This window comes from Carettochelys insculpta, chromosome 2 (genome assembly GCF_033958435.1).
Source record: "Carettochelys insculpta isolate YL-2023 chromosome 2, ASM3395843v1, whole genome shotgun sequence".
In the NCBI taxonomy this organism is placed as follows: domain Eukaryota; kingdom Metazoa; phylum Chordata; order Testudines; family Carettochelyidae; genus Carettochelys; species Carettochelys insculpta.
The window spans coordinates 41650610-41794788 of record NC_134138.1 but is presented as its reverse complement, the minus strand read 5'-3'; positions in this window follow the sequence as shown (position 1 = coordinate 41794788).

Below are 144179 nucleotides of genomic sequence, written 5' to 3'. Positions count from 1 at the left end.
TTGCCTTACACAGGTACTTACCAGTATCATTATTCTGCTGAGGTTACATCAGAGGTAGGGTAGGCCTACCCAGCAAAGTTATTTCAAAATAACCACTGGTATTTTGAAATAACAATCCGAGCGGCTACACAATGCAACTGTTCCAAAATCATTTCAAAATAGGGGTTGACTTATTCCAAAATTGGTAAACCTCCTTCTAGCTGTGGCTACACTAGCCGGTCCTTTCAAAAGAGCAGCCCCAGTTCGAAGCAGCGCATGGCACATACACGCAGCGTGCACTTTTTCTGAGATGAAATCGATGTTCGGCGCCGCAAGAATCGAAATTGCTCTTCCAAACAGAAAATAGAAAGCGGCTTCTCCTTTGACGTCTTTGTTCGAAAGAGGACGTGTGTAGATGCTCTGCGTCCCCCTTTTGCAAAAGGGTGGGGTCCTATGATTCTATGATGCGCTGCCCAGCCCCTGCGGGGCTCTATGGGTGTGTGCAGCAGCTCTTAAACCACACAGACCAGGAAACCGCACTGCAGGGAGCCAAGAGCGTGCAGGCAACAGCCATTGCACGTGCTGCCCCTGCACGCCTCAGCCAGACCTCCAGTGGCCACCAGAGTGGCATGGCCACCAGGCAGCCATGCGAGGAGCCCCATGGACCCACCCCACCGAGCACCACCAGGGCTCCCAAGGGTCCAGCTGGGGGGTGAAGAAGCACGAGCTCTGGGACCTGCTGGGGCTCTGGCAGGAGGAGGAGGTGCTCCAGGTCATGGGCATGAAATGGAGGAATGCAGCTGCTTTTGCCTTGCTGGCCAAGGGCCTGAGTACCTGGGGTCACCCTGCCCGCACTCCAGACCAAGTCAGGGGTAAAGTCAAGGAGCTGTGGCAGGGTTACACTTGGGCTTGGGACTTGGCCAGCTGGTTGGGGTCCGCCCCTGCTTTGTGTCCCTACTACCAGGAGCTCAGGACCATCCTGGGCCCCCAGGACACCTCATTCCCGCCGGCCCTCCTGGACACGTCGGCTGAGGAGCACCAGCCGGGAGAGTAGCAGAAGTTGGGACCAGTGGCCAGCCCCACACCACCAGGACCAGACATGGAGCCAGCCTCAGCCGGGGACTGGTCCAGTGAGGAGAGGGACCTGGTCATAGACTTCCCGCCGGGCGTCGGCCAGATGGCCATTCCCTGACCTCAGGGGTGGACCCTCAGGTACCTACCCAAAAGGGCACACACCCTGGACCATGGTGTGGGGGCACCATACATGACCGGGAGGCCCCCCAGGCTCCCAGCAGACCCCAGTCCGCCAGGGCCCAGACAGACCATGGCCCTGGGACGGTGGCACAGCTGCCAGTGCCCATCAGCACCTGGCCCTGCAGACATTGCTGCGCCCTGCCCCCCACCCATGTGGGGGGCAGACTGCACAAAGGGGATGCCTACAGGGCCACCGACCCCACAGATGGGAGACCCGCTGCTCACGGTGGGATGGGGGGCATGGGCCATGGGGCAGGGCTCAGTACTTACAGCCTGTTCCTCTCTTCCTCCATTTCTGCAGCTGTGCCAAACATATTGGCCAAACATTAGCTTTGTTTCAGTTTTCTGAAACTTCCCCAGGGCTCCAAGTCCTCTTAAAAAAAATTTAGTTGTCCAGTGAGCTCCTCATCCAGCTCTTTCGAACTCTTGGATCACAGTTATCTGGACCTTCTGATTTTAAAACGTCTAAATTCAGTAGCTTCTATTTAATATCCCCCAGAGATACTAGTGGAATGGAAAGAGCTATCACCATATGATGAAAATGTAACATCTGTATTTTCCCAAAGTAGAGAACAGAAATATTTATTGAATATTTCTGCTTCTTCTGCATTATTATTGATAATTCTACTATCTCCATTCAGTAATAGACCAACAATATTGTCAGAATACATTTTGTTCCTAATATATTTTAAAAACTATTAAATTCACCATAATTCTGCTCACTATAGAGTTCCCCTTTGTGGTCTTTTACTTCGTGTATCAATTTCTGCCACTCCTAATTTCTGAGTTACAGCCATTACTATCAACTTCTCCTTTTGACCATTTGTTACATTTTTTTTTACAACTACCTTCACTTCTCCACTGGACCAGGCTGGCTTGCCTTTTTTTTTTTTTTTTTTTTTTTTTTTTTTTTTAAATAAAACCAGCACACCCCTATTCCTAATCTGTGGTTTTCAGAGACCTTAGTAAGGTATTTTTAAGTTATTCACAACTATCGTTCTCATTTTTCTGATTAAATTCTTTCTTCCTTCCTTCTTCCTTCATTTGGCTCAATTTTTTTCAGGATTTGTTAACTGGCCCTATTACAGCACCCAGATACTTGTGTGGGTGTGAGAGTGAAAGGCCGTGTCTACACTAGCCCCAAACTTCGAAATGGCCATGCAAATGGCCATTTCGAAGTTTACTAATGAAGCGCTGAAATACATATTCAGCACTTCATTAGCATGCGGGAGGCCATGACACTTCGAAATTGACACGCCTCTCCGCCGCGCGGCTCGTCCTGACGGGGCTCCTTTTCGAAAGGACCCCACCTACTTCTAAGTCCCCTTATTCCTATGAGCAGATGAGCAGATTTGCATGGCCATTTCGAAGTTTGGGGCTAGTGTAGACACGGCCAAAGAGAGAAAGAATTACACCAGTCTGGCTTTTATTCTGCTTTGACTTTATAACTGTGTTCAAGTCAAGATCACTTGTACCTGTTCATGTAGAGAAGCCCCGTGTCTCCTTTATCATTCCCAGTTTCTCTTCCTTTCATGGTTTTATATCACCTGGACATTTTCCCCTTTCATATTTGCATTTCCTTCTGGTCACTTCCCTTTTTTTTTTTTTTTTTTTTTTTGTTACTTTGCCTCCTTCTGCCTGTCTTCCCATAGTCCAACGCAGTAGCTCACCCCTCACCAAAAGGCTACATGCAGCTGGGGCTTTCAGCGCATGTAGCCTTTGGCACAGCTTAGGTTTTTTCCTAAACTAAGTTAGTCATAGGAGCAGAGATGATAATCTTGGACTGGTAGACAACTGCCTGCATTTGTAGCCTGCTGCAAGGTGTCAGCAACCACAGAAATCACCATGGAGGAAGTCAGGGGATGGGCAGGTGACTTTCACTTTATCAGGAAATGTGGTGGTGGTGGTGTGTTTGCGCTGGTTCAGGGTGCTGATGTTTCCATGCCCACAATAATTTCTCCAGCACCAGAGCCTACTCATTGATTGCAGCACACTGGACTATGGCGCTCTCTCCCACAGACACACATTCTGTATCTTTACAACCAGCCCCAATACTGCAAGAAGGGTCCCTTCTACACACCTCCCCTTTCTTTGTTGCATGGTGTTTATTCTGTTCCCCTACTAATCTATTACCCTGTCCCTCACTCTTTTAATTACGTGTCTGTTAACAAGGCAACAGCCACCCAAGCAGTTGTCTTGCTGTTTTCCTTCCCATTACTTTTGTTCTGCCACTTCTCCTCATTGGATGCTCTCTTTGTTTAAGTTTCCAAAATATTCAATTAACAGACATGCACAAGAAAAAGAACTTACTCACTTGTGTAGTAACGATGGTTCTTTGAGATGTGGCCCCGTGGGTGCTCCACATTAGGTGTCAGGCTCGCCCCAGCACCGCAGATCAGAGATTTTCAAGCCGTATCTTGTTGGGTTGCGTATGCGCCAATGCGTGCTGGTCCTTCGACCAAGTGCCCCGGGTGCTCCTGAAAAACATAAAGCAGAACTCCGAAGCAGGGAAGAACAGGTGGGTAGTGGAGCACCCACGGGGACACATCTCAAAGAACCATCATTACCACACAAGTGAGTAACTTCTCCTTCTTCTTCGAGTGGTCCCTGTGGGTGCCCCACATTGGGTGACTACCCAACAGTGACCCCAGAAAAATGGAGGTGGGTACCAGATTTATGCGCGGCTTGCCCTTGAAAGGACTGCTGTCGGTAGCCGCGTGTCCTCATCCAACACCCAGTGAATCACAGAGTGTCTGGCGAAGGTGTCGTAGGATGACCATGTCACCGCTCTGCAGATGTCCTTTAGTGCGACTCCTTTAAAGAAGGCTGTTGAGGCCGCCATCGCTCTAGTGGAGTGAGCCCTGGTCGGAATTAGCAGAGGGGTCTTACGGAGCTCATAGCCCATTTTCATGCAGGATACAATGTTATTTGAAATTCTTTGTGATGATAGCCCCTCCTCTTTTGATCTGGGTGCAAGGGACACCAGGAGCCTGTCAGTCTTTCGGATGGGTTTAGTTCTGTCTATGTAAAAGGCTAGTGCCCTCCTCACATCACATGAATGCAGCCGTACTTCCCTACTCGAGGTATGCGGTCTCGGGCAGAAGGATGGTAGAACTACTGGCTCATTAATGTGGACCTCTGAGGAGATCTTTGGAAGGAACGCTGGGTGTAGGTGCAGAAACACCGCTTCCTTTGAGAAGGTTGTATAGGGTGGCATTGCCATTATTGCTGCCAGCTCACTCACCCTGAGAGCCATGTAATGGTGAGAAGAAAGGTTGTTTTTATGGTAAGTAGTCAGAGGGAGACAGTGGCCAATGGTTCAAAGGGTGGTCTAGACAGTGTGTCAAGGACCAGATCTAAGTTCCATGAAGGCGATAATGGTTTCTGAGAGGGGTATAGGTTTGCAAGGCCCTTTAGAAACCTTGTGGTAATGTGGTGGGCAAATACAGTGGACCTATCCGCCATATGTCGGAATGCCAATATAGCTGCAAGGTGGACGTTTAGTGATGATAAAGTGAGTCCGCCGTGTTTCAGGTACAGCAAGTACTCCAAAATTGTAGGAATGGAGACCTCTAGAGGAGTTAATTGTTTGGACAGACACCTGGATGTAAACCATTTCCACTAGTATGCATAAGCTTTCCTGGTAGAGGCCTGCCGACTGCATTCCAGGACCTCTTTTACTCCTTCTGAGCATGTTCTCTTTAAGGCACTGAGCCATGGATTAGCCATGCTTTGAGGTGGAGCATTCAAGGATGCGGGTGTGTTATGGTCCCTGGGCCTTGCATGAGGAGGTCCAGTACAATCGGGAGGGGGGAGTGGTGGGCATCAGGAAATGCATAGCACGAAAGGGAACTAATGCTGTCGGTCCCACACTGGGGCTATAAGCATGAGGCACGCCTTCTCCCTCCTTGTTTTTTCCAGGACCTTGTGAATAAGTCTTGTGGGAGGGAATGCACACAGCAAGGAGCCCCTCCATGAGAGCAGGAAGGCATCCCCCAATGAGTCTTGTCCAATGCCCACTCATGAGCACTATTGAAGGAAGTTCTTGTCGGTGTAGGTGGCAAACAAGTCGACCTGCGGGAACCCCCATATGTCAAATATACTGTGGAGCAGATCAGAGCAGATCTCCCATTTGTGCGTGAGAGCAAAATGCCTGCTCAGCTGATCTGCCCTCGCATTGTGGACACCAGGTAAGTAAGAGGCTTTTAAGATTATGTTGTTTGCAATGCACCAATTCCACAGTCGGACAGCTTCTGAGCATGACGCACAGAATCTGGCTCCACCTTGGCAATTGATATAGTACATTGTGGAAGTGTTGTCAGTATTGACCCCGACTACCCTGTTCCACAGGTATTTGCGGAAGTGCCTACATGCACTGAACACCACCCTGAGCTCCAATACGTTTATATGCATTGCCATCTCTGTAGGGGACCATCGTCCTTGTGTTGATGTGCTGCCCATGTGTGCCCCCCATCCTATGTGGGAGGCATCTGTCGTGAGAAAAAAACACGATTTGCAGTTGGTGAAAGGGCACCCTGATAGCAAATTCTTGGGGTCTGTCCACCATGCCAGAGACTTTCACACCTCTGCTGGGGGCGATACCTCTTTGTGAGTGGCATGTATCGTTGGCCTGTACACACTGTTGCCAACCAGTGCTGACGGCATCTAATATGTAGTCTGGCGTTCTGCACCATGAACGTGGTGGCGGCCATGTGTTCCCATAGCTGCAAGCAAGTTAGGACTGGCACTATGGGGCTGCACATCAGCACTTGCACCAAGAACTGGACAGCATGAAAACGTGCGTTGGGCAGGTATACCCTCGACGTAATGGAGTCTAGGTGTACTCCTATGCATTCTCTGTTTTGCGTGGGCTCCGTCGTTGATTTTTGAAAGTTGATGACTAGGCCCAGTGAAAGGAACATCTTTGTGGTAATGTCTATCATGCGCAGAACATCTGCCCGTGAGACACCCTTTAGTAGGCAATCGTCCAGATACGGGAAAATGAATACACCCTGTCGATGCAGGTAAGCTGACACTACAGAAGTGTCTTGGTAAAAACCCTGGGCACTGAAGAAAGGCCAAAGGGGAGGACTCTGTGCTGGAAGTGCCCTGTGCCCACTTTGAAGCAGAGAAAGCGCCTGGGTGCTGGGTGGATCGTTATATGTAAATACACATCTTTTAAGTCGAGGGCTGCAAACCAGTCCCCATCGTCCAGTGCTGTGACTATGGAAGCGACTGTGGTCATCTTGAAATGTTGTTTGCGGAGATAACAATCGAGATCCTGTAGGTCCAGGATTGGTCTCCAGCCTCCTGTTTTCTTCTCTGTGAGAAAATATTGGGAGTACAAACCTCTCCCTTGAAACTCGTCTGGGACTCTTTCCACTGCCCCTATGGATATGAGGTGGTCCACATCCTGCTTTAGTGTCTTCTCATGAGAGGGGTCCCAGAAGAGGAACTGGGTAGGGGGTTTTGGTGGGGCATGGATCGAAATGGGATGGCATACCCCATGGCAACAATTTCCAATACCCGTTTGTAGCCAGACAGAATCCCCCTGCTTTACTCTATCTTGCCCCTTTTAGGTGCCTCACAGCACAAAGGACAAAGAAGAAAACAGCACAGTCTTAGAATGCTTGAAAGCACAGGTGCGCTTATCTCAAGCACAGTCTTTGATGCTTCAAGAACACAGGGGCTACGTCTACACGTGAAGCCTACATCGAAGTAGCTTATTTCGATGTAGTGACATTGAAATAGGCTATTTCGATGAATAACGTCTACACCTCCTCCAGGGCTGGCAACGTCGACATTCAACATCGACGTTGCGCAGCACCACATCGAAATAGGCGCTGCGAGGGAACGTCTACACGCCAAAGTAGCACACATCGAAATAAGGGTGCCAGGCACAGCTGCAGACAGGGTCACAGGGCGGACTCAACAGCAAGCCGCTCCCTTAAAGGGCCCCTCCCAGACACAGTTGCACTAAACAACACAAGATCCACAGAGCCGACAACTGGTTGCAGACCCTGTGCATGCAGCATGGATCCCCAGCTGCAGCAGCAGCAGCCAGAAGCCCTGGGCTAAGGGCTGCTGCACACGGTGACCATAGAGCCCCGCAGGGGCTGGAGAGAGAGCGTCTCTCAACCCCTCAGCTGATGGCCGCCATGGCGGACCCCGCTATTTCGGTGTTGCGAGATGCAGATTGGCTACACGTGCCCTACTTCGACGTTCAACTTCGAAGTAGGGCGCTATTCCCATCCCCTCATGGGGTTAGCGGCTTCGACGTCTCACCGCCTAACGTCGATGTTAACATCGAAATAGCGCCCAACACGTGTAGCCGTGACGGGCGCTATTTCGAAGTTAGTGCTGCTACTTCGAAGTAGCGTGCACGTGTAGACATGGCTAGGATGTGCTGCCCCAGTCATGACCCTGGATAATGGAAGAACACAGATAAGAGGGTTAGCAAGCCAGCCGATGACCACAGGCCCTTAAATTGCCCTTGGCTGGTACTGCTAATTGATACACCTACAGAATCGTCCCAGGAGAGGAGTCTCACACCCCTATGAAAAGAATGTCCTGCCGTAATGATTTAGTTACCTTTATCTTACAAAAGTAAATTGAGTTGCAACTCCCTTGTAAGAACTGGTGTCACAAAGGTGAACCAGCAAAATTGGCATCTAACAGATAAGGAAGAGCGTGCGTGACCCAAAGGGTATAAAGATGGGCTCGGCAGCCTACTCTAACTGAGCTCCAATTACCTATACCTGCCAGTCAGGTAAGGTCTTTGCCTCCCGAGGTCCCAGGGGACACCCTCCTCGCACATTATCTTCCCGAGGGATTGGGTGGCAGACACTGGCTACGCTGGAGTCAAAGGACGCAGGGGTGAGAATTATACCTGTAATGTACTTTGGGCACATTTAATAGTAAGAGCTCTGTAAACTGAGGCACTTTGTCCTCAAATGTGTAATTTTCATTTGTAATCTAATTGGTATACCATATGTATCATCCTACTAGTAGTTAAGAAGATAGTGGTTACAAGGTTATTGCTCTAAGATTCTTATTTCTGCCTTTTAATAAATAGTAACCATTTAAGCTTTCAACCTGACTCCTTCCAGTTACTGTAACTCGGTCGAACACAAAGAACCTTAGCTGTCTGGCTATATCAGCCTGGTCAGTGGTAAGGTGCAGTAAAAGCTGAGCGCTGAGTCATGTCGCCTCCACAGGACAGACTCCTGGGGCACCCGTCAGCCTCCCTGGCTGCCCTCTGCAAAGGGACAGTCTGTCCTAGCAGTTAAAGACTCAGGTGAAATAAGCTCTCTGCACCAACATTTGGGGCACCTGTCAGCCACGCTGGCTGCCCGCTGCGAAGGGACTACCTGTCCTAGCAGTTAAAGACTCGGGTGAATCTCTGGGGCATCCGTCAGCCATTCTGGCTGCCCACTGCAAAGGGACTGTCAGTCCTAGCAGCCAAAGACTCAGATGTAACTAGGCTCACAGACCACTCATTTACCCGGCCATTGGCTAACACCATTTGTCTGCAGTGACACTTTCCCATTGACGGCAGAATGATCTGAGTCAGTGGTGAAACATACGCTGTGAATGGCACTGAAGGATGTTCGTGGTGTCGCGGTCCTCGACATAGCAGTCAAACTTGCCCCCTAGGGGTCTGTGCCACCGATGTGTGGCTTTGCTACCTAGGTGGCCTTTGTTGCTGCTGCTGTTGGTGGTGTAACTTGATTGTAGCCTCGCCGGTATTGTGGGTGCTGGGAGTGGTAGGTGTAGTGTTTTTGTTATGGGGAAAATCTTTTCCTCCTGTAAGGAGGGGTGTACATTCCCAGCATTCTAAGCGTAGTTCTCAAGTCCTTGCTGGAGTGAAGGACTGAGTCTATAGAGTGAGCAAACAGCTTTTCCCTATCGAATGGGAGGTCTATGATTTTTGATTGCAGATCCTTGGGGATATGAGATGTTTGGAGCCATGATTCTCTGCACATCACCACTGCGGTGGCTGTAGAGCGAGTTGCTGTGTCTGCCACGTCTAAGGCAATTTGGACACCTGTACATGAGGCCACGTAGCCTTCCTAGACTATCGCCCTCAGGACTGGTTTCTTATCGTCCACAGGAAGTTCATGAGTGAGGTAAGTCTCATATAGTTGTCAAAATTGTGGTTTAAAAGATGGGCGGCATAATTGGCCATGTGCAGCAACAGGGTGGATGAGGAATATACCTTCCTTCCAAATAAGTTCAGCTTTTTTGTCTCTTTATCTGACCCCATGGATTTGTATTGTGGTGTCTTTGATATGGGCTGAGAGGACTCCACCACGAGGGAGTTCAGTTGGGGGTGGTTGAACAAGAACTCCATCCCCCTGGATGGGACAAAGTACTTTTTGTCTGCCTGCTTGTTCGTACTTGGAATGGAGGCTGGGGCCTGGCATATGTTCGTGGCAGCCTCCATAATGGCTTCATCTAGCGGGACGGAAATTTTAGATGATGCAGGGGGTCTCAGGTTCTTGAGGAGCCTATGCTGTTTTTCCTACACCTCTGCGATCTGTATGTCTTGGGTCTGTGCCACCCTTTCAAAGAGCTCTTGAAATTGCTTGAGATCATGTGGGGGAGATACATTCCCTGGAACAACCACTTCATCTGGGGAGGACGAGGAGGGGTCGGTGTGATATGCTTCCACTTGTTCCTCAGACACCTCCTGTGTCTGCTCCCTTAGGGATTCCAGGGGAAGGTCTAAGGACTCTGGACCCATCCCCGGTGGAGAGACGTGTGCTCTTTTTAAAGGAAGGGGAGAGAAATGCCTGTGTGACGGATGTTGGAGTGGGGATCTATCACTTGACCTTGAGCCCCGGTGCCGGTGATGTTCACTATGATACCAGTGACTGTAGCAGCAAGGACAGGGACCCGGTGATGGAGATCTGGACCATGACTGATGCCTGTATGTATAGCGTTGAGAGGAGTGTGATCTCCTAGATGATGTGGACAGCAGCAGAGATGCTCTATAGAGATGTTCATGCAGTTCCTTTGAGGCAACCGGTGAGGGATGCCTAAGCCAGGGAGAAGGTGGTCGTAAAAATGAAGATGGAAGCCTCAGAAAGGCTCATGGTGTTGCTGGCCATTCTGGGATGCACACCTCAGGCGGAGAACTGGGCGAGAGTGGCATCATAAGATGGTCTGGTGATGGACTCCAGTGCCAGGTCTTAGAGCTTGCCTTGCCCAGCCCATGTGGCTGTTTGGTTGGTGCCAATGCATTCGATGTCTGAGATCCCTGTGTGGGTGTTGGTGACGTCAGTGCCACGCCTGGTGCCTCTGCCTGCAGTTCCGCAAAGGCAGCGACCTCGGGCACCGTTGGACCCCGTGCCGGAGCCTCCGGTTCCGGTGTTCTCAGTGCTGGGAGTCTCAGTGCTGTGGCCTCTGGTGCCTACCGCTTCGGTGCCTGCAGGGTCCTTGGTGCCAACTCTTTGCCAGTCTGAGCCCCAGGCACTGACTTATGTTCTGCGGCTTTTGCGCTGCCCTGGACAGCAAGTGCTTCTTGGCCCTGTGCCTCACTCCTCCTGCTCACAGATAGTACTGGCAAGGATCAAGTAGGGGTATCTTCTTTTTCTTATGTGTCGAAGAGGTCAAAGAAGTTGCCTTCCTCTTATGTGGCCCTGAGGGCCCTTCCCTCTGGGGCATCTCCGACAGCTCAGGCTGAAGAGCCTTGTCAAATAAAATCATTTTTAGCCTCATCTCCCTGTCCTTTCTCGCTCTGGCCATCAGTTTGGAGCAGTGAGGACATTTTTGCGAGACATGGGCCTCTCCCACACAGCAAATGCACTTGCTATGGCTGTCAGAGGCAGGCATAGCTTCATGGCACCAGTCGCATTTCTTAAACCCCAGTGGAGACATCTTCTTCTCAGATACTTAATGACTTGTAACTTTAACAAGGTACTTAAAAGCTACTAATAGCTAGTAAACAGATAAGGTTCAACAGTCTGTAGAGATAGGAGGCCATGAGGGCGGCTGCCTCTTCTCTCTCCCCCCCCGCCCCTTTTCTTTTTAACTATATACAGAAGAACTTTAAAACAGTTTATAAGAGAACAAACAACGAAAAACTGATAAGGGTATAAACTGATAACGTATTTATGTATCTTAGGCATTGGAGCCAAAGCAAATTACGTCTGCAGCCGTTGGCAGTTGAGAGGAACCGGCATGGACTGGATCGTGCACATGACCGAAAGAGCATGAAGGACCAGCATGCATCGGCGCATGTGCGACCTGACGAGATACGGCTTGACAATCTCCGATCCGTGGCGCCAGGGCGAGCCTGACACCTAATGTGGAGCACCCACGGAGACCACTCAAAGAAGAAATAAGAGTTGAGATTTAGCCAAACACGATGGCTGGTTCTTAGTATATCAGAATCATTTCTTGCACGCACACCAAAATAAGCATTCACCTGCAGCACCCGGCCATATCAAGCTACTAATAAGTCAGGAAAGGCTGGATTAGTCTCCTTAGGCACCTACAGATGTAAACGCGCCTAGTGGGGTTTGCAGAAGTGTCTGACTTCATTAGATGTCGATTTTTAAATCCCTGGGAGTTAGGCGCTTCAACCCACTGCAGGTTTCTCTCACTTAGCCACATCTCTCCATGCTTAAATATCTTTGGAAATCTGGCCCTGTGGCCCTGACTAGACTAGAGAAAAGAATGACGCTTTTAAAAAAGCACATCACACATTTGCTGCCATGTTTTAACTGACGCTAAAGCTCGCTAAAAAGGTACGTCAACCCACCTGCACTGTTTAGGAATGTTATACCAGTGTTTCTCAGCCGGGGTAAATACACCTTGGTGCACACACTGAGGTCTTTGGGGGTACATTAACTCATCTAAATATTTGCCTAGTTTTACAACAGGAGACATAAAGAACAATAGTAAAGTCAGTACAGACTAAAAGTTCATTCAGCCAATGACTTGTTTCTACTGCTTCATTTGCCTTATGCTGAAATGTAAGTACAATATGTCTATTCCAATTCATTTATTTGACAATAAGATGGTAGAAAGTCAGCAGTTTTCAGTAGTAGTCTTCTGTGATATTTTTGCATGTTTTTGTAAGTAGTTTTTAAGTGAGGTGCAACTTGGCGGCATGCAAAACAAATTGGACTCCTGAGAGGGGTACAGTAACCTGGAAAAGCTGAATGGCATTTGTTTCAAGACCTCCGATTACTTTAGGACCATGTAACCTACATCTTTGTTATTTTAGTAAAGAATTGGTATATGCTAAATCCAAAAAAGCCGACTTCCAAACTCAGAGTGCCCTCATACCAAGTATCAGAGAGGTAGTCGTGTTAGTCTGTATCTTCAAAAACAACAAGAAGTCCTGTGGCACCTTATAGACTAACATGTTTTGGAGCATAGGCTTTCATGGGCAAGCAGGCTGCAGACACATTCCAAGCGCCTTCTGTGAGTAATCAGGGATGGAGCTGTGCCTGGCTGTGGCCAGGGGAAGCCTGGCTGGTGGGGGGGCTATAGCAATCCCTTTTGGATTCCACTGCCCTAGAACTTCTGCTGTCTAACTGTAAACAAAAGGGGGAGAGCATGGTCCCACGCAACTTCACATCCTGAGAAGTTGTCCTTCATTGTCTTCAATGCTGCCACTGCCCTCCTAATAAACATTTGGGTGAAATAGGACAGAGCAACTCTCTGGCTTGCTGAAGCAAAGATGTGTGCGTGTTTCTTACTTTGACTTCAGCGTTCTCCATTTGCACAACATGAGGGTGGAGGAAGCCAACCACACATTCAGCTTTCATCACGTGGGTGGTACGTTTCCCAGAAAGGACTGAGAACAAAGAGAAATGTGCACTGTCTAAAAACTCCCCACTGCCATCAGGACTTGCCCTTTTTATCAGAAGCACTAACGTTTCAAACAAATGAGATGGTGTCAGGGTTGACACTATTCTGTCAAGCTGTCATTAATTATAGATCTGGAAGCACAGAGTATGTTCTTGAACAATGACAAATGTTCTATGGAAATCAGGCACTATACTAAAGGTGAACAATGTCAGGGAAAAAAATCTTGGTTTTCATTTGTTTGAGCTCCTTATCACAGTGAGGTTTTTTCATAAGCTATGGAGTTAATGCAAATCTGAAGCCAGTTATGAGCTAAAAGATTTAATCAAAATGAAAAATAGCAGAATTTTGTCCTAAGTTTAGAAAAAGTATCAAATAGGGTTGAAGCGTCATTCTCAAGCCATTACTTACCTCCACTGAGTGATCCCTTCAGAATAAGCATTACAATGAAATGTCACTCATCTAACCAACATCACACATCCTATGTATCTCATAGGAAAAGTGGTACGAGAAGATATTTTGGGTAGCTTTGCGTAATTTTTAAATAATTACACAAATACATTTTGCAAACATGTCTGCTTGCCCACCTGAGAGTTTTTCCTTGAGAGTTCCTTGGAAAAGAGAAACAGATGTGCAAACTGAGAGAAATGTAAATGTTAACATTGTTACCTGTTTTGACTTGAGCAATCATCCAAAATTCAGGATTCTAACAGCTATTTCTATGAGGAGTAAAAATTCCTGATGGAATCAGGTATTCATTTGTAAAAATACACTAAAAGGCCTTTTCTCCTGAACACAGCTGGAATCAAAGAGCAGGAGCAAATTCTTCACTCATAAATACTAAGAGTCTTCTCAGCCACTGCTTTACCCAAAAACCCTGTTTCTGACACACAGATGGAAACTCCACCCTTCATCTAAATGGCTCAGCTCCTATTCCAGCTTCACACACTGGTCTGTGAGTTGGCTGGAGCCCCCGCCCCCATTGGTCCCACTTTCTCTTCTGTAGAAGAGCTGAATTCTGAATAAAAGGTGGTTGCTACACCTGCCAGCTTCAATGAGTTTCACCCAACCTATAAATAAATTCCCCATACTAAGCTTCTGAGGCATGTACCTCCTTTCTTGGTTATGAGAGAACACTGTTGCATAAATATGAAAACAAATACATTTCCCATGCCATTCTCTTTGAATGCACACTTGGTACTCAGCTAGTAACACAAGCGAAGAGGGGAAATTATTGTAAGGACCCTTGATTAAGATAATGGCAGCATACCTGGTTTGTGTTTGGGTTCCTAAAGGCAAATGGTGATCTTCATAGAGATACCAGAAAATGCAGCCAAAGTGTTTAGGCCAGCAGGTGTATATGGACATAGAGAAGCACCTACAGGGACTCCTGGGAGTCATATACCACTCACTTTTAGCCCCAGGGCAGTGGATATCCTGAATGTGCCAGGGCAGAAAGGGGCATGACTAGAGCACGCTGAATAATAATGGCAATACTGTGCGAGGGAACAGCTCACTAGAAGCCATTACTGTGGGCACGAGCCACAGGGGCACAGAGGCAGATCTATTTTGGAATGGAGATCAAAACCATGCCAGCTAAGCCCCGCCGCAGAAGGAAAGAAAGGTTGCAAAATGGCAGCTTTAACACCCTGTCCTCTGGTCAGGTGCTGGTCATGTGTGTTAAAACTATGCGTAGGTGGGAGATGAAATTATTGATTGGGTTCTGAGCAGGAAAAAAGTTTCCTTTCGTCTCAGCGCCTGAAGTATATGCACTGAGGCTGACCAGGAATGGAGTAGGACTCCACTGGACACAGGTCCACATATACCTACTCGAAAATAAATTAGCACCGAGAAGGCAGTTGAGTTAATATTACCCTTCCATCGTGCTCATCTAACTGATTTGCTACACTTCATAACTGAATCTCCTCTTGGGCTCAAAAGAGGATTTTTAATAACTCTCAAACAGCTGTGATATATTAGTTCTAAATTGACTTAACCTCGGGAGCAGTGCCTTTGCCACATACGTTTCAATCACTACAGTATACTAACAAAGGATTTTTTGAAGATCAAGCCACTTCTTCCTGGAAAAGTTATTTTAAAATAGGTCTTTGAGGATTGCATAGGCTTAGGAGATGCATTTTTCCTTTTTTCAGAAAACTTTGATTTCACTAGTACATTAAAGGAAAGATAAAAATGCAGTTGTTTGCAATGAAATTGCAAGCATCATCCCCAAAGACCACAATAGTTTTACATTTCTCTCTTTATTCCATTAGGCCAGAACTGATGTCATTACGTATATCCCATTTAAGTATTTATGGGTCCTCCAAATTGTATTACATTTCCTAGTCAACTAAATTAGAGCCTTCTGTTCCATAAAAGGGATCTGACTCCTGTCTGGTGCAAAAAAACATTTATTAAACTGATAGATTTTTTTTCTTTAGCTGAGCAAATAAAAGAATTAAACTATTCAAAATATACAGCTACCCATCTCTGTAGGTGGACCTGTCCTCCCAACAAACATAAAGCAAAAAAAAAATGGGATATCCCCTCAGTGGACGTAAATCAGTGTAGATCAGAGGAGAATGTAACAAATTACCTACAGGTACTGTGGTACTATAAGCCCTGGGGGGATGGGGTGGTGTCCAGGTGTGTATATATCTATATCTATAGCTATAGGTATATTTATAGACATAGATATATACACACCTGGACACCAAGATATGGAGTAGATTTCTTTCCCAAAATGGTGGATGACCAGTAGGTAGAAATTGGTGAATTTATGTATTGATGATCATGGGGCCACCCTGGAGATCTCAGTGGAGAAGACATGATTACTCTTCCCTGAGATTTTCAGTATTCGTAAGCACTGGACTTTGATATTTACGTGAAGGAAGAATGTTTGAATTTTCGTTAGAAATGACTGTTATGACTGTTGTGAAAACTATTTTTTTGAATTTAAAAGTACATTATTAGATCTCATCAGAGAAAGCTTCCATCTCCATATCTTCATCTGATTGGAGAGAGACGTTATCAGGAGCTACACATTGACGAATACACAATATTACCTCCACAGGTTGTACTCTAATATGTTGTGGGACTCCCTTAACGAAAGCTTTAAATGCTGGATTTGTGCAAAAATTTCCTTTTCTGGAACATGTTAATAGCATTTTTTTTGTAGGTAGTCCATCGTGTCCAACGATGACGTCTTGAGCTTGCACAGGCTAATCAGTTGTGGACTAACATGTTGCTGAGGAGTCTAAGCTTTGAACGGCATGGGCCTTCACAGTGGGGGCAAGGGAATTGTCCTGGCTCTGTTGGTGCGGCTGCTGCTGTTGCCTTCTTCCTCTCACGAGCATCAATGAGGCGTACGCGTTGCTGCTCTTCAAAGTTGTCATACACGTGTCGTACGAGAGCATGCCAGCCTGTTCGGTCTTTTGCATGCTGCTCTACCTGATCTGGTTTTAAACCAGCATGAGCAACGTTGGCTTTCATGCAGTCTTTATAGCTCTTGTGAGGCCTAACTCGATTCCTTTTGCCCTGGGAGAGCTCACTGTAAAGGAGTTCCTTAGGGATTCTTGACTCTTCCATTCGTATGACGTGCCCTGTCCAGAGAAGCTGGGCTTTCAGAGTCATGGCTTCGATGCTCATGGTTCCTGCTCTGTGCAGGACTTCCAGGTCCATAACTCTGTCCTGCCATTGAATGTGCAGCATTGACCTCAGGCTGTGTGTGTGGAAGCACTCCAGCAGTTTTATATGTTTTCTGTACAAGGTCCAGGTTTCACAGCCTTACAGGATATGCGTCAGGATGACAGCCTTGTACACCTTCAGTTCAGTGGACTGTTGGATATTGTGCTGAATCAACACTCATTCTCTCAGATGTCCTAGTGTCCGGCTGGCATGGCAAATTCTGGCACTGATTTCTTTGTCAAGGGAGCCATCATTGGCTATCATGCTGCCAAGGTACTTGAACTCCTCTAATATTTTTAACTCTGTTCCTTCAATAAAGATTGAAGTGGGTAGAACAGCAGATCCTGGAGCAAGTTGAAACAGTACCTCGGTCTTTCTTAGGCTGATGGTCAAACCAAAGCGGCAAGTGGCATCAGCAAACTTGTTGACAATGAGCTGGAAATCAGATTCCTTGTGTGCCATAAGTGCACAGTTGTCAGAGAAAAGGGCTTCAAGGTTGAGCCTCTCAAGCATCTTGGTTTTAGCATTCAGACGACAAAGGTTGAAAAGTGACCCATCAAGTCTGTATTTTACATAGACTCCATGGTCCAGGTCCCTAACTGTGTGGCTGAGGACGCATGTGAAAGACAGGTTAAATAACACTGGGGCCAGCAGGCACCCTTGCTTCACACCATTGAATATCTCAAATGAATCTGAGGACTCGCCATTTGAAAGAACAAAGCCAGCCATGTTATTGTGGAACAGGTGTATGAGGTTAACGAATCTTCTTGGGCAGCCAAGTTTTGACAGAATAATCCACAGGGCTTCTCTGTAGATGGTGTCAAATGCCTTGGTGAGGTCTATAAAGACAGTGTACAGATCCAAGTTCTGCTCTACACACTTTTCCTGGACCTGACGAACAGCAAAGATCATGTCAATGGTGCTGCAGCCTGGGCAAAAACCACTGTGCCTCTGGTACGTTCTCCTCTGAGATGCTGGTGATCAGACAGTTGAGGATGACTCGAGCCAAGATCTTCCCAGCAGTACAGGGAAGGGAGATGCCCTGGTACTTTCCACAGTCAGCTTTGTTGCCCTTGTTCTTGACAAGCGAGATGACTGTGGCATCCTTGAAGTCTTTGGGCATATCTTCTTCTTCCCAGATGCTGATCAAGATGTAGTGAAAGGCTTCAAGTGACACTGGTCCTGACACTTTGGAAATTTCAGCAGGGATATCTTCCATCCCAGGGGCTTTGCCAGAGCTGGTTTGGCTGATTGCCTTTTTGACCTCATCCATTGCCGGGGGCAGGTCAAGACCGTCTATTGTGGGTTTCTGAGGGATCTGGTCTAGGGCCACAGGGTCGACAATGGAGGGTCTGTTGAGAAGGTTGCTGAAGTGCTCTCTCCACCTATTGTTAATGCTGTTCTTCTCCCTCAGAAGGATCATACCATCTGCAGACAGGAGAGGTGTAGTACTTGGCTTTGAAGATCCATATATAGCTTTGATAGCACTGAATAACATCTTGGAGTTCTTGGTGTCAGCATAGTATTGGACTTCATCAGCTTTACCCTGCTACCACTCATCTTGCATTTTGCAAAGTGCCATTTGCACCTGGCTCTGAAGGCATTTGAAACAATCGTGTTTGGAGATTGAGGACTGATTGTTTTGCCACAGCAGAAACATGTTCTGTTTTTCCTCTAAGATCTTCACGATGGCTTCATCATTTTCATCAAACCAGTCTTGGTAAACTCTCTTTTTCAGTCCTAGAGTTGACTTGGCTGACTCCATCACCAGGGTTTTGAACTGGTCCCACTTTTGTGTTGGGTCTCCAGTCAGAGGTCCATGGGACATCAGCACTTCATCAAGGCAGGCCGCAAATTTCTCACAATGACCAGTATGTTGGCAGCTTCCCGATGTTGAAGGAGGGTGTGACAACCTTGAGCTTCTTGCGGTGCAGTGGTGTGATGTGCAGCATAAGGACTGATCTGACAAGCCTATAATCAGTCCAGCACTCAGCTCCCCGCATGGCCCTGGTGATCTTAACATCTCGAATATCCTGCCTGCGACTGATGACATAGTCAGTCAGGTGCCACTGTTTTGATCTCGGATGCATCCATGTGGTCTTGTATTTATCGGCTTTCCTGAACAGAGTGTTGGTAATCGTCAGGTCGTTTTCTGCACACAAGCTCAGCAGAAGGCAGCCATTGGCATTCATGTTACCAAAACCATGATGCCCCAGCACCCCTTTCCAGGTCCTACTGTCCTTGCTGACCCTTGTGTTCAAGTCACCCAACAGGAGAAGCTTGTCACTAGGAGGAGTTGCTTTCACAAGATGATCAAGGCCCTCATAGAAGCTTTGTTTTGCTTTGTCGCTGCTAGCCAGTGCGGGGGGCATAAGCGCTGATGACTGTAACATGGCAAGAGGTGTTGAGGGGGAAGCAGAGCTTGATCAGACGCTCACTGATGCAAGTTGGTAGGTCAGGAAGCTAGTGCAGAAGTGATGTCTTGATGGCAAGTCCCACTCCGTGGATTCTGTCTTCATTTTCTGGCATGCCTTTCCAGAAGAAGGTGTAACCTCCTTTTGGTTCACAGATGGATCCTTCCTCTGCCAGTCTGGTCTTGCTCAGGGCAGCTATGTCAATGTTCTAATGGGCCAGTTCTCTTGCTATGAGGGCCGTTCTTCTCTCAGACCTCACAGCATTCTCCCTGTCCAAGAGGGTGCGAACATTCCATGCTGCAAATATCTTTCTTTTCACTGTTTTTCGACTGCTGTGAGGGTAGAACTGCCAACTGCGGCATGCTGGCCATTTTGGTTGGGACAAGCAATTTTTGGGACACCTTTTCTAGTCCCCTCCCTCATTTTGAGGGTGAGCAGTGCTGTTCCTAAAAAGGCCTGCTCAGTCACCTGCGATGCTGCCAAACTCCTCTGTCGTCCCGGGATCAGAGTTGAGCGACCAAAGTCCACAGGCTGCCTACGTGCAGGTTTGGAGCTATGACTCCCAGTGGTCACCTCCACCTGTCACTTTGCCACTCCACCATTGCTGCAGGACTTTGAGGTAGACAGAAGTGATGAGAATGTGCAAAGAACCTGTGCGGGAGAATGTTTAAAGTGGAAAAGCCATTGCACGGGTCAGTTCCACTCTCTCAACCTCAAAAGCCTGGTTCCAGAGGTACAAAAAGTCGTTACAGCTGGGACTTCCTAGGCAGCAGTGGATGGCCATGCCATCTTTGGTGCCTTCCCATGCCCTTCGCTCTCCACAGAGTGTTGCAGAACTGCCTGCCCGGTCATTGGATCTTGCTGTCGATCTCATCTGCCCAGTCCACTGGGGCCAACTTTGCATGTTGGGATAGGCAATTCCCTATCTCACCACAGGTTTCAGACCTGCTGGCTACCCTCACATGGTGTAGCCCGCCTGTCGAAGCGGTTTATCGGGGTGTGGCTGCTGCATGCTACAGCTTCTTGGAGCCACAGGTGAGAACTGGGTGCCAGGTGTAGACCAAAGGTGCACAAACTGCCCCGAAGAGACATGACAAGGCCCCACACCAGAGGTGCTGCTCCTCCCCGGACACCCCATACACCCCAATAGCATTATAGTCTAGAGAACTAACATTACACAACTTAGGCAACATTACACAACTGGAGAAATGGTCTGAGGTAAACAGGATGAAGTTTAATCAGGACAAATGCAAACTGCTCCACTTGGGAAGGAACAATCAGTTTCACACATACAGAATGGGGAGAGACTGTCTAGGAACAACTACAGCAGAAAGGGATCTAGGGGTTATAGTGGACCACAAGCTAAATATAAGTCAACAGTGTGATGCTGTTGCAAAAAAAGCAAACATGATTCTGGGATGCATTAGCAGGTGTGTTGTGAACAAGACATGATAAGTCATTCTCCCGCTCTACTCTGCGCTGGTTAGGCCTCAGTTGGAGTATCGTGTCCAGTTCTGGGCACCACAGTTCAAAAAAGATGTGGAAAAACTAGACAGGGTCCAGAAAAGAGTGACAAGAATGATTAAAGGTCTAGAGAACGTGACCTATGAAAAAAGGTTGAAAGAATTGGGCTTGTTTAGTTTGGAAAAGAGAAGATTGAGGGGAGACATGATAGCAGTTTTCAGGTATCTAAAAGAGAGTCACAAGGAGGAAGGAGAGAACTTGTTCTTCTTGGCCTCTGAGGATAGAACAAGAGGCAATGGGCTTAAACTGCAGCAAGGGAGGTTTAGGTTGGACATTAGGAAAAAGTTCCTAACTGTCCGGGCGGTCAAACAGTGGAATAAATTGCCAAGGGAGGTTGTGGAATCTCCATCGCTGGTGATATTTAAGGACAAGTTAGATAGATGTCTATCAGGGATGGTTTAGATAGTCCTTGGTCCTGCCATTGGGGCAGGGGGCTGGACTTGATGGCCTCTCGAGGTCCCTTCCAGTGCTAGTGTTGTATGATTCTATCATGTAATTGGCATCATACAGACTTGATGGAATAACATGCATGAGTGAAATATTTCTATAGAAGGGTACAGCTTGCTCAGAAAAGGCATGCAGAAAAAAAGGGAGAAGGTGTTGCCTTATATATTAAAATGTATTTGCTTGGACTGAGGTTGAGCTGGACACAGGAGACAAACTTGCTGAAAGTCTCTAGGTAAGGATAAAAGGGATAAAACAATGGTGAGGTCATGTTAGGGGCCTAGTACTGATTACATAACCAGAAAAAAAAAAAAGAGGTGGATGAAGCTTATTTTGGACAATTAGCAAAACCATCCAAAGCACAGGACTTGGTGGTGATGGCAAAAGAGAAGTTACTCACCGTAGTAACGGTGGTACTTCGAGATGTGTCCCCGTGGGTGCTCCACAATAGGTGTCGGGCTTGCCCGGCGCCGCAGATCGGATCTTCCAAGCAGTTTCTGCCAGACCGCGCATGCACCGGCGCGCGCCGCTCCCTTGCGCGCTCCTGGCCATGTGCGCGATCTGGTCCCCGCCAGTTCCCCGACCAACCGCCTCGGGTGCCCCTGCAAAACACTAACAGAGATCCGAAGCGGGGAGGATGGGCGGGTAGTGGAGCACCCACGGGGACACATCTCGAAGAACCACCGTTACTACGGTGAGTAACTTCTCTTTCTTCTTCGAGTGTCCCCGTGGGTGCTCCACAATAGGTGACTACCCAGCAGTAACCCAAGATAGGAGGTGGGTAATCGGATTATGTGCAGCTTGTCCCCGAGAGGACCGCTGTAGAGAGATGGGTATCCTCTTGGAATACCCTGTGAAGGGCGTAATGTTTGGCGAAGGTGTCGTAGGATGACCAGGTCGCCGCTCTGCAAATGTCTTTTAACGCAACGCCCTTGAAAAAGGCTGTTGATGCCGCCACCGCCCCAGTGGAATGAGCCCTGGGAGTGGCCGATAAAGGAGTCTTTTTGAGCTCGTAGCACATTTTTATGCAGGATACAATGTGCTTTGAGATTCTCTGCGAGGAGAGACCTTCTCCTTTCGACTTGGGAGCAAGGGAGACTAGGAGTCTATCCGTTTTCCGGAAGGACTTGGTCCTGTCTACGTAGAAGGCTAGCGCCCTCCTCACGTCCAGGAGGTGTAGGCGCGCCTCTTCGTTGGAGTTATGAGGCTTTGGATAAAACGAGGGTAGAACAATAGGTTCGTTAATGTGAAACTCGGAAGAAACTTTGGGAACAAAGGCTGGATGCAGCCGTATGGTTACCGCCTCCTTGGAAAAAACAGTGCAGGGTGGCGTTGCCATGACTGCCGCGAGCTCGCTCACCCTACGAGCTGACGTAATTGCAAGAAGAAAGGTCGTCTTTATTGTAAGGAGGCGGAGGGGGACCGTGGCCAAGGGCTCGAACGGTGGTCCCATTAGCGTGGTAAGCACCAGGTCCAAGTTCCACAAAGGTGGAATCGGTTTCCGAGGGGGGTATAGGTTTACCAACCCTTTGAGGAACCTGGTAACCATAGGGTGGGCGAACACCGTGTGCCCTTCCTCCTCGTGTCTGAACGCCGAGATGGCGGCAAGGTGGACCTTCAACGAGGATAGCGAGAGTCCTCCTCTCTTGAGGTCCAATAAATACTCTAGTATTGTAGGTATAGGCACCAAAAGGGGGGCCAGCTGTTTGGTAGAACACCAAGCTGTGAAGCGAGTCCATTTCTGCTTGTAGGTCTTCCTGGTGGAAGTCCTCCTGCTACTTTCTAGGACTTGCTGTACTTCCACTGTGCATGTGCTCTCTAGGGAGCTGAGCCATGGATTAACCACGCTTGCAGTCGCAGGCTTTGGGGGTGCGGGTGCACTATGGACCCCTGGGCTTGCGTGAGCAGATCCAGCGCCACCGGAAGAGGCATCGGTGGACGGTCCGACATGCGCAGGAGTAGGGGGAACCATTGTTGTCGATCCCACGTTGGGACTATCAGGATCATCCAGGCCCTTTCCCTCCTGGCTTTCTGCAAGACTTTGTGGATCAGCACTGTGGGAGGAAACGGATAAAGCAGGGGGCCCCTCCACGGGATCGCGAACGCATCCCCCAGGGACCCCCATCCCAGTCCTGCCCTGGAGCAGAATCGTGGGCACTTCTTGTTGTGCTGAGTGGCAAACAGGTCTATCTGGGGAAAACCCCATGCGTGGAAGATCGGCCGTAGCAGATCGGGACGGATCTGCCACTCGTGTGTGAGTGCAAAATGCCTGCTCAGCTGGTCTGCCTTCACATTGTGCGCACCTGGCAAGTATGAGGCTTTCAAGAGTATATTGTTGGCGATGCACCAGTTCCATAAGCGGATTGCTTCCGCGCATAAGGCACGGGATCGAGCTCCTCCTTGCCTGTTTATATAAAACATGGTGGAGGTACTGTCTGTACTGATCCTGACGACTTTGCCTTGTATATTGTCTCGAAAGTGTCTGCAGGCGTTGAACACTGCTCTGAGCTCCAGTATATTTATGTGTAGTGACTGTTCCGTGGGTGACCACAGTCCTTGAGTCACCTCTTCGCCCATCTGCGCTCCCCACCCTATGAGGGAGGCATCTGTAGTGAGAAAAACCGATATTTGCGGCTGGTGGAAGGGTACCCCTGTTAGCAGGTTCCTGGGGTTTACCCACCATTGCAGGGATTTGCGCACCCCCGCTGTGGGCGACACCACCCTGTGAACGGTGTGTACTGCCGGTTTGTATACACTCGCCAGCCAGTGCTGCATGCTGCGCATGTGTAACCTGGCGTTCTGTACTATGAACATCGCCGCTGCCATGTGGCCCAGCAGCTGTAAGCACGTCAAGACCGGCACCGTAGGGCTGAAGGTGATGACCTGCACGAGGGAGCCGATGGCCCGAAAGCGAGCCTCTGGTAGATATACTCTCGCTGTAACCGAGTTTATGCGAGCCCCTATGAACTCTATGTCCTGTGTGGGGTCTATTTTAGATTTTGCCAGATTGATAACCAGGCCGAGTGAAGAGAACGTGTTTGCTGTGACGCGTATCATGCGCAGAACCTCCCCCTTCGAGGCCCCTTTGAGCAGGCAGTCGTCCAGATACGGGAAAATAAATACCCCCTGTCTGTGCAGGTAGGCTGACACCACTGCCAAGGTCTTGGTGAAGACTCTGGGGGCCGAGGAGAGGCCAAACGGTAGGACCTTGTACTGGAAGTGTTCGTTGCCTACCATGAACCGGAGGAATCGCCGGTGAGCCGGATGGATAGTTATGTGGAAGTACGCGTCTTGTAAATCGAGGGCTGCGAACCAGTCTCCATCGTCCAGTGCTGTAAGGATGGAGGCGATTGTGATCATCCGAAAACGTTGCTTGAGCAGGTACCGGTTGAGGCCGCGAAGGTCTAAGATGGGCCTCCAGCCTCCTGTCTTTTTCTCCGTGAGGAAGTACCTGGAGTAGAACCCTTTCCCTTGCAGTTGCTCCGGCACTCTTTCCACTGCCCCTATGAGCATGAAATGGTCCACCTCCTGCCTGAGCCTCGCTACATGGGAGGCCTCCTGGAGGTGGGGCTTGGGTGGAGGTCGTGACGGTGGGAGCGACTGGAAGGGGATGGCGTACCCCGTGGCTATGATCTCCAGCACCCATTTGTCTGTGGTGATCCTTTGCCACTGGTCGTAGAATGGTCGGAGGCGATGGTGGAATAGTCGCTTCGGATGACCTTGTGCGATGGTAGTGATGGCGCAGCCCTGGATCTGTATGTCAAACTTGTGGCCTTTGGCCCCGCCCCGAGGACGCACGGCTCTGTTGTGAACGTCGCCTGGGAGTTCTGTACTGCTGGTGCTGTTGATGTCGCCCTTGCTCGTAACCCCTGTGGTACTGGGGGCGCTGTTGCTGGTACCGGTACCGTCTTTGTTGAGGGTAGTACCTTTTCTTTGTGTATGGAGGGGTGTAAATACCCAGGGTCCTGAGTGTGGCTCTTGAATCTTTACTGGAATGAAGGACCGAGTCAGTTGATTCAGCAAACAGCTTCTGCAAGTCGAAGGGAAGGTCAACTATCTTTGCCTGCAGATCCCCCGGTATACCCGAAGTCTGGAGCCAGGACTCCCTTCGCATCACCACTGCCGTTGCTGTGGAACGTGCTGCTGTGTCCGCAACGTCCAGGGCGATCTGAACTCCCGTCCTCGAGGCCGCATAGCCTTCTTGCACTATGGCCTTGAGCACCGGCTTTTTGTCCTCTGGAAGCGAGTCCATGAGGGAGATTAACCTGGAATAGTTGTCGAAATTATGGTTCGCTAAGTGCGCTGCGCAATTTGCCATTCGCAACGTTAAGGTAGAGGAGGAGTAGACCTTTCTGCCGAACAGCTCTAGCTTCTTGGCATCTTTGTCTGTTCCCCCTGTCCTGAATTGAGATGTCTTTGATCTTTGTTGCGACGACTCCACCACCAAGGAATTTGGCTGTGGGTGGCTGAACAGGAACTCCATGCCCTTCGCCGGCACGAAGTATTTCTTATCCGCTCTCTTTTGGACAGGCGGAATAGTCGCAGGGGTCTGCCATATCGTAGTGGCGGACTCTAAGATCGCTTCATCAAGCGGTATTGCTACTCTGGAGGAGGCCGGAGGTCTCAAATTTTTGAGGAGCTTATGGTGTTTCTCTTGCACCTCTGCTGTCTGGATGCCTTGCGTGAAGGCCACCCTCTTAAACAGCTCTTGAAACTGTTTGAGATCGTCCAGAGGATGGACGTCCCCCGGGGCCGTAGCCTCGTCCGGGGAGGAGAGCGAGGAACCGCTGGGGTACGTCTCTCTGGACCCTTCCGGTTCCTGCTGGTGATGGTACACCCTCTTGCTAGAGGTTTGCGAGGGAAAATCTCGGGGTTCCATAACCAGTCCCCCCTGAGATGCTAGAGTCTCTGTCCCTGGTCGCGATTGCCCTTGGGGGTACGAGATCGTCTGTGGGGATCTTTCCCTAGTAGATTGCCGATGGTGTCTATGCCCCGCGTGGTAGGGGCGACCATGGCAGTATAGGCACTATTCTTGGGAAGGTGACCTAGACCACTCCCTTGGTGCATACCCTCTGTGTCTGGGGGAGGGAGATCGTCGAGACACTGGAGAGAGCGATTTTGCATAACAGTCCAGCGGTTCAAACCCCAGGAAGGGTGAAGGTGGTTCCAGCCAGGGTGAGGCTGGTTGCAAAAATGGAGAAGGGGGCTCCGGGTAGGCTAGGGGGGACCCCTGTCTTCTGGTTGGAGTCTGCAACATAAGCGGAGGGCTGTGAGAAAGCAACTCCACAGCCCTGTGCGGAGAGGGGCTGCAATGCCTCCTCTTGTGTGCAGCCTTCCCCCTCCCTTGAGGAGGTAACTCCGCCCCCTGACATACAGGGGATCCCGGCCCCGTCCGCACCGTGCTCGGCATGCTCGAGGGCGGTGCCGCACGTGCGGTGTCCTCCGGTGCCTGCAGGCTGCGTGCCTGCGCTCTCTGCACCGCCAGTTCCCCGGGGGTTGGTGCCGCTGCCTGCGGTGCCGCCGGTACCGGCGCTTGTTTAGCTGCCGCCCTGCCTGCGGTGCGGGGCGGCTGGCTGATTATCGGAGGCTGAGCCGCTTCCATGTGGCTCTCCGTGCCGCCGCCGATCAGCTGTTGCTGCGGCTGGGGGCTGCTCGCTCCTCCCGTCCCGCTCGCTGTTGCTGCCGGCAGGGATCGGGCTGGGGAGACTTTCCTCCGTTTTTGCGCTGATGGGGTGAGGGAGGCAGCTTTCCTTTTATGGGCCCCGGAGGGTCCCTCCTGCTGCGGCCGCTCCGGCACATCTGGCTGGAGGGCCTTGTCGAAAAGCAGCATTTTAAGCCGCATCTCCCTGTCTCTCCTTGCTCTGGCTGTTAATTTAGCACAGAAGGAGCATTTCTGTGCAACATGGGACTCCCCAAGGCACCTTATGCATAGACTGTGCCCATCAGACGCTGGCATCGCCTCTCAGCAGGACTCACATTTTTTAAATCCTGAAGAGGACATTGTTGGTGAGTCTTTCAGTTGTTAAACGGGTACTTAGCACCTTCTCTGTGCTGTTTTCCCCTTCTGATGGCCTGCCGCGGCAGGAGGGCTGATGGCCCTATGATCCTGGCCTCCGGCGCTTGTTACTGGGACTGGATTGAAGCTGTCCCGCTTGTAGTTTGTTTGTTGTTGGTTTTTGTTTTTTTTTTGAAAAATAACAACCGGCTAACTTGCAGTAGCCTAAGTACTTGAAAAAAACTTTAAAGAAAAACAGTTAAAGTCATTGAATACGCTACTTGGCCTTAGCCTAGTTCAGATTCCGTCTGCAGCCGACGGCGGTTAAGAGGAACTGGCGGGGACCGGATCGCGCACATGGCCGGGAGCGCGCGGGGGAGTGGCGCGCGCCGGCGCATGCGCAGTCCGGCAGAAACTGCTTGGAAGATCCAATCTGCGGCGCCGGGCAAGCCCGACACCTATTGTGGAGCACCCACGGGGACACTCGAAGAAGAACTTCAATTACCCAGACATCAGCTGGGAAAAATAATACAGCAGGGTACAGATTATGCAAGCTCTTAGAAGGTAGTGGAGAATATGTTTTTAATTTCAGAAGGTAGAAAACCTCTTAGTGAGAGATTTGATTTTGATAAACTCGGAGAAACTAGTTGAGAATTTGAAAGTGGAAGGCAGCTTGAGCACTTGCTGCAGTCCTGCCTCTGCACTGCCCTGCGTGGGACTGTGCTTAGATGCCTCCATTTATTCCAGTTAACGGGGTGGGGGGGCATGGATCAGTGTTCATATCACAGGAGCAGAGTGGACACCCTCCCATCCCACAGTGGGCCAGATGCTGGGGGTTAAAGGCCTGAGGATCTGGAACCAGATCCAGAGCAGGGGCCATGGCCTCCACACCCTTGCACGAATGAATGGCCTCTTTTGCTTTGAAATGAAATCTAACTTTTCGTGCACACATGTTAAAATATGTTTAGTACTACGTCTTAGTCTTAAATTTAGTCTGGAAATTGCATCGGCCCAATGATGATAAAGTGGGAGAAAGGTTATATCAGAGGGGATATGCAAATGAAAGAAAATACGTATTGAATACTATTGCAACAGGCCACCAATTTCCAAGATCCTACATACAGTAAACCCTTGAAATCGCTCTTAATTGCTCTTCGCATTAATGTAAGCACCCTGGTCCTGGGTCAACCCTCCAGCCCTGTGTGGCCCTGGTTTAACCCCCACCTCCCTCCAGCCCTGCTCGCCACCGCTCACATGCAGCCCCAGTTCAACACCACTGGCTCAACCACCCCCGGCTCAACCACCCCCAGCCCTGGTTCACACCCCGCTCCAGCTCAACCCCACCCCCGCTGGCTCACCACTCCCCATGCATGACTGTAGCTCAAACTCTCCCCCACCCCCCTGCCCCACACACACACTGCTCTGGCTCAACTCCACCCCCCCACCACTGCAGCCCTAACCCACCCCAGACTTAACCCCCCTACCTTCCTCCCATGGCCCCAAGCCACTGCCAGGCTTAACCCTTCCCAACTGCCCCCCTCAACCCCAGGACTCACCTTTCAGAAGGAGCTCCAGGTGCTCCTGCTGCTTCCCCAGCTGCAGAACGTGCGTTCCACCAGGGAAAAAAGCCGCTTCTCAACTTACGCAATATTTGAGTTACACAAGGGTGAGCGGGACTGGAACCCTCCCGTAAATCAAGGCACTGACTGTATTTGTTACTGAAAAGCAGAAGTCGTCTCTAATGACTCTCTCATGTCAGAGCAGGTAGGTACTATTAGTTCCCACCCAGGTGCATGGCAGGGCTTGTGTCTCTCTTTGGCAGAAAGAAAAAGAGAATTCTGAAGGTAAAAACCCTACAAAATACAAAGCTGAGGGGAAGACTTCAGTTGAAGTTTATAGGGTTGCTGTTATTTAAAACAGCAATAAAAGCAAACTCCAGCATAAGGAATAATTTGGACGAGATCAAATGTGTGTGTGCTTGGCTTGGTTAAGTCCTATCAGTACAGCCATATCAGCCAGGGGCATGAAAAAACAGACATCCCGACCAACAATAGCTACATCAACCAAACCCTCAGTGTGGACACAGCTAAGCTGACAGCTCTTGTGAAAGAAGCACTCTAACACTGTTCAGGGAGAAGAGGTTCCTACAATGCCAGAAAAACTCTATCAGTTGGTATAGGATGCTTCTACATAGGTGTTATGCCAAGCCCAGGCTCCATAATGTAGGCACAACTCATACGAAGCACAGGGCAAGAACTCCCCTTGCTTACAATCCCTGCACTCACTAGTCACGTCAGCTGCCAATGGACAGCATCAATTTACAGAATAAGCTGAAACAGGTGACAATCTTCACGCCTATAACATACCACACTAGCACAGCTTGTGTTTATACCATTAGTTTATATATACCAACCTTGTTCATTCGACAACTTCCTGTTCTGAATGCTTCCTGTATCTTCCAGGGGTGGCCATGCAGTTAAAATGAAACAATTTAGCTGTGCAAATGGGGTTCCTTTGGACAGACTTAAGACATGCCTACTCTTACAGCTCTTCAGTGGCATAGTTGTAGCACTGTGGTAGCACTTAGTGAAGATGCTGGTCCCATCAGCCTGGGTGCTACCACTCTCCAGTGGAAGTAGCTATTTCAAAAGTAGATGCCCTCTCACCACCAGAGCACTGTCCACACCAGGAGGTAGGCTGGTTTAACTGCACTGCTTAGGGGTGTGTATTATCCTAGACCCAGAGAGATACAGTTATACTGACGTACTCTTGTAGCGTAGTCCAGTGCATAGACACAACCCTAACAGCAAAACCTAACCAGCTGCTTCCTGTCCACTGGCAGGTCACTGGTGCCTGGAGAATTTGCACAGGTAATCCCCATTAATGAATTATGTATATAAATAGCTCTCTCGTTGCATATGGTAAACTTCAAGAGCTGCAAAAAAAAAAAAATATCACAACAGCTGCTAAGAGATTAACCCAAATATATTTTTTGTTAAAATTGTGTTTATACTATACAAACAAAAACATTTTCGCTCTGGGACCAATAAGGTTTGATACCAACAAAATCAACAAATACCAGCAAAGTTTGTTTGGTACCAACAAGCTACCAAAACTATACGTATGCCATATGGCCAAGCAAAAAGACAAAATGTATCACTTCTTGCATTCTATGGCCCTTTGTATATTCAATTCTCATTAGTAAGTCACACTAAAATTAGCACTTTGCAAAAAATAAAAAAGTAAAAACCCAAAAAGCAGGTCTTTCTTCCAGACATTAAACAATATGAGTCAAAAGGAGTCTGCCTGAGTGAGTCCAGGGTAAAAATTGACAGAGGACCTCAGAACTTGGCCCATAGTGTGTGTTTAACTCACGGGAGAACAGTTCAAAGAAATGAACGTTCTTTATTCTCTATACTGCAACAATCTTTATTTTAACAAGCTGCTTTTGATTTCACTCATTTATTTATAATGATAATGTTCTTGTCGTAACTTGGAATCTAGTTTTGATTATGCTAATGTACTAATTATATAGTAATGGCATTTTAAAAGGTTAAATCTTAAGAAAAACTAGAGGGGTAGGGCCAGGATCAAAACAAACAGTTTTTTTTTAAAAAATCTACAGCTAGGTTGTGTGTGTCGAGTGAGTAGAAGGTTGATTGTGATTAAGAAAATTTATTGCCAGCTTTCAGGAAGCAACGAGCTACTTTTCAAGCAGCATTTCAAAACCTCTCATGGCTTTTTGTAAGGCACAGGAAGCCGAATAAGATTCTCCCTGAGTGGCATGTCTGCAGGAAGATGGCCTTGAAATGGGAACTAAAAGGAAGAAGGCGACCACAGTTGTTGGGGAAGAGGTTGGTGCTCTTCCCTCCCAATCAGCAGTTTAATCATGGACTGATAGTCAATTGGTCTCCTTCCCAGTGCTCTCAAAATGAAGACAATTCCTCACTACTAAAAATAGAAAAGAAAATCACAGAAACAGCACTAAGCAGTTATCTATTTATACAGTGAACAGATAGATTCTTTCCCCAGTTTACTTATTAAAAAGCAAAGTCCTACAGACTATAAAAGTCACTCACAGATCCAGCTGGAGATCCTGAATCCTTCCAAGAGCTCAGATGGTGTCTTGCCACTAGAATCAGCACAGCAAGAGGCCCCCTGCAAATAAAATCAGTCAAAAGTGAATATTTAAACTTCACGGTGGGTAGATGAATGAGATTTTCCTAAACCTGTTTTAAATACCACGCAGTTCTTTTGCCAACATGAAATGACAAGTACATTGAAAGATGAACAGCTTATGCCTAATTATTAGCATACAAACAGCACACAGAAGTGGTTTTTACACTGTCCAAGGATTGTTTAAAAATGGCTACTAGGTCATCAATTTAAAAGCGACTTACAGAATGATATTCATATTTTGGTCCAAATTTTGATGACGCATTCATTTTCCTAAGTGGAAAATTTCATCCAAGAGACACGTACAAGCCGACCACAATACCAATAGGACTTTTGAACAGAGAATCCAAGTGAAATAGACAGGGTAAATAAGACGACTGCAGTTTTCACAAATAGCATTCTCTCTCCTTCGCTTGAAGCTTACATGGAACCTTGAATTTTAGGTCACAGAGAAAAAGTAGTACTTGTCTCAGGGCAGCAGTGCTGTATATTCCATGTAAACTAGGGATGCAAAACCCCATTTAATCAGTTAATTGGGGAAACACTAGGCACTGGGGCTGAATGGCTTGATGACCACTTGTTTCCCTGTTTGTCTTCAGCTGTCAGCCAGAAAACTATGGGGTCAGCCCAGCAGACACTACAGAACAGCTCTGGAGGGAAGGCCTGAACCTGTGACACAAGACGGCGCCCAGGGCCAGGTTTTTAAAAGGTATTCAGGTACCTGAAAAGCATCTTAAGGTGCCTAAATACTTTTAATAGCTCCATAGGCCTCCATGGCTGTGTCAACACTAGCTCCCAGCTTCGAAGGGAGGATGGTAAGTAGGGTGTCAGGAGATAAATGAAGTGCTGCGCTGCATATGCAGCACTTCATTAAGCTAATCCTCCCCCGCGGCAACTTCGAAGCGGTAAACTTCCAAGTGCCTAACCTGCCAGCACTTCGAAGAGCCCGGGCTACTTCCAACTCCCTTTGCTCCTCAAAATTTTTGCATTCCAAGGCCTTTTGTATATTCTTGCATCATCAAAATTTTGAGGAGCAAAGGGACTTGGAAGTAGCTCGGGCACTTTGAATTACCAGCAGGTGAGCCGCGGCTACACGTGAGCCGGCACTTTGAAGTTTGCTGCTTTGAAGTTGCCGTGGGGGAGAAATAGTTTAATCAAGTGCTGCATATGCAGCGCAGCACTTCATTAGTAATCTCCTGACTCTCTACTTACCATCCTCCCTTCGAATTAGGGAGCTAGTGCTGACACAGCCTGTGCATTTAATTTTATCTATTTGTGTTTGTCCCAAGTCTCCTGAACCACCCATAGCTGGGCCATATAGGGCACAGGGCACCAAACTTCCTACTTCCTCTGACACTTAGTTTTGCTGGGGAAGCACAAAGAATGAGGCCCGAAGTCATGAGAGAAGAAAACTAAATTCTGGAGAAAGCCAACAGAGTGCAGGGTGATTCATACTGGACACAAATACTGGGCCTATTATACAGTTATTAGCCCATGAATAAAACCTCAATTTATCCCCACCCCGCACTGATATATCCACCCTTCAATTTATCACCTCTTTATAATTCTAATTAGAGAAACCACTCATGATTTAATGTTTACATTATACCCATGGGCAATGGGTTGCTCCAGCGACACAGGGCCATGGCAGGTGGGGCCGCCCTAGCCAGGGTGAAGTAGCTTCAGTCTCTGGCAGCCCAGGGAGGGACAGCTGGGGTGGGGGGGGCCCTGGGCAGGGACACTCCAGCCAGGCCAGAGCAGCCCCGGTCCCCAATGTCCCACGAGCAGGACCACTCCAGCTTGGACAGAGCAGCCCCTGTCCATGGGAGGGGCCTGAGTGGCCTCTCTACCCCTACCCCCGTTTAACTGGTTAACTCACTGAATGAGATTTTACATCCCTGGTTTACAAGGAATATATGGCACTGCTACTCTAAGGAAAGGGACAGGCAAACCAGTTTGAACCATCTTGACACTCAGCCCCAACTGAATATTTTTGAAGGGTCCAGTTGTCTTAGACAGAAACCCGAGTGTAAGGATAGGATAAAAGAAAAGCAAACTGACGCAGGAAAGGAGAACAAATCAGGAGCGTCAGTGAGCCCATGGGTGGTGGGTGAATTCCCAGCTCCACCCCTTCCTCATCCTCCCCCTGGTGAAGTTGAGACCAGCCAGCAAGCCCAGGTTGTTGCCCCTAAACCTCTTATTCTCACCCATCCCAACAAGTGCCACAGCTCCCCACTTCCTGGCCAGCTGGAGCTCTTGGCAGCCAGAGAGGTAGGCAGCCAGGCCATGCCACAGACCCATGCCTCTGGAGCAGCTGCAGAGCCTGGCAGCTGGGCCAGGCCATGGCCCCTATCCATCCCCAGCATCCAGAGACCCAGGAGCTTGGATACACCCCCAGCACTCCCCAGCAGCCAGAGCACAGGCAGTTTTGGAAGGCAATGCCTTCCCTTGCCTACATTACCTGCCACCCATGCACAATTCTGATTCTTATTTACAGGGGTACTTCATCCCTGGAGGTCCATTAATTTCTAAAGAGCTACTCCCTGTTTATGGAATCAGGCCCGGTAAATCTAGCTCAGGGGAGTTAACCAGAATGGTGATTTGTTGTCACGTGGTTTGAAGGCACTGAGCAAGGTCAGGGATGAGTTGTTAGGGAAAGGCACAAACGATATACCTGGAAGCAGAAAAGGAGCAGAATGAACTTCGGGCGCTCCAACAGGATTTGTAAGAATAACCAAACTTTAGGAGAGCTTTTCCAAAGTTCACCTCTGAACACTTTAAGAATTAATTAGTTAGCATTATTAAACAAGTCTCTTCTCAGTATAATTGACAGGTGCTTGAATCTAAATTCAGCCATGCATAGATACTGCTAAATATTGCAATGGGAATAACATGTTTTAGCAACCACGCAACACCTACTGATAACTATGTTAGTAAGTCCAGGCTATTTACTTACCCAACTCTTCAACAAGCCTTGTGGATAAGGGAGAAGTGGTGGATGTGGTATACCTAGATTTTAGTAAGGCATTTGATACGGTCTCGCATGATATTCTTATCAATAAACCAGGTAAATACAACTTAGATGGGGCTCCTATAAGGTGGGTGCAAAACTGGCTGTATAACCGTAATCAGAGAGTAGTTATTAATGGCTCTCAATTCTGCTGGAAAGGTATAACAAGTGGGGTTCCGCAGGGGTCTGTATTGGGACCAGTTCTGTTCAATATCTTCATCAACGATTTAGACATCGGCATAGACAATACGCTTATTAAGTTTGCAGATGATACCAAGCTGGGAGAGGTTGCAACTGCTTTGGAGGATAGGGTCAAAATTCAAAATGATCTGGATAAATTGGAGAAATGGTCTGAAGTAAACAGGATGAAGTTTAATAAAGACAAATGCAAAGTACTCCACTAAGAAAGGAACAATCAGTTTCACACATACAGAATGAGAAGCAACTGTCTAGGAAGCAATATAGCAGAAAGGGATCTAGGGGTTATAGTGGACCACAAGTTAAATATGAGTCATGTTGCAAAAAAAGCAAATGTGATTCTGGGATGCATTAACAAGGTGTGTTGTGAACAAGACACGAGAAGTCATTCTTCTGCTCTACTCTGCGCTGGTTAGGCCTCAGCTGGAGTATTGTGTCCAGTTCTGGGCACCGCATTTCAAGAAAGAGGTGGAGAAATTGGAAAGGGTCCAGAAAAGAGCAACAAGAATGATCAAAGTTATAGAGTACATGACCTATGAAGAAAGGCTGAAAGAATTGGGCTTGTTTAGCTTGGAAAAAAGAAGATTAAGGGGGGACATCATAGGAATTTTCAGGTATCTAAAAGGGTGTCATAAGAAGGAGGGAGAAAACTTGCTCTTCTTGGCCTCTGAGGATAGAACAAAAGGCAAAGGGCTTAAACTGCAGCAAGGGAAGTTTAGGTTGGACATTAGGAAAAAATTCCTCCCTGTCAAAGTGGTCAAACACTGGAATAAATTGCCTAGGGAGGTTGTAGAATCTCCATCTCCGGAGACATTTAAAGGACAGGTTAGATAAATGTCTCTCAGGGATGGTTTAGACAGTACTTGGTCCTGCCATGAGGGCAGGGGGCTGGACTCGATGACCTCTCACGGTCCCTTCCAGTCCTAGTATTATATGATTCTATGATTCAGTGAGGGTTGAAAATGTGTATTGTATTATCATCTAGAGGCCCCCATGAGGGATCAGCCCCCCAACATAAATATACTGTACAAGCATGTAGTAAAAGTGCCCTACCTGAAAATCTTAACAGTCTTAGTTTATTACAATATACCCCAAACAGATGGAGAGAAAAAGTATGAGGCCACAGTAACAGAAGCACATTTGCTGTGGATACCCGTCTAACCATTATGCACAAGCAGAAATATAATTGCCAAAGGTGCCTTATTGTTGGCAGGATTTGATTCTGATCAAGGACAACCCAGTGGATTCCTGCTCTAGGCTGTCACCATTTGGCCACCAATTCCTGTTGGCTACAGCTACACTACAGCAATCTGTTGACAGAAATCACTGTCAGGAGAGATTTTCTGGCAAAACAAATCACCTCAACGCACAAAAGCGAACTGTAAGATTGACAGAGTGGCCAGACTGTCCTGCTGTTCTCTCAACAGAATGGCTGACTGGAAGCTCGACAAACAGGGCTGCCCAGCGAACTGAAAATGCTGTCTTTTGACAGAGGCCCCTCTCCTCCCCGAGAGTCTACACAGCTTTTTTGTCCACAGAAACTATTGACAGAGGTGCTATTCCTCATCACCGCAAGGCAGAACATGGTCAACAGATGTGCCAAGTTTGTTGACAGACTGTCAACAAAACGCATTTTGTGTGTAGGTGCTCCGCGAGTTTTGTCAACGAAACCCTGGTTTTCTCGGCAAAACTACCGTAGACAAAGCCGTTAAGCGTAAATAATTCCGTCTTTGTAACACAAGCCTCTTCATGGGTGGTGGTTCAGTAAATTGGAGTGGTGTTCTACTGGGAGAAAGGAAAAATCACCCCCCTCCCCCAAAAAAAAAATTCTACATAAGATCTTACAAAAACCCAAGACACAACACTTATTTGGAAGCATTTTGAATAGTTTTGTTCAGAAAAGGCAACAAAGTCAGTGGTCTCTAACTAATCAAGATCAAGATGCATAGTTTTGGATGCTCTCCCTCCATATCTACACATGCTCTAACATTAGTTTATCTTCTTCCTTCCCCTCTGAAAACTAGAGATTCACCTGGTGCTTCCCCACTGCTTGAGCAGTTGCTTTGGTTTAATTTTGCACTGCAAAATCCAAGCAAGACTGAACAACTTCTCAAATAGAAACTGAACAGCTGATCCAGAGGAAAGAATTGGGAAACAGAAAAGGGGGGTTTCTGGTAGCAGAGATGAGCAGTTGAGGAGTTAAAAAATCCTAATAATTGCTAATAAAAAACTTATTTTTATTTTTCAGTGTGGCCCAGAGGTTTTTGGTTTTCATGGCTTTTCTTTCTGAGTCTAACTGGATACTTGTGTGATGATTTATAGCTAGCTCGAGGCAAACAAATGCAACAAAACTGTTGATATTCTCTGTAAGCCCAGAGCAGGGATTTTTATCTTGCACTGTACATCTTTTCTGGCAGATTGGCTCATTGATCCCACAGTGCAGCTCTCAAGCAGACTAAAGAGAGAAGACAAAGATAACTTCTTGGGGTAGTTTTTAAGTTAAGTAAATAGAGCCTGAAATTAAGTTTTCATTGCTGCTGTTGTGGTGCTCTCCTTTGGGTGCTGTCCACCGACAGGACATGGATTGGGAGAACAGAAATGATGTGTGAGAAAATCAGCTATATACATTATTCAGTGGCACCCAGGATAGCACTAGCATCCTATCCCTGCCTCCTCTTCCTCCCCCACTAAACTATTAAAAGACTGAGACAAGCTGTTGTAGAGATAGCAAGTGCTAAAGAGCTTGCAGTCTTAAAAGGTTGGGAGAAAGTGAGAGCAGTCACTCTGGCTCAGGAACTGAGGCTGTTATGAAAGAGGATTACTATTATTAGTGTGAATTTACCACTCCCTCACTGCTTGAGAAACCATTGCAGGCAGTAGCCAGCACCTCACAAACCAGGAGATTAAATGCAAGACTTGGCCAAAGGAAGCTTGGTTGGTGGGTATTTAGAGGATGGTCAGAAACTGTTCTCAGCGATGTCAGACAGCAGAACCAGGAGCAATAGTCTGAAGTTACAGAAGGAGAGGTGTAGATTGGATATTAGGAAAAACTATTTCACCAGGAGGGTGGTGAAGCATTGGAATGTGTTGCCTAGAGAGGTGGTGGATTCTCCATCCTTAGAGGTTTTTAAGTCCCAGCTTGACAAGGTCTTGGCTGGAATGACTTAGTGGGGGGTTGATCCTGCTTGAAGCAGGGGGCTGGACTAGATGACCTCCTGAGGTCCCTTCCAGCCCTATAATTCTGTGATTCTATTTAGCTGTGTGGAGTATTTCAGGTTAGTCTGATCTCTGATTAATTGATTTTTGTGTTAAAACATCAGGTGCCTCCTACATTCCTTGCTAACATTCTGTTTACATCTGTGCACATTTCCAACCTTACGTACTTGGGTGGCAGCATCCTGTGGAAATATCCCAGTCCAATTTAGGAGTGAGAGAAACGGTACATATCCAATGTCTGCTCTTGCTTGTGCTAGTATGAGTGGAGAACCAGGCCCCTCAGATTACTCAGCTGTTACCCCAGGAGTATACCAAACAAACACATCATTCTTGCCCATGGCCTTACCCAGAAAAAAAAGTAACTATTCAAAACTGTTACTGTGCTCCCCACCCCAGCCCCCATTTTGTTTTCACTCTATAGCCTCTATGTGGCAATATCTGATGCTATGTTAAAATTGCTCACTTTAAAAAATGGCTTTATGTTATTTAAAGGCAATTTATGTTGCCTCATTTTGAATTCTCTTGCCCTGATACGGATGTCAGCCTTGAACATGAATGGGGACAAACCTAAAATCACAATGGGAGTATATGTAATATAGACATCAGTACAGTCACACTGGCCTAAGTGCCTGCTTACTGCACAAAATGGCAAAACAAGAAATCTAAGTTTAAGCTGCATTGCCAACAAACTAGGAAAGCTGCAAACCAACAGATCTATTTTTAAAGCATACCAAGGAAGTTCAATGTCCTCGGTTCCAGAACAAAATATTTGAAGATTTGTTTTGTGCCTAAGTTCACACTGAAACAGAATGGGCATTGGCCAGAGCACTGAGAGACTATTCTATATCAAGAAATCAGAGCACCAAGCAAAACCCCTATAAACCTCTGTCGATATGCATTAATTTTCTAGACCAAACCATACATCCTATCTAGTCCTAATACATTCTATTGTGTCAAGAACAGCTTCTTTTAAATGGTTTATATATCCTTGTTATACTTTAAAACATGCAGAATGAAATGCCTCTAAATGCTGTCCGTACTTCAATGGTTACTGAATTTGAATTTAAAGAATGGCTTTAGCTGGTTTGCTATAACACCAATAGCTAAACTATAAATAGTTTCATACATTCAATTATTTTAGTATTCTCCAAAAGTTATTTCTCTATGCTCATGCTAGAAAATGGTACTTAGGCTGCATCTACACTACGAGATAAATACAGATTTAAGGTAGTTTGATATTAAAAAGTCACTGTCTTCACTGTAAATAAAATTAGCCCAATTTAGGGAGCACAAATATTGATATAATATCAATAATATAATATGTCAGAAGCAGGTGGATGTAATATCTAATTCGAATTTAAAAATTCAAATAAAGGTCATTCATGAAGCTATGTTTTAAAGTGTTCCTTATTGCTGCTGCTTCTGCATGATTATCGGTGAAGAGTCGTGTAGATGGCTGAGAGTGAGCCCTGCTCATGGCCTCAGCCTCGGAATTCCAGCAGAACAGGAGATTCTCCAGCCTTGATTCACAAATGCTATGCAAAATAATGCATGCTGTAATCATAGAATCCTAGGGCCGGAAGGACCTCAGGAGGTCATCTAGTCCAGCCCCCTGCTTCAACCCCAACTAAGTCATCCCAGCCAGGACGTTGTCAAGCTCAGACTTAAAAACCTCTAGGTATGGAGAATTCACCATCTTTCTAGGCAACGCATTCCACTGCTTCACCACCCTCCTGGTGAAGTAGTTTTTCCTAATACCCAATCTACACCTCTCCCTCTTTAATTTCAGACCATTGCTCCCTGTTCTATCTGACACCACTGAGAACAGTTTCTCACACTCCTCTTTAGAACTCCCCTTCACAAAGTTGAAGGCTGCTCTTAAATCATCCCTCAGTCTTCTCTTCTGTAAACTAAATAAGCCCAAATCCCTCAGCCTATCCTCATAGCTCTTGTGCTCCAGCCCCTTCATCATTTTTGTTGCCCTCTGCTGAACCTGCTCCAACACATCCACATACTTTTTATACTGGGGGACCCAAAACTGGACACAATATTCCAGATGTGGCTTCACCAGTGCTGAATAGAGGAGAACAGCCACCTCTCTAGATCTGTTCAAAACGCTCCTCCTAATGCAACCTAATACGCTGCTAGCCTTCTTGGCTACAAGGGCACACTGTTTACTCATATCCAGCCTTTCATCCACCATAACCCCTAAGTCCATTTCCACTGTACTACTGCTTAGCCAGTTGGTCCCCAGCCTACAACAATGCTTGGGATTCTTCCATCCCAAGTGCAGGACTCTAAAGTTCTTGTTGAACCGCATCAGATTTATTTTGGCCCAATCCTCCAATTTATCCAGGTCACTCTGGATCCTGTCTCTACCCTCCAACATATCTCTTTCTCCCACTAGCTTTGTGTCATCCACAGATTTGCTGAGGGTGCAATCCAGTCCCTCATCCAGGTAATTAAGAAAGATGTTGAACAACACCAGTCTAAGAACTGAGCCTTGCGGCACTCCGCTTGAAACCAACCGCCATCCAGATATTGAGCCATTGACCACTTCGCGTTGGGCCCAACCATCAAGCCAGCTTTCTATCTATTTTATAGTCCATGGATCCAATCTATACTTCCTTAGCTTACGGGCAAGAATGTTGGGGGAGACTGTATCAAAAGCTTTGCTGAATTCAAGGTATGTCACATCCACTGACTTCCCTATGTCCACAGAGCCTGTTACCTCATCATAGAAGTTAATCAGATTGGTCAGGCACAACTTGCCCTTGGTGAATCCATGCTGACTTCTCTTGATCACTTTCCTCTCTTCCAAGTGCTCCAAAATAGATTCCTTGAGGATCCCCTACATTATTTTCCCAAGGATTGAGGTAAGACTCGCTAGTCTTCAGTTCCCTGGATTGTCCTCTTTGCTTTTATTTTTTTAAAGATGGCCACTACGTTTGCCTTTTTCCAGTCATCCGGGATCTCTCCTGACCTCCAAGAGTCTTCAAAGATAATGGTCAAAGGCTCAGCAATGACATCTGCCAATTCCCTCAGTACCCTTGGGTGCATTAAATCCAGACCCATGGATTTGTGCACATCTAGTTTTTCTAGGTAGCTCATAACTCGTTCCCACCCCACAGATGGCTGCCCTCCACCTTCCCATATTGCATTGTCTAGCACTGTAGTGTGGGAGCTGTCTTTGTGCTTGAAGACTGAGGCAAAAAAAGCATTGAGTACTTCAGCTTTTCTTACATCATCTGTCACTAGGTCTCTCTCTCTTCCAGTAACGACCCCACACCTTCTCTGATAACCCGCTTACTGTTAGCATGACTGTAGAAACCCTTCTTGTTGTCCTTCACATCCCTTTCCAGCTGCAGTTCCAATTGTGCTTTCGTTTTCTTGATTATTGCCTGGCATTCTCCAGCCATATGTTTATACTCCTCCTCAGTCAACTGTCCACGTTTTCACTTCTTGTACACATCCTTTTTGAGTTTAAGATGACCAAGGATTTCCCTGTTAAGCCAAGCTGGTTGCTTACCATATCTGCATTTCTTACTATGCAGCGGAATGGTTTGTTCCTGTGCCTACAGTAAGACTTCTTTAAAATACGGCCAGTTCTCTTGAACTCTTTTCCCCTTCATCTTCCTTTCCCAAGGGATCCTGCTCATCAGTTCTCTCAGGGAGTTGAAATCTGCTCTTTTGAAATCGAGGGTCTGTATGTTACTGCTCACCCTTCTTCCTTTTGTCAGCATCCTGAAATCTACTATCTCATGGTCACTGCAGCCCAGGTTTCCACTCACTTGTATTTCTCGTACTAGTTCTTCCCTGTTTGTGAGCAGCAGGTGGGGACATTAGCTTCAGAAAGATCCAATGGGTCAATAGGCATCTGAACCTCGCTGTTAAACAGCCAAAGGCGTGTTCCACCAGCATTCTGCCCTTGCTGAGTCTGTGACTAACATTTTCCTTGCTGAGTTCCAGGGCTCCTCTGTAGGGCTTCATAAGACAAGGGAGCAGTGGGTAAGCAGGGTCACCCAACCTTATAATAGGCATCTCCACATTGCCAGTCTTGATTTTCCAGTCTGGGAAAAAAATCCCATCTAGGAGCTTTCTGTACAGACCAGAATTTCTGAAGATGCATATGTTGTGAACCCTCACCGACCATTCCATGTTGATGTTGGTGGAACAACATTTGTGATCTACCAAAACCTGCAAAAACATGGAGAAATACCCCTTTTGGATTATATACTCAGAGGCTAGGTGGTCCGGTGCCATGATGGGGATGTGCATGCCATCTATTGCCCCCCTGCAGTTAGGAACCCCAATGGCAGCAAAGCCATCCACTATGGCCTGTACCTCTCCCAGAGTCACGGTCTTCCTGAGGAGATGCCAACAGATTGCATGGGCCACCTCCATCACCACAGACCCCATTGTAGATCTGCCCACCCCGAATTGATTTGCCACTGACCAGTAACTGTCAGGGGTTGCAAACTTCCACAGGGCGATTGCCACTCACTTCTGTACCATTAAACCCACCCTCATTTTTGTTTTGCTGTGCTTTAGGGAGGGAGCCGGCACATCACAAAGTTCCATAAAAGTGGACTTGTACGTGCAAAAGTTCTGCACCCACTGCTGGTCATCCCAGAACTCCAAAACTATGTGGTCCAACCAGCATGTGCTGGTCTCACGAGCCCAAAACCGCTGCTCCATTGTCAATGGATTCAGGGCAGCCAGCAGTTGTGAGTTCTTGGACCACGGCTGAAAGATTTCTTCTTCAAAACCATCATCATACTGAACCATTACTGCATTTTCTAAATAGAAAGCAAAATTGTGCGGCAGTCCGGGAAGTTGCTGTAACAGCATGTGCAATGACTTGAAGCATTTGGGGACCCATGCTTGCAGTAGCGATGTGCCAGAGAAAATGGCACAATCTCCAGCTTGTTTTTGCATGGTTACTGGGTGTTCTCAATTCTGAAACGGTGCTTTGCATTCTGGGATTCTGACACGAAACACCCACAAGCAACCAGGGCTAAGGCACTGTGGGATAGGTACCCACAATACATTGCTCATGCGGGCGAACTTGGATAAGACAATGGGGATGCAGAAAGTCACCATGGAGAAATGGTGGGTAGAATTTCCAAAAGGTTTGTGGACACAAATTCAAATTCATAAGAATGGAGTTAAAAAAAATTCAAATTTGTTAATTGTCAAATTTAGAGGCAGCCTAAAGTGCATGAAAACATAGAAATTAATGACAGCAGTACATCTAATAGCAAAATTACAAAAATGAAGCGCCTTTGTGGTCTTTTTATTTAAGCTTTCCTTTCATCCTTTTTTTCTTTGATCTGCTTTAAGGGCTATCACTCTTAAGATTATTTCTAAAGCCATGTCTGTGCTTCTTGCTGTACAATCACATAAGCAATTGTCTTGGCTTACAGAAGCTAAAAGTACTGGGTCCAGTCTACAAACAGAGTTGTACAGATTTAACTAAAATCAGTTTAATAGATTTAGTTAAACTGATGCAAATTTCCGTGTAGACTCTCCTCCGTAGATTTAAACCTGGTTTATACTGATCTACCTCATGAATCCATGAATATTTTGTGCAAAGATCATCTTTAAAGGCCCGGTCCTGGTCACTTGACTCAAGTCAATGAGAAGACTAGTGAGAACAGCATGAACAAGAGTTGGCTCTAAGTTAAGAATAAGTCAAGATGAGAAACGTGTGATTGTATTCACCATATATCTTGTAAACCGGGATGTGTTTCTTTTTAAATGCCAGGTAGCGTAGGAGTCATGCACAAAAGCATAGGTATATAAACAACTGGAAAACGAACCGGAAGTCATGCCATTTCTTGCGGCATTTTCTCTGGCACAGTGCCAGTGGAAGCATGGATCTCCAAATGCTTCAAGTCATGTATCTGGTAGGTGGGATTGTGGTCAAGGCAGGCTTCTTCTTGGCGAATCACATGTACCTATCTGCACCACAGTTCCCCTCCTGTAAAATGGCATATTGTGATAATAGGTTTGTTAACAAGCATGAGGCTCTCAAATGCTATGGAGATAAGTTGTGTTGAATAGTTTGTAAATAAAATGGCTGACTAGCCAATTTGGCAGCTTTCTCAAACTATCTTGATGGATGGCTCAGCTTTGGCCTTCACGTTCGTAGCACAGCAAGATGATCAGTAAGACAGGCCCATATACAGGTGTGTGTGAAGGGTGTGAATGCACACCACCATGTCCAGTTTCTCTCCCTTTCTGTCTGCTACGCTATGCACGGGGAGCCTGCAGGGCATGATGGGGGAACGCAAGGCACCCTGAGAGATGCAGTTCCTTGGCCAGCTCCCTGCCTAGAAAACTGGCCCTGGAGAGGGAGGTGACTACATTTCCCAGCCCTTGGCTGCTACCAACAGAAAAGAGAGAGGGACAAGAATATTGTTTTTCACTTACAATATTACAGCAAGATTCCAGAAGGTAATTTCTATATAACCTTTACTACTGTATACATTTTTAGTATGTTAAAATGAAATCATTTTACCAATCACTGTTTCCACTCACATTTTTCCATGAACCTCTCTTACGCACACTCATTGCATGACTATTTTGAACTCCTTTATATTTAAAAAAAGATTGTACTCCATATTTACCAAGAAAGCACACCTCCCTGCACAGAAATTCCTGCATATAGGCATGTAAGTTATCTTTGCTGCTATGGAAACTTTGAGAACTTGTGAGGTTTGTGGATGTTTCAAAGGCGCTCCTTCCACATGTGAAGAACAACCAAGGAAGACTGGCCAATTGAGACTGGCATCACAGGCTGATCTAAGACAAGACTTGATTTCTCTGTAGCGAATAAGAGAACGCAGGGTGGGAGTAGGTTGTGAGGAGTCTTGAAAATGAAGCCAAATAGTTTATGTTTTATGTAATATATATGAGGGAGCCAGTGAAAGGATGCATAGATGGGAATCAGAAGATCAAAGCAAAAGGCTGGGAAAATTCTTTGCAGCAGTATTCTGAATGGATCCCAACAAGGAAAAAACAGCAATAAAAGACATTGTAATCAAGATGCAAGATGATGAGAACCTGAACAAGAGTTTTGCTCTGTGCATGGATAAGAAAGGCCATAGCTCAAAGATTTCATGCAGAAAGAATTTGCCAGAGTTAGAGTCAGACCTCATATCTAGCCTAAGATGCCACCCAGGTTACAAGCCTGAGTGACAGGCACAATACTGGTGGTGTCCACAGTGAGGTAGCAGAAAAAATAGTGGGGGATGGATTATAAACTCTCTTTTAGCTTCTTGAGCTGACAGCTAGAGAGACGAGAGGAAGCGTCAGAGAAACAGATTTCAGTTTGGACAAAAGAAGACAGATCTGGAAGAAAGATCTGCGAGTCATCTGCACAGTAATGGAAGTTGAATTTGTGTTTGAGGATTAGCAACCAAACAACAGGGACACGAGAAGGGGACCAAAGCCAGATCCACGTGGAATCCCCCACAAAAAAGCAGAGGGAGGATGAGGCAGAGATCCCAATGCATGTGTTGCAGCAGAATGTATAGAGTTAGGAGAACCAGAAAGACAGGTACAGAAGCCATACGAGGACAGCCATTTATTAAGCAGGCTGAATTCTGGACTTGGCTAGAAAGTGGTCATTAGAGACTTGTCAAGGGCAGTTTCAGTAGAGTGAAAAAGAGTAGAAGCTAGACTGGAGAAAGTCTAGGATGAAGATGGAAGAGTCCAATCATCGTAGCCAGTGCATGCAGTAAGCTTAGAGATGAAAAGGAGAAGAGAGGTGGGGTAGTTAGAGAGGCAAGTGGGGTTCAAGAGCAGGTTTAAGATGAAATACACTAGCACTGAAAACTAGTGATGGGGCGTCTGGGGGTGGGGCACCGACCACGTGCTCCTGCCCTGCACCCTTCCTGCCCCTGGTCTCCCCCTCCAATTCCTGCTCCATCCATGCCCAACCCCCTCTCTAGCCCCTTCTCCAGCTCCACCTGCACCCACCACTTCTGGTGAGTGCTGTGGCAGTCCCACCCCTACCCAGGAGCAGTGCAGCCTAAAAACAGCACTAGATAGGAAGCTCATGCCACTCTAGAGCCATACCGCTCCAGGGGAAGGGTGGATTTCCACTGCACTCACCTGGTGTGACACTGACAGTGAGTGGGAGGGTGGACACAGGGGGTGGAGAGGGTATGTGATCCCCTGCACATCACCCCTGGACTCTAGCATGCTTCAGTCAGAGACACAGAGCTAGAGGAGAGTGAAGAGTTAAAGAGAAGAGTTAGGGTGGATCAGAGTTGGCACACGCAAGATTGGGTGATGGGACAAAGTGCAGGAGGGGTCTCTGGGAGCAAATGGACAAAAAGAAGGGCAAGTGAACATCTTCTGCATCTGTGACATAGGAAGAAGGACAGAGCATTGTAGGCCAGGGAAAAAGGTGAGCCAAGGGTAAGCAGAAAAATATCATATTTGATCAATTTTCTCTTGAAAGAAATCTGCGAGACCCTTGACAAGATAGAAGCAGTGTCAGTACCAAAAGGAGGGCTTGAGGGGTGAGTCATGATGGCAAAATGGTGGCTGGGACTGGGAAAATGGGGTTTCGTTAAATGGTGAAAGTGGAGTTGTTTAACTAATAAAATTGCAGAAAAAGAGAAAAAGGGTTCTAGTGGATGAAGTCAGCCTGGTCATGGGATTTCCACCAGAGATGCCTCTTAACCAGAGTGCAAAAAGTAGATGTTGGTCATGAGCCAGTGATGGAGGTTGGCAGAACCAATCTTACAAAGTGGGACTTCTTTTAATGTGTGGATGGGGCAAGATTTTTCCTTAGCTGATTCAGTCTGACTGAGGAATAAATTCCATAGTGCAATGTAGTCCACATAGAAAGATTCTGGAGGGTTCTGTTGGATTGGGCCTCCACCCTGAACAACAAACAGGTTCCTTGGCTGAAGATTTCCTAGCACCACCAAATGGTTCTGAAGAGTGATGGGAGGGAGAGCATCCCACAGAAGTAATGCACAGATGAGCCCTCAACCGTATCAGCTGTTGGAAATGGGAGCGCCAAAGCTGCCTTCTTTGTGGAGTGAGACAGAAAGCTCCCTACTCCAAATAATTTTCAATTAAATGGTTAACTTGGCTGCGTGCCTATTAAATTCAAGGGTCTTGAAGGCTTTACTCCAGCACAAGAGCTAGGAGAAATGTAGACAATACTCAGTGGAGGAAATTGAAGTACATAGTCCTGACTCTTGGAGGCCTGGATCCCTTCATCTCACAGTGGTTTTGCCCTCTTTCAAACACCTCCCCTTCCCTCACATTCCCTGCCCTGAATCTGACCTTTGGTGACAGGGATTGGCTTCTTTCCTCTTCACCACTCTCTTTTGAACAGTTCTTCACACAACTCCAAGTCTTCCTCCTTACTCTGCCCCCGATGTTGTCAGCTGTCTGTCAAAGTCCTTCCCATTAGCTTCTCTCTCTTCCGTCCCTTCCAGTCTCCTGCTCTCATTCTAGTGACCTCAGTGGCCATGTCAATGATGCACCATTGGCTGCAAGTTTCTTCACTCCTCTTCATTCAACCTGCAGCCCTGATTCAACTCTCACTCACCAGAAGTGATGATCCCTGGACTTGGTCTTCACCAAGCGCTGCTGTGTTTCATTTCTCTGATCCTGAGTTCTCCCTCCCCAGCCATCACCTAGTTCTTCTCAGCATCCTCTTTTGTCACCACTCCACAAATTCCAGGTCAATTGGCTTTTCTGTAGCCTCCAGTGCAGACTTCCCGTCTGTTCTCAGCCTCTCTTCCCCACTCTCTCGCTCCCCTTTCTTGCACTGATATGGTTGGTGATTGTCTCCACACTTCTCTACTCTGCCCTTGAGTCTTTTCCCCTCTCTCATCATAAGATTGATTCTCATGCCTAGAGCCAATTTCTTTTTTTTTTTTTTTTGATTCGGCTCTGGGGAAAGGAATAAATTTGAGCCACATCATCCCTAGTGCAGGGATTACATGAGCACCAACAGCAGGAGGTACTTTTTCCAAACATGACAAAGACTCCACAGATGTGTACACATGAAAACCTGCAGAATTTTTGGCCAAATCCTAAGCCCTTCCTTCCCCGAAGCAGCAGCAGAATGTGTCTAGCTGTGCTACATAAGCAGGCGCAGGATACAGACAATGCACACAAGACAGAAATGTAGTCCCTGTAGGCGATGGGGCTGTGAGCCACAGGGCTCCCTCAGTAACAAGCGCTTTGAGTGCAGAACAGGGACAAACCCACACAAGGGGTCCACTGCGTGTAGATCCTCACATCTCAGCATGGCTGGAGGGAAAGGACTCCCTCACATACAGCTAGCTCACTTATTCAGACTGTGAGCAGGGATCAGAATCTGGCCCCAACTTCAGTGCATGAAGACTAGGACGCACACTATGCATTACCGGTCAAGTCAGTACAGTTAGCATACATTACAGCTTGCTTTGGCCATACAGAAAAGCAACTGTCGTTGTTCACAGCAAGTATTATACACTTCCAGATCTTCTTTCAGTCCTGGATCCCACGGCACTTCAGAAATAGTAACTCATCAAACCCAACAGCCCTGAGGCGCTACCATCAAGTTTCCCTACGACCTAACGTTAGCGTAGATCACATGAGAAAACCACAAGTTTAGAGAGTTTTCACAAAAAAACAGTAGGGTTCTCTGTGCCAACCGGAGAGTGTCTGTCATTATTACTTGCATTCCAGTGGAGCCCATAACATGCCTTCTTCACGCACTGGAAGACACTAACCTCTGTCAATCTGCAGTGTAAGATTTTTCCCACTGGGCTGAATAACACTTTGATGTACAAATAACCCTTCGATCAGTTAACGGCGAAGGACAAACCTCACTGAATTTCATTCAGGCTGTGGCTACGCTGTAACTGTAACTCAAAATAACTTGTGCAAATTGCACAAGGCAAATTGTGTAATGTATTTCAAGTTAGTGGTTTCAGCTTGGTGCCATCCACATGGTGCAGAAGTTCAAAATAAGCAGCTATTTCGAAGCTTCCATTACTCCTCATGCAACAAGGGGTACTGGGACAGGAACATGGCACTCAAAATAGCGCTGCTCTTTTGAATGCGGCGTTGAGCTGTAGAGTTGCTATTTTGGGGATACACCCCCTGTCAGGGGAAGAGTGTGGGTACAACCAGGAGGAACGACCTCTCAACCGTGTTTATTTGAGATCTGCATCTAAGGGAAATTCCAGTCCTGCAGAGGGAGGGATTTTCCCCAAACACTGCTCCTCTGGCCTCCCTTTCCTCCCAAAGCCATGTCACTGACCGAGCAGTTCCCTACCCCACTCCGTCAGGGGAGTAGGAGCACAGAGGCTTAGGAAGTCACTATCACAAGCAGCAGAGAGGTAGCTGTGTTAGTCTGGATCTGCAAAAGCAACAATGGGTCCTGTGGCACCTTACAGACTAACAGAAATGTATGAGCAGAAGCTTTTGTGGGCAAAGACCCACTTCGTCAGATCTGACGAAGTGGGTCTTTGCCCACAAAAGCTTCTGCTCATACATTTCTGTTAGTCTGCAAGGTGCCACAGGATCCCTCGTTGCTATCACAAGCAGAGCTAACTTCCCCTCCACTCTCCCAAATACACATGTGCGCAGGTAGACCCAACAAATCTAAGTCCATTCATGAAAACCAAGGAAATGATAAGGCCCTTGACTTGATAAATAGCCGAAGCCAGTCTTTGGTATGTACAAAGCATGGCAGATCTGCTATAGGTAACCAGAAGACCTCTTAATGGCACCTGCTTTAAAAATGCATATAAAAGCATTACATTCCTCCATACGCTTTCTAGCTAGACACACATTTTACTTGTTTCCTAGAATAAAGTTTCTTCCCTCCCTCTTGTACAGCTATGTGATTTACATTTTGAAGGAAAAAAAATAACGTGCGCTAAATGGGTGCAGAGTACTGAACAGTTAAAACACGTGCAAAAAAATACTGTAATTGTTTCAACAATCGGTGCCTAAATCGCCATTTGGGTGTTGAAGCATGAAAAATTGGCCCCTATTTGCTGCTGTTTCCAGTCTAGCCCTGAGCTAGACAAGCAGGACATGGTGGCACATGTAATCTCCAGGGATTAGCAACATTCTTCGCTTACAAGATTAAGTAAGCAGGAAGCCTTAAATCATCGACATGGTAGGGGCAACCCAGGCAATGCAATGAATATGAGGTTACTTTTATATGCCTTAGATTAACCATAACTGTGAAAAGCCAAATCCAGCTTGCCTTCTTTGCACAGACAGTGCCCCTCGAGTCAAGGGGAGTTAGAGTCATATCTTTATTTTGGCTAGAAAAACATTACAGAATCTTTTTAAAAGAGAAGCTCTTTTGAAATGCATTCTGAAAAAAGTAGATGCCAAAAATTGAGAATGTATACTGCACCTACATAAAGGCTCCTGACAAAAGTGTCCAAAATTTAAATTACATTTGGCTGCGATTCATTGCTCTTTTCTAAAACACCACAACATGAAGATATACAAGAAATTTAATTTCAAGAATAAAATGCACTAAAACTCCAACTGAGAGTTATCTGATCTTATACCGAGGCAAAATTTACAGCAGCCCCTTTCACAAACCAGTAATGAAATGCATGTCTCAGCATCTCAGTGGCTGTGTCTACACTATAAAAATAACTTTGAAGTTGCTTACTTCAAAGTACAGCATCTGCACGCACCCTACTTCAAAGTTCAACTTTGAAGTAGGACACTACTCCATTTCTGGGAATGGAGTAAGGACTTCGAAGTCGGCTCCCTACTTCAAAGTAAGGGAAAATGCGTGTAGACTCACTGTGGGCTACTTGGATGTAGTGCCTAACTTTGAAGTTATTTCCTAGTGTAGACACACCCAGTGTTCATCATCTCCCTTTGCCTGGGCAGCTTGGTATATAGACAGAAGTTTTGGAACAGTGGCAGTTGTCTTCACCCGAATGCTCTACTAGAGAAATTGTTGGAAAAATCTTTGGGAAAATACTGACAGTATCATACTGCTGTGATCGTTTCCTGAATGAATACTGTATTTCAAATAATTCAGTAGTCTCAAGCTTATTTCTACTAAGCAGGCCTGACAATTTACTGTGGAGGGGAGAAAAAAAAATCAAAATGATAATGGAGAACCCTCTGTGGAAATGCAGAAGATGTGGATTGTCACCAGGCAATTTCAAAATAAGCACTATTCCCTGTCTTACCAGCACCGACTTCAAAATAAGCTCTGTGTGTCAGACAATAACGTATTTCAAAATAGCTAAGTGCTACTGCGAAATGCATTAGCTTATTCCAAAACAGGGCTGCTGTACAGCTGCAATCTGACAGGCAGAGGACTGTGGGGGGAAAGTTGGAAAAATAAGGGAGGGCAGCTCACAGGCATGAGAAGATACCCATAGGGGGTCACAGGCATGACTGAATACTGGCACAGGTTTCAGAGGCAATGGTGATGTTAGCTGCTCTCTCACTCCTATGGATAACAGAGGCTGGAAGAGAACAGGCCCTGCCGGTGTCCAGCAGCACAGCAGTGCCATGTGCTGCTGGCCTAGGTGTTGCGACCGTGGCTGCTGAAGTCCTCACTTGGGCCATGTCTAAGCTACTCTGCTCCTCTCGGAGGGGACATGTTAATGAAGGATTTCAGCAGATGCTAATGAGGCCCTGCCATGAATATACAGTGCCTCATTAGCATAATGGCAGCCAGGTGCAATTCAAAAGCACTGCCTTCGAAACACGCCTCCCATGTAGCCGGGGGCCTGTCGACGCCCTGATTTCCAAAGCCCCTTCTTCCCGTGTGCTTTTGAGAAGGGGCTTTCACAGTGCAGGAGTCCATTCACAAGGCTCCCATCTACACGGGTGGCACTTTCGAAGTGCACGCAGATGCCCTGATGCTAATGAGGCTCTGCTTATTCAGGGCAACGCCTCATTAGCATCTGCTGAAACGTCTCGCCACCATGCCCCCTCCGAAGGGAGGGGGCTAGCGTAGACCTGGCCTTAGGGTAGGTCTATACTTCCAGGAGGATCAACCCGGTCAGGGTCACTCTTCCAGAGTTCAATTTTGCATATCTGGTCAAGACATGCAAAAAAAAAACAAACGCTCTCTCTGGGATCGGCAGATGACCCCTGTACTCCACATTAGCACACGGAGTAAGGGAGGTCGACAGGAGAGCATAGAGGCTAGGACTATACTAAGGTAATAAGTCGATTCCGATGCCTCGATTCTAGCTACGCAAATGTCATAGCTTGAATTGTGTTTCTGACATCCACTTATTTCCCAACTTGCCAGACACCCACTACATCTGCAAGAGATGCAGCAAGGACTGTCACTCTCGTGTGGGCCTTTATAGTCACAATAGACGCTGTAAATGAAGTCCTCAATTGAAACTTTAAAGAGTGCGATCCATAGTCTATGCAGACTGAAGGATGCCTACTACTACTACTACTTATTTCCCAAGTATAGGGGCTTAGCCTAAGTAGCACGGGAAAGGGTCCTATTGTGGCAGAAGGTATAAGAGAGCCTGCCCCGGAAACCTTCAGCAGAGGAGTGAAGACTGCCTGCAGGAGAGTTTCCTCAAGATCTACGTGACAGAGAATTCACAGGACGTCCTGGTGCACACGAGCAAACTGTTCTCTACAGGGAAAAGAGAAGCGGATATAGCCACTCTCTCTCTATTGGTTATTTCACTACCTCTTCCAGCATAGTTTAAAAAAAAAAAAAGGGGGGTGGGTGGGTACGGAGGAAATCAACAGTCCCTGCGCAGGGCTGGCTGGACTGCCCCGGATTCAAACAGATCCCAGATAGCTACATTGCTGGATTCCATGGCCGCCTGTCCCTCACATTCCTCCTCTTCCATCTCCTCCTTGCTGTTCTTGTGCTCTCGCCATAGATATTTAGGAGGGGAGAGGTCTCTGCCGCAGACAGTATGCAGTTCTTTGTAAGAGCGTCAGGTCTGTGGTTTTGCACCCCTTCCCATACGGCCCCCTCCACACCCCAACTCTGTCCATCCTATTGCCCCAAGTGTGCCCGCCCCTCCCCTCTCATACCTCCTGCACCTCACAGAACAGTGACCCACAAGAGGTGGGTGGCACTCTGGGGAAAGGAAGGAGCTGATGGCGGGAGAGCGGCTGGTGGCTGTGGAGCATCCTCCATACGTTTTTCTGTGAGTGCGCCAGCCCCAGGGCACCTTCAGAACCAGCAGCTCTGCCTGAAAGTTTCTTCTGGGCACCTCTGTCTCCCTTCACTCCCCAGTTCAGCCCCTCTGGCCTCAAGAACCTGAATGGGGTCTGAAGGCCATGAGTTGCCTGCATCATGTGCACATATACCGCCTGCCCCTGAGGCTGCTAATCATATATGCCCTGAATGCAACAACAGACTGAATAGCCGCTGGACTTGGGCCTGCATTATTTTTCCCTCTTGCAGAGTTTTGTTTGCGGAAGGCGGTAGTGTTATTGGCCTAAATTTAGAATATATTTCGTAAGTGGAGGAGGGGGGGGATGTCTGCTTGTTTTTCTCCTGTTCACCTACCCTTGTTTCGCTTTTCTGTGGCGTTGTTCTGGCACTGTTCCCGTAGTTAGGTCTTTGCTTCTTTCTGTGGGCTAAAGTGTGAGTTCAGAGGCAAAACTCTGCCTTCCATGGGTAACTCATGCTGCACCGGCTCTCTCTCCACCAGCCTCTGCTCAAGTGGGACCAGGAAAGAATGCCTCTCGCCACCAAACTCCTCTCTTCCCTAGCTACTCTGGTTGCTTAGCAACTGGCCTTTTACAGACCCCTTCTCCCTGAGTGAGCCACACCCCCTTTTCAATGCATGCTGTTGAGGGCAAATCTCTCTTCTTTGAGGGCAGATTGAGGATGAAGGTCTATAAAAACCATGCATTAAGGGCATAGAAGTCCAAGGAAAATCCTTAGATAAAAATTGGCACCTTAGCCTGTGTGTAAAGGCTACTAATTCTGCTTTATAAACTGCAAAAATGTATTCTACGTTTTCCAAATGCCTGTTTTGGTTTGTAATCAAGATGTTTGAGATACAGGAGAACAAAAAAGCACCAAAAATTGGTACATTTTTTCTTAGTTACCCTGTCGTTTTCAGTCTTCGCTTAACTATGCATAGCTAGGCTATCTCCTGGGCTCTTCCTTCGTAAAACAGTCTCTTTCAACCCCTAACATTTTTTATTGCCATTCACTGACGTCCTCTCAGTTTACCAGTACATCTCTGATAAAGTGGTGCCCAGAAATGAACACAGTATTTGAGATGCAGCTACATCTAAGGAATACAAAAAGACTCTCACTCCCTTGGTCCAGGATATGGGCCCTTTTGTACAAAATGTGTCTGTTAACAAAGTTGCCAATTTTCACAATTTTAAATCATAACTGTCATAACACTTGATGGGCTTCTTCCAGCTGGAGTCACGTGAATGAGAGCCACTTAGTTTCCATTTGTAAAAAAATTAATTAAAAATTGAAGTTTCTAGCCCTCACTGTTGAGAAAAACTCTACATGTGAAACTAGAACACGCTAAAAGGTTCAAAATTATCAGATAAATATGGAAATCCAAAATACACTTTTAAAAGCTGCATGAGTTTTAAACCAACATGATGTTCAGGGACTTACTCATGTCTTTTCTTTTTAAAAAAAAAGTTGGAATGGCCCCTCTTGAATTCACTGTCCACAATTACCCACAAGTGTCATTATTTCTTCCCAGACCCATCCTTTCCATTCATGGGCATCTGGGTTTGGATTATTTTGTCCGAGAAGTATTATTTTCAATGTGAGTCTCACTGTCTAGTCTCTCTAAATCTCTTCGTATGTTTCTCCCTGGCTACAGCTACACTAGCATTTCTCTTTCGAAAGAGGCACGCAAGTGAAGGAAATCAAAAATGTAAATGAGGCACAGATTTACATATCTGGCACCTCATTTGCTCATTCTTTTGAAATAGCTTCTTTTGAAATAAAAGCAATGTAGACAGGACTCTTTTAAAGTAATCCCCATCTTCAAAAGAGCCCCCCCCCCCTTTTTTTCCCCCAAGGAAGAAGGGTTCTTTCAAAGATTGGGATTACACTGCCTTTCTTCTTTTGAAAGAAGGGTATACAAGGGTATACAAATGAGGTGCCAGATATGTAAATTGGTGTCTTATTTGCATTTTTGACATTTGCCTCATTTGCACGCCTCTTTCAAAAGAGGAATGCTAGACGTAGCTCCTCTGTCCTCAAATGGTATTCACAACTACTCCCAATTTAGTATCATGTATGAATTTAATCACTGTGCTGTTCACTCTTTATACTGCGTCACACGTGAAGAGCCCGGTATATTAGTCCAAACATCAGTTTTTCATAGAATCGTAAACTGGAGGGACTCTCAAGAGCTTGTCCAGTACAGTTCCCTGTGCTCAAGGCAGAACTAAGTATTATCTAGACCATGGTTTCCCAAACTGGGAGGGCGTGAGGAAATTCTGGGGGGGGGGTAAGCGAGGCGACACAGATAGACAACCAGAACCACCCCCTCTGCTCCAGCACCCATGGCTGGATTCAGAATCACACCTGGAACGCTCTCTTGCCGTCCCCTCTCCAGCCACCCCAGGCTGTGGGCGATCCTGCTGAGACACAGGACCGGATCCCTCACAAGTACCGTTTTCAAATGCAGGCTCACACAAAGGCTCCGTTTTCCCAGGCATGCTGCTGCTGTTCACCACAGACAGACAACTGGAGACACACTCTCCTTTGTCGCAGCCCCCATGGCTGATTTCAGACACACACTTCTAAGGTAAGGCAGCTTCCTTCTCAGACAACTTGCCACTCCTGCTGGATAAGCTGCTTCCCCGCACAGACGCCCTTTTTTCTGCCAGGCCTGGGAAAAGCTTTTCCCAGGCCTAGCATTACCCTTAGCAGACAAACCGCTTCTCTGAACAGACAATGGCTGATCGCTCTGTGCTTCTTTAAACAAATGACTTTTCTCTGGCACACACCTCGAGAAGTTATTCACAGGCAATCGCTTGCTCCTAGCAGGCAATCGGTCAGGTTTACCTCTGCTTCCTGCTGGATTCAACACATTAGCCTGAGCTTCTTTCCTACCACAAAATTTACCCTTTCTCCTAGGTAGAATTTTAACCTGCTCCTTAACTTCAACCTGCTTCACAGAAACCTTCTTCTGCTCCCTGCACCTTTCCTGTCTCTGGTCTAATTCCAAGGTCTCTTCTAAGGAATGAGACTCACATGCAGGGATTGCATTCAGAGACACACTGCTTTTCTGCTCAGACAAGCGGCTAACATCTTCAGACCCACAGCCAGAGACAATTTCGCCTTGGCTATGGCAATGCAGGTTAGTCAGACAGCATTTCTCAGAGCTACCCACATCCCCTTTACCAATCCCCCGGTATATACAGGCAACACAGACACAGAAGAATTACACTTACTCATTCTAAGACATACCCAATGTGTTACACTCGAGCCCATACCAGAACAGTTACACACTGGAATTCCAGGGGACTGCTGCTCTTGCTTTTTCTGCGATGGTTTTGACCGTGATTCCAGGGGTCAAAGCTCAGCTTTCATCTCTTTCATAACTTGGGCATATCTTGCCCTCTCTGCTTCAGCCTTTGGCTCCCTCAACTTGGCCTTTTGCTTGGTCTCTTGCATCCTCCAACTAATTTCCCATATATGAAGGTCTGATAAATTCTGCAGATAATTCAAACACCACTCTCCTTGTACTGTGGTCACCTCTGCAGCATTCAAAGCACCAGGTGAGGGCTGCACTCTCCTGGACTGGCCCTTTTCCACTTGCCCTGTTTTCAGCAGCCTTTTTCTTCACTGCTTCTACCTGGCACCACAAACTCAACAAAGAATCAAGCTCCCCCATCTCTAGCTTCTTTGCTAAAGGAGATATTTCTTTCCCAGAACATCTCTTGCAGGGCTTTTCTTTCCAGCCCCTCATATTGTTGCAAATTTATTAACCCCCCATACTAGGCACATCCATTGCAACTGCACTTTTCCCAAAGCGCTCTCAAAACCCAAAACTCAAATTTAGAACAGCGTGGGGTCCTGATCCCAAGCTCGATTGACCAGGTTCTCTGGATCCACGTATGACTATGCCACTGTGAGAGGACGAGGTTCTGGGCACAGCTAGAGAACTCGATCCGGGTACCTTTGCTTAAACTACTGGCCACTTAGAGCCCCAGGCTGAACTTCCTTCTTACTAAGGGTAAATCCAACCAGCCTCCAGGGCACTTCTGCCAGCCTCACTGGCCAGCCAGAAGGCACACAAGCAAACCCATAGACTTCTCAGCTGTTCTACCAGCCCAGACCAACAACCCCAAACTTCAAGTGAGAGGCTCTTAAGTTTAGTTCAGCAACCAGCACAGAGATTCTTCCAGACCCCAAAGGGCCCAGCCCTAGACCCCGGTCAATTTATACTTGGATTTTACCCGAACAACCACGCAGAAGCCAGATCCTTAGATCTAATATCTAAGGGTTTATTAACAGTAAAGAAAGAACATGGTTGGAGAGAAGAATTGTTTGAGCAATACTTTACGTGTATCACTCCTAACTACTCATGCAAGCCAGCAATGTTATTTGCTGATTCTTGAGAATCTCTGAAAGTTTATTTCAGGTTACATAGATTCAGTCATTGGAGCTTTGTAGATCCGGCCCGCTGGGGTTCACATGCTGGAACATGGACCCTTGGGGACCACAAGACAAAAGATTCAATATGGACACTGCTAACTCCACATCATCCCTCTGGAGGGATGGGCCCCAAGTTAAGACAGGCTTCATGCATGAGGACTGAAGAACAAAGAAGATACCTGCCAGGGCCCCATCTTACAGCTTTTCATATGTGGAGAGAAAATTCCATTCTCCTCCATAGGCCTCGGCTTACTACCTGACCCAGTAGGTCTCTGCGCTGAGTTTCCATTCCTTGCAGTCCCTGAAGGAAAACCTCACCCTCACAAAATGGGTGCTGGCCGTCTGGGCCTTTGTCCAGTCCATTGTCCTGGCTGGGGTGGAGCCCCACCTACAATGTGAACCTCAGCTCTGAAACACTTCTCACACAGCTGCAGAGCTAAACCTCTATAACTTTACATATGTACACGATACACACAAGTAGAACACACAGATTCAAGGCATCATTAGCTTTCATTTGACACCTCTCATGGCACGCCTAGCACAGTATTTGGGGGCCAGTAGCCTCGCTGGCTATACGAATGGTTCCAGATCCAGTATAAAAGTCCAGCCATGTGACAAGATTGATATAAAACATTAATTAAAAATAAGCTGTGTGTTTATTTCAAATTATGAATTGAATTTTTTGTTAAGAGGTGGGAGGGGCATGAGGGTTTCTCAAAAAAATCAAAAGGGGGGCACGATGCCAAGAAGTTTGGGAGCCACTGATCTAGACCATCCCTGATACGTGTTTGTCTAACCTGTTCTTAAAATCTGACGATTACAATTCCACAGCCTTTTATTCCAATGCTTAACCATCCTGTCAGTTAGGACATATTTCCCAACGTCCAGCCTAAACCACCCTGAATTTAAGCCTATTGCTTCTTGTCCTATGCTCAGGAGTTAACAGGAATAATATTTCTCTCCTCGTTGTAACAACCTTGTGTGTACTTGAAAAGTTACGCCTCCCCCCTCACCAGGTCTGGGGCAGAGTGAAGAATTACTTCTCATGCCTTGCTTATCACCAGGGCCACCATATTTGAATGGGCCCCCTCCCCCTCCCCCAGACACACATGCCTCCTGTGCATGCAGGGCTCCATGCCAGGAGCTGCGCAGCTCCTTCTGCCCCAGCAGCTGTGGCCCAGCGTGGTCCTGGAGCAGTCCCAGCAGCCAGACCCAGCCCAGGACGGCGCAGTGCAGCCCCAGACTGGCTGTAGTTGGTGCAGCCCCTGCAGCAGCAGGGAGGTAATGCACCAGCATTCACTTGGAGGGAGTGGGGAGGTTCCTGGCTCTAGGGAACAGGAAGGGCATTCAGTTGGGTGGGGTTGGAGGTACCCAGCTCTGGGGAACAGAGAGGGCCCTGCCGAGGGGGGGTAGTTAAGCCCCCAGGGAGGCAGCTCAGGCCCCGCTAGGGGGCAGTTAAGCCATGTAGGAGGGGCAACACAGGCCCTGCACGGGGCAGGGGAGTTAAGCTGCTGGAGGGCGGCTTGGACCTTGTGGGGGGGCGTGGTTTGTGGCTTGAGTTCCGCCACCTTTTTTTTTTTTTTCCTGAAAAGCACTGCTCGTTACATTCCAGCCCAGCACGATGTTTGCTTTTTTATTCATCCCTGTTACACTGTTTACTCTCATTTAGCTTGTGACTCAGTCTGACACCTAACCCCACATCCCTTTCTGCAGTATTCCTCCTTAGGCAGCAATTTCCATGTATAGGGGCTTGTCCACACTCGCTCCCTACTTCAAAGGGAGCACGGTAAGTAGGGTGTTGGGAGTTTATTAATGGAAGTGCTGTGCTGCATATGCAGCACTTCATTAAGCAAATTCCGCCCCACGGCAATTTCCAAGTGTTAAAGTTGGAAGTGCCGGCTCATGTCTAGCTGCGGCTCACCTGCCGGTACTTCGAAGTACGCCAGGCACTTTAAAGTACTGGTGGGGGAGCATTAGCTTAATGAAATGCTGCCCATGCAGCCCAGCACTTCATTAATAATCTCCCGACACCCTACTTACCATGCTCCCTTGAAGTGGGGAGCTAGTGTAGACACAGCCTTATGTGTGTGACAAGATGGTTGCCTTGCAATGGTAGAGAAAGGGCTAAAAACAGCCCTGGGAGGGGGTTGTCCTGGGAACCAATCAGGGATAAGGATTGTGGCAGCCAATCAGAGTCCAGAAGGGTTGTTTTAAGGAAATGGTTAGCCAAGCTGAACAGATATTCTTGCTCCAGCCCTGGGGCTGGAGGGACCTAGATGCTTCCTCGGGTTAGGTACCATGGGCAGAGCAATGCTGGGGAAAAGCAGGGTGAGCTAGGGAACTCTAGCCAGGCAAGCTCCAGCCTGGCAGACCTGAAATTATTAAGATGGCAGAGAGGCAACTCAGGCAGCAGCAGGTCTAACTCCTTGCCAATGATGAGTGGGTCATTTCAGACTGCTGTTTGCCCCTGAGATAAGGGGTTAGATGAAGACTGGCAATGGGTCACTGAGGCAACGTGGGCATAAACGGTGGGGGTTCTCTGTGATGGGAGGACCCCGACGTAAGGCAGCAGCAGGCGAGACACCAGCCTGAAGAGGGTGCACTGGAGGGTGGATGAGCTAATTCCAGTGACCAGCAGAAGGTGCTATAGTGGTGAGTTGTGCCTGGTTGCACAGTGTAACTGATTAGTCCCTTTAGGAAGGAACACTTCACAGTGATTCACATTTGATTTCATCCTATTTACTTCTGATTGTAGTAAAAAGCCTGAACTATGATGTGTGAACAATAAACCTTTGCTACTGAACCGAGCTGGGGTCCTTTTGAGCAGTTTGATTGGAGCCTGCTCTACAGGCCGTCCGGTCCGAGCCCGGGCAGCACACAGAGAAAGCATGGGTGTGCTTGCGCCTGTACACACACACACACACACACACACACACACACACACACACACACACTCTCCCCCCATACCTATCTAGTTGCTTATGAGAGGATCATGTGGGACAATGTAAAAGTTTTACTGAAGTCAAAATATATCATATATGCTAATTCTGCCCCTGTTGATTGATGTCATTCAATCAAATAAAGCTACTAGGTTAGTGTGACATGATTTGTTCTTTCCAAATCCTACCTGATGACTTATCACCTTATTATTTTCCAGGTGTCAACTCCACATTCAATGTGTGATTTCCTCCATCATCCTTCCCGGTTTTGAAGTTAAGATGACTGATCCTTAATTCCCCAGATTGTCCTCATTTCCCTTTTTATAGGCTGGCACTATATTTGCCCTTTTAGTGAGATCCCAGGGGACATCTCCCTGCCCCCTCAGTCCCATACTTTCCTATCACTCTTTTATTGGAAGTACATTTTCATTCCATGTGGCAACCCACATTTACTGAACGGCTGTGTCTACGCTACAAAAATAACCTCAAAGGCGCTTACTTCGAAGTAGGGTGTGTGTAGATTCAACTTTGAAGTTGCTTACTTCTAAGTTAAAACTACTCTGTTCCTGAGAATGGAGTAAGAACTTCAAAGTTGGGCTCCCTATGTCAAAGTAAGGGAAACTCCCAGCCGGCTACTTCAAAGTAGTGCCTAATTTCCAATTTAACTTTGAAGTTAGTTCCTAGTGCGGACACACCCAATGATGAGGAAAGGATTTTGCCCATCTGAGCAATGTCTGGAAAAATCCCATGAACTGACATGCAGTGAAAATAGCTATTGGTGGGGAAAAGTCTAAATTTAAGCATATTTCACCCCTCAATTTGCTATTCTGCACTTGTGCTGGCCAGCACAGCTGTTCTGAGGAAGGAAAAACTGCTCACCTGCTTGTTACTGCTACGAAATGTTGAGGGGGACACAAAAAAAGAAAATCCTGATGATTTGCCCATCTAGCCCACTACCTTGCTGGATTCCTTCCTTGTCTGTGAACAGCCGTGCTTCACTCGGTAAAGAGACAACTGACTTTGTTTACAAGGAAATTGAACAAAGGATACTCGACAATGACTGATAATCCAGCAATGAAAACACAGCTCCATAAACATAATCAATCAACATTAAAGACACCTAATTGTTACAGCCATGTTTTGTCAGGCTTCTCTGTTTGAAATTTGAGCCCCACCCTGAAATTTGATCACTTTAAAAAACCCACAGTTCTTCTATAATTATTTGCATCCCTATATTTAAGAAAAATTTCCTGCTCTACTGATGTTTTTAACTTGCATCCACTGGCAAAGATGTCTGCTTTATTTTGGGGGAAACAAGGGGGTAGAGGGGTTAAGAAAGGGGAACAGAGCGGCAAATCAATCATTGGATAGGCCAGGGACCAGGAACCAAAATACCAAGAGCAGCCATTTTTTCCAGTTTGGTAAAAAACTCAACAATTCAAGAGCCACAATGCATGTGAATGAGACTGTCCTTGATTAATAATGTCAAACCGTACTTTTTGTAACTGCTATTTTAAGAACAGTGACCACACAATGATTTGTAATGTGACATATGTTTACTGTAGGATGTTCACAAATTTTTTACATATTCTATTTCCTCACACTTTACGTGTATGTTTGACCCAGTGTCTTCCTGACTTTCAATCTCGAACCCCCTCTCCCTCTCTCCCCCCCTCATATGCTAGGGGAAGTTATCCAACGTTTTGAGAACACATCATTTTCTAGTTAGATGTGAGCTGTTTATTGTGGGTCTTTTAGATGTTCACTGCTTATCAAAAATAATCAGGAGGGTTGTGTTTTTGTTTTTTTAACCTTTGCAATTATAGCATCAGGAGCCACAAAGAAGTCCTTCCAGAGATACATGCAGTTCCAGAGCTACAGGCTGCAGACTCTGGGGATAGACATTCTTCAGGCCTCATCGTGCCTAAGGTCCATCAATAAATTTTAAACTTTGTGTGCATGAGGATTTTTTTTTTTTTAAATTTCAGAAAGGACAAAATACTTTTCTTCACTCCCAGCAATACTCTGCAGATGCTCAAACTCTGCATTTTAATAACTAAGGCTAAAACCTAGTACGAGTGAGCCTTATAGAGCATGTAGTTAAAAAAAGACCATTACTACATGCTTTGAATGAGAAATCCACATGGATATTTCTGAAGCTTTAATGACTTCTGATTTGTTTGACAAGAAAACCTTGGTTAGTACTTGTCAATCAGGATTTGCCTAGTGAAAAAGCCATTACTGCTATAGAAAATGGCCTCATAGGCTTCATCCGCCTTCAAAGATCAGTTAAAAAAAAAAAAAAAAATCAGGACTAAATCTTTAAAAAGTAGTGCTGGAACGCACTTGGATACTTTTAGTACTATCAATAAAACTTCATGAGAACACCATAAAAAAGTGACAGGAAAACATTTGAGCACAATTGAAGCCCTGATGCAAGACAGGAAGAAGCAATCATTTTAAAAATACCCAAACTGTTGAGGCACATGTTCAAGAGTAACATGAAGCAGGAATGTGACCCTTGCCCAGGTTCATTGTTATTATTTTCCTGTTCACCCCACAGAATTTCTCCAAAATAATTTCTAGTGCTATCCAGTAAGGTAACATCCAGACTCAATTTAGAAGTTGTCAGCACTGCAGGCTTCACCTGCATTCCTTGGTAAATTGTTCAAATCACTAATTAACCTCACTGTTAAAAAGATTCACTGTATTTTAAGTCTAACTAAGCTTCAACTTCCAATCACTGGGATCATATTGAAGACCTGTGGCACCTTATAGACCATAAGCTTTTGTGGGCAAAGACCCACGAAAGCTTATGCTCCAAAATATCTGTTAGTCTATAAGGTGCCACAGGACTTCTGGATGTTCTTGAAGATACAGATTAAACACGGCTACCTCTCTGATATTTGGGATTATATCTTGTTCTGCTAGACTGAAGAGCCCATTATTAAACTGAGGGAAGGTAGATAAGCTGGAGGGTCAGGAAAGGATTCAGAAGGGCCTAGACACACTGGAGGACTGGGTCAAAAGAAATCTGATGAGGTTCAACAAGGAGAAGAAGTGGGGACTCCTGCGCTTGAGATGGAAGAATCCCAAGCACTGTTACAGACTGGGAACTGACTGGGTAAGCAGCAGTTTTGCAGAAAAGGACCTGGTGATTACAGTGAATGAGAAGCTGGATATGAGTCAGTGTGCCCTCATTTGCAAGAAGGCTAAAAGACTATAGGTTTCCGTTAGTTGATGCATTGTCAGTGATTGAGGGAAGTGATTATCCCTCTCTATTTGGCATTGGTGAAGCCACATCTGGAGTACTGAGTCCTATTCTCCCCCTTCTCAACCCCACTCCCCCCCGCACACATGCATGCGCACACACACTACAGGAACAAGATGGACAAATTAGAGAGAATTCAGTGGAGGGCAACTGAAATGAGTAGGAGGCTGGAACACATAACTTATGATTAGAGGCTGAGGAAACTTGTCTTATTTAGGCCATGGGGAAAACAAAAGTAATGGAGGGGGTTTGAAGCTACCGGAAAGAAAGGTTCAAAGAGGATGGAGCCAGGCAGTGATGACAGAACTAGAAGCAATGCTCTCAAGTAGCAGTATGGGAGGTCTAGCATGAATATTGGGAAAAACTACTTCTCTAGGAGGGTGTGAAACACTGAAATGGGTTGCCCAGAAAAGTAGTGGAATCTCCATCCTTAAAGGTTTAAGGCCAGGCTTGACAAAGCCCTGGCTGGAATGATTTAGTTGGAACTGGTCCTGCTTTGAGCAGGGAGTTGTACTAGATGACCTCCTGAGGGCTCTTCCAATCCTCATCTTCTATAACTGTGTTTGCTGCTCAAGTGTCTATGCGGAGATCAATTGTCATCCCTTAATTGGCTCTTTGTTAAACTAAGTAGATTTATAGTGACAGACTCAAGGAGCTTAAAGTATATAAAGGTTTTCTAATCCATTAAATAATTTTCGTGTCTCTTCTCTGAGCCCTCTCCAAATGTTCAACATCTCTCTTGAATTGCTGGCACTGGAACTGGATTCAGTGGACACCCAGTGCCAATACAGAGGCAAAATACAACAGAAACTCTGAGCAAAGTAAAGGAATGAAAGGACAGAAAAGCAACAGTCAACAGCAAAACAAAAGCAGCCAATGGTGGAAGCTTAGAGACTGTATTCAGAAGCCAACAAAGAAGTTAAAAAGGCCGTAAAACAGAAGAAGAACTTTGTGGAAAACTTTGCACAACAAGCAGAACAAGCTGCAGGATGGAGGCACATGACATCACACTGAAGCTAGCTGGTCACAGAGTACAATGCATCAGCCTGTGCAGGATAAGAAGGGGTGGGGGTTCATTAGCATACACAAGTGAGCAGCTCAGTAGATGCAAGGAATACTTTGAAGAACCACTGAATCGCCCTGCCCACATGGAACCTCCAGAGTGACCACCTGCAAATATACCTCTGCAAATTAAGAGCAACAGACCTACAAAAAGAGGAAATCAGAAAAGCCATTGCCCATCTGAAAAGAACCTGGTCCAGACAACATTTCTACAGAAGCTATCGAGGCAGGTAGTGAGTCAACACCACGTATAATCCATTTTGGGAAAATCTGGGACTCTGAAGAGATCCCACAAGAGTGGAAACATGGCTACCTTACCAAGTTTCCAACGAAAGGCAACCTGATTGAACGCAAGAACTGTAGGGGCATCTCATTACTGTCTATTCCAGGGAAAAAAGTGTTCAATAGGATTCGCTTGTAGAGAATGAAGACAAATTGATAGACAGCTCAGGAAGCGAGAGATCTTGTACAGACTAAATAGCAACTCTGAGTGATCATAAAAAGTCACTTGAGTGGAACTCCCCCTGTAAATAACCTTCATAGACTTCAAAAAAGCCTTCAACAGTGTTGACAGAGACACTTTGTGGAAACTGCTGCAACTCCACGGCATCCCATCCAAAATTATTAACCTGATGTGTTCGATGTACAAACACTCGACATGTCAAGTGATTCATAATGGTGTTGTGACAGGATCCTTCAGCATAGGAAGAAAGATCAAGGAATACGGAACTCAAGTGGTGTTCTCATTTATTCTCCCTGTGGAAGGAAGGGGTCCGGGTAGAGATCGTTGAATAGCAGAGGTAAATGCATGGTGTGTAGGTGGAGTTGCAGAGAAGGATTTGGTTTCTTTGACCATGGGATTCTCTTTCATGAGCAGGGATTGCTGGGAAGAGACAGGATCCACCTAACAAAGAGAGGAAAGAGCATCTTTGCAAGCAGGCTTGCAAACCTAGTGAGGAGGGCTTTAAACTAGGTTTGTCGGGATATGGTGACACAAGCCCTGAGGTAAGTGGGGAAGGAGTAGGGAACAAAGTAGGTTTCCTGGGTGAAGAGGAGAAAGTGGGCCAAATCAGTCACTTCTCTAAGAAGCTTGCACACAAATGCGAGAAGCCTGGGGAACAAACAGGAAGAATTAGAGGCCCTGGAACAGTCAAAGAAATATGAGGTGGTTGGAATAAGAGACTTGGTGGAATGATTCACATAACTGGAGCACGGTCATGGGAGGGTATAAACTGTTCAGCAAGGACAGATGGGAGAAGAGGAGGAGGAGCTGCGCTCCATGTGAGGGAGCAGTATGATAGCTCAGAGCTCCAATGTAAGGAGGGAGAGAAAACAAAAATGTTAATTGTCTTTGGGTTAAGCTTAGAGGCGGCAACAACAGAGGTGACGTTGTAGTTGGCATCTGCTATCGACCGCTAGATCAGGGAGATGAGGTAGCTGAAGACTTCTTCAGACAACTGAGAGAAGCTTCCAAATTACAGGCTCTTGTTCTCATGGGAGACTTTAAAACATCTGGACATTTGTTGGGAGACCAATAGAGTAGCACACAGACAATCCAGGAAGTTCTTGGAGAATGTTTGGGATAACTTTTTGGTATAAGCGCTGATGGAACCAACCAGGGGCCATGCACAACTTGACCTGCTGCTCACAAAACAGGGAAGAACTAGTAGGAGAAACAGAAGTGGGTGGAAACCTGGGCTGCAGCAACCATGAAATGGTAGATTTCAGGATCCTGACAAACGGAAGGAGGTTGAGCAGTAATACACAGATCCTTGATTTCAAAAGGGCAGACAGACTCCCTGAGAGAGCTGATGGGCAGGATCCCCTGGGAAAGGAAGACGAAGTGGAAAAGAGTTCAAGAGAACTGGCAGTATTTTAAAGAAGTCTTACTGAAGGAACAGGAACAAAACCATTCCGCTGCATAGTAAGAAGTGCAAATATGGTAGGCAACCAGCTTGGCTTAACAGGGAAATCCTTGGTCAGCTTAAACTCACGAAGGATGTGTACAAGAAGTGGAAACATGATGGCTGACTAAAGGAGGAGTATATATGGCTGGAGAACGCCAGGCAGTAATCAGGAAAGCAAAAGCACAATTGGAACTGCAGCTGGCAAGGGGCATGAAGGGTAACAAGAAGGGATTCTACAGGCATGTTATCAGAGAAGGTGTGGGGCTGTTACTGGATGAAAGAGGTTACCTAGTGACAGATGATGTGAGAAAAGCTGAAGTACTCAATACTTTTTTTGCCAGTCTTCACAGACAGCTTCTACACTACAGCACTAGACAGTGCAGTATGGGAAGGTGGAGGGCAGCCATTGGTGGACAAGGAACGAGTTAAGAGCTACTTAGAAAAATTAGATGAACACAAATCCACAGGTCTGGATTTAATGCATTCAAGTGTACTAAGGGAATCAGCAGACATCATTGCTGAGCCTTTGGCCATTATCTTTGAAGACTCTTGGACATTGGGAGAGATCCCAGATGAGTGGAAAAAGGCAAATGTAGTGCCCATCTTTATAAAAAGGAAAGAAGGACAATCCAAGGAACCGTAGACCAGTCAGCCTGACCTCAATCTCTGGGAAAATAATGGAGGGGATCCTCAAAGAATCCATTTTGGAGCACTTGGAAGAGGGGAAGTGATCAAGAGTGGTCAATATGGATTCACCAAGGGCACGTTGTGCCTGATCAATTTGATTAACTTCTGAGATGAGGTAACTGGTTCTGTGGACATGGTGAAAGTCAGTGCATGATATACCTTGACTTCAGCAAAACTTTTGATACAGTCTCCCACAACATTATTGCCCATAAGCTGAGGAAGTATGGATTGGATCAGTGGACTATAAGATAGATAGAAAGCTGGCTTGATGGTTGGGCCCAACAGGTAGTGGTTAATGGCTCAATAGCTGGATGGCAGTTGGCTTCAAGCCGAATGCCCCAAGGCTCCATTCTGGGGCTGGTATCATTCAACATCTTTATTAATGACCTGGATGAGGGACTGGATTGCACCCTCAGCAAGTATGCAGACAACACTAAGCTAGGGGAAGAGGCAGATATGTTAGCAGGGTAGAGATAAGATCCAGAGTGACCTGGATAAATTGGTGGATTGGGTCAAAATAAATCTGATGCGGCTCAGCAAGAAGTGTAGAGTCTTGCACTTGGGATGGAAGAATCTCAAGCATCGTTATAAGCTGGGGACTGACAGGCTAAGCAGCAGGGGCCTAGGGGTTATGATGGATGAAAGGCTGGATATGAGTAAACAGTGTGCCCTTGTAGCCAAGAAGGGCAAACAGCATATTAGGGTGCTTTAGGAGGAGCATTGCAAGCAGATCTAGAGAAGTGAAGTGGTTACTCACCTCTATTTGGCATTTTTGAGGCCACATCTGGAATATTGTGTCCAGTTGTGGGCCCCCGGTATAAAAAGGATGTGGATGTGCTGGAGCAGGTTCAGCTGAGGGCAACACAAATGATTAAAGGGCTGGAGCACACAATCTATGAGGCCAGGCTGAGGGATTTGGGCTTGTTTAGTTTACAGAAGAGAAGACTTAGGGGCAATTTAATAGCATTCTTCAACTTCCTGAAGGAGTGCTCTAAAAAGGATAGAGAGAAATTGTTCTCAGTGGTAACAGATGGCAGAACAAAGAGCAATGGTCTGAAGTTAAAGAGGGAGAGGAGTAGGCTGGATATTAGGAAAAAAAATACTTCACCAGGAGGGTGGTGAAGCACTGGAATGCATAGAGAGGTGGTGGACTCTTCATCCCCAGAGATTTTTAAGTCCCGGCTTGACAAGGTCCTGGCTGGGATGACTTAATAGGTGTTGATCCCACTTGAAGCAGGTGGGGCTGGACTAGATGACCTTCTGAGGTCCCTTCCAGCCCTATGATTCTATGATATTTTCAGGGTGGGACAAGCATGCCTTGGTCACCTTTCCAGTTCTTTATCACAATGGACTCGATTGTGAGCAGGACAGACAGCCATCAATGGGGCATTGAGTGGATATTTTTCAAACAAACAGCCAGAGGACATTAATTTTGCTTACCATGTCATCGTCCTTTCACGCCGACAAGAAAGAAAAAAGGTGACAACACTACACAAAACTGCCTCAGTGACTGAGCTGAGCATTAACAAAGGGAAAGACCAAGACAACAAGGATCAAACAGTCCAACAGATGCCTGAGGTATAATCCTTCACATTTAATGGCAGGAGTTTGTCATAAACTAGGAGCTTTGGAAGAGAGCAGGACAAGAACCACTTGATGTTCAAATCAAGAGAAGAAAGTGGGGATGGCTAGGCCACACTCTCAGAAAACCGACATCCAGCATAGTCTGTCAAGCTCTCCATGGAAGATGGATACCCATTTTGGAGCATAGGCTTTCGAGGGCACAGACCTGCTTCATCAGATGCAACATCATGATGTTGCATCTGACAAAGCGGGTCTTTGCCCGCAAAAGCTTATGCTCCAAAGTATGTGTTCATCTATAAGGAGCCACAGGACTTCTCGTTATTTTTGAAGAAAGAACAAATCAGCTACCTCTGATACTTGTTCCTCTTACAGGAAGTGACTGCACACAAAACCACCAAGTCCTCAGAGCATTTCCGGCAGTAATTTTTCCTCTTATTCATTAAATGCTGTCGGGATTACCGGTCCTGCAGTTCTCAGCAGGAAAAAGCCTAGGTGAGCTTGTAGGATTAAGTGCCAGATCATCCCTTTGCTTAACACCACAGCACTTAAATGTGTTTTTGTTTTCACTATAAAGCTACCAAAGACTCAGGAATGAAGGATAGTGAGTGAGGATATTAGAAACAAAGATTTATACATAAACACAAAATCACAACACATTTCCTAGAGACCAGACTTAACTGGATTAACTTGCTAACTAAAGAAGCTTCTCACCCCAGCAGTCCACTCCTGCAAGTTCCTACCAGGCCTTAAGACCTTTTTTCCATTAAGCAAAAAAGTCACTATTTTTTTAAACTACCTCACAGAAGGCTGTATATGCATTTCCTTTGACTCTCCCTCCTCCCCCGCACCCCAATATAGTCAAACAAACCTTTAATGTTCACATCAATTTATGGTTCTGTCCCTCCACAACAGTTTTCTTCCTGTAATCCCCAAAATCCTTCATTAGCATTCAGCTCAGATAGGTGATAGGAGACCCACTGTGACTAACACAGCATTTAGTTTACATGTAAACCAACAGATGGCTAAACTTCTCATCTGAAAAAAAATCCATTTGTCACATAGCCAGTCCCAAAACACAGACTAACATTTTCAGTATACACACAACTCCTTGTATTATCCCTGTACATACATTTCACAAAGATACCGATGACCAGAGTGACGCAGACCTCACTGATGTTCTTTTGGTGTAAATTCCAGAGTTGGGAGATTCTTTTTACCCTTCCAAACTCCCTCCGTGCACCTGCGCTCTGGAGTTCCCAGGTGAGACACACAGCAAGCCTTTCACGCCTATGTGTAAGGATGCAGGGATGACAAGCTGGTTCTGCAGAACTAGGACAGCTGATGCTCCCTTAGTGCCACCAGGAGGTAAATTCACAGCCAGGGAGCACTGTGGAGAGTAAGTGCTGCAGCAAGTACCACTGAAGGGACCCAGAGAGAGAGCTCTGTGGCTGTCCGATGGGCCAACCACTCTAATACCAGCGAGTGCCCCAATAAATAGTTTGGGCAATACCAGACTTTGGGTCTGCTGCAAGTCTAGACCTCACTTCATCTCTGATCTCCAATCACAGCCCGACCTTGACTCTAGACTGTAGCCTGTACTACCGCTATTTGCCAACCTCCAACTCTGAACCGAGACTCTGACCCCGATTCCTGCCTCTCAACTCCCCAGCCTGGTCCTGTTTCTGGTTTCCGGTCTGATTTGACTCACATCCTGACTAACTCATTAAGCTCAGCTCTAGCAATTGCTCCAATCCCTGTCACCAGCTATTGTCCCAAACACATGGAGCCCTGCCCAGCTGTGATTGCTAGTTCAACTGCCTGTGCCCTAGTCCCTTGGAATATGGAAGACATTCAGAAAAGAGAATTGCTATAAAGTTTTAAAACAAAAAATGATGAGGACAGTGATGGAGTATCAAATACTTTTATAACAGCCTTTGAGTCTCCAACAAGAATCATTACTGGCTCCCAAACTAAACAGCAGAAATGTAGCACTTCAAAAGACTAACAAAATGATTTATTTGGTGATGAGCTTTCATGGGACAGACCCACTTCATCAGATCAATCTCATTTCCAATACAGACTGCCATTAAAAAAAAAAAAAAAAAAGAGACAAGAAAAGCAATAAAAACTGACAAATCAAATAGGATTAAAGGAGGGTGGGTGATGTTAATTGTCCTGTCTGAGATAGTTATGAGCACCAAAGGAAGGGAAGCAGTCCTTGTAATGTATGAGGTAATTGAGGTCTCTCTTCATACCACATGTTAATGTGTCGAATTTGAACATGAGCTCCAACTCACAAAATTTCTCACTCTGTTTTTAAATTCTTTATGCTCTAGGACACAACTTCTCAGGTCTTCAACAGAACGGCCCACTCCGTTGAAGCGCTCACTGATGGGCTTGTGTGTATTGAGTTTCTTAAATGTCTGCTCTGTGTATATGCCCCCACCCCTCACCTCCCTCCTTCAATCTCATTTGATTAGTCAGTTTTTATTGTTTTTTTTTCCCCCTCTGTACTTATACCAGTCTGTATTGGAAATGAGATTGATCTGACAAAGTGGGTCTGTCTCACAAAAGCCTCATCACCAAATAAATCATTGTTAGTCTTTCAAGTGCTACATTTCTGCAGTTTTGTTGGAGTACAGACTAAACTACTCCAAATGATTAAGTGCCAAGCAGACAGTGAAGAGGATCTTAATAAATTGGGTGATTGTGCAACAAAATGACAGATGAAATTCAATGTTGATAAATGCAAAGTAATGCGCTTTGGAAAATATAATCCCAACTACACATATAAAATGATAGGTTCTGACTTAGCTGTTACCACTCAAGAAAGAGATCTTGGAGTCACTGTGGATTGTTCTCTGAAAACATCCACTCCATGTGCAGCAGCAGCAAAAAAAAACCTAACAAAATGTTGGGAATCTGTAAGAAAGGAATAGATAATATGACAGAATGTCATATTACCTTTATATAAATGCATAGTACATCCACACCTGGAATACTGTGTACAGATGTGGTCGCCCCATCTCAAAAAAGATATACTGAAATTGGAAAAGGTTCAGAAAAGGGCAACAAAAATGATTAAGGGTGTGGAATGTCTGCCATATGGGAGAGATTAATGAGAGACTTTTAATCTTGCGAAAAAAAGATAAGAGGGGAATATGATAGCGTTATATAAAATCATGACGGGTGTGGAGAAACTAAATAAGGAATTGTTACTTACTCCTCACAACAGCAAATGAAGTTAGTAGGCAGCAGATTTAAAAACAAACAATAGGAAATATTTTTTCACACAAACACACAGTTAACCTGTGGAACTCCTTGCCAGAGAATGCTGTGAAGACCAAGACTATATTAGAGTTTCAAAAAAGAACTAGATAAATTCATGGGGGATAGGTCCATCAATGGCTATTAGCCAGGATGGGCATGGACGGTGTCCCGAGCCTCTGCTTGCAACAGTCTGGAAATGGGCAACAGGGAATTGATCACTTGATTACCTGTTCTGTTCATGGCATCTGGCACTGGGCACTGTCAGAAAACAGAATACTGGGCTTGATGGACCTATGGCCTGACCCAGTGTGGCTGTTCTTAAAACATGTTTCTTAAACTCAACAGGCAAAAAGCCCATGCAAAGCAGTTTCTCCCCTAAAACTTCCTTGCAGTATTGCCAACCCATAGGGATGGATCACTATTCATGGATATAGAACACCTGAATGAATGCTCTTTCAACTCCATTAGCGCTGGGCAACAGGATGCGGTCTCTGGTCTTCCAGTTCTAGCCGAAGCAACGTTGGAAGTACACCTCTAAGAAAAGCTCGTCTCCCCCATTTCTTTGTTTAGGGTGTTTCCACACAAGTCCCCTCCTTTTGGAAGGGGAATGCTAATGAGGGAGTTTGGAAGATGCTAATGAGGCACTACCATGAATATGCAGCACCTCATTAGCATCAGTACCCCCCCAATCTTTGAAAGCCCCTTCTTCCCAAAACAAATGGGAAGAACGGTCTTTCAAAGACTGGGTGGTCCTTTCGAAAGGCTCCCAGCTACACAGGTGGCATGCCATTCAAAAGCGGTGCTTTTGAATTGCCACAGTCGCCATTATGCTAATGAGTCCCTGCATATTCATAGCATCACCTCATTAGCATCTTCTGAACTCCCTCATTAACATGCTCCTTCCAAAAGGAGGGGGCTCATGTAGGCACACCCCTACTGTTAGCTTGCATGTTAATGGGGTTTCCACTGTTTTGGTTCACAATCTAATCTACCTGCAAGAGAAAAACACCTCTTATCTCTTGCCCGAAAGAAATTTATCAGCTCAGCCTGGGTCAGTTTCTAACATAATTCAGGGAGCTGTATGTATGTACCACAAATATCATCTTTTCATACATTACACAATGACAAGAAAGATCGGCAGGGCCAACTTTTTAGGTACCTTAATAAGATATTCTTTATCCCTGAAGAATAAGAAAGTGGTACACGAGATGGAGTGAGTTTGTTAGACCTGTTAGGAGTTGCTGACAGAGTAACAAACCCTTTGCCAGCAAGCATCAATGGGCCTCTCTGCCACAGAGACCCAATACAATTTGTCTGGTTAAGGACTAGGTAGATTTATAGGTCATTGCTTTGAAGACTACTTCTTATAACATTTTGTGCACTGAGAAAAATCAAATTTGATATTGCTGAGTGAGCTTTTTCCCAGCTTTCTCCTCTGCCTAATATTTTGAATAATAGTTGCTTGAACCCACCAGGATGTGGTGACCTTAAGTAGTTCAGAGATCTTTTTTCTTCAAACGTGAGAAAAAGCATTGGTTGTTCCGAGAGTCTTTGTCTGATGAAATAACATTCAGTTGCTCATCTCACATCAGAAACAATACATATCGATCTCCCTTATGGCAAGACGGTTTGGTGTACAAAGATACAGGTTGAACCTCTAATCCAGCACCCTTGGGACCTGACCAGTGCTGGATGAGAGAATTTCCCAGACCATGGGAGTTCAATATTGTCGAGCAGCATTAGCAACGCTTCTGCTGCTTACTGGGCTCTTAGACATTTGGGGTAAACTACAGCTAAGTAACAGCACAGAACACTGAGAACCAGGACTGGTGGCTGAAAACAAACTTTATGGGACCACAGGAACTTGGCCACACCCATGATAAATGGACTCCCAGATAACTAAAATCATGCTGGAGTACGGATATTGCTGGGCTAGAGAGCTTCAACCTGTACTAATGCAAACCACTGTAAACAGAGTAATTTCCCCCCACCCCAATAACTGTGGCATGGCATTTATAGCATTCCTAAATTAGAGCAGGCTCACATCCTTTCCATCTTAGATCGTAATTATGGAAGGTTTAAAATACTGTGGCACAGTAGTTAAATAAAAAAGGGTTGGGAAGTGTTATGTCCTCCAGCTACTATAAGCCATTATTTGTAATTGCCTGTTTGCAGTAATCAACATATACAGATGCTACCCTAGCCTTGAAGCACAAATAATCAGCACAGAGAGCTCTGTACAGGTGGAATCTGGTGAATATGCCCAAGCAAATTCCACTTTATGTAACAAGTGTAAATCCAGAACACCACCATTCAGTTCAATGGTTACTCAACCCACAACAGCAACAAAGGGTCATGTGGCACCTTATAGACTAACAGAAAAGTTTTGAGCGTGAGCTTTTGTGAGCACAGACTCACTTCTTCAGATGCTGGTCCATCTCACGAAAGCTCACGCTCAAAACTTTTCTGTTAGTCTATAAGGTGCCACGGGACCCTTCATTGCTGTTACAGATCCAGACTAACACGGCTACCCCTCCGATACTCGACCCACAACAGGATTCAACACTGAATAGTTTGGGGTTTGCAGTTCTCTCTCATGACAGTGGAAAAGGAGAAAAGATTTCTGTAAAGCAATGCTTTGTTTGTTTGTTATTGGCCATATCGTATCATAAGTTAAGTAGAAGCCCCAATGAAACTAATTAAAAAGTTTTGCCTAACAGCTAATACCACAATATGATCCCCCAATAGCACCAGGATTTCATTAGATTCTTTAAAGACATGACTTTTTAGTGCACATTGGAAACAGCATTTCCAATCTCACCCAAGCAAAGCAATCAGGTGAAAATGCTCACGGTACTATTTCACCAGCACCAAATTTGGCTCTATTTAATTCCACTCTGCACATTTTATGTTTCTTGAAAACCGTTTGATGTCCCGTAACAGATATCAAGATGTAAAGTAGGAGTCTGTGAAGGAATTTAGCCCTAAAGAAAGCATTCTACTTTTTCCCCCCAATTAAATCTGACTATCAAACCGTAATCAATGCAGTTCAAAGACATGGTAAAACCAAATGTCACATTTTAAAATACAAAAGAGTGATTGAGCCAGAGAATTGAGAAAACCATTTAAAAAAAAAAAAAAAAACAAAGGGGGAAGGAAATTAAGTTATTAAAACATAACATACAAAATATCAAAACAAAAAAGCAGCCATGCAGAACTTTACAGACTAACAAAATAATTTATTAGGTGATGTAGGTCTGTCCCACGAAAGCTCATCACCTAATAAATTGTGTTACTCTTTAAAGTGCTGCATAGCTGCTTTTTTTGTTTTGGTAGAATACAGACTAACACAGCTCTCTCTCTGTCACAATACTAAATATCAGTTTACAATAGGATAAACAAGCCCCAGGGATGGAGAGCATCTAAAATCAGGAATCAGATTCCCACAGACAGATCTCTTATAATGGTCTTGGGTCATCTGCTACTGAAAACTAAACACTGTATTTTGACATTATACAGGTTCGCTAAAGGCTGCTAGGATTTCCGATGCTACAGGAGTTGTTCTGTAACAAAGCATAATGATTTCCTGAAGCAATAGGCAGCATCACAGTGTTCTTTGTAACAGAGAGTAAGCCGTGCTAGTCTATACACTATCAAAACAAAAAGCAGTCAAGTAGCACTTTAAAGTACTACTTGACTGCTTTCTAGTCTTCTTTGTATATGCAACAGTGTAAAAATAAATTGTTGGGGAAACATTATGGACCCCTTTCATAACAAGTTTCCATTAGAGACCTCAGATTACAAAAATTGTTTTAAAGCAAACTAAAAAAGGCACAATGAACAAGAGATAGGTCAAGCAGATGAAGCTCTGATCTGGATTAGGTTTGGGACAGGCATCGAGATACGGGTTTGAGGTTGAATCAAGACTAATGTTTGGATTCAATAGCACTGAAATATCGCAAGATTTAAATTCAGAATAGCAGACGACTCAGTGTCCATTCAATATTTCCTCCATCTGTCCCAACAGGAGTTCTGCAAGTTTAATTGTTGAGAGATGATGGTGCTTTCACCTGGTTGAGTTTAAAGTGCTTTATAAAATGTGACAAAGTCCTGAGCAATTCCTTGTGAGTCCTGCGCTTTGCGACGGTGAAAGAATTGCCTCAGAGGCTCACTGCGCCCCTTTTGCTCTGCCCCCCAGTTTTCCCAGGGGCGGGGCACAGCCTATCGAGCCCTTCTCATCATCAGCACAGTCATAAACAGGGAAGGTCCCCCCTGGGTGTTGGTCTCCTCCTGCTCCGTCCGAGCTGTCCCGGAGAGTGTGGAGTGGTCTGGGGGGCACCTGGTCCCCTCCCACTCAATCCGGGTTCTACCTAGGGTCCCTGGGCCAGATGCTGCTGGAGGGGCTGTCTCCCTCAGCTCAAAGTGCATCAGCTTCCTCCCTGGGCCACTGCCCCAGACACTTTCCCCACTACCTTCTACTGGCTGCTCCAGCAAAGCCTTTTCCTCTTGTAGGTTCTCCTCTGCAGTTCTTTCCTCCTTCCTGGTCCATCCCCTTTCCTTCTTCCCTCTCCTTACCTGAGGGAAGACTTTTAAAGGGTTCCATGGGCCTTAGTTAGTTGCAGGTGGTTGATTAACCTCAGGGGCTTCATGAGCCTGCTGCTGCTGCAGGCTGATCCTGGATGAGCCTCAGTCCCAGGGAAACATAAAGGCATTGACCCAACTGCCCCCATACTTGCCCTCCAAAAGGATACTGTAGTCTGCTGTGGGCTGTGGTCCCCCACAGAAAGTGTATTTCCCCAATTTTATCAAAGGGGAAGCTGAGACCAACAGCAGTGACGTCACAGAGCAAATAAAGTCAGGGTAGGGAATAACCTACATCTCCTGATGCGCCGGCCAATCTGCTAGGAGCACACAAATCTCACAAGACTAGTTATTTTTATGGGGTTTTGGTTCCACCTAAAGCAAAAGCAGAAAGGCAGTTCCTTCTAATTCTGCATTCAACATGGAATCAGAACCATGGTGCAGCCGGGGATTGAAATCAGTTCCTTAAAACAAGTCAGAATCTGTCTGTCTATCTTCTATGCTCCTGTTTTGGGCAGTTTCTAGAATAAAGAAAAAAAAAAAAAAATCAATCAGTGAGGTTTGATGGAGCACTAACGTTATTTTAAAAGGATGAGAAGCAGCACGTAGAAATGTACAGCTGACAGCCACAGCAGCACTGACAGCCACTGTGGGTCCCATGGCAAGGTGAGAGGGGGACCCAATTCTGAGCCCCAAGGGGTGGGGCTTAAAGCAGTCAATCCTGGTGGGGGAGCAATGCTCCCTCAGAGCCACACATGGGATGGCACCATATCACTCCATGGGACTTCAAAGGGGCCTGGAGCACTGACCACTGCCAGACTCCCATTTTGGCCTCCAAGGGGTTGCTTTGGGATCAGCTGTTGGTCATACTGTGGCAGTCATGTTGCCATGAAGCAGCCTCAAGATACGAGTGAATTTTTGGGGGCAGCTGATATTTGAGATGGCCCACAGGGAACTACGATTGATTGACTTGACCAAAGCGTTTGGCTCAATGAAACTCCTGTATCAGGCTTGGTTCTTTGTTCACAACATTTTTTGTGCAGTTGCTGAGTGGTGAAGATCACGTTCACTGTTCCTCAGAATGGTTGGAAAGTACACTGGGATTTTGGGAGAATTTATTCTGAGTGGCAGGAGTCGGTTTGCCAGGATTCAAGCTAAGATTTTTCCCTGCTCTTACCAGGAGGGAGATGCCATGATAAGTCCGATGGTGGAGACGGTTGCCCTTCTTGAAGGGCCTGATGATCAGTGTGTGCCTGAACTCTCTCAGCATCTGCTCCCTATCCCAGATGTTGAGAATCAGGAGGTACAGTTGTTTGTGGAGCTCTTGACTGCCTTTGTTGAAGACTTCAGTGGGGATTCCAGCTAGTCCTGTTGCCTTGTTGCACTTCATCGCTTTGATGGCTGCTTGGACCTCACTCAGGGTAGGAAATGTTGCAAGATTGTCCCTATGCGATTCTGAGGGATTTGGTCAAGGGATTCTAGGACTACACTGGAGGGGTGGTTCAAGAGCTCACTATAGTGCTCCCCACAGTGAGAATCATAGAATACTAAGACTGGAAGGGACCTTGAGAGGCCATCGAGTCCAGGCCCCTGCCCTCAAGGCAGGACCAAGTACTGTCTAGACTATCCCTGACAGACATTTATCTTACCCGTTATTAAGTATCTCCAGCGATGGAGATTCCACAGCTTCCCTAGGCAATGTAGCCCAGTGTTTGACCACCCTGAGAATTACAAACTTTTTCTTAATGTCCAACCTAAACCTCCCTTGCTGCAGTTTAAGCCCATTGCTTCTTGTCCTATCCTCAGAGGCCAAGGAGAACACGTTTTCTCCCTCCTCCTTATGACACCCTTTTAAATACCTGAAAACCGCTATCGTGTCCCCCCTCAGTCTTCTTTTCACCAAACTGAACAAGCCCAGTTCTTTCAGCCTTCCTTCACAGGTCATGTCCTGTATACCTTTGATCATTCTTCTCGCTCTTTTCTGGACCTTTTCCAATTTCTCCACATCTTTCTTGAAATGTGGTGCCCAGAACTGGACACAGTACTCTAACTGAGGCCTAAACAGCGCAGAGTGGAGTGGAAGAATGACTTCTCGTGTCTTGCTCACAAGGTACCTGTTAATGCATCCCAGAACCATGTTTGCTTTTTTTGCAACTGTTGACTCATTTAGCTTGTGGTCCACTATAACCCCTAGATCCCTTTCTGCCATATTCCTTCCTAGGCAGTTGCTTCCCATTCTGTACGCACGAAACCTCAATAAGTGGCAAGCAAGACAAACTCACTGATATATAGAACTTGGCTGAAACTGTCCACCATAAGATCTAAGCAAGATGGGTGTTTAACCACGTTTTGCTGCTCTGAGTGTTGACTTCCACTGACTCCATTCACACCAGTGAGACAATTATACTGAGGGGGGAGCTGTATTGGGGAACCATTAGCAAGACATGGTAGGTTTTGTTTATTTACCAACAGAAGTTGAGCTACAGACAGGATTTCATGCTCCACAATCTCTTCTACATATCATTAAAGATCTGGTCTCATAATATCCTGGGATCAAAATTGCTACAACAAATGCAAACACCTTGGAGGTCATTTGCCAAACAGTTTATTTTCAAAGTTCACACAAAGCCAGCAGCAAAAAAAATTCTGCTTTCTTTTAAAGGAAAAAGAAAAGAAACTAAAATCTTCTTTCCCTTTTAGAGACCCCAGCTGCAGGTTTCCTTTCCTCCACTTCTGTGACTCAGACACTGGGAACCATTCCAGGGATTTACAGAGTGTGCTACTTCACGATCTCTACGAATATGTCCATTATTCTGCATAACATGACCTGTGAGCCCACTGGAAAAAAGTTAGACTGCTTTAGTGAGACAACCACATGATTCACTGGGCAGAGCAGGGGACCAGGAGCCAAGACACCTGATTTGTTTTCCTGGATCTACCAAAACAAGACAACAGTACTTCCCCACACTTGCTCACCGTTTGAAAGTCAATTAAAAGAAATGACTAAACAAATATCTAAATCTATTCACATATCACAATTCAGAGAGAATGAATAAAATTCACCGTACAATCATTTCCACATTTGAAATAGTCTAGCTAGGGCTAGGTTATCTCATAAGAGCTCAAAGGGAAGGAAGGGGAATTTTGTGTTTTAAAATTTGTTTTAAGTATTACACTTTTATTAACTTTGTAGCTATTCTCATTAAAGAAACCCCAACCACACTTTAATAGGGCTACTGTAAGTCAAAAATGACTGAAGATGAAACACAGAAACGTGGCATGTTCTCAATGAGTTTTACCTTTGCTAGTGGTAAGGCCTCTATCAAGGCTGCTTATTGAACAGATCACAGAACATAATTTTACTGAGGAGGTCATTATGGGAGAGATATACGTGGCAGGGGAATGCATGCAGTACACATACTCAGACTGGTCAAAAGTCAGGGACCTTCAGCAGACAAGTTGTAACATGGTACCCAAGAAGAATGGGGGCCAAGGCTATGGCATGTCTCCTGAGGAATGCTTATCTCATACTTATTCTCTGTGCCATGGCACACTCATAATAACCTTGGCTGGCCATTCATCCAGTATTAAACTGGACAGTCCTTTTCTAGGGTTTGTCCCTTATCCAGTGCTCAGACAAAACTGGATGTGGTTGTGTTTGACATTGGATGGGGGATGCCATGCTTAAGAATATGCTGCTCCACTACTACCAGTGTGATCTTGTGTGTGAGGTCTATGATGGACCTCTCCTGCTACCCATGCTATATGGAAAGTGTGTTATGAATAACCCACAGGAAGCATTTTGTCCAGAGCATCTCTGGCCTAGGACTTCTAATGGTATAACCTGCCAGATCTGCAATCCTATTTGTGTATGCAACAATAAGTCTTGCGGCACCTTACAGACTAACAGGTATTTTGGACTATAAGCTTCCGTCTGATGAAGCAGGTCTTTGCCCATGAAATCTTATGCTCCAAAATAACTGTTCGAGAACAACAAGAAGTCTTGTGGCACCTTATAGACGAAGCTACAGACTAACACGGCTACCTCTCCGCTACCTATTTGTGTGTGTTATCATTTCTGTATTTGAAGTTATGAGTATTGCCTACCTATTTATGTTCCAAATGTTTGTTTCTGTGAAGACCTCAACAGAAGCGTGTATCAATCCTATTGTGAGAGTATGGATAGCAGTACTTAACGGACAAAGGGTGTTTAATGGGGGCCAAGCCACCTTTGAAGAACTTTTCTGTCTATATTCAGACCAGCAAATAGGCATTGGCTGATTGCCTGAAAAGGACAGGGACAGCTGATTCACTCATGTAACAAGCTCCATTGTGGAGTACGCTTTCACACAGCAAGAACAATGGAACTCCCTCCAGCTTTATCTTCAGCCCACCTTAAAATGGCCTGACACTCTAAGGAGAAGCAGAAGTTCTTTACAGTTTACTGGAGACCCAGGTCAGGATAAGATCTATTCTGACTTGCACCTCTCCCTCTCCCTGCTATAAGGGCAGCTGTTTAGGGAGAGAACTCACATGTAACTAGATTCTTAGTGGAATAGAACTAGCTATGTGTTTTATTTTAATTAGCTAACTCACTTTGATCTGCCGTTTTTCTTATAATCACTAAAATGCTACTCTTTCATGTAATGAAAGCCACTTTTGTTTATAATCAAGCCCAGTCTAAATAGTTATACACAGTAGTAGCCCTCCCCGGTAATATCTCCTTTTCATTGATAAGTGGGGCTTACTTAATGAGCCCTCGCTTTGCAAATCTTTTACAAAGAGAGAGGCAGATTTGTTTGGGGGACTGACTTCCCTGGTGCTGTGCCCTAGAACTGCATCCTTCCCAGAGCTGTGGTAATCAGTGTCTACATTGCTCTGTGGGGCATAACCTCAACTCTGTGAGAGAGACCAAAGGATCTGGTTCAGCAAGATGGCTGGTGGGGAGCCCCAGAGAGCATGAAGGTAGGTGTCAGTGGCCTGATCAACACACTGGAGAACATCCTAAGGGGTGTTCTGTGACCACACCCCACCACAAGGTCACACTAGCAGGGCTGGAAAGTTGCACCACCTGTATGCCATGACCTCGCACATAAGGTGCATGCAAGTCATGCAGCATGAGACACCGTTTTGAAGCACGTCTCTGCCCTCATGCAGCGTGACTTTGCATGTACCATGTGTCTGAGGTCATGCTGGCAGCGGGAAGGCCATGGCATTCCCACATGTACCAGAACGTATTTTGGAAATTTGTGAATGAAAATCTTCTACTGGGCAAAAGCTCCTGGAAGCAATTGCTTGTAGGTGACAAATCCCTCAAGCCTGCTAAGCAGCATGACTGCACATCGGGCCGGGGGGGGGGGGGGGTGAAACCAAAACCCAGTGAGACTGGTTGTGCCATCAGGCCCCTCCCTAGAAAAAAGTAAAAGCAGGAACCTGCCATTCTGGAATGTAGAAGAGGAGAGTGTTTTAGCAGGAGCAGCCAACCCAGGACTAAAAACTAGGATCAAACCAGCAGTTCAGCTGGACTATCAGGATTTTAAAAAGTTGACCTTAGGTGCTTTTCAAAATAACTTCCATGGAAGTTGCACACCTAGGCTCTGTTGAAGATCCAGCTAGGCACCTGTCTGCATGATTAGATGCCAACATACTTGAACTGATAGTTCAGTAGTTTGTATTGTGGTAGTAGATCCTGCTCCTACTGAAGTCAAGGTCAGAACTCTTACTGGCTTCAGTGAAGGACAGGGGATGAACCACAAGACATTCAAACAGATGCCCTTTTTAACCAATGATGGGAATCAATTTTTCTACCTTTGCCCATAAGCTTCTCCTTTATCATTGATAGGTGCACTGCATTCATCTATTGTAAGCTTCAGCTTTCTTTAATTCATTTAACTTCTGATAAAACACAGGATTTCAGAGTCAGAGGTGCAGGACAATAGAAAATATTAATGTACAATCCAAGGCAACATTAAAGGCTGAAGCTGGGAAGGAAAAATCCTCTGTCCATTTTGCTCGTTCCAGTGTATAACTTGAACAGCAGCACAGTAAGAAACATGGGTTGTAAACCAACAAGATTTTAATTTACCTGGATTTCCCCCATTTCTCATCTTAGTTCTTGGTATAGCCATGCTATTCAATGGGCTACACAAGTTAAGCATAGAGAGGGGCTAAGCTTGGCAGGGGTCTAGTTTTAAAATATATTTTGACAGAAAATATCCATATTTAAGATTTTAAAAACTTTTTAGCTATTTAAATTTTAACACCTCTACAAAATTATGGGTGGGGTCAAACTTGTTTTATGACAGCAGACGTGGAGATTCAAAAAGCTAAAGCTTTACAACGTTTAAAAACAAAATTGTCAACATCTTCTGTCTAAATATAGAAAGTAAATACAAAGAGTGGCGATGCACTGGAATGGGTTACCGGGCTGTGTGCAGACTAGCCCCGACCTTCAAAGGGGGCACGTTAATTAGGGTGTCGGGAGATTACTAATGAAGCGCTGCAGTGCATATGCAGCACTTCATCAGGCTAGATCTCCCCGCTGCAACGTCAAAGTGCCGGCTTGCATGTAGCCACAGGTACTTCAAAGTTTCACACTTCAAAGTTGCTATGGGGGAGACTTAGCCTAACGAAGTGCTGCATATGCACTGCAGCACTTCATTAGTGATCACCCGACACCCTAATTAACATGCCCTCTTCGAAGTTGGGGGCTAGTCTAGACACAGCTTTAGAAAGGCAGCGGTATCTCTATCCCTAGAGGTTGTTTGTTTTTCCTTTTTTTTTTTTTTTAAAATAAAGTCCCAGCTTAAGAAAGGCCTGGCTGGTACGGTTTAGTTGGGGTTGGTCCTGCTTTCAGCAAGTGATTGGACTCCATGAGCTCCTGATGTCTCTTCCATCCCTATGATTCTTCTAACTATCACTTAATCGAACTAAGCTCTCAAGCAGCATTTCTTACTTTGTCTCGCTTTATCTAGGAATTCCTCTATTGCCTTGAATGTACACTGTGACTCAGTCTTAAACATTTAGGCCATTTCTACACATGGCATGCTAATAAACGGCCCAAAATATGCTAATAGGCACAGATGCAAATTCCCTGAACTTCATGAGCATAAGGTCACCTGATCTGGAAGATGTTCGTCCGGGCTCCAAAATGCCGTTTAGAAGCTTGGCCCCAGGGGTCTTCCGGAAGCCCCTTCTTCCTTCAAGACGACCCCCACAGGGAATTTGCATCCGTGCCTCATTAGCGTATTTCAGGCCATTTAGTAGCATGCTGTAGGAACAGCCTTACTGATCAACTCAGTCCTTCCAAGCTCATCTAGAGGTAGAACAAACACTTACTTAATTTCCTCCAAATACCTGCAACAGCTTTAGCAGGGGATTCAGAAAGTTATTTTTAGAGCCACTTTCCAAAGTCTCTGGAAGGCAGTACTGAATACTACCTACTGTGGAAGCAAAGCACCATGTGATTATCACAAATGTCACTGGGGGAGGCAGGGAGGAATAGTATCACTTCTAGTCAATCATCTCACCCAGAATTCAACTGCTTCAGCTCACTACTGCAGCAAGTCAAACAAAAGGAATGAGGGGGCTAGAGCCTGTCTCTTCAAGGCTACCTTTTCTTCCAACCATCATAATTGGATTCCCAGACTGTTCAATTACACAGAGAGGCTTATTCCAAGATATTCTATTTATAGAGTATTTGCATACTGGTGTGTAATACACTTGTTGGTCCCACTTGGTAGCCTTCATATTGGACAAAGGTTTTTGGTTTTTGGTTTTTGTTTTTTTTTTTTTAAGTTAAAGTCTTTTAATACCTGTCACAGGGATCAGCAGCACTATAGTCTACTCTCCACATATAGAGTTTAAATAAGTGCCAGAGAATGGCCAAATACAGGCCTTCTAGATGACCACGGAAAAGACACCTCAGTGAGGATACAGAGACTGACTTTCTGATGCAAGAATAAAGGACCAGAAATACCTTAAATTAACTCTTGGCCTAACCAACCCTTCTGTTGCCCCGGAAATAAGTTACTTTCACATCTTATACAGAAGTGATCCCCAGGCTCCTTACTTCATGCCCCTCTGACCTCTATCCAAGACCCCACCCCGAGAACCAGGACCACGTCCTGGGGGAAGGGAGAGCAGGAGGACTGACACCCTCGGTGCAGGGACAGCAGCCGGGAGCAGAGCTGGATGGCACTCCCTCCCCACAGACCGGCCAAGGCCCCAGTCTTGCCCCTGCTAATGTTCCTCCATTCCCTGCTTGAAGGGCATGTTGCATAAACTGGGGTCCTCTGCTAGACAGGATCATAATGCTATTCATTTATGGCTGAACAGTGCCCTTTGTGGCACTGTTGTATACATTTTAGCAATCCAGAAAACCTACTAAAGATTTGGGTTATTACTCTCCCTAGAGGTCAATGGAGTTACAGTGATGTACGACCAAATAAGAGTTCACATGTGGTCTATAACAAAACGGAGCTGACTGGCCAGTTTAAAAAACACAAAGACGCACGGACCCTGCAGATTGAGAGGTTTTGGGTTCATATTCGAGACAAAAGCCACAAGGTTGATGTGGTCGGCACCTAACTACAGCCCACCAGGCTAGAAGGTGTAGGTAGTTGAAGATTTCTTTCTACAGCTAACAGAAGCTTCCAGATCACAGGCCCTTGTTCTCATGGGGGTACTCCAGTCATCCTGAGACGGGCTAGGAGAGCAATGCAGTGGTGCACAGACACTCAAAAGACATTTCTGTAGCATGTTGAGTACAACTTTGTAGTGCACTAAGTGTGGGAAGAACCACATAGTGACCTGTAGCTCACTAAAAGGGAAAAACTGGTAGGGGAAGTAGAAGTGGGTGGCAACCTGGGCAGCAGTGACCACAAGAGGGTCAGGTTCAGGATCCTAACAGAAAGGAAGAAGAAACAGCAGCAGAACATGGACATAACCTCAGAAAAGCAGATTTTGACTCCCTCGAGGCAGGATCCTTTAGAGACTTACATAAGGGGATGGAAAAACAAGTCAAGGAGAGCTGGCTATGTTTCAAAGAAGTCTTACTGAGGTTGCAGGAACTAACCATCCCAATGTGCATAAAAAAATAGCAAATATAGCAGGCAACCAGCTTGTTTTAACAGATACATCTTTGGTGAGCTTAAGCCACAGTTACATTAGCACCATCTGTTGACAGAAGTGTCTGTCAGAAGAGTTTCCTGGACAAAACTTCTGTCAATGGATCATGCCCCCACGTGAAAGCGGATCAAAAGAGCAACCCGCTCTGTCAGAGAGCGGCTGGACTGTCCGGCCACTCTCTCGACAGAAGGGCCAACTGGAGGTTCAGCAAACAGGGCTGCCGGGTGAACCAGAAACCCTGTCTGTAGGCCGAGGGTCCTCTGGAGTCTGCATTTGCCGTTTTTGTTGACAGCAGCATTATACCTCATGGCGGACAGGCCGCTGCTGGCGAAAGTGCCGAGTTTTGTTGATGAAATGCATCGTGTGTGCGGATGCTCCCAGAATTTCGTTGACAAAATTGCCTTTTCGTTGATAAAACTTGCTAGTGCAGCTGTAGCCAAAAAGCTTACAAGTGGAAAGTAGGACAGATGATTAAGGAAGAGTATAAAAATATAGCTCAAGCATGCAGGATTGTAATCAGGAAGTGCAACCTTCGGGGGAGGGGCGCGAGGCTTCACTGCCCTTCTCCAGTGCCCAAAAAAGCCCCACTCTCACAGCTACACAGTACTGGAGACCCAGAGTTCAGTCTGCAACAAATTTCATCAAGGATTGTCCAGTGTCAGCCTCCCTACAGTGAAGTTCCAGAAGAATCTAAAGAAATTAATTTAATTAAATAACGTTATAAAATTTTATGAAGAAACAAATAATCTTAAAACAGAGCACAGCTATTTTACAACCCAGGGATAACATCCAGAGTTACCGTAAACATAATTAAAAAAAAAACCAAAAGTAAAATTTGAACAGTTCAGTCCACATAAACTCAGTAGGAAAAGAATGAGAGATCCCAAAAGCTTAGACTTATTTCACCAGCGCCTCAGTTTGTGCCTCTGATCGTCAAATCTGCACCATATCCTGAGTCTGATTGACCTCAACGCTTATAGGGAATCCTCAGCTGAAGTCCAGGCAGCCTCTGCTGCAGATCACTGCTAGGCAGCCAGCTCACTGACTATACTAGCCAGTTAACTCACAAGTGAACAAGCTTAAAGAAACCCTATTACGAGAAAATACAGAAAAACCACGCGGAGAACAACAAAGCAGAAAGGATTCTTCCCCCATAATATATTAACAGAGAAGCTGAAGACTCCTACTGAGAAAAGGAAGTAAAACAGTCTGGCTGAAATCAAAGCACCATTCAAAGGGACAGTCACAGAAAAAAGGATTTTCCCTCCCAGGTTCTCGTGGCTCTAAGTAGCATTGCCCGTGATCCCTGGTAGAGGTTTAACAACCTGCTGCAGAGTGAGGAACACCAGTCTGCTCTCTGCTGTGGCTCATCTGCTCCCAACTCACACAGCCCTTAGCGAGGCTTCTGCCTTGCCTGCTTGCTCATGAAATCTGAGCCCAAACTACTGGACCCAGCTCCAGAAACTTCTGGGTGGAGTGGTAAATCTTCCCAGCAACAGTAACACTCTTACCTCCCCCACCACAGAGGTGTCTTAAAGAGATAGCTCCTATTAGGTGCAAGGGTAACAGAAGGTCAAAGCACAATTGGACTTGCAGCTAGCAAGGGCTGTGAAGAACAACAAGAAGGGTTCCTACAGGAGTAGCAACAAGAAGGTGGCCTGGGAAAGAACGGGACCCTTGCTGAATGGAGAAGGCAACGTGGTGACACAGGATGTAGAAAAAGCTGAAGTACTGAATGCTTTTTTTCCCCCTGGTTTGGGCTTCACAAACAAGGTCAGCTCCCAGACAGTTGCGCAGTACAGGGAGTAGTTGAGCAGCCCTCAGTAGCGAAAGAGCAGGTTAAGGACTATTTTGAAAAGCTGGAGGTGCACAAGTGGATGCATCCAGATGCAATGCATCCGGGGGTGCTGAGAGATTGCTCATGTGATGGCCATTATCTTTGAGAACTTGTGGTGATCAAGGGTGGTCCTCGACATTTGGAAATGCGCAAATATAGTGTCCTTCATAAAAAAAGGACAGGCAAAAGGAGACTCCTGGGAACTACAGAATCAACTGAAGTACTTCATATAGACAGAAAAAAAAAAAAAAAAATCAGAGCTTGCAGATCAGCTGCTGAGAAGTTATAATATGTAACAGGATTTAATTACATCCATTACTACCTGTTTTGGTGATGAACCAGCATTTACTGTGACTCTAGCAATCCCAGCAGATCTGTCATAAACTCTGTTTTGACGATGAACAGCAATTGCTAAGGAAGTGGATGTTTCCTTTGTTGCAAAGATCTATCAATAGATCTAGACAACCATGCAAGTTTTCTTTTTCCGCTCAAAAGATCAATGTGTACATTAAATGCCAAATGGCAACAGGTTTCGCCTGCCAGGTTCCTAAATGGAAGGAGCTGAACTAGTAATAGGAGACCTTGCTCCAACATCTGTATTAGGCACACATGAAAAGCATTTCTAATGCTGCATTATCAGCAATTCACATCATGGCTTATACAGTGTAAGAGTCAAAAGAAAGCTTCAGGTATGAACCCTGTGCCCTGCTGTGAGATTTTATGCACGGGAACTGAATTTACAGTCTTGTTTAAACCCCACGTACAACAGTGATGGTACTTCAGAAATCCCCAAGGCAGTCCTTTTCTGATTCATCAGTGTCATCATGATCCACAGCTGTTCATATCAGAAAAACACTATGCGTTCTGTGCTTCTGTTCCATCATCAGGCCTGCTTTGAGGAATTACAGTTTGATTTACAAACCCTGAGGGACTGCGACATGCCCAAGGACTCAAGGGAATTTGGAGAACTCTTAGTTATTAATGATCCAAACCACATGTGAACTGAGTGTCCGAGTTCTCCCCAGGGTTCTCTCTCTCTGTTCTGGCTTCTGGAGAAAAGAGGAGAGAAACTACATTCCATGATCCTCTACCCCACAATTAAAACCCACGGCTGGCCTATGCCAACTGACTTAGGCTCTCAGGTCGTGGTAGGGGCCTCCCACTTCAGCCCCTTACCACAAGGCTGGCTGCGGCCGTGTCTACACGTGCCCCAAACTTCGAAATGGCCATGCAAATGGCCATTTTGAAGTCTACTAATGAAGCGCTGAAATGCATATTCAGCGCTTCATTAGAATGCGGGCTGCCGCGGCACTTCGAAATTGACGCGGCTTGCCGCTGCGCATCTCGTCCAGACGGGGCTCCTTTTCGAAAGGACCCCGGCTACTTCAAAGTCCCCTTATTCCCATGAGCTCATAGGACTCCACAGAAGTATGTGTAACTCCCATAATTCATTGACAGAACGGATTCAGCTTAAACAACGGGCCTCTGCCATAGGATATGTAAGGGGAAAAAGGCCTGCTACTGAAAGAAGAACTTCAAACACAGGGTTCTCCACTCTGCCTCCTTCGTCGGCATCAGAGTGAAGCCTACTGGAAAACAGCAGGATGAACACGTACACAAAAGCTGTTCTCAGAGGCTGGGGCAGGACTAACTGCAGCCTTTTGAGCAGAATCATTTCAGGCCTGTTACTACTGTCTTGCCCAAGCCAGGAGAGAAGGAAAGGCATTGTTTTGTTTTGTTTTTTTAATCGTAGTACAAGGAGGAGAGAGAGACCACGCATCACTGCCTTTCCTAGGTCTGAGAGGAGGAGTATAAATAAATTCCATACAAAACACACACACACACACACACACACACACACACACACAGAGTGTGGGGGAAATGACAGTGATGATCCCAGACAGAATCTGATTCCTCAAAGCATGGCAGGGGAGAGTAGCTGGAAGTTCCCCATGGCTGTATGTTCTGACTTGTGGAGAAAAGAGGAGCGAAGTTATGTTACAAGGCTCTCTGTGCTCCTCTGCTGTTTGCTAGGATCTGAGGGAGGTTGTTTTTTTTTTTTTTAAATTGCGGTGCTGGAGAAGGTGCTTGGTACTGATCAAGCACAACTTGTGTCTGGAAGTAAAGGAGGGTCTTTTAACAATATGTTGCTCTGACTAATCAAACTGTGTCGCAATTTATTACATTTAGAAGAAATCTGTGGAGAAGAAATCATAGAATTGAAGGTACTTAGTTCGATATCAACACCGTACGCTGTGTGATTTATACCTTATAAACTATTGTGTTCTAAATGGTGTTGTATAACAAATGCCCTTAAAGGTGTCAGTATTCTGCTAAACAAACAAATCTTCGGGTTGCCATAAGCCCAAGGTAAGGGAATTTTATCATATCTCAGTGCACTTATGGTATATGTCCCAGGCCCACTTACTTTTAAGGCAGCACTTTGTGTTTCATCGGATCAGTCACCTATATTTACAAATCTCTGCTTAAAGTGAGCCGTGTTTTGCTTGATTTCCTTTAAACTACAGTTTTTTCCAAAGGAGATTTTGAGGCTGATTTTTCTTTCATATTTTATATTATTTCTCTGGGCAATAAAGTAGGTTTGTTAAAGTAAATTTGGTTTCAGTCAAATAGAATTTCATCTGCACCTGTTAATTTGACAGTTATACCACTTAAAAGAAATATTCCATTAAAGGCCATAGATGTAAAATCTCAAAGGATCTACTGTACATTGTATTCTGGCAGATACATTAATCTCTCAACTGTTTCAGAGTTCTAAAATACTTTACAGATGGTCGCTGGCCAGACACCAGTTTCTGCTGCAATCTCTTCTCTCTTTTAAAGGATAATCCATATTGTAAAAGAGCAGGGTTTGATTTTTCAGCCCAGCTTTTACCAGGCCTCCTTTTCTGTACCTGCAGTTTAGCTGGTACAATTATTTGTAGGTAAAATTTAGTTTGTTTTAGATCGAGCTACTTGACCACACAGCAGACTCTTGGATAGCCAACTAAAAGTTCTGCTCACAAATGACTGCACCCTGCAAGTTTTAAAAATCTGGCAATGCATTTATTTTGCTTGATATATTGCACAATAACCTTTTTCCCCCCATATATTTCAGATTTGCCACATTCAGCAATTTGTTCTAGGATTATAGGTATAAAGTTACTTCACTGACTTGGTTGGTAGCCAAACAGCCAGTGACAACAGCAATCTGTGTTTTCAGTCCCTATGTCCAAAGACCAGCAGTCAGCCTGTAAGCTCCACATGGAAGACACTGACCACAGGCAAGTTAATGGACAAGGAAAATAAAAAAGCTGCCTTTTCAGGACACATCATACCATAGGCCAGGGGTCAGCAACCAAAATAGCAAGAAAAAGCCATTTTTTCCAATTTGATAAAAAACCTCAATAATTCAAGAACCACAATGCATGTGAATATGAGTCCATCCTTAATAAATAACAAACCATACTTTTTGTAACCCCTATTTTAAGAACAGTGCACACACAATGATTTGTAATGCAATACATATTCTATTTCTAGGGCAACCAGGGAGATATGGTGGGGGAGGGGTAGCTCCTCCCAGCTCCACCAAGACCTGGGGAGCCAGGAAAAAGGTGGAAGCCTCTGGTGCTTCCCAGGAGCCCTGGGGAAGTGGCAGCCACCAGCCATCCCTGGGAGCCCGGGGACGTGGCAGCCACCAGCATGCCCCAGGGAAGAGAGAGCTGCTGGCCCTCCCCGAGTCCCAGGGAAGCAGCAGGGACAGCAACCACCCACACTCCCCACCCCACCCCCACCCCCCATCTTCCCCGAGGCTGAGGGAAGTGAGTCCTGCTAGCAGCTGCACCTGCGCAACTGCTGGCAGAAAAGGTCAGTGGGGTGGGGGGGGCCAAATACAGGACAATTAGTTCCTTTTAAAAAATAAGTAGGGGTGCCTTTTTGGCATCCCAAATTCAGGACCTTCCTGACTAATATGGGACGGATGGTCACTTTACATGTGTGTCTGCACCACTGTCTGCCTGACTTTCACTCCCAAACCTTTTCTCTCTCTGGAGGATGCTAGGAGAGTTGTCCAACATTTTGAGTTCACATACTGTGTGTTATTTAGATACAAGTTGTTCGTTTTTGGGCTTTTAGATTTTCACTGTTTACCAAAAATTAGGTGGGTTTTTTACCTTTGCAACTGTAGCATCAGGAGCCACAAAGAAGTCCGTAAAGAGCTGCACGTGGCTCCAGAGCCGCAGGTTGCAGACCACGTAACCTATGACAGGGGTCTTCACAGGTGCCTTGAACGTTTTTGTACACTCATATGGGAAAGGGATAAAAAGGAAAACCAGTTCTCCCAGCCGTCTCTGTATGGTGTTAGAGAGCCAGCGTGAGCTGATCTCTCTCTACAGATCAGAGGCAAAGCTGACTTGTGAAACAGTGGTTAAGTATCAGTATTAACAAAATGAAAAAAAGAAAAAAAAAAATCATCACACTGGGCATTTGCTTATCCTTTGTGTGTGGAAAAGATTAAGAAAACATCCAGGCCCCTCTCAGGGCAGCTCCTCTACCGGTCTGTTGTCAACCTTTCCTCTTTTCAAAGCATGGAAGATCTCAGCTGTTGACTCATGTGGTTGTCAGCCCCAGGTAGCTGTGGCTAATGTAGAAGAAGTGACATGTGCATCCAGAAGGCAGGAAGAAAGGAACAGCTGGAGACTTGCCACCCCAGGGCTGATAGTCTGAGCCCCATCACCTGTGCTCGGGATCATCCCCTATTCCTCCAATCCCACACAGGAGCAGCAACCTGGGTTCAGGCTATACTTCCCTCCCCCAGAATTGTACAGAATTGTACCCCGTGTTCTGGGGTGTATCCCAAAAGCTAGAGGAAAAAAGGTTGACAATAGACCAATAGAGGAGCTGCCCAGAGAGGGGCCTGATGAAATTGGCTGTTAGCACGGAAAACACGGCTCTAGAGGAATCCCCACCAACTGCAGAGGACAGCCAGAAGGAGGCAAAGAATAGAGACTAGACAGACTAAGAGCTCTACAGACTGCTCAGGGGAGAACTTCAGTCATTATATTTACCATTCTGCTCTGGGAAGAGGCACTCTACAGGAGGGGCTTGAAGAGAAGTACAGGGACTTCCAAACATAGGGACAAAGGTATTTAGCTTGGTGGGTTAGTCCCTGAGAGCCCAAAAGTGAAGTTTTGTAGGAACTTATTAAAAATGAAAGCGTACCTGAAAAGTCCAACCGCGGGACCCAAGTTGTACAAAATGCAGCACAAACAAATAGCATAAACTGGTAGGAAAAAAAAAACACATTTGGAAGATGTTCTCAGTGTTAACAATTGTAGGTGCTGCTAAGTAACAGAAGATCCCTCTCTCCCACCCCCAAGGTTCTTGTTTGGGAGAGCTAGAACCAGTCCTTCCCACTTCCTTGCTGTTCCCTGAGTTACTGCCTAAGCAGGTTTAGCTGAGCATAAGCTTTCACAGGCAAAAACCCATTGAATCTGAGGCATTTGACAAAGCTGACCTTTGCCCATGAAAGCTTACACCCAAACACAACTGTTTGGGAGTCCTCTTTGTTTTTGCAACTACAGACTACCATAGCTACCCCACTCTGATACTTGCCAGCCTCTGTAGGCTTCCTTTCTTCGGTAGGCTGCTCCGTCTGGCAGCTTCTCCCTAATCTGCTGGAAAGGTCCTCTCTTCACAGTCCCTCTGCCTGCCAGCCCACTCACCTACTTACAGCCCTTTCAGCCTGACAGCTGCTGTGGGGCTGCCAATCAGCTCTGACCAAACAGGCAGGCAGTTGCTTTTTTAACCCTTTGGCTGCTAAACCAGCGTGTGGTAATTAGACCCCATGACATTATCCTTATAATTAGGAAAACTTTTAATAACTAATCTAAGTGTCCTAAGCTGCAGACTAAGCCTATTACTTCCTGTCCTCCTTATAACAGCCCTTAAGATTTTTGAAGATATTTATCTGGTCCCCCCCTCAGTTGTCTTGTGGACATTAAACAGTCCCAGTTTCTTAGCCTGTCCTCATAAGTCAGGTTTTCCACTCCTTTTATCACTCTTGTTGTTCTACTCTGGATCCACTCCAGTTTGTCCACACCATTCCTAAAGAGCAGTGTGCAGAATTGGACACTCTAGGGTACTCCCGCGAGGCCTGAGCAGTGCAGAATACAGCTGCACGATCAGCTCCTATGTCTTGCACGGGATGTTCCTGATTGATATTACCCTTTTTGCAGTTGCATTACTGTGATACCTTGGAGTTCAGAGTAGCGCCCTGTATCCCCCACCCGCATACAAAGTATGTGACACGTAAGGTACCCTACGAAAGGTCATGAGCTGCTGGAACACACGCTTCTGTCAAAATACATTTATCATTAGTCGGTATGAAGTTATGAGATTTTGCTCTGTGGTTGTTATTAAAATATATTGTGAGTTTGGGAGACACCCAGACGTAGCTCTCCCGTGGCACCAAAAGAGGTGGCCCACACCCATTGCTCACGTACATTCAGTTTGTGATCCAGGATTATTCCCTTATCCTTTTCAACCATACTACTGCCCAGCTAGTTACTGCCAATTTTGCAGCTGGGAATTTGATTTATCCTTCCTAAGTGAAATACTTTGCACTGTAATGAAATCAGACTAGATCTTCAATTTGCTGAGGTACTTTTTAATTCTAATCCTATCCTCTAAAGTGCTGGTAACCCTCCTCACTAAGTCAGCTGCAAAGATTAACTGCATAGTTTCCACCCTGCTATACAAGACTCTAACAAAGGATATTGACTAGCACCAGATCCAGGCCTGACCCACAGGGAGCCCCACAAGATATGCCCTTCCCATATGACAGTGAACCATTGATAACTGTAATAGTCTTTCAACCAGTTTTGCACTCCCCTGTATACTTTCATCTAGACCACACTTGTCTTGTTTCCTTATGGGACTCATCTGGAACTATGTCAAATGCCTCATTAAAAATCAAGATAACATGTCTGCTCTTTCCCCCTTATTGTTGAGGTCAGTAACCCTGTAAAAGAGCAAAACTAAGTTGGTTTGGCATGGTTTGTTCTTGACAGATCCATGCTGACTATTCCTTGTCCTGTTAGCCTCTCATCATCATCATCATCATCATCAATAACCGTGGGCTCAGCGCCCATGGATGTCTGATGCCTCTCTCACTATTTCCCATCTTTCCCTGTCCAGTGCAGAGTGGCTTAGTTTCTGTAGACTAGCTCCGCACCAATCTACTATATCACCTATCCATTCTCTGTGAGGTCTGCCTCTCCTATTCGAGCCGTCCATTATGCTAGATACCAGGGTCTTGGATTTTTCGTTCGTTGCTCATTCTATGTGCTTAGAAAATCTCTAAGAAATCTTGCAGTTCCTTCCCAGCTATCAAAGTTGTGCTGATTTGTCTATAATTTCCCACGTAGGTGCCAAATCCATGGATGGAAGAAAGAAAGGGCACTCAGTCCTTACCCACAGCCCTGTGGGTCAGCTCCCTGCTTCCCTCCCCAATCTTCCCACCTGAAAGGGCCCCACAGATCAATGCCTCCCCTGCCCAACAGCCGCCACCTGCTGCGATCAATCGTTCAGAACGTGGGAGGCACTTGGGGCATGGGGGGAGGGGAGGGGCAGGTTCTGGGGGGAAAGGGGTGGTATCGTGGGTTGGGCTGCAACAGTGTGGAGCATCAAGCACCACCTGGAAACCTAGTAAGTTGGCTCTTCTGATTCCCTGGGTTCTCTTTATTTCGCTTTTGAAAGACTGTCTGTCCTCCAGTCCCCTGGGACTTCAACTGCCACTGGGGGATAGGTGAGGATAGTTGCAAGGGTTCCAAGATTGCTGCAGCAAGGATGAATTTCATCAGGCCCTGCTGACTTAAATACGTCGAAATATTCTTTAACCTGTCCTTTCCCTGTTTGGGCTTGTGTTCTCTCCCTCTTGTTGTTAATTGCATTGAGTTTCATTACCCTTAATGAAGCAGTACATTACAGCAGATGCCAGGGCCCAGCCTAAGGGCAGCCAGATTATAAGTCAGTGGGAGTGGGAGAGGAATTTGCACTGCGGATCTTTCGCTGTTGATGTTTAGGCTGCTGTGCACAGGCTGATGGGGTGGACCAGTGGGCAAAGGATACAGCAGCATTAATGTCCACCACCTGCTAACAGATGATGGAGCCGCAACGGGGCAGCGGCAGGATATAATGAGCTGAGGCACAACTGTGTGCCAGAATCAGACAGAGTTAGTGGCATGGAGCTTGTCTGGCAGATCTGTGTCATTAGTGGATCCCTGCTGCACTGCAGTGCTCATGGGACTAGATGCTCCAGCTCTGTGGATGAGCGAACTGACGGAACAGCACAAAGTGACAGGATGGCACCAGGAAATCTGCCATGCGATTTGTAAGAAAAATGTAGGTGCGTTGATCAAAGCATTGGTAAGTTTCTGAGATGCGTTGGACTCACCATGTTAGCACCTCCTGCTGGTCACCTTCCGGATGAGTGCCACAGTGAGTATGTGACTCTTGCTGGTGTCTCACCTGCCATCGTTTATGCTCCTGGACTCGTGTTGCTCCAGGGACCCTGGTGTCATCTTCAGGGCACAGATCTCTGGCTCTGCCACATTCTCTGCCCGCCCCACCCCCCCGCCTTCTGAGGGGAGGTACTACAGTTCAGCAGGCAAGCCGTTTCCTCAGTGGGGAGGGACCTGGCCCCTTTCACACTGGGTCCTGGCTCAGAGACCCTGTAGATGGCAACCACATGCTTTATCTCCTCCAGCTTCTCACAGTCTGCTTCCCTGGGTCACTTCCCCACAGCCCCAGGACCTTCTCTGCCTTTCTCTTGAGGATTAGCAGGTCACTCTTAGTCCTTACTTGCTCTAACTCCACTCATCCTGCCCAGGACTGCACTGTCTAAGCTACTAAATCCTCCACCCTTGAGTGCCAGGAAGCAACTAAAGCTGCTCTGCCCTGCAGCCCTTCTTATGTGGGTCTGCCCATCCCCAATTGTCTGCTCCTTGTATTCCTCCCTGTAGTGAGGCACAGTGGCCACCCACAGACCTGGAGGAGGAGGAAAACCTCCCTGAGTCCTGGTGGGCAGAGCCCTGTCCCACCCCCATATTAGGCCAGAAGTCGGGGGACAGGAGAGGACAGACCAAAGGCAGGCCCAGAGCTCAGTTGGAGCCCAGCTGCCAGACAGGTCACACATCTCCTCCAAGCCCTCAAGATGGACGGGTGCTGTGGACCTCAAGGAAACAAGAGGACTGGCCAGGACTTCCAGGACCACAGATGGACCCCAACCCAGAGAAGCTGCAAGCCTTGGTGGAGGCTCCATTCTCCGGTGACTCAGAGGACCAGGTATGCCCAGAGGGGGAGTTAGGAAGTAGCCCAGAGATAACTCACCCTGGTCGGGCTGAGACAGTGCCTGTGCGCCAGTCAGCGTGTTGTGGTCAGGATCCCTACGGACCCAGCTGCAGATTGGTCAGCCACTGTTAGGGCCCTGGGCTGGGACGCAGTGCAGCAGATGGGGCTGTGTGCCCCCTGCTACTGCAGTCCATGGGCAGCAGTCTTCCCCCTCCTCTTTCCCGGGGCAAAAGGCCTGTGCTTGTTTGCTCTCTACCAGCACTAGCAGGCCTCACTGTTTGCTGCCCTGCTCTAGCTAGGGTCTGGGCTTCCTGACGCGTTGTTCAGCATGAGCACAGGGCCAAGCACCCTGAACTGTTTACTGCCCGATCCTGCTCCAGAGCCCGGGCACACTGGCTGTATTTGTGAGGTGACCCCTGGCCCTCACAGCACTAGTCACCCAGATGATTTCCTGTGTTCTTCACCCAAGCATGTAGTGAGGGCAGAGCGGCCTCCCACAGGTGTGGAGGGGCAGGTGCAGCCATGCCCCCAGACTACACACTCTAATTGGCTGCTTACTGTATAGCCTCCCTGGGGCCCTTTCTAATAGGCTGCTCCTGGGCAGCTTTACTAGGGCTTTGTTTCGCATTATAGTCCAGTGTGGTGCAGATGCTCCAACACAGGTACCTACAAATTCACCCTATTAACGGGAATAGAAACAAGTTAAAGGAGTGAAAGCAATCAAGAGAAAATTTAAAGTAATGGTTTTTTTTCTGTATCCTAGCCCTGTTTTCTTCTGCGATATGTGCTTTCCAGCAGGATTTACATGAACAAAAATAGCCCCTCCTCTTCCCCTAGCCCCCGCATATCTTATTTTAAAATTCATTCTTGTGGTGGATGCTGCAGAGGCTATTCTGCATAAGACAGCCTGACACTACTTCTTGGCTTTTATATCTCCCTCCTTCCACTCCACCCAATAGTTCCTGAATTCATTTTCTGCCTCTTAATCTTATAAGTAGGTACAGGGAGCTCCCATTCTTTGTAGGGCAGTGGGGGTACAGCATCTCTCTACTTTCAGTAAGTCCATAAATTTAGTTGCGTATGAATGAGCCAGGCTCCTGATAGCACTGTTTATAAAACTGACAAGCATTCAAGAGCAACTAGCAAGGCAAAAATAGGAATAAACAAGCAGTGCTGAGAATGAGCCTCAGGGCATTCTAATTATCTGTCTTTCTGACACCAATGACCTATTTTAGCTACTAGATTTAGCAAGTGTGGAATATCCTTCTACTAAAGAGATGATATTCTTTATCAGAAACTGGAAAGGGAGCAATAAATTAGCTCGTTAGGGCTGCATTACGGCTGCTTAGAGAAACAAAATCCTGAAATCACTTTCTCAACACATCACATTTACATCATCCATTATGGCAGTCAGTTTATTTGCTACACTCTATACCTGGGCTCACCTCTGTGGGCACAACCAACCACATGCTCTGGTCAGTTTTCTGCTTCTCACTGGACAGTCACAATTCAACTGAAGTCTTGCAGAAGTTGACAAAATGTTTGTGCTTCTACAGGCTAATAGCATTGAGTAGAAATAGTGTATATATAGTAAGATACATTCACAAATGACTATGGGTAGTTGTAATTCAAAATAATTAGTATAGTTCAAGGGCTTATCTTCATTGCTGTGGTGAATAGTCAGCTAGAATCAATGTAGCTTAGGTCAATAGAAGCTATTGTCTTCATTGTGCTGTCTCGATGGAACGCAAAACAATGGATGACGTTTAACAAGGACAAACGCAAAGTACTCTGCTTACAAAGGATCGGTTTTACATGCACAAAATGGGAAGTGAGTCGTAGGAAGGAGCGCTGCAGAAAGGGATCTAGGGGTCATAGTGGACCACAAGCTGAGGATGAGTCAGTGTGATGCTGTTTCAGAAAAAGCAAACGTGATTCTGGGATGCATTAGCAGGAGTGCTGTGAGCAAGACATGAGGCATCATTCTTCTATTTTACTCTGAACTGATTAGGCCTCAACTGGAGTATCATGTCCAGTTCTGGGCTCCGTATTTCAATAAAGATGTGGACATATTTGGAAAAAGTCCAGAGAAGAGCAACAAAAATGAAGAACGGTCTGGAGAACGTGAGCTGCAACGGAAGTCTGAAAGAACTGGGTTTGGTTCATTTGGAAAGAAGGAGACTCTGGGCATCTGATAGCAGTTTTCAAGTATCTAAAAAGGTTGTTACAAGGAGGAGGGGAAAATTGTTCTTTTTAATCTCTGAGAGTAGGACAAGAAGCAATGGGCTTAACTGGCAGCAAGGGAGGTCTAGGTTGGACATTAGGAAAAACTTTCTACCTGTCAAGGCAGATAAATAGTGGAATAAATGGCCTAGGAAGGCTGTGGAATCTGCATCACTGGGGATATTTAAGAGCAGGTTAGACAGACACCTATCAGGGATGGCCTACGTGTGCTTGGTCCTGCCATGAGGGCAGGGGACTGGACTTGATGACCTTGAAAGGTCCCTTTCAGTTCTAGTATTCTGTGATTCTATGCGCTCCCACTACTTACCTTCATCCTTGTAGAGATTTGGGCTCAGGCTCTGGAGCCTAGGAGGGAGGGTGGGTTTCAGACCTCCAGGTTCAGCCTAAGCCTGAACACCTACACGGTTCCTTTTAGGATCACGTTGCAAAGCCTGCAAACATGAGTCCGTAGAGCTGGACTCTAAGCCTTGCTGCTGCGGACTGCTCTTTGCTGTGTAGACATAACCAGGTAGGCATCCTTCAGTCTGCATAGACTATGGATCACGCCCTTTAAAATTTCAAATGAGGACTTCATTTACAGCATCTATTGTGACTATAAAGACCCACACGAGAGTGACAGTCCTTGCTGCATCTCTTGCAGATGTAGTGGGTGTCTGGCAAGTCTTTATTGTGCTTTCTTTGCACTCGCTTCTCCTCTGCTAGCTGTCTGATCTTCAACTCGCCCTTCTGAAGGCCCTTGTGTAACCCCTGCCTCCATCTGCTGCGGTTGTCTGCTAGTTCTTCCCAACTGTCCAGCTCGATGTCTACCTCTCTGAGGTCTCTCTTGCAGACATCTTTGTAATGCAGCTGGGGGCATCCGGGAGGTCTTTTGCCAGAGGCTAGCTCACCATACAGGATGTCTTTTGGAATCCTTCCATCATTCATCCTGTGGACGTGGCCAAGCCAGCGGAGTCGACGCTGCCTGAGGAGGGTGTGCATGGTTGGGATTCCAGCTTGCTTGAGGACGGCGGTGTTGGTCACTCTGTCCTTCCATGATATTCCAAGGATGCGCCTGAGGCAGCGCAAGTGGAAGACGTTCAGCCTCTTTTCCTGGCTCCACAAACTGCTCCACAGACATAACCAAAGACTGTAAAAAGTGAGGTGCCATCTTCTTTTGGCCAGAAAGCATCAGGTGGCACCATCTACTCCCGTGATTCAAACAGCTGCATCCAAATTTTAATTGGGAAGGCCAAAGTGCAGTTGGATTTGCAGCTAGCAAGGGATGTGAAGGGTAACAAGAGGGCTTTCTACAGATGTGTTAACAACAAGAAAGGCAGGGAAAGTGTGAGACACTTAGGCTACATCTACACTTGCCCCCAACTTCGAAGGGCAGAACATGAATGAAGTGATGCGATGAATATGCAGCACTTCCTTAGGCTAATTCTCCCCATGGCAACTTCGAAGCATCAAATTTCAAAGTGCTGGCTTGCCGTGTAGCCGCAGGCACATCAAAGTGCCCGCACTACTTCCAAGGCCTTTACTACTTTGAAGTTGCCGCAGGGGAGAATTAGCCTTATGAAAGTGCTGCATATAGCCCCTCCTCTTCCCCTGGCCCCCGCATAACTTATTTTAAAATTCATTCTTGTGGCGGATGCTGCAGAGGCTATTCTGCATAAGAGAGCCTGACACTACGTCTTGGTTTTTATATCTCCCTCCTCCACTCCACCCAATAGTTCCTGAATTCATTTTCTGCCTCTTAATCTTATAAGTAGGTACAGGGAGCTCCCATTCTTTGTAGGACAGTGGGGGCTGATTACCATGCCCCCTTCAAAGTAGTATGGATTGGATGAATAGGCCATAAGGTGGACAGAAAGCTGGCTAGATCGTCAGGCTCAACGGCTAGTGGTCAATGGCTCGATGTTCACTTGGCAGTCGGTATCAAGCAGGATGCTCCAGGGGGTCAGTTCTGGTGCCAGTTTTGTTCAAGATCTTTATTAGTGGTCAGGATGCTGGGATGGATTGCACCCTCAGCGAGTTCATGGATGACACTAAGCTGGGGGAGAAGTAGATATTCTGGAAGGTAGGGATACGTTCCAGGGTGACCCAGGCAAATTGGAGGATTGGGTCAAAAAATTCTGAGGTTCAACATGAAGAAGTGCAAAGTCCTGTACATAAGATGCAAGACTCCCATGTGCTTCTACACGCTGGGAACTGGAGTGAGGCCTCTCATGCTCCTGGGCCCCTGTTCTGTCCACAAGCTCAGCAGAGACCACTGCAGTTCCGGGCACCCACGCTTTTATGATGTATGAAATTCCCACCACCTACTATATACACTTGATCACAGTCACCCCTCTGGTTACCCAGCTGCAAGGGAGCAGAGCCTTCCACACCCTGGCTCCTCCCCTTTCTCTCTCTGTCTCGCCCCTTACCTGCACTCCCCACTGCTTCATATAACCCAGGGGCTCACAGCTGCCAAACATCAGGCCTCGGTTTGCTCGGCCAGCTCCTGTTACTGCCTTTGGATGGGCCTGCCATGACAGAGCTCTGGCTCAGGCTCACTGTCCAGTAATCTGTCACGGGTCTGACTGGCTAAATAGTAGTAGGAGGCATCCTTCAGTCTACGTAGACTCTGGATTGCGCCCTTTGTAGTTCCATTTGGAATCATTATTTGCAGCGTTGACTGTGACTGTGAAGGCCCACACGAGAGTGACAGTCCTTGCTGCATCTGTTGCATGTGTAATGGGTGTCTGGCAGGTCCTTACTGTGTTTTCTGTGGGCTCACTTCTCCCCTGCTAGCTGTCTGATCCTCATCGCACCCTTCTGAAGGCCCTTGTGTAGTTCCTGCCTCCATCTGCAGTGATCGTTTGCCAGCTTCTCCCAGCTGTCCGGCTCAATGTCTACCTCCCTGAGGTCCCTCTTGCAAACATCTTTGTAGCGCAACTGGGGGCGTCCGGGAGGTCTTTTGCCAGAGGCTAGCTCGCCATACAGGATGTCTTTTGGGATCCTTCCATCTTTCATCCTGTGGACATGGCCAAGCCTGCGGAGCCGCCGCTGCATAAGGAGGGTGTGCATGGTTGGGATTCCAGCTTGCTCAAGAACAGTGGCGTTGGACACTCTGTCCTTCCATGATATTCCAAGGATGCGCCTGAGGCAGTGCAAGTGGAAGACGTTCAGCCTCTTTTCCTGGTGGGCGCACAGGGTCCAAGACTCACTGCCGTAAAGGAGGGTGAGGAGGATGCAGGCTCTGTAGACTTGCATTTTGGTGTGGGAGTACAACTTGATGTTATTCCACACTCTCTCGCTGAGTCTGGATAGAGTTGTGGCTGCTTTTCCGATCCTCCTATTTAGCTCAGCCTCCAACGACAAGGTGTCAGTGATAGTGGACCCGAGGTAAACGAACTTGTGGATGACCTCTAACGTATAGTTGTCAATGCTGATTGATGGAGGTTCAGCAACGTCCTGACCAAGTACGTTTGTCTTCTTTAGGCTAATGGAAAGCCGAAGTCCTTGCATGCTTTGGAGAACCGATCCAGCAGTTTCTGAAGCTGGTCTTCTGTGTGTGACACTACAGCAGTGTCATCTGCAAACAGCATATCTCTGATGAGGACTTCCTGCACCTTAGATTTAGCTTTCAAACTTGTAACATTAAACAGTTTCCCATCAGATCTTGTGTGCAAAAAGATGCCCTCTGTTGAAGATCCAAAGGCGTGCTTCAGGAGGAGTGCGAAGAAGATCCCGAACAATGTTGAAGCAAGGACGCATCCTTGTTTGACGCCACTCCTGATGCTGAAAATATCCGATAATGTGCTGTCAAATTGGATGGTTCCTCTCATGTCTTCATGGAAAGACTGGATCATCTTGAGCAACCGTGGTGGACAGCCTATCATGTGGAGCAGTTGGAACAGTCCTTCCCTGCTGACCAAGTTGAAGGCCTTGGTCAGGTCGATGAAGGCAATATAGAGTGGCTTCCTCTGCTCCCTGCATTTCTCCTGCAGCTGCCTCAGAGAGAAGACCATGTCAATGGTAGACCTCTCTGCACGGAATCCACACTGTGATTCGGGATACACCCTCTCAGCTATCTTCTGCAGTCTGCCGAGGATGACGCAAGCAAACAGTTTACCAGTGATGCTTAGGAGGGAGATTCCACAGTAATTGTTGCAGTCGCATCTGTCTCCTTTGTTCTTATACAAGGTTACAATGTTAGCGTCACGCATATCCTGTGGAACCTCTCCTTCTCTCCAGCACAGGCACAGTAGCTCATGTAGTGCTTCCAAGAGGGTGTCCGTGGCACACTTGATTACCTCTGGTGGTATACCATCCTGGCCCGGGGTCTTTCTTAATGCAATGCTGTTGATGGCTTTCTTCAGTTCGTCCACAGTTGGTTCCTGATCCAGTTCATCCATTACTGGTAGGAGCTCAACGGCATCGAGGGCTGTATCAACTACAATGTTCTTGTGTGAGTCAGCTTGAAGTAGTGCTCGACCCAGCGCTCCATCTGTTTGGCTTTGTCAGTGATGACTTCACCAGATTTGGATTTCAGAGGTGCCATCTTGTTCTGGGTGGTTCCTAATGCCTTCTTGATGCCCTCGTACATTCCCCCGAGATTACCAGAGTCAGCACTGGTCTGGATGCTGCTACATAGCTCGAGCCAGTAGTTGTTGGCACAGCGCCTGGTTGTTGTACTGTTTTTCTGGCTGCTCTGAGTGCTTGCAGTTCTGCAAAATAAATAAATAAATAAATAGCAGTTCTGCAAAAAAACTTGTGGATTACAGTGGGCGAGAAACTGTCTATGAGTCAGTGTTCCCCTGTTGCCAAGAAGGCTATCGGCATATTGAGCTGCATTAGTAGGAGCACTACCAGAAGGTCACAAGGGAAGGGATTATTTCTCTCTATCAGGCACTAGTGGAGCTACATGTGGAGTACTGCATCTGGTTTTTGGCTTTCTACTAAAGACAGAATGTCGATACGTTGGAGATTGTTCAGCAGAGAGCAATGAACATGGTACGTGTGCTGGGATACGAGTTATGAGGAGAGGCTGAAGGAACTGAGCTTATTAAGTCTGCAAAAGAGAAGAGTGTGGGAAGGTGGTGGGAGGTTAGGGATTAGCATCCTTCAACTACCTGAATTGGGGTTCCAAAGAAGATAGAGAGAGACTGTTCTCAGTGGTGACAGAACAAGGAGTGAGGGTCTCAAATTGCAATGGGAGAGGTCTAGGTTGGATATTGGGAAAATCTATTTCAGTAGGATGGTGGCAAATCCGTGGAATGGTTATCAATCCAGGTGGTGGCATATCCATCCTTAGAGTGTTTTAAGGCCCAGCTTGACAAAGCCCTGTCTATGATGATTCAATTAGGGTTGGTCCTGCTTCAAACAGAGGGAAGGACTACATCAGGGTGAGCAAAGTGGGGGGGCAGGCCCCCTAATGGGGGCATGACATTTTGTAAGGTGTGGGGGGCACAGCGCAATCAGCTGCTGGATCTCAGGCTCATCTATCTCATTAAAATGTTGAAATGTTACATTTTTATGTCTGTGTATTCACATTTATATACCAATGAATAAAGTTTTTACGTGCTCCATACTTCTTTTCTTACACATGCCAAGTGTTTTTTTCTTTTTATATGAACATACCTGAAATGTTCATCAGTTTGGAGTCCATTAGACAGGCTGTGTGGTGGTTGCTAATAACAGGGATGAAAAATGGGTCCCAACATAAAAAGTTTACTCACCTCACCCCTGGACTAGATGACCTCCTGAGGTCTCTTCCAACATTAACTTCTATGAGTCTGTAACTCAGACTGTAAACCTACTTGGTGTTGAGAACCTTCTGGTCTATTTACCTCCAATGGGAGCCAAAGCACTCAGTACTTTGCATGATCAGACTCTAAAATAAGGAAACAAGGATGGGTCTAAAGTGCAGGCCAGGTTGTCATCTCCTCTGACTGTTTCTAGTCCAGCTGGGCCAATAAACAGTTCAGGTCCCAATCCAGGGATGTATCAGAGATCATTATCCAGGCCGCTTCCCTAGTGGTTAATGGGAGGGGGGATTCAGAGCCACTCACTATTCCATATCTCCGCTGAATGACTCTACCGATAATAGCCAGCAGCTGACACAGCCATGGGGAAATGGCCCAGGGGAACCTTCATGAACGTGATACTCTTTTTGTGAAGCTGAGATCATTGACTGTCTCTGCTTACCTGGCCTTGTGAGCAAGCTCCAGGCAACAACTGGCTCTGCTCTGCAATGTAGCATCTTTAATATGGTCTCTTGGGCCGCAATTGGCTGCTCTCTGCCCCGATAAATAATCACATTTAAAACCAAAAGCCCTGGAGTCGCCCTTACTTACAGTGCAAGTCTCTAAGTAAGTCTTCACTTTGTAAAAGTGGTTTTCAGAAGTCACGATCAGCCAGTGGCATGTCCGAAAGCAGCCTTCCAGGGAGGCTCAGTGCATGAGGGAGTTAGATGTTCAGTGGGAAAATTCATTCTATCAACAGTACTGCACCTTCACTAACCAATTACTGGTTTTGTACCACAAATAGTAACCAACTTTGTAAGCTCCAACCTAACAGAAAATTTGCACTCAGAAAAAGTGATTACACTGATACTGTCACTGAGTAACACAGGTTGAACCTCTCTAATCTGAATTCTCATCTGGCAACATCCATAATCCAGCAGGATTTTACTTAGCTGGATTACCATTTACCATGGGTGTGGCCAAGTTTCTCCTGATCCCAAAAAGTTTGTTTCCAGCCACCAGTCCTGGTTCACAGTGTTCTGTGCTGTTATTTAGCTGTAATTTACCCCTAAATGTCTTCTAAGAGCCCAGTGAGCAACAGAAGTGTTGGTAATGTGCTAGACCTCCCATGGTCCAGCAAATTCTCTTGCCCAGCACTGATCGGGTCCCAAGGGTGCTGGATTAGAGAGGTTCAACCTGTAACAGATCTCGCTAGCCGCGGCAAGTATTCTGCAATAAGATGTCCATTACCTTGACGCATGGCAATACAAACAGCAGGACGACATTACACTTATACTCAATGTGGTAGCACCCTGGAGAATTCAATTTTCAAGTTTCTTTCCTTTTCTTAACCATAAGTATTATTGCATGGGGGAAATAGTTTTCAGTCAGAAGACTCGCTTCAGGACACACCATTTAGCAGTGTTAAGAAGTAGATACTTCTGAATGCCAGTTTGATGAAAGCTTCCAGGCAAGTGTGTGGATTGAGATTTCTAGTAAGACCCAGCCCCACACAGTGTAGCAAAATGATAGTTGGATTGACAACTCTTAAACTGACCTGGGAGTGATCACAGAAGGGTGATCAGATGGTCTTCTGTGTGTGACACTACAGCAGTGTCATCTGCAAACAGCATATCTCTGATGAGGACTTCCTGCACCTTAGATTTAGCTTTCAAACTTGTAAGATTAAACAGTTTCTCTGTAGTGACAGATGGCACTTGTAAGATTAAACAGTTTCTCCGTAGTGACAGATGGCAGAACAAGGAGCAATGGTCTGAAGTTACAGAGGGAGTGATGCAGGTTGAATATTAGGAAAAACTATTTCACCAGAAAGATGGTGAAGCACTGGACTGCATTACTGAGAGAGGTGGTAGAATCTCCATCCCTAGAGGTTTTTAAGTCCCAGCTTGACAAAGTCCTGGCTGGGATGATTTAGTTGGGGTTGATCCTGCTTTGGGCAAGGGGCTGGACTAGATGATCTCCTAAGGTCCCTTCCAGCCCTAGGATTCTATGATACTTCTGGCTTGCTTGTGAAGGAGAGGGCAGTGGTCCCAACCTCTTTGTGACAGTTCTGGCTCTGCAGTACATTGCCCCAGTTCTTTGAATCATTTATGCAGACCAGATTAGTTCAAATGTATGCCACATTCATGCGGTCTGGTCTATTAACTCCTCCTACAGAAAGTAACTCACTTCTTTAGCTAGTCTCATTTGTACTCTACCTGGATCCCTGTAAGGGTTCTGGTCAGTTTCCTCCCACTCAGTGTTGCTCGCCATCATAACAAAGGGAGTGCTAATCGTTATGTGATTGCAGTTTCCAACAAGAATTGTATACTGGACGACCAGCTATTTACCACGTAGGAAGAGTAGACTTTACTGTAGGATTCAATTACATACACAGAGTGCTGGAGAACTAGGACTGAGGAGGATAAAGAAGCAATGCTTGATGACAGATTACACCATCAAGCTATGGGAGAGAAAAAATAGAGGTTCAATGCAGAATAGGCACACTGAGAAGTCTGTATCAAGTCAGTGAAGAGAGAAACGGGTATGTGAAAAGAAACATCTTGAGCAAGCAGTCACCTCTTGGGACCTGTCAGAAGTACCAGAGGCAGTGGTGGGATGCACTGAGAAATGCAGCCAGAGCTCTTATTCAACTCTATGGCAGTTCCAGACAGAAGACATGGTATTAATGCTGATTTTCAATTCACAGTACATAATCACTGGGAAACAATGTGTCATAACTAGAGATGACCTCAAGTTCAGATATTGAAATCTGGACTTGGATTTCAGAACACTTTCCCTGTCTAAATAAATAAATACATAAGTGTTTGCAGTTTCGTAGGCCCATAGTTTTGATTTGTATCTGTTTCTAATGGAAATGAAATTGAAAGAGAAGATTTTTTTCAGATAGGATGGCCATTGCCACATCCTAGAATAAAGGATATTCCAGTACACTGATCCATTGCCTTGTAATATAGGGTAGACATTATCTGGTCCAGAAAACTAAAATAACCTCAAATCCCTCAGCCTCTCCTCACAGGTCATGTTCTCCAGCCCCCGAATCATTTGCATTGCCTTCTGCAGGAACTGCCCCAGTGCATCCACATCCTTTCTATACTGGACACAATACTCCAGATATGGCCTCACCAGTGCTGAAGAGAGGGGAATAATAACTTCTCTATATCTGCTAGAAATGCTTCCCCTAATGCACCCCAATATGTCATTAGCCTTCTTGGCTACAAGGGCACACTGTTGACTCATATCCAGCCTCTCATGCACTGTAATCACCAGGTCCTTTTCCACTGCACTGCTACTTAGCCAGTTGGTCCCCAACCCTTAACAATGCTTGGCATTCTTCCATCGCAGGTGCAGGACTTTTCACTTGTCCTTGTTGAACCTCACCAGATTTCTTTTGGCCCAATCCTCCAATTTCTCTAGGTCACTCTGTCCCTGCCCCTATCCCTACCCTCCAACGTATCTACCTCTCCCCCTAGTTTAGTGTCATCTGCAAATTTGCTGAGGGTGCAATCCAGCCCCTCATCCAGGTCATTAATAAAGATGTTGAACAATACCAGCTGTTCCCAGAGTGAAAAGGGTTCGCTGAATGAGTGGTGGATGGAGACAAGACAAGAAGTGAGCATAAAAAAAGCTTTATTAATGATGACTTAATCAATGTACTGAGGTGAGTTAAGAGGGGATACCTAGCGTGCTCCAGCTGTCTACCTCATGCAATGTCGGGTGACGGACAGGGGAAAGCCTGTACTTACGGGGCAGTTACCAAACCACAGATGGCGAGCAGAGCCCACACCAACATCTTGCTGAAAGGCTCCAAATTTTCAGTGGGAGGGGCAAGCGACTCGAGCCGGCCGATGGACTTTTTGAGGTACACACGTCTTTGATTTGGGAGGTGGGGAGTTGATCTTTTATCGGGGTTTGGACACAGAAGCAACCCACTGAGCCAATGCACTGTGTCCCCTTTAGGAGTTGTCATTTTTAGGAGTTTCTAATGCTTGGTGAGGCAGTGGTCTCGCTTCCGCATATGTGACTAAGCCCTTAGCTCCTGGGGGCGGGGGATTGTCAATGTATGCTGGAATGTAGGTTTTTGATTGGGTAGCGAAGCCTTAATCATGCACAGGCTGCGTGGTGGCCACGGCTTGCAACACCGTCGTGGTCATGCCAGAAACGGCTGTGCCCACACCGGCCCTAGAACTCATCCTTGGGGCACTCCGCTTGAAACTGACCACCAGCCAGACATAGAACCATCGATCACTACCCGTTGGGGCCTTCCATCAAGCCAGCTTTCTATCCATCTTACAGTCCATGTATCCAATCCATACTTCCTTAGCTTATGGGCAAGAATGTCGTGGGAGACTGTAGCAAAAGCTTTGCTAAAGTCAAGGTGTATCATATCCACTGACTGCCCCATGTCCACAGAGCCAGTCACCTCATTATAGAATCTAAATAGAAGTAGAAACGGATCTGGTGCAGAAACTGGTTGATGAGATTTTAAGTCCCTAGGGGGGACCGAGTAAGTGGGAGTGGGAATTTTGGGACTTATACAAATCCAGGCCCTGCCGTAAGATTTCCTTCTGTGCCTTGGGGTTTGCTGCAGACTTTTAGGAAACAGGAGAAGCTCCTGAACAAGCTCAGAAGAGGTGGCAAAGCTAGCAAGGTGGCTCTGACAGGTGCACAACACTGCTTTTAATGAAAAGCGAGGCCCAGGGGAAGAAAGCCCACCGCCATTAATCTAAGTGGGCTGTGATGCTAAAGCGTGTTGAGGAATTCTGTGGCGGGGTATGCTCCTGCATAGGTTTTGTTTCCAGTTTCTCTCCTTTCATAACTACAAGCCCAGCCCTCTTCTAACAGTAATGGAGGTGCAGGTACATTCTTATTGTGCGCACATAAGAACTAATGGACAGAAAGCAACATGCCTTTTGGGAAGCCTACTCCCATTAAAGACCTAACCTACACGACATTGTACTGATTTAAATAAAAGTGTGAAGTTAAAGTGATTTCATTAAATCCATGCAACGGTGTGCGACACGCCTGTGTTTTGTTTTTTAATCTGGCTTACAAAAAGTTTTCACACACAAAGTCGTCAAAGTTTAACTAAAGTCACTTTCACATCACACAAATTAAACTGGCGTTAAGTTCTCCATGTAGAAACAACATCACCTGCAGAGTTACTCAGGAGTCGCATTAATGTGGGCAAGTGCAGTTTGTATTGACTTTGCCATTCCTATGAAGTATTGAAATTCACTGCCCATCTCACATCAGTGAGAAAAGCAAACAATTCTGCATTTCTATGGTAACCTACAGAACAGCATATTGACTGTCTTTGAAGAATATGCAATTGCATTACTTTGATTGCAAATAATATCAACTTACACGGTGCCTTTTGCTTACACATTGGAGTAACGGAACTGGAAGCCACTGAATTTATAGTCAAATATCTGATACAGCAAGCATCGGCTTTTAGTCTATAATCCATATTTGCATGATACTACCGTAAGATGGAAATTTCTGAGGCAGTTTATGGTAACCTATTGTCTGGCAGTACTCTATTGAGTCCTGCTGGGCCAAGTGGCACTCCACCGGCACTGTATGTACTAAGACCTCCTGCTTGCTTCATACGCGGTGTCCAGACTTTGTTCCAACACTACTTTTGCCCCACTGCTTGCTATAATCAACATTACTGCAGACAAAACAAAAAGCAGTCAAGTAGCACTTTAAAGACTAGCAAAATAGTTTATTAGGTGAGCTTTCGTGGGACAGACCCACTTCTTCAGACCATAGCCAGACGAAGTGGGTCTGTCCCACGAAAGCTCACCAAATAAACTATTTTGCTAGTCTTTAAAGTGCTACTTGACCGCGTTTTGTTTTGATAGTGTATAGACTAGCGCGGCTTCCTCTCTGTTAATATTACTGCAGACAGTTTCCACTACCTAGCACAAGATCAATGTCCCCTCATGACATTGAGGAAAGCATGAGAACAAAACTAATTGCTTCTCCTTCCTTTCCCTTTCCCTTTGATCTGCTACCTGGCTCGCCTCTTCTCTATCACGGCATCGCTGAAATAGGGCATTTGATGCTCCTGTTTCTCTTCTGGAATTTGGCTCATCAGGACAAGAGATGCACATTTATAAACATTACAAGTTTACGTACTCAGCTGAAAAAAATCAAACTTCTAAAACCCATTTTGTGGTAAGCGGATGTGTTAAGATACCATGTGGAAACCGCAGCATGTGTTTGAAAGAAGTAATACCTTGGACAAAGATACAGATCACACAACAACAGAACTCAGAAGAGGTCCCAAAAGTTTCTGAAGTTTCACTGCAGAAGACCTGGTTTGTTGATTAGAAAAAATTCTTTTCAAAATGCTAGGAATCCTTGCTTTGATACAGTGACATCAAACACAGTACTCCTTTCACTGTGCTCTTTACAGGCTTGTAAAATCTCAGTCCAGCTAGACACAGTAAGATTCTCTGAGGTTCCTTCTATGCCCAGTTCCATAAACTTTAATGCTTTTATGGCATAAACCAACCTCCAGTGGTACATAGAAACATTCTCTTTGAGCAGCTTATTCCACAGCTGCCTGTTGCATGGTTTGTGCACCTTCCTTATAAGTTGGTGGCAGTAGCCACTGTCGAAAGACAGAACACTGGACTAGATGAACTGTTGGTCCAAACATACTCCTATGGTCCAGCAAATGCTTTTTTGAAAGCTAGGTGTGATTTGAGTGTAGTGTAGTCAAAGAGGCTGTTCTGATTAACTATCTTCATGCTGTGGCCTATCCAAGACTTTCCATACACATGAGAAGAGACTTCTCATTTCCTATGAGTGCAATCTCCTGCATCTACAGCCATCTTGTATTCACTGATAATAAGGACATGGTCAGATTTATAGCAAGAACTATTGCCAATGGTATGTTTTCAGCTCTATTACACAGAGCAGCAGGACAGCCCGGGCGGCAAAGTGACCTTTGAGGGTTTCTCCTTTTTATTTAAAATGGCAGAAACATTTTTCTAATTTTCCTTTTAAAATCTAAATTTGAGTCCTTTTGTAGGCAATCCCTCGTCCACCTCCTCTGTGTTTGTCTGCAGGCATAGTAACTGTTCTCCGGCTCTGGTTAGAGTGAATAATTGATGTAGGAGGCCTTTCTGCAGATTTAAAATACAGTAAACCCTCGATTTAACGGACCCTGACATATGGACTTCGGAAATAACGGACACTGTCTGCCAGACTTCCCCACCCACCAGAGCTGCCGTCAGGGCTGGAGGAGCTGCCGGCGCAGCTGGGGCTACCAGGGCTGGAGGGGCTACCATAGCAGCTGGGAGCCAATAGGGCCAGAGGAGCTGGCAGGGAAGGGCTGCTGCTGGGTGCAGGAGCTCTCCTCCCGCAGCCCCAGGCGCATGGAGCATGTTGGCACCCGGCCACCAATGCCTGTAATGGTGCTGAGCAGCAGCCATGGTGTCGGAGGCTGCCGCTCGCTGGCAGGCTAAGGGCGGCCATGCTCCACCTTCGTACGGGTGGCCTGGAGCCAAGGGTTGGAGGAGCTGCAGTGCTGAGAGCTGCAGGAGGTGGAAGGAGCCAGGCTGGCATTCAGCTCCTCTCCTGGTAATTGGGAGAGGGAGATGGAGGTGTGAGGGGAAGAATGGTGCAGGAGGAGTAAGCGGGAGGCACAGGCCAGGAGTCAGTGATGGGCTGGGAAAGTCAGTGCATCATCAAACAGTATAACCATTCGGATACAATGAACTTCTGGCATTTAGGGACACCCCTTCCCTCCTATTAGTCCATTAAATTGAGGGTTTACTGTACAGACTAAGACATTTTCTATGTAGTTCCATCAGAAAATGTACTAAGTCAAAAAATGGCCACTCTAAGAAAACCCTATCAGGCATGTACATGAGGCAATAACGAAAAAACCCTTAACCCACAATATAATTATGCTACTTCAAACGAGAGTCTATGATACTTCCACTACAATCGCTTTCCATTAGATTATGATGTTAATTGGCTGCTTAGAGGCTGCGCCCGGTAAACGGAGCCATGCATAGCTCATAGCAAAGCAGCTCTTTAACTGCACCCCTTCAGCGCAAATTAATGGCAAAGCAATTCATTTTTAAATCCAACAGAACTTCTGCTCAAAAACAATTTGAGTTGATAGTCACTTTATCTTGCTTAATTTATATTCATCCGTTGCTCAATGGCTGGATTTCATATTCTGCACACTCAGAATAGCAGACGACCTACTTTGAAATAGTATGGTTAGGCAGAATGCATCATGGGCATGTGGGTGGGAAGAAGGGCGTACACATTTGGTACTTTACTGTGCTGGAATTAGAGAGGAAACAGATAATTTTGAGTGTGGTGATGCAGGACTAAAACGTTTTAAATCTGATGTCTTCAATTCCAAGCAAACAATTGCATTTCTTTATCATATACGTCCATAGAGTCAAAGAAAAGAAAAACTAGAACAGCAGCCTGAGGTCTCCTTGCTTCCCAAAGCCAAGGACTTTCAGGTGCACTGAAGGTCCTTGTGGTGATCGTGTCCCTCAGGTGCTGACCCAACTAGGACTGTGACCCCAGGCCCTGACGACTTCAGGGCTCAAATACTACAGTGTGCATATATGTGAAATTACACGTTAAATGAACAAAGGAAAGTAAATGGGTCTAGGATGCAGCAGACTATTTATTACGTAATGATTCTTGGGTTCCAAGTAGAGTTTGAGATGTTGGTTTTGCTCAGATTTGGGAACTTCTTGCCTGAAAGACAACTGTTGGCCCCCATGCCATGCTCTCAGAGGCCAAAATGTCAGAGCTCAGTCAGGGGCGCTGAGAAGAGGAGGGGATATCTGAGGTACATGTGGGAGAAGTGCACATGGGGTGATTGGAGGATCAGAAGTGCATGGGAGGATTTGGAGGTTAGAGACACACACTGGGGAGAAAGCTACTACTCTGGAACCCCCTAAACAAGAAGGCAAGTGATCATCTCAGCTCTCAAACCCACACTACTTCTTCTGCCATAAGCAACTTCCTTCATCCATTTCCTACAACAAATCCAAGCCTGCACCCCACTGTGGCAGGTTCATCCCCTGGTAGCCAATGGTCTTTTCCCAAATGTATAACTTAATCTACAGCATGGTCCATATTCTCCTGCATGCCTCTAAGCCTTGTCTTCTGCTCATTCTCAGGCTCCTTCCCAGGATGCATTCTGCAGTGAGCACGTCTCTTGTCCTTGTGAAAGAAGGGAGTTTATTTACACCCTTCCTTGGATCGTTGTAAGTACTGCTGCCCAACCTACAACTCCCATGGAACTACAGACCCAGAACTCCTTACAACTTGAGGTTTGTATCAAGCTGCAACCCTGCCTTCAAGGGCTTAACGTTCCCTCGTACAAAAGGATTAGCTGCTTGTTTCAGACAACTTACTTTGTAATTTATACCAGATGCACTTACCTGCCAGATAGGTATTTTTGCATACTTTTATAAATAAAAATAATCAACTATAACAGCTGCAGAAAATCAGTATGTTTAATTTGGCACCTCAATATGGAGCTAAGCACCTAACTTTAGGCACGTTAGTTTGAAATTCTGGCACAACTATTTTGATTCTGCTAGAGGAAACAACTGAAGAATTACAAACTGCTGAGAATTAGGAACTTCCAGCTCTGATCCTTGCTTGATACCAACTCACTCTCAGGCTTCAGACAGGGGAGTTAGTTCCCCAGTCCATAAAGCACTAAGCAGGTTTTTAAGTACATGAGTAGTCCACTGGTGACTTGGTTTCTCCATTTGTAAAATGTAGATAATATTAACTGACAAACCTGTTGTGAAAGGCCCTTGAACGTAGCAAGGGCTAATTTCTATTACTCGAAAGCTACACATGCATTTTGTAGCTGAGAGAGGAAGAATTTTTTTGTATATTTAACATTTGTATCAATTGAATAGTAACAGAGAGCTAGCTGTGCTAGTCTATATACTATCAAAACAAAAAAGCAGTCCAGTATTTTGTTAGTCTTTAAAGTGCCAGTGGACTGCTTTTTTGCTTTGATTTGTATCGGTTGTTTCAGCTATCTACAGAAGTCGAACGAAACTCTGGTTGAAGTGCCGTTGGAGAGACTGCCTCTGGGAGGAAAAAAGCTAAATACCCAGAGGCCTGCCTGTCATTCACCAATCACGTGGAAAGCCCTTCACTCCGTAGGGTTGGGTATGACAAGCAGAAGCAGAGGAAAAGGGAGAGATGATGCGAGGTGTCTGTTTTACTATTCGACTAGATTTCACAGTTATCAGACTCAATACACTTGAGTTGAATATTGTCCAATGTCACTAATCCTTTACAATCCACTTACAAAGAAGCCCACAAGAGAGACCACTGCTGCAGGCTGATTAGAGTGATTCCTGTTTGAGCACAAACCATTTCTTGCAATTATAACCACCTTTGTAAAAGTAAAGTGACAGAAAAATCAACATGCCACATGTTTGACATACAAACAACATCCCACAACTCATCATCTACATGTCAGCAAAAGTCAGCGTTAAGCCTAAATTTATTGGAGGACATGCTGAGTAGAGCATGACCGTGTAAACCGAGGGTTGTGAGCTCAGTCGTCGAGGGGGGCCTTTCAAGGATTTGGGGTAGGTTAGATATATAAAAGAAAAATCTGTCAGGGTTGGTGATAGGTTCTGCTGTGGGTGCAGGGGACTGGACTGGACTTGATGACCTCTCAAGTTCCCCTCCAGTTCTATGAGATATGTATATCTCCATGACCAAAACAGTGCATCTGGCAGGAGAACACCACCTTCAGAAGTGAGAGGAGGACATTTTTAATATAGCTCCAATTACAAGGGAGCCATTGGGCTTTGGTTTTGTAAAAGGCGTAAGAATGTATATTTCTTGTTTATCATCTTGCTATGAACTCATATCTGTTCTGCAGAGCTGCAATAAAAGGACTGAGAAAAATTAGATTAACATCAAAGAAGCAGAGCACGGCCAGAAAAGTCTTCATCAAAGAAAGAAAACAGACCTGTAACTGTATGTTCAAAATTAGTTGAGTATCTAGTACTCATTCATAACACTTCTCTGAATAGATCTGGAGCTCTAATGTACCTAGCATTGTATGAACTGAACTAAAACCTTCTTGGCAAAAGCCTTTCTTATTTCCACATTTTAAAAAAAGAAATAAAAAAAGAAATATAGCCCTTTAATGTCTGCACAGTCATCTGCTGCCTGCCTTCCTCACTGTTCCTTATCAGCAGAAGTAATTAATCTGAATGATTAGCTTGACTGCTGAGGCCCCACGTGCCTATAAAAGGACAACACTAGGTCTCTCAGCATACAGCAACTCATTCAGTAATGGGAATTTCTGACACAGTGTGGATTCAAACAGTATATGGCCTTACCATGTAGTTTTCCCCAACAGACAGCAAAATCCAATAATACTCCCTCTGATAATTTTCTGTTTACAGTTTTGATTACAGAGGATACAAAGAAAATTAACAGAATGCATATTGTGCATCTGCCTTTCGTGTTTAAAGAAAAAATTCAACCACTGCAGTGTCATTGTTTTATTCGCATCGGATTACCTGAAATATGGCTACTTTTTCCCACAGAGTAAGAAATTATGCAATGCGCAGCAGAAGACTAATCAGCAGTGAAAGATTAGTATTTTAGTGAAGAGACTGGAAACTGGTGAGTGCTTCGGGGAAGAGCAGGAAGCCAAATATTAAAATAATCTGGAACAATTCCATTTAAAATTTAAACCTGACAACAACAGTTATCCTGAAGTAATATTTTATTCATTCTCCCCTCCCATACATCAACCTTTCAGGTGAATAAAGGCTAAGTGATCAGCCTCTGTTCTGAGACGAAGCAGAAGAAATGGAATTTCTTTTCCTCTGAATCAGCACTCGATCCATCAGAAAGATGTCTCGTGAACGTGCTTCTGCTCTTACTCGGTGTTTGAAGCACCAATATTTCTGAATGAGCTTGACAGGAATGAACTCAAATGTCAACTATATCTGCTATAAATGTAATACTGTGTGACAAGAGGTTGAGTGGACACCACATAATGTCATTTCTTCTAATTAAGCCACTCGCAAGGAAAGAATAGGTATAGCTGTACTGTCAGATCTGGAAAAAGAAAAACAATTAGCTGTCAATTCAACCATTCTTGTCTGCATTGCTCACAGACTGAGCACGCGAGACTTTATCGCACTTTTCAATTTAGCTTCAGAACCCATTTCCAAAAAAGACAGGTGCATGGCCACTAACTGCATTTCTTCAAGTGCAGTGCCTGATGCTTCTAGAAAACCCATGGCCACTGAGACCACATGAGCGCTCCCTTACATCACTAAACATTCAGCACTACATTCGCAAGAAGCTGGGTTGTCCTCAGAAGCCTCAGTTTTTCCTATTATATCCTAGAGTTATTCACAGTAAAACCCACAGGAGGAACAGAAAGTAGGTAAGTTAGCGTGAATATGCAGGAGCAAAATTATGAGCTACACTTGCTAGTGACTGAACTTATTATCTTCGAGATGGCTTTGGTATGTTCCCTATGAACATGGTCTCAGGAGTTCTAGTTCAACAAGGATTACAGAATTGCCTTCCCAAAGTGAGCAGAAAAATAATACCAACTCATGGAAACGGTGCTGTCTAAGTGTGTACATAGAACTCCAGGTAGAGGGCCTACAGTTGTTTTATGATGGAAATATAACAGCAGCAGACTACCAATGCAGCTTTAGCCACAGAAGAGAAAGCACTAAGACTTGGGTATGTCGTGAAGTTTCTTCTCTCTTCTGCGGTGGTACCAGATCTCCACAACAGGTGACTGTTTCAGAGCTGAGCTCTTTCCCCTTAACCTTTACACAGGCAGAGAAGTATAACACCAAAACCTCCCCAGATGCTGGGCTTGTCTGAGACCCTGGTGTCAATGAAATGCCACTCCAGAGCTCCCCTGAGAAGCACAGACACTTCCCCTGCCAGTGCTGTGCAAGGCTTCATCACATGCAGGGCTTGGCTACTGCTGGGCTGCGCCCAGAAACGTACAGAGCAGGCGTGTCCAACCTGCAGCCCTGGACAGCTAGGCTACGTCTACACGTGCAGCCAACATCGAAATAGCTTATTTCGATGTTGCGACATCGAAATAGTCTATTTCGATGAATAACGTCTACACGTCCTCCAGGACCGGCAACGTCGATGTTCAACTTCGACGTTGCTCAGCCCAACATCGAAATAGGCGCAGCGAGGGAACGTCTACACGTCAAAGTAGCACACATCGAAATAGGGATGCCAGGCACAGCTGCAGACAGGGTCACAGGGCGGACTCAACAGCCAGCCGCTCCCTTAAAGGGCCCCTCCCAGACACAGTTGCACTAAACAACACAAGATACACAGAGCTGACAACTGGTTGCAGACCCTGTGCCTGCAGCATAGATCCCCAGCTGCCGCAGAAGCAGCCAGAAGCCCTGGGCTAAGGGCTGCTGCCCACGGTGACCATAGAGCCCCGCAGGGGCTGGAGAGAGAGCATCTCTCAACCCCCCAGCTGATGGCCGCCATGGAGGACCCAGCAATTTCGACGTTGCGGGACGCGGATCGTCTACACGGTCCCTACTTCGACGTTGAACGTCGAAGTAGGGCGCTATTCCTATCTCCTCATGAGGTTAGCGACTTCGACGTCTCGCCGCCTAACGTCGAAGTTAACTTCGAAATAGCGCCCGACGCGTGTAGACGCGACGGGCGCTATTTCGAAGTTGGTGCCGCTACTTCGAAGTAGCGTGCACGTGTAGACGCAGCTCGAGTAATGCAGCCCCACAAGATCGTAAACTTTTAACATTATTATGTGATTTATATTCATTAACTATATTATATATTTTGTACGTGGCCCAAGACTATCTTCACTCAATGCAGTCCAGGCAAGCCAAAAGGTTGGACACCCATGGTATAGAGAAAAACCAAAACAAAGTAATTTAATCAGGGCTGGATGGGGTGGGGGGTTAAGGTGCAAAGTCCTTGGCATAGGGGCTGCCGTGGAGCCTCCAGGTTTGGGGCATGAACAGGCAGAAAATAGTTTCCTCTACATTCTCCCACTGCACATCTAGCAGGAGAATCCTAGGAGCAGCTCAGCTGCAGACAAAACAAGGTGGGGAAGGGGCAGCTAAAAGCATGCTGCTGGCAAGGGAGTATGCACTCTCTGCTAATCAGCTGGGTGGGCTGGAGAGAAATGCTTGGTGGGCCAGATCTGGCCCCTGGGGCTTGTTTTGCCTATCCCTGCCATAATTAGTAGTTTGGAAATTTTGTATCTAGTTCCTTCAGAAGTCTCAGATTAATTTCATCTGGTCCCGGTCACGTATTACTATTTATTAATTTGCTCCAAAAACCTCCTGACTGACTTTCTCCCTTTTTTGTTCACTCATCTCTGGAAAACCTAGTTTGAGCCAGTAAGCGTAAACCACTGTAGTGCGTGGTTCCTCTCCACTGCTTTATTTACATAGCCTGTTGGTTGTCAGGCAGCTGACCAGCAGTGAAACTGACATTCTTGTCTATTTCACGGCTGCTGTTATTCTCTTGCTCTTCCCTCCTCTCTCATGCTGTGTGCACTGGTGTCATGTTTCTTTTTAAGGACCACAGACACTAAAGCCAGAAAGTATTATCAGATCATCTAGTCTCACCTCCTGCATTTCACAGGCCATAAACAATGCTCGGCACTCATCCACTAAAATCAACAACTGCAATTAGACAAAAATATTACAGCCTTCAATAGATTAAGCTATAGCAGGCCACAGTCAGAGAACAGGAGGGACCAACGTGCACCATGCAGGGAGAGGGAACTGACTATGACATGTACCAAGTTGAGCCTGGAAAATTATTTGTTCCCCACACTGCAAAGAAAAGTGCAAAAGCCCCAAGGTCACTGACAATCTGACTAGGTGGAAATTCCTTACTGGCCCCTCCCTCCACATGGCAACCAGTTAGACTCTGAGTATGTGAGCAAGAACCAGCCAGTGAAGTAACAGAGAGAGAGAATTCTTAATATCACCTCAGAGCACCAGCTCACACCATCCGGTGTCCCGTCTCCAAACCGGGTCATTCCCAAGCTTCAGAGAAAGGAGACAACAAATGACAAATAAAAGCAGAATACACTGGGGCTTGGGGAAAAACAGGATTTCTTCTTCAGCCTTATAGGTGACCATCCGAAGCCCAAAAAGCATGAGATTTTAGGAACACAAAGGGAACGGAGGCATAGATCTGCTGAGACCTGCTTCCCACTCTCAGAATCACCCTGCAACCCCATCATATAACCTCACTCTTAAAACTTTCTGCCCTCTCTTCAGATTAAATAAGCTGTTTCCCCCTCAGAATTCCTACCATGGGGTTGTTAGAAGCGTTCAAATTTCATGGCCAGTGAATACCCATTTGATCTTATGTCAGTGTGGTCTTCTGCTTGGCTCTTCACGCTCTCTAGTGTTTACCCCCCTGATGTATTGAGAGAAGAAACATCCTCTGGTGTCAAAATTTGTCCTTAAAAGCTACCATCCAAATTGACACTCCCTTTCCAAATACTCTCCCAGGGGCATTTGATGCTGAGGCCAGGTCTACACTAGAGCATAAAGTCAATTTTAAGGCACTTAGCTCGATTTTATAATGTGACTGTCTTCACTGTTAATGCCCTTAGGTTGATTTTAAGGAGTGCGAAAGTCGATTTTCTTGCCTTGCCCTTCTCAGGCAGCATAACGCCAAGTTCAATTTTAAAAGGTTAAATTAACGCTAGTATGGAAACAGCATTATTTTAAATTGATTTTATTGGCCTCCAGAGGTATCCCACTATGCCTCAAATGTGTCCGTTCTGGTCGCTTTCACCTCCACTGCTCTCCTGGTGGGCATGAAAGTAGGTAACAAGCAGCCTGGAATTTGAATTCACTTCCTTTTTGGCCAGCATGGCTAGCAGACTTGGGAAGCAGTTGCATCTATCTATGAGTTCTCAGGGTGCTAGTTCTCAAAGTTCTCAGGTTTACAAAAGAGTCCCAGTATAGCGCCATCAGGAAATTGAGGATCTCATTTCTTTGGGGGGTGGGGTTGGGGGGGATGAATCTGTGCTGAGCAAACTGCAACCCAGCAAAAGAAATGTGGACCTTTATGGGAAGATTTCTCAGGGCATGCTGGAGAAAGGTTACACCAGGGATGCTCAGCAATGCCAGGTCAAAATCCAGGGGCTCAGGAAGACTTATCAGAAAGTGAAAGAAGTCAGTGGGCAGTCTGGGTCATCCCCCAAAACAGGCCACTTTTATGAGCAGCTTGATGCAATTCTGGGGAAGTATGCAACCACAGTTACCAAGAATTGCTAGTAGACACTGCTCAGTTCTCCAGTGAGAGCAACAAGGGAGAGGAGATGGAGGCCAATGAGGAGGAAGATGCCAGTCAGCAATCAAGTCAGCAGGTGACCAAGGAAGCTGATCCTGCCAGCAGCCAGTAACGCTTCATTGCTCTGGAGGCAGTCCCCTCATTGCTGGGTGCTCCGGCGTCCATCAATGCTGCAGAGAGCTCTTCTGGTGAGTAAATTTTTTAAACTGCCTCAAGCAGGTTGCAGGTGGGGTGAGGTATATCTGTGCATATGCAGCCCAGGCCCCCTAGAACAGCTTGTTAATATCTCTGGAGATGGAGCACTTACCCTTTTTGGAGATCTCCATAAAGGTCTCAGCCAGATGCTCTTATTTTTCTCACAAGGTTTTTGGGGAGACCTGATTTATTCCAGCTTCCACAATAGCACACCTTGCCACGCCAAGCCACCACTCAGTAACCTGGCACCATGGCACCACACAGCATTCTTGCAAATTTTCCAGCCCCGAGCCCACAGAGTATGAGCAGATTTTCTTTTTCACACTGTTATTCTTGGGAGGCTGATGTCTCTTTTTGAAACCTAGAAGCAGCACAGGAAGTTGCATGGAAGTCCGTCCCTTTAACATTATCACACAGCGCCCTGTCCATTTAAGTTTCCCAGGATTGCCCTACCACACCACGTGGCTGGTAAGTTCTCTGTCTCCCCCTCCTCCATGCATCTGGCTGCTCTCCTGGCCTCCTCCCCTTCCCTGCACAGGATTTAGGAGGAGACTCTGAGAAATTTTTTTTCTGTGTTTTACCTTTTACAGGGCTGCTCCCTGACCCAACCCACCATGTGGCTGTCGGGTTCACCCCTTCCCTCCACTCCATGGCTGCTGGGCTGCATGGACCCTGCTCTCAGACACCAGCATGTCCAGTGCAGGCTTTCCCTCCTTTAAATGGCTTTTTCCCCGCACAGAATTTAGGAGGAGATGTCAAGAAAGTTGTTTCTGCATTTTACATTTTACAGGGCTGTTGCCACCGCTCCCAGCCTGCCATGTGGATGGCAGGATCACCCCCTCCCTCCACCACGTGGCTGCCAGGCTGTGTCTCTCCCCACCCCCGCCCCCAGCCAGCCTTCGCTGCCATGATCTTACCGTGCCCGCAATGAAATGGTCTGGAGACGTTGTAAGTTTCTGTTTTGCAGAAACTGATTTATCATCTGCCTTAAGAACATAAAGTGGCCTTGGAAAACAAAAGCTGCAGTGATCGTCAGACACCCTTTCAATGTACAGTTCTGCGCATTGTGTCACATGTAAAAATTGTATCTAAATTTTGCCCTTGACTGTCTTCAATATGCGGTACAAGTGGGAGTGACAGGTTCGCTGTGATACACTGCAGTAAAAGATCAAAGCAGGGCTTCATCCTGCACCAGCTGCAAGAGGCCCAGAAGGAACAAGCCCAAGCTGCTGCTGATAGAAAGTGGACACCGCCGTGGTGACAAAGCATACTCCAGCAAAGGGCCCAGGACTCGGCAGACTCCTGTTGGCTGTCAGAGACCAGAACAGCATCCTCCTGTCCATACTGGAACTGCAGATGGCCCCCCCCCACCACAGAATGCACAATCATACCGTCTCTTCACCATGGTGCCTGACCTCCCCCATCGGGGACCCTCAATGAAGGGTGGAGATGGGGAGGGCAAGGATAGCCTCACAGTCCACCCGCCGGACCTCTCCACACTGCACAAGGCTCACATTCCTCCACACATGACAGCAGTATTCCCTTTCTTTTTCCTCACCCCGACATAAAAAAAAGTCATTGTGGAAACCAGTGTTTATTGGTTAACATGGGATAAACTGCAGTTGGAGGTGCTCTCATAAAGGTAAAGCACACACTATTGTGGGGGGTGCGGGTATCAAAATAGTTAAATGCAGCAGATTCATGTGGCCATCTGCTCGTTCACAAAGCTATTTTTCAAAGCATCCCTGATTTACATTGCATCTGTCTGGGGATTGCTGGTTGCCCTTGTGTCCAGCTGTTCATACACACTGCCCAGCACATCTGCCTCTGCCACCAAGGCTGGCATGAAATTTTCCCCCTTTTCTCTGCAAATGTTATGGAGCATACAGCACACTGAAACCATGACAGGGAATGTTGGCTTTGCAGAGGTCCAAACGGGTCAAAAAGGCACCTGAATTTGGCTTTTAAATGTCTAGGCATATTCCACTGCCATTCTGCACTTACTCAGCCTGTAGTTGAAGTGCTCCTTGACGTGGTCTAGGGTGCCTGTGTATGGCTTCATGAGCCAAGGGAGCAGAGGGTAAACAGGGTCACCTAGTATCACTATGGGCATCTCCACATAGCCAATTTCAATTTTCGGGTCTTGGAAGCACTTCCCATCCTGGAGCTTTCTGTACAGACCTGAATTTCTAAAGATGTGTGTTCCATGCACCTTTCCTTACCATCCCACACAGATGTCAGTGAAACAACATTTGTGATCCACCAATGCCTGCAGCACCACGAAGAAGTGCCCCTTTTGGCTTATGTACTCTGAGGCCAGGTGTTCTGGGGCCAGGATGGGGACGTGTGTTCCATCTGTTACCTCACTGCAGTTAGGAAATCCCATGGCAGCATAGCTGTCCCCTATATCCTGCACGTGTCCCAGAGTCAGTCTTTTGCAGCAGAGGGGCATTGATGGCCTTGGCACCAGGTTCACCGCAGCTCCCACTGATGATCTGCCCACCCCAAATTGATTTCCCACAGAAAATGCTGTCAGGCTTTGCAAACTTCCACAGAGCAATTGCCACTCGCTTGTGGACTGTCAAAACAGGTCTCATTTCGGTATCACAGCGCTGCAGGGCAGGGGACAGCAAAATCACAACATTCCATGAAACTGGCCTTGCACACATGGAAGTTCTGCAGTCACTGCTGGTCGTCCCAGACCTTCAAAACAATGCGGTCCCCCCACCAGTGCGATCTGGTATCACATCTCCAGAACCAGCACTCCACTGCAAGCAATCCAGCAGCTGTGCATTCCTGGGTTTCAATGTGATCTGAATCAACGTACGCATCCTTTTCACCCTCCTGCTCACTTGATCTAATAAAATACTGCATGAGACTTCAGGAAGTGGCCATAACACACTGTGCAACAGCGCTAAGCTGCTCAAGATCCATGCTTCCACCATGCAGCGGCGCAAGTTGGGGCAGGCTTTGGAAAAATGGTGTGAAATTCCTCAGGCCATTTGTTTTCAAACAGCGGTGTCGGGGGACAGTGTACTCTGGGATGATGACATCAGACACCCACAAACTCTTCCCGTGCATTTTTTCCCCATTCTGCACTGGCACAAAAACACTGGCTGCAGGCACAGTAGGATAGGTACCCACAATGCATTGCTGACACTGTAGCACCTATTAAAGGCAATGAAGACACACTATGTCAACTTTCTCAACACGTGTGGACACTCACCATCAACTTTTTAAAATCTAGTGATAAAGAGTCAACGCCAATAAATTTGACTTTATTTCATGGTGCACATGTAGCCTGAAAAACTACCCAAAAAATATTTCTCTTTGAAAGGCTCTATAGAAATGATTGGATTGGGTTTAGGGGAGAGGAGTGGGTTTATTAAAGTGAAGAGTTAGTTTGGTTTTTATTTTTAAAATAGTTTTAAATTACTTCATCTTTCTAGGTGCTTATTAAAAAAATTTCTTGTTGGATGAAACACAAGGGAAACCAACTCCCTAGGAACAGAAACCGAATCCCAAATTAGCAATAATGTTGGGGCAGCAAGAAAATTAATAAAACACTGTGACAAGAAAACCATAATATCTTAAAAACCTAGCCAACCTTCAGAGTGATGCAAAAGTTTGCAGTAGAACCTTGGTCTGGACTCCACTAAGTTACATGTGGTATATTTTATAAGAGGAAATAAGACATCCTGTAGTGGTAATATTCTTCAATCCTCTAGATGCCCTAAGGAACGCCCAGTTCTAGTCTATGTTGTAAAGGAAAGTAAGGGAAAGAGGGGTACTGTGCTGATACACACACCTATCACTGCTTTCCACAGGAAACAAAAAATTATCTAGCATTATAGGTGACACTTGTTTACGTATTATAAAAGTAAAATAACACATGGCGCTCAGTGTGTACAGCTGTATAGGAAGCCCAGACCTGGATACAAGTTAATTAAAATTGTATTAGGTTTCTAAGGAAATGTTTGATGCCATAATGCCTACAATGTCAATTCAATCTAACCATTTTACAATACAATAATAATTACTGGAAACTCCAGGAAACCACACAGCACTAAGCCTGTTTGGGAAAAGACTTACAAGAATATAAATCACACATTTCCCCCCTGCAACCAGGAACAAATAATCCTTACCAAGAATCATTCATTCCCTATCACAAGAACACTCTGACTGCCAAAATAAAATAAGCCAAAACTGAACAATGGAAACTAAGAGAGAGTACCTTGCAGGAAAACAGTTACCAGCTTCCCAAAAGGTGTTATTCTATCCAAACTTGTGCTAGGTCAAAAGCAACTCAGCTTGACAATTATTTCAGATCAAGACATTTGCAATGGTTCTGTGGTGCCAAAAAATGTGATGGCCTACAAGTAAAACTTGTAACATTTAAACTTCTAGGTCTGTCAGGTCGTGTCGAATGAAAGCAGTGTGTGAACATTGCGTATGTTGAGACAATCACAGACAATCAAAAACAGATGATAAAGGCTTTCCTTGACAATTTACATTACTCCATCTGCATTTTGAAACAGCACAGGCTACACAATGCATTGTAACAAAAGTCACTTGTTCCCCCAAACAAAAGCATGGACATCAGTTATATAATTAGACAATCACACTTTTCCTCTAAACACTTGGGCTACGGTTACACTACAGTGTTCTGTTGACAGACATCACTTGCAGAAGAGATTTCCTGACCAACTTCTGTCAAAAGAGTGTGGCCATACACAAAAGCCTATCAGAAGAGCGATCCACTCTGTCAACAGAACAGCTGGACTGCCCAGCTGCTCTCTCGACAAAATAGGCACCCAGAAGTACAGCAGACAGGGCTGCCCATTGTTCTGGATGCCCTGTCTGTCGAGAGCAGGTCCCCGCCCCAGAGCATCCACCCAGCTTTTATGTTAACAGAATCTGTTGACAGCAGAGTTACACCTCATGGCTGAGAGGCAGAACACTGCCAGCAAACGTGCTGAGTTTTGTTGACGAACTGTCGACAAAACGCATTTTGCATGTGGACATTCCACCAGTTTTATCGACAAAACGGGGGGTTTGTCAGCAAAATTCACTAGTGTGACTGTAGCCTTAAAGCTACTTACTGTGGTACACTCTTAAGAAAAAGTATCAAACTGTCATTTATTTCAACTAAACATTAAAAGAGTCGTGCAACCATTTTTGGCATCCTTATCTGAGACTAAGTACCATAGTGAATCAGTGTACAACACAGCAACAAACCATGTTGTGAAGGACTATTAATATCAAGTCTTTCAGGAAGAGGTGGACTAATTTGGCAAAATAAATTCATTTCCAGGCAAGAATAGTCCAAAAGAAAGTAAGAGATCCGGATGCCAAGTGCAAAACAGGGAACACTTGTAAACAGTCAATGTGCATTTCCATTCTTTGGAAGGTGTACCTGGATTCTTTAAAATGGGAGAGAGAGAGCAAGTGCACACATGTATGTATAATGGCAGTCCACTAAAAACTTGAAACAAATGCAATGTGACTGCTGTTGAAAGAGCAGGCGCAATGACTGACTTCTTGCTCACTGCTCCCTGTTTGTCTCCTGCTTCCCAAACACAGTATTTGTGTGTGTGTGTCTGCAGCCGTACACATAGCATGGGTCATGCGATTCCTCAGGACCTGCTGCTACACCCCTGCCCTTTGACTTGTAACTGTTTTATTCAGACTGGTGGTGCCCTATCTGGCTCATAGTGATTCCATGTTTTATTTGCCCACCTACCTGAATGTCTTGCTTCAAATTCCTTCTGTTTTAGGATTGCTGTCCTGGGGAATGTCAGAGTGTAACGTGAAGAGTTAAATGGGTCAGTCTATAATCATCCCCAAGCATAGAAGCCAGTCCTGCTCCCACTGAAGAATGGGAGAGAGTTTAGTCACTGCCTTAAATTGAAGCAGGATTATCCCCCTTATTTTGTTGACTAACAGAGTTTTTGCCCCACATGCCATAGCATATTCACTCAGAGAGCTAGTCCTGTGCTCTAGGCCCCAGACAGGACTCCTGCGTAACAAATGGGGAAAGGGTTTTTCATAAGGGAGTGGATAGGAAGGTGCATAGGCAGTGACTCTGTGGATGTGCTGGGGCTGGACCACTCAGAGGGAAAAAATCAGCAGGTGCAAAGCATCCACCAGCAGCCAGACTCTCTCCTCTGCCCACCTCCTCCCAGGACCTCTCGCCCAGTGGCAACCCACTGATCTACTCCTCCCCCTTTCTCCCAGCTCCTCCCGCCGCCACGAAACAGCTGCTGTTCAGGGTTCGGCACCTCAGAGAGTGGGGGAGACGAGTAGGGATGCAGCATACTCAGGTGGGAGCGGGGAAAGAGCCCAGACAGGCAGAGCAGGTAGTGGGGAGTGGGAGGCAGAACAAGCCTGGGACGAGGTGGTTGGAGTGGAGGCAGAGCCTGGGATGGAGGGCTAGGTGGAGCGCTGCCCAGCAACAGCACAAGCTGCCATTTGTGGAAGAGTGGATAAGAAAAACACCTTTCAGTTCTGAAGATCCATGTGCAGTACCTGAGGTTATGCCTAGAAATCATTTTAAAGATGCTAAAATCTTTAAACCATTTTTGGCCTTCAAAGGGTACGACTACACTGGTATAAAACACGGTGGCGGATACAGCCACAGTTGGCCTAGGTGGGCCGACTCACATTTGCGAGACCAAAAACTGCAGCGTAGAGGTAGCTATTGGGGTTGAGGTGGAGCCTAGGCTCTGGAACCCCACAATGGGGTGTGGGCCTCAGAGACCCTGCTGCAGCCTGAGCCCAGGTGTCTACATAGATGGTTGCTATATTTCTGGTTCCCAAAGAGAAGACACTGCCGGAGTGGAGAAGGAATATCTGGGGGGCTCTGGAGGGTGGACTGTGTGTACTGGGGGAAGCACTGGAGAGGTATTTGAGAGGTGCAGGAGAGATGTGTATACTTGGAGGTATGTTAAGGGTGGCACTGAAGGAGGTATCTATGGTATCTCTCCCTGGGACAGTGGCCCAGAACACATTAATAGCTTTCTGTCACGGCCTCACTGCAGGACTCACTCACCAGGGCTGGAAGCCAGGGCCAGCTGTGGCTGCAGGGGATTGGACCAATTGGCTGAGAATGCAGGGAGGGACCATCTGAGGCTATTTTTGAACTGCAACATCTGCTGTGCAAAAATCTGGGCATTGCCAGTTTGAGAAATCTGCCAAGACAGCTGGCAGTAGATCAAAAAAGAGGCAATGTCCAGGATGTCCAGATGTAGGGTAGCCACATCTACACAATTTTTAGCCCCACAGGCCCAGATCAGCTGGCCTGGGCTGTGGGACTCAGTGCCATGGGTTATCTATTGCAGCGGGAATGTAACCACAACTTTTAGAGCCGACTGTTAGCTAACTACGTCTGTGCTGCGTCTCTGAATTCAGTGGAAACTGTGATACTTTACTTCCCCATAACAAAAGTCGCACTCCTGCGGTGAGGGGAGCAGAATTTGCACAGGCTGTGGGAGTGCAGCCTAGCGGAATTCTCCTCACCCCCTCCGGGGTGTGCCATTTTTTGTGGGAAAGTAAAATATCGTTCTTCTCTTTTGTAATCACAGCACACGCAGCAGACAGAAAACAATGCCTAAAGTTCATGGCAATCGTGCAAGGCTGCAGTTGTGTCATTGTGCACTATTGTCTATTCTCCCCATGCGCTGGATGACTGTAGAGTGCGGGAGGTACACCACTTGAAATCTGGTGCGCTCATTACACAAAAAAGTCTGGGTTGCTTTAAAAAAAGCACAGATTTCCTTTGTCCTACAATATCACTGAAAGTTCAGTCTAACACCCTTCTTGTACAACAAAAAAGGAAAAACATAACTTCGGGTTCCATGTGTATTGGGTTGCCATAGCAATAGATCTGATTGTTGTCCTAGTAAAGCTATGTCTAGATTAGAGCAATTTGTCAACAGCAGTTTCTGGCAGATTGCATCCAGACTGCAAAGGGGATCACTCTTTTGGTCTGCACCATGGACAGAGTGGCCAGGCTGCCTGGCCGCGCTCTTGACAAAACAGCCACCTGGAACCACAGCAGACAGGGTCACAGGTCACCATTTCCTTCCAGGAGCCCTGGTGAGACGCACCCTTAAAGGGACCTGCTCCCAGACCCTCGTGCCCTGCCCATGCTGAGGCATGCCTACCTCCATGAGGAACAGCACAGCTGCTAGATCAGGGCTTCTATGCTTTCTGGGAGCCACAGCTCTTCCCAGTGAGCCTTGGTGCCAGAACAGTCAGCACCTGCTGCACTTACTGATGGCTATCCTCTTCCTCACGGATGGCAAGCCTGACACCATCTTCAAAGAGTTCACCGTTGTTGCCAGATGGTCACACCTGCACCTGCCCACAACCCCAGGCACACAGGTGGATGTGGAGGCACTGCACCAGTTCTGCCCGGTGGGACTGGCTGCGCATGGGGCAGTGGTACGACCAGCAGTGGCTGCAGAACTTCCACAGGAGGAAGGCCACATTCCTGGGGCGCTGTGCCTGGATTGTCCCCACCCTCTGGAGACAGGACCCCTGGCTGCAGTCCAACATATCCCTAGAGAAGCAGGTCACAGGCACACTCTGGAAGCACCATCACCAACAGCTACTGGTTTGTCGAAAACCAGTTTGATGTGGGGAAGTCCACTGTCAGGACCCTCCTCACAGAAGTAAGGCACCCTTGGGCTGCACTGGGGGGGGGATATCCTGCCTAAGGAGGACCCTTGGGAAGTGGGGTCAGAGGAGTCGGGGGAAGCCTGGGGGAACTGTGCTGTCCCACCCTCACACAGACCAGCTGCCAGAGGGGCCACAGAGAGAGAGGGACTTCCTCCTTCAGCCCCTGACATGTGTTGTCGGTCCCCTCCCTCTGCAGGTCATGACAGCCATCAACACCATCCTGCTGCAGAGGGTCATCTGTCTGGGAGACGTGGACACAGTCATGGTGGGATTTGCCAGCTTGAGGTTCCCGAACTGCATCAGGGCTATCGACAGGACCCACATCCTTATCCATGCCCCAGACTATAGCATTGTTAAAGCATATGACTTCTATGTGTTTAGGCAACTAACATTCAGCTTTATTGAATGCAATAAGGCAACAGATGAGCCAAACCGGATGCTAATAAAACCAGGTTCAGCAAGGCTGCTTGATGCAGCTTATTCTGGTATTTTATACCCTTACACAAACAAGCCCAGTGCCAGAAGCAATTAGTTAGAGAAACATAAATGATTTTCAGAGAGAAAACTGTTATCAGCAAGGAGGAACAGGTGTCAGGGAGTAGGATCCCCAAATCCAAGCTGTTCATTAACGCGTTCCATAGAGCTCATCCTCCCTGCCATTCCCAAATAGGTGAGGAAAAGTTCAACCTCTTGTGTACGTGCAGAAATAAGAAATGTGAAATGGCTTCTATATAAGATGTCTTCCACAGCGTGGCCAAGTGTACAAACTGAAAGGGATACGTCTCCCTGGTGCTGCAAGGCCTGGTCCACCACCATGGTGAGGTCACAGACCTTTACATCAGATGGTTGGGCAGGGCACATGACACCTGTGTGTTCTACAACTCTGGCCTGTGCTGGAGGTGTGCACATTTGTCCCCCGCTGTGAGCTGGTGGCCAGGGACATTCAGATGCCTGTGTGCATCACGAGGAATGCATCCTAACCTCTCATGGCTTGGTTCATTAAGCCTTACACTGGCCATCTGGACAGCAGCCAGGAACTCTTCAGTGCCTCTTCGATGCCCACCTCAACCAGGACAGGATGCAGACCAAATGCATCTTTGGCCACCTCAAGGCATGCTTCAGGTGCCCGCTCACCCACCTGGATATGGGGGAGCACAACAGCTCCAAAGTTGTGGCTACATGGAGGGGAAGGAGAAGACCTTCCTCCCAGGGTCGGGGGGTGGATGTTGGCTGCTAGTATGAGCACAGCTCCAACCTGTCAGACCTATCAGGACGAGGTGCAGCTCTGGGAGGCCCTGAGGGAGAGCTTCTCCCATGGCCCCCAGTAACCTTCCCCACTCTGTTTAGTGGGGAGAGTGAGAACTATGTCATTTCAGGATGGAGGATCTTAAGTTTGAAAGAAGACTACACTGTGCTCTCTTGCCTGGAGCAATTGGTTACTTTTTTGTTGTTTTCATGCACCCTAAAGAACAAGTTCTACAGATGAAAGGTGCATGTTATGTTCTTTGTGGAAAACATAAGTGCCTCTTGTTTCAATGAGCTGTGATGGTGAAATATAGTCAATTTCATGCTGCAGCTTATGCAGATTTTAGTTTCCTCAGCAAATAGAAACAAACAAGACTATCAGCCCATGGAAAGTTTGTGCATTTACATGAGGGTTTATACCAGGTCCAGGGTGCAGCTAATATAGGGTGACATGGGCACACCCATTGGGCAGATCCACCATTCTCTTGAATGACAATAATATAGAGTCACATTATAAAAAGACAAATAGCTACATAGACATACCATATTACATAGAGAGTATGCAAAAGTTCTTATAAATAGGTCCCTACCAAATTCATGGACCATGAAATCTGGTCTCCCCCTTGTGAAAACTGGTCTTTTGTGTGCTTGTACCCTATACTATGTAGATTTTATGGGTGAAAACAATGTTTCTCAAACATTTTGGCCCTGACCCAAAAGGGAGTTGCAGGACAGCCATAAGGGTTTCTTCAGAATTGTAGTATTGCCCTCCTTACCTCTCTGTTGCCTTTAGATCTGCACAGTCAGAGAGTAGCAGCAGTTGGACAAGTGCTCAGCTCTGAAGGCAGTTCCCTGCCAGCAGCAGAGGAAAAGTAATGGTGGCAATGCCATAACATGGCATACTTACTTCTGTACTCCTGTCCTCAGAGTGGAGCAGCCAGAGAGCGGTGTCTGCTGACTGAGGGCCCACCTTTGCAGGCATCAACTCAGAGGTTTGGGTGGCAATACCATACCATGCCACCCTTATTTCTGCACTGCTGCTGGCTGTAGCTCTGCCTTTAGAGCTGGGATCTGGGCCAGCAGCCACTGCTATCTAGCTGCCCAGCTCTGAAGGCAGCACCCCCACCACCAATAGCGTAAAAATACCAGACCCCCCACTACAACAAACTTGATATCCTCTTTGGGTTGGGACACCTACAATTACAACACTGCAAAATTTCAGAAATCATGAAATTCATTGTTTTAAAAATCCTATGTCCATGCAATGGACCAATTGTCTCTGAATTTGGTATGGCCCTATTTCAGAAAGATAAATTTCTACACAGCAGCAGCAAGTCCCTCACTTGTAAACATTTATAACGCAGATACTTGCATTTTAAATTTGGCCTCTGTTCAAACAGGATTTTCCCCACACATCTCATCCTCTAAAATCATTTATTGAGGACCTTCCAAGGCTACCATTGCAAAAGGCATGGTTCTACAGAAGCGATGTATAGCATACCTGGCTGATGATGGCTCTGCACAGTGCACGAAAACTGATCTCACCCCTACATGTTCTTGTTTTATTTTTGTGAAGCAGAGTCCTCGCCTTGATCGCTGGGGGCTATTTTAATAACATTAATAATGTTTGACAAACTACAACATTCGCCCCAGGAAAAAGAGCACATGTTGCAAGCTATTTGTAGGATCTTAGCATGAGGGAAGTTGTGGGAGTTTCCATTCAGGAACTAAAACAGAGAGTTGGTGTGCTGGTTCGCAGTATGGTTCCCTGTCTGCAGGCCTTCATGACGGTGATCACATAGAAGGAAACAAGGGTACAAGAGAAAGTTGACTATGAACACTTGTGTGGCTGCTTCTGCTCCACGTTACATTCATCTCATGATACTGAACCTTTCTATGGAATTCAAGGAACACCTGAGAGATATATGACATATCACCACATATAGGGTGCGTTTACACTTGCATGCCTCTTTCAAAAGTGGTATGCAAAACAGGTAACTAAAATGCAAATGAGGTGGAAATTTGCATATTCGACACCATATTTGCATATTCTAATTTTGAAAGAGCTTCTTTCGAAAAAAGAAAGCCAGTGTGGACGCTGCTCTTTTGAAAGTAAACCCATCTTCGAAAGAATCCTTCTTCCCAGTAAATAAAGGGAAGAAGATGGGTTTACTTTCGAAACAGCAGCATCCACACTGGTTTTCTTCTTTTGAAAGAAGCTCTTTCAAAATTAGAATATGCAAATTAGATGTCAAATATGCATATTTATACCTAATTTGCATTTTCAATTTACCTCATTTAAACACCTCTTTTGAAAGAGGAATGCAAGTGTAGATGCACCCATACTGATGCAGCCAGTTAAAAAGTGATGGTATTTCTGTCATTTCGCTACTGTTTCTGCCATTCTCACACTGTACATAGAAGATACATCCAAGACATTATAGATAGAAATTGGGTTTGTAAATTTCTGGGCATCTGCTCAATCAGCTAGCACCAGCACCTTTCATAGCAGTCCTAACGAAGATGTGGAATTTCCTGCTGAAAGAAATGTAAATCATTCTTTCCAGCCCACTAATACTTGCAGGGTTTGAAACATGAATATTCTGAAGTCCTTGCCGTATTGACCAAGTGCTTCTCAGTAGGGCTGCGTCTACACGTGTCAGAGCTTCCGGAAGAATGCTGGCTTCTTCTGGAAGAGCTGCAGAGTATCCACACATGCAAGGTGCTCTTCCGGGTTCCTTCAGGAAGAACTCACCACTTCTTCTGGATTCCTAACACCAGTTCCGTTACAGGAATAGTGCCTTCTTCCAGAAGAAGTGGACCGCCATGATGGCTCCCTGATAGAGCCTGGAGACAGTCTAGCAAGCCACTAGGGGTTCTCTGGTGCCTGGCTCCAGGAGCAATTAAAGCTGTAAAGATCCAGAAACCCTGCAGCAGGAAGCAGGGGCTGTAGAGGAAGGCAGCACATGCAGGGCTGCTGCACCCAGACTCCTGCCACCCCTGGGGTCTCCAATGAGGGCAGCTCAGAAAGGGAGCAGCCAAAGAAGAGGAGGGCCTCAGCTTGGACAGAGCCAGAGCTGCAGGATTTCCTTGTGTTCTGGCACAACAAAGAGGTGCTTGGGGCACCGGAGGACCGCTCCCGCCTGCTCCCACCTGGCCATGGCCCTGGCCACCCATGGCCACACTGCCCAGACAACAAAGCAGGTCCAGTGCAAGATTAAAGAACTCTGGCAGGGCTGTGTGGGCCAGGGACAGCAGCCGCTGCTCTGGTGCCACGCCAGTGAGGTGTCCTTACTACAGGGAGCTCCAGAACATCTTGGTGGGGGCACAACACCTCCCCTCCCCACCACCTGGCGGACACAGCAGCAACGGAGACCCCTGCTGCACTGGAGGGGGAGGACAGAGGCTCCTCTGAGGAAGCTGGGGAGGAGAGTGAGCCCAGCTGCCAGGCTCAGGGACCCTCAGGATTCCTCCCCTGAGAAGTCCCTGGTCATTGCTGTGCCCCCAACCTTGAGCAGCCGGGTGACCTCCAGCTGGGCATCACCCAACCGATATGAGGTCACCCCAGGTAAGTGCACAGCATGGTGCATCCCCCCCGGTAGGAACACACGTAGGCTCCCACATAGTGCCCCCGATGCCCCACCCCAGAGTGCATCCCAGGGTTGCAGGCACGCTGCAGGTCACCCCGCATGCCACCCTGGGGAGTCCCAGCACCAGCAAGTCTGCACTAGGGGAACCCAGGGTGCACAGCTGCACCCAGCTTACCCACTCTCCGCGCAGGGACCCCTCGGTGCCTGACTGCATGCCCACACCCCCTTGCCCAGTAGCCCATGCCCAGGCAGAGCTATCCACAGGTGGCACCTCCCACAAGGCGAGGGGCTGCCCAGGCCACCATGCTGGGGCCATGGTCTTGTGCTACAAGGGCATCTCCTGGACTCTACTGTCCCTTGGGTTCAGCCTGGGGGAAGGGGCCAGGGGACTGCCACATGGGGCTTGGCTGGGGCCCTTATCCTCCCCTTTTCCCCCCTTTGTCTTACTGTAGCTCCATCCCAGGGATGGGAGAGGCAGTGCAGGAGCCCAGGGCCTGCCAGCAGCACCCATGACGGAGGTGCCGGAAGTCCCCCTGCAAGGCCACGATCCTCCCAAGCAGCTGCAGCCTGGCAGGCTTGGAGGGCCTATTGGCAGAGTCTGGCGGAGGAGGCTGCGGTGTACACAGCTGCCCTCCGCCACCAAAATAGACTGGCGGAGAGGCATCTGGCCCTGGAGGTGGAAGAGCTACAATGGCACCAGGACACAAGGGGGGGAGGTGGTGGGGCTGCTCCGCCATGTGTGCAGGGCCCTTGTGGTGCTCCCCCCGCTACCCCGGCTGCTCCTCCTGCTGCCCCCCTTGAGGCCTGAGTCATCCCTGCCCTGGAGGCCCTAGCTGCCTTCCTTCCCCGAGGACTTCCTGTGGCAGCCCTGAGAGACCTGGGGGCCTGGCTCCTGGCCACAGCAGGCCCTGTGGGGAGCCCACTGCTCCGGTAACCCTCTTCCTCACCCCCACACTGAGGCCATGCCACAAGCTGCCCACCACTACCTCCCTGTGCTCCCTGCCCCATTGGTGCCCCAATGGGGACCATGCACCCTGGGCAGGAGAAGCAGCCATGGGCACCGGGGGTCACAGCCCTCCACCCCGTCCCTTGAGTAGGGCGGCCCTCCACTCTCATCCCCTCCCACATCCAGGCTGCTATGCCCCTGTTGCTCAGATGCCCCCTTGCACGTAACTGACACCTCTTCATTTTAAGGCAAACTTCTATTTTATTACTATTCTACTTAACATCCTAACCCATTGATATGGTTACTGTTTAATAGAGTTAGTTTTGCAACCCCCCCCCCGTGTTCCTGTGTACTGGGGGGGGTAGTGAGGGTTGGAGGGGCACCTGTGTTGGGGGCTGTCTCAGAGGTCCCTGCAGGTGAAGGCCTCTGGGAGGGCCTCCTGGATGCAGATCCCGTCCTGGTGGAGCTGCCAGCTGGGGGCTCCTGGAAGCTGCTTGTACCCCTGAGGTGGCACGGCCAACCAGCCCTGGTGCTGTGTCCCCTCACATGCCTTGACCAGGTTGTGGAGCGCGCAGCAGGTGGCCATGAGCTGCAGGACATTCTTCACCCCTACATCGAGGTGTGTGAGGGGGCATCTGAATCTTGCCTTCGGATGCCCCAAGGCACAATCTATGGGGTTCTGGGAGCATCTGAACCAGGCTTTAAAGAGCTCCTGGGACAGGGTCAGGTATCCCATATACAGGTGCAACAACCATGGCTGCAGAGGGTACACCGGGTTGGCAACGTGGCACAGTGGGATGGTGACATTGCCAATGACATGTTCCCATTGAGTGATGTACGTGCCCGCCTCCATCTAGTGGCATAGGGAGGAGTTTCTAAAGATGTGGGTGTTGTGTACCCAGACGGACCAGCCGATATACACATCAATGAAGTGGCCCTGAGCATTCACCACTGCCTGGCGCATGATGGAGTGGTACCCCTTGTGGTTCACGTATCGCCCAGCGCGGCAGTCCTGGGCCCTGATGGGAATATGGGTGCCATCCATCACCCCAAAGCAGTGGGGGAACCCCAGCTCGGTGAAGCCTGCCACGACTGCGTCAAGGTCCCTGAAGTGCACGAGCCACTGCACGAGCGTGTTGTTGACGGCCCTCACAGCCTGCAGGGGACAGAGAGCATGCATGTGCCTGGGTGTGCCCAGAGGTGCCCAGGGCCAGTCCCTGGCCCACCTCCTCCTCCCTCCCACCCTATAGCCCCCCCGGCGGAATACCCCTCTGGGAGGGGGCCTGTGTATGGGTGGGGTGTCAGAGTCCCCTGCGGTGGGCCTCCCTGCCCCACTGCATCTGTGCCTCCCAGTCCCCGGGGTCTCTATTGCCCAATGCCCCCCTCCCTGCTTTCCGAACAGGACTGGGGCTCGGTGTGTACGACAGCCCCGATGAGTGATTTGCCCACCCCAAATTGCTGCCTGACGTTGCAGTAGCTATCCAGGGCGTCCAGCTTCCAGATGGCGATGGCCAGGCACCTCTCTACTTGAAGGGCTGGCTGCTTCCATGTGTCCTGCTGGCAAGCAGTGGAGCCAGCCAGGCCCAGATCTCAAGGAACGTGCCCTTCAGCATGGGCAGGTTCTGCTGCCACGGGTCATGTCCCACTGGGCCATCACCCCCTGTCCCGCCAGTCACTGCTGGCGGCATGGGTCCACACATGGGGGATGGCCTCTTGGGGGCCCGGCAGGGGTGGGTTGGCGCCCTTGGAAACCACACTGCGTTCCCATGGGAGGCCAAGGAGGGTGGCCAGGAGGCTCCCCAGCACCCACGTCAGGGCAACACTACACTGGTGCAGCTCCTCAAGCTCCACGCCTGGCACTTGGACCGGTGCAGGAGCAGCGAGAGGGTGAGCTGTGCTGTGGGCAGCACTACAAGCCTCAGAGCTTGTGCAGGGAGGGGCTGTTGGGGAGGAGCCCTTTAACAGTCTGCATGGCTGGGGCCCCGGAAGGGATCTCTGGACATACGACCCTGTCTGAGGCATTTCCTGCCCTCTTCTTCCAAAACAGTGTTTACATGTGGACGTGCTCGTCCGGGACACCGGGCAGCTCTTTCGGATGGGGCTTTGTGTGTAGACACTCTCTTCCGGAAGGTGATCTTCCAGAATATCTGGCACGTGTAGACACAGCCCTAAGTGACTATCTCTTCATCAAACAAAGCTCTACTCAAATGATAGACATTCATAATAGTTAGTGAAGTAACAATGGAACGTTACTAACAAAGCTTCATTCACAAGAGACTGTACAATCGAATTGTTTAATTTTTTGGAAGTCAGATTCAGAGTGCTAAAGCTCATTCTTTATAGTGTTAAAGCTCAGTTTATATAACAGCATTAACTGGGACTCCCTCTTACTAATTATACTGTGTTATTTGCACTGTAAATTATACCGTGTTGCTGTGAAAACATGAGTGCTTGTAAATCAGTTCTGTATCAGAGCCATGTTAAAGCTGATACGCACCAAATTCTGCTCCAACTTCTTCTTAAGCCTGAGGGAATTTGGATGTTGCCTGTGTATACACAAGCATCACATGCATGTTACATGTGCCAGCAATGCTTCACTGCAATATACATTGACCAAACTGGACAGTCTCTACGTAAAAGAATATACGGACATAAATCAGACATCAGGAATGGTAATATACAGAAGCCTGCAGGGGAACACTTCAATCTCCCTGGACACTCTCAGTAGCATATTTAAGGGTGGCAGTCCTGGAACAAAGACATTTCAAAAATCAAATGGAGAGAGAAATATCTGAGCTGCAATTTATTTGCAAATTTGACTCCATTAACCAAGGATTAAACAGAGACTGGGAGCGGCTCGCAACTTACAAAGGCAGCTTTTGTGCCCTGGGTGTTAAGATCTTCCCATTAGACTCTGACAATGGCTCATATCCCCTGTCTGATCTGACTTGTTTTTATCTCTTTTGATACCTACTATTGATACTGGGCCATTTCCACCTTGCTGAATAGACCTTGTCAGCTCTGGCCCTCCCTTTTTCTGGGACCCCACTCTTTAAACACCCCTCTGAAACCACCAACCCCCAACTCATGCATCTGATGAAGCAGGTCCTTGCCCACAAAAGCTAATGCTCCAAAATATCTGTTCGTCTATAAGGTGCCACAAGACTTCTTGTTGTTCTCGAAGGTAGAGACTAACATGGCTACCTCTCTGGTGCATTTTACAGTGCTTCATCATATATGTGTGTGCATTTTACACACACACACACAGAGCAGAAGTATATATGTGTACTCTGAAGGCAGACAGCCTCCATCTCTTCTGATGCCTTGTTCATGCTTAGGCAATTCCAGAAACAGCAAACGACCTGGCCTTCCCCACCTGCTGCCCATGGCATCTAGCCAATGATCCTTGCACTGAATTCAAGAGCTTTCTTCATGCCTTGTGGTTGTCAGTCCCTCAACATGGCTGTGTCGGATGCAGCAGCATAGTCTTTAGAGCCAATATCCCTCTTTGAAGTTCTCCAAAGGACATCCGCCTGATAGCTGATGCTGAAAACAGGATGTAAGGTCCTCAGAAAATGTTACACATCTGACTGTGAAGCCTCTGACACTTGCTGGGAGAGCCACATGCCCAGTACAAGGCCAGTGAGGTATCAAGTGCCTGAAGTTTGCAATACCCTGACTGAACCAGGCAGCCAAGAGAAGACTGAAATCTGACCTGAGGCACGAAGCCTGGCAAACCAGATCACCGACTGCAAATGTCTAATCTCAGTTGTGATTTGGCATGATATCCTGATCCAAGAAAAGGTTGGCAGTATTACAAACTGTCAACTGACATCACGACTGCTACTACTTTGATAAGAAGCTGCCTTGATTTTGTTGTAGCCTACAGAGAAAATAGATTGAAGATGCCATCACGACCGTGAAAAAACACAAACCAACAGAAAACTTAGAAGCTGAGCTTGTTGTCGAGGTAATTTGTAGTCATCTGAAGAAGAGACTGGTTACAGATGAAGTGTGTGTTTCCAAGGGAATTTTTTGCTCACTCATTAACTACTTGAATGTCCATCAATGATAGAGTTGGACAAATGAGGTACCACAAAAAACAGCAGGAGTGCTTATGAGTGCCTTTATGCATTAATGGCACTTGTATTATTTGTATTCTGCACACTAAGAAAATATAAGGGTGTGTCTACTTTGGCAATTATTAGCTAAAGCCTGCAGTCTTGATACAAGCTGTCATGTGGTGTGCCAGCCTCACACCTGTTTCCTTTCATCTGCCATATTTCTAGCTTCTGTAGACCTGTCTCATTCTCTGTCTTAGTCATTTGTAATTTGAAAAAAATTCCTTTGCACGCTTTTAAATCCCTCTTCCAGTTCATTAATGCAATTGTAAACCATCGGTGCCTTTGGCACTTCTCTAGACACCTCCTTCCAGCTTGACTCCTTGCTGTAAATCACTACACTTAGTTTGTAATCTCTCAGCCAACTTTCAGTCCACGTCAAACTGCCCATAGAAAAGCCAGTTTGCATTACTTTGCCAAGCAAAATTTCCTGAGGCCTGGCTTCCATGGATTTCCATAAGGCATCAATTTGACCCAATGTGACAAATACTCTCCTACAAGCCAGACACTCTTAACCACAAAATAAATCCTCTCATTTAATTTTTGTTCTAGACAAACGTTTGGAAAAAATTCATCAAAGTTAGTAGACAACACATTTATCACACGAACGATCCATTGCTGAGCTTTGGTAGGCCACACAAAGAGGTAGGCGGCTATTCATGGTCCCTGCTGCTAGTTGGCAGCCTGGCAGTACCCCATCATGCACTGAAGGCTTCTTCCTGCCTACAAATGAGCTGCCTGCTGCAGTTGGTCCCGGCTTCCACTGACTGCTAAATAGTGTGAGGAAAGAACCCAGGTGCCCAAGAACTCCAGGACTCACTCGCCAAGGTTGAGAGAAGCAGGGGATGGTTCAGAATTACAGCCTGCTGCTGGGCCTGGGAAGACTGAGCTAACAGACTGAGAAACTCCTTATGGCCATCGTTGCTATTTGTTGGTCACTGATCAATACACTTGCCCACAGCTGCAATCTGTCTGCCTCGCTCCCAGCCCTGCTCCAGTCCTTCCCATAGCTATGTCTCAGCCAGGCTCCAACACTGCCTTCACCCTGTCCCAGAGCTCTTCCTGGTCCTTGACTTTGGCTCTGACCCTGGTTTGACTTGTGACTCAGATTCTGAAGCTGTTGCCCCAGGCACTGGACTGCCTGCGTGGCCATCTACAACAAGAGAACACCAAACTGAAGGGGCCGGGCTTGGTGGAGGTACAAAGATCATCCCTCCCCGTTTTCGTTTCAATCTGAGCAGCTGAAGAGCAATAACAGGTGTTTGGCTATGAAACATGGTTTTGCAAACTGGGGGGGTGCCCCCCAGGGGTCATGAAGAAATTCTGGGGGGAGGTACAAGGTGACCCAGCCCCCCTGCCATTCCCCCCACCTGAAGAAAGAGCCAGCCTTTGCTTCCAGCTCTCAGCCCCTGCCATTTTACGTGGGTGACCCGGCACAGCCGCTATAGAAAGCAGGCAGCTGGCAAAGACCCATGTGGCGCTGGCTGCCTTCTGCAAATGATGGTGAGTGTGCAATGAGGGGAAGGAGGAGGAGGATGGGGTTAGATGTGGGGGCTGGGGGGTTCTTGGCTTTGTTGGAGGACGGGGAGGGGCTCAGGTGGGCGGCTCACAGGGCTTGTGGGGCTTGCGCAGCTGGCCAGCTTGTGGGACTAATGGGGCCCAGGCAGCTGGCCCTGGCAGAGCAGAGCTTGGGTGGCTGGCCCCAGCAGAGTGGGGCTTGGGTGGCTCGGGCTGGTGGGCGGGTGGCTGGCCCTGGCAGTGCGGGACTTGGGAGGCTGGCCCCAGCAGCATGGGGCTCAGGCAGCTTGGGATGGCGGGTGGGTGGCTGGCCCTGGCAGTGTGGGGCTTGGGTGGGCAGCTCAGGCGGCTCGGGCGGCAGGCCCGTGTCTGGGGGGGTGGCTGGTGGGTGGGTGGCTGGTCCGGGCAGTGCGGGGCTTAGGCGGCTGGCAGGCAGATGGACAGCTGGCCCTGGCGGCTGGCTGGAGAGAGAGCGAGCAGGTGGCTGGCTCTGGCAGCGTGGGGCTCAGGCTGGTGGCTCTGGTAGCACAGGTCTCAGGTGGGCGGGCAGCTGGTGCAGGCACCTCTGGCAGCTGACATGAGGTTCAGGCAGCTGTCCAGCTGGGGCTGCACCAGACAACCACAAGGGGCCAAGAAAAACTATTTGTGCTTATTTTTAATTTTAAATAACATTTTTAATCATGCTTTTCTGTTTATCTCAAATTACGAATTGAATTTTTTGTTAAAGGAGGGGCTGGATGATGGTCAAGAAGAGGTGGGGGGGTAGGGGTTTCTCAAAAATCAGAAGTGGGGGGATGATGCCAAGAAGTTTGGGAATCGCTGCCATACAGTATGTGATAGGATCTGTGGTGTGTATAGGAATAGCTGACACAGGCTCCTGCTTAGCAGTTATTAGACCAGACACATTAAAAAGGCTAGGGAATAGGGGCTCCAAAACTGACCCTCCTAGCGGTTGCACATAGAGATGGGAACTGGGGCAAGGGGCACCCATCTGAAAGTTGGGTTTGAAGATTCAAACAAGCGTTCCTTGTGAGGACACCGTTGGAGCACATTGCCAGTGATGTTCTTGGGCCCTTGCCCGGAACCCAAACTTGTTGGTATCTCTGGACTACCTCACAAAATGGCCTGAGACTTGTCCAATCAGAAACCTAGAGGCTGTGGCTGTACCAGGGGCTCTCATGAATGAATTCTTCCCTGGCTTTGAGGTGCCAGATGAGTCACACGTGGCTCAAGGGAGAAACTTCGAAGCCAGAGTGTTTTGACAGGTGTTAGACACTGTAGAGGCTCACAGGTGTGGGGTGACTAGGACTGCGTACATATACAGATACACACAGCATATGGTGCAGAGGGGCATACTATACCCAGATATGCAATTAAAGTATCCATTCTGAATGAAGTTACAACTAGGTACAGTCACTGAAACGATAACCATATTACATTAGTGTATTTGAAAATACAAGACAACTTTAAAGTTTATGCTGCACCTCTTTAAATACAAGAGCCTTCTTAATATGACTTACTGTGCCCTCAAGAAAACATACCTTTGCTTGCTTAGCTATTTTCACTTGTTGAGTTTTGTTGGGTGAATTGTATTTGAACCCGACTGCATTAGTGCAAACAAAGCCTCTGAATCATGTCCACCTATTCCCTATCCTCCTAAACAACAAAAACATTTTTTCCTACTCTTATCTCCCCTCATTTCCCTGCCCTTCTAATGATGACTGCTCTATCTTCACAGCTCTGCCAAGCCTTTTATAAACCTTCTCTCTACAGCTCTCTGCTTTTCATGAAAGCAATTATTTCTGACAGAATCCTGTCTCAGAGACTGCAGCTTTCATTAAATCTGGTGTACTGTGCAGCAAAGAAGAAGCTGGACAGACAGCAGCAAGACCCAGAAATGGAAAGATTTTTTAACCATTTGCTTTCCCTATACACATAGCTACGCTTGATATAATGGACACACTAAAAATTTGAAGCTGAGTGCACCTTTGGCTTATAAATATATCTTACTCCCTTCTACACCCGCTTTCCGCTGTGGGCACACAAATCCCACACCTGAATGTGCACACGAAACCCAATCAGTTCATGCTTGTTTGAGGGACAGGTTGCACAGCTATACAAGTTGGGTGTTCAGTCACACTACTCTTCAGAACAGGAGTGCTACTGGACCTCCTATGATGCTTTTGTGTGTATGTGTGTTATCTCTCAGGTTGTCAGCCCTCCAGGACCTCATGGTGTCTTCCAGTTCCCAGGAGCGCAACTACTCAGTGCTTTTTGGTTTTTTTTAACAAAAAGAAGCTGGTACTCAGACAGCTCCTCAACCCCTTCCCCCGACACCAGCAGGGCTCTGGACTCCAGCTGGTTCCCTGCTGGGGGTCTTCCCACGACCTGGCCAGAGTTCCCATGGCTGGAGCTGCCAGCAGGGCTCTGTGCCCCAGCTGGTGAGGTTCCCCACCCCCCACTGGCTGGGGATCCCCCAAGTGCTAAGGTGCTGGTACGCAGTAGCTGCACACACACACACACACACACACACACACACACACAAAAGCACTGCCCTATTACAGGTAGAGGACTGTGAAACATGTAGGTTTTTTTTAGCACATGAATATACCAAAGAA